At 39.9% G+C, this 138322-nt stretch overlaps 4 protein-coding genes across 6 annotated transcripts; 3 read left to right on the forward strand and 1 right to left on the reverse strand.

Annotated features, from left to right (window-relative positions):
- Positions 1–18252: 18252 nt before the first annotated feature.
- On the forward strand, positions 18253–37806 carry C1qtnf3 (C1q and TNF related 3). Of its 2 annotated transcripts, none has more exons than XM_026390153.2 (6): positions 18253–18555; positions 23926–24037; positions 26620–26774; positions 30142–30271; positions 34730–34829; positions 37647–37806. In XM_026390153.2, exons 1-6 carry the CDS (start codon positions 18253–18255, stop codon positions 37804–37806), a joined length of 960 nt encoding a protein of 319 aa, XP_026245938.2. The 2 variants fall into 2 exon arrangements, with proteins under 2 accessions (XP_026245938.2, XP_026245939.2); XM_026390154.2 differs by having other exon boundaries at positions 18253–18336.
- A 16932-nt stretch (positions 37807–54738) lies between these two features.
- Amacr (alpha-methylacyl-CoA racemase) lies at positions 54739–71032 on the forward strand. Of its 2 annotated transcripts, XM_026390132.2 has the most exons (5): positions 54739–55124; positions 56307–56450; positions 57331–57491; positions 62116–62302; positions 70331–71032. In XM_026390132.2, exons 1-5 carry the CDS (start codon positions 54878–54880, stop codon positions 70744–70746), a joined length of 1155 nt encoding a protein of 384 aa, XP_026245917.2. In that variant the 5' UTR covers positions 54739–54877; the 3' UTR covers positions 70747–71032. The 2 variants fall into 2 exon arrangements, with proteins under 2 accessions (XP_026245917.2, XP_026245918.2); XM_026390133.2 differs by lacking the exon at positions 57331–57491 and having other exon boundaries at positions 70331–70451.
- A 6692-nt stretch (positions 71033–77724) lies between these two features.
- On the forward strand, positions 77725–118410 carry Slc45a2 (solute carrier family 45 member 2). Its single transcript, XM_026390156.2, has 7 exons — positions 77725–78109; positions 79973–80149; positions 96312–96640; positions 110384–110527; positions 111161–111284; positions 116486–116697; positions 118189–118410. The coding sequence occupies exons 1-7, from the start codon at positions 77725–77727 to the stop codon at positions 118408–118410; spliced, it is 1593 nt and encodes a 530-aa protein (XP_026245941.2).
- A 6615-nt stretch (positions 118411–125025) lies between these two features.
- Rxfp3 (relaxin family peptide receptor 3) lies at positions 125026–126453 on the reverse strand. The gene is given in 1 exon segment (XM_026390161.2): positions 125026–126453. A coding segment is annotated over 1 exon segment (1428 nt).
- Positions 126454–138322: the final 11869 nt, after the last annotated feature.

The raw sequence follows: 138322 nt of genomic DNA on the forward strand, positions 1-138322 counted from the left end.
TTCACCTTGAAAAGCTTGTGCCTGGAATATGCATTAGGAACATTTTAAATATTTTTCATAGCTTGAGGCATTTTATTGTCATTATTGTCAGAACTCTTAATTAGGGAAACAAAATCCATGACAATATAAAGAATTCTGTAAGAGAACGAATAGAAAGGGACAGTTTTACCACCTTGATTAGCTTAATAATGTATATGCATGCTCATCTGCACATCTAAATATATTTGTAATTATACAATTGTTGCTGATAACCTCTGTCTCCACACTAAAGTATAAATGCCTTGAATATAAGGATAATATCAGCTGGAGTCTCAAAAATAAGAACAACTTTCTAACCAAATATAACAATGAAGAATTTCTAACAACCAAATGCATTCTGTTTCCATCTCCTTATCATCCTTGGTTATAAAATGGCTTTTACAAAAAAATCCTGACCTCTCTTTCAATCTGGAGGACAGAAGGCTTTGGAAATATTTTGAATCCTGTTATAAGCTTGTAAGTAACCAACATCCCCAGCTGCTGTGCTCAGAAATCCATCATCCGGCTTCCGTGGAGACCAGTCATTCTGTAGGTGGCTCCCAGCCTGACCAAGGCAGGTACATTTCTGGTATGGTGACTCTGGTTCCAGGACTCCCCTTTCTCCTTGATACACTTCTCTAGAATTGCAGTGCAGTCTCAAACTCAGCCTTTTGCTGCCACTCAGCCTTTTTTTGAAAGCAGGGAAAACCTCTGTCTTGTTCCAAAAAAAAAAAAAAAAGGCATAAGAAAGAGAGAACTAAAGAAAGAGAAGATCATGCAGCAGAAAACAGAAATGGCTGACAGACATGTCCAAGTAGCCAAGGGTACCCTTGGTTCCAGAGGGACACAGAAGAACAATCAACTATATTCTATGCTCTCTGAAGGGCATACCTAAGCTATAACCTTCAGGCATATGTTTTCTCCCAAGAGCTTAGTTATTACCTTAGGAAAAGGGCTCAGAAAAAGCAGTTTTCTGAAATGAATATATTTTATATTTGAAATGATTGGACTGTATCTAAATTAACCAAATATGTCTTCTATTGGCACTGCCACTCTTAGCTAAGGGACGATAGCAGCTCCAGATGCAAATTTACTTTAATTTGGAACAAATTAATAAACCAAAGGTTTGTATAGTAATTTTGTGACCAAAATTTAATTTTTAACCAAATAAAACAATGAATTTCTAACAACTAAATGCATTTTGTTTCCATTTCCTTATCATCCTTGGCTATAAATGGCTTTTACAAAAAATCCTGTAGATACACATACCTATTATATAAATAACTTTTGTCCCTCCACCCCATATTGCATTTAATATAAAGCTCTTCTTATTTTCAAGGACTGGATACACTTTTACTGAATGTCCATACCATCATTCACTCCCCCAATCCCTTTCTTTTCCTGGCTGTGAGCTGGAAGCCCCTCTCAGTTCCTTAATTTCACCTCATTCCTTAGCATGTTGCTTTCTTCATCTCTGGATCGGCAATGGTGTGTTGAGACCTTCTCACATATGCAATCTCTCTGGCTTCCCTTTGCCACATCCTTTCTTCCTATAGCAAACTTAAAAGTTCTCCCTATCCTTAGGTTTCTAGCCAACTGAATACTCCTTCCTATTCATGCTATGTTAGTCAGCTTTTCATTGCTGTGACAAGATACCTGAGGAAATCAACTTAGAGAAGAATAGATTTACTTTGGCCTGTGGTTTCAGAGGTTTCAGTTTCTAGGCAGCTGTAGCCACTGTTGTGGGTATATAGTGAAGCAGAACATCATGGCAGGGAGGGTGTGTGGAGCAGAGCTACTCACCTCATGGTGGCCAGAAACCAGAGGTTGTGGGGGAATGAAGGGGCCAGAGACAGTATGCACCTTTCTTTCCAGGGAATTCCCCCAATGACCTATGTTCTTCAGCTAGGTTCCACCTCTTACAAATAGTCCATTCAATTAGGAACCTATTAATGGATTCATCCACTGATGAGATTAAAGCCCTCACGATCTATTCACTTCCACAGATCCCTGCCTTGGAATTGCTGCACTGGGGACCAAGCCTTCAACATAGAAGCCTTCCAGGGACATTTATATACATACCAAAACACTTTGCTAATGAATATTCTAAATATATTTATCTATTTGCTATTTAAAAAAATTTGTTTGTTTTATTTATTAATTTTTATGTGGTACTGAGGATTGAATCCAGTGCCTCACGTGTGCTAGGCAAGCGCTCTACCAGGGAGCCACAACCCCAGCCCTTGCTATTTTTGACTCGTACAGAGAAAGGGTTTCAGAGTCACTTATACCTTAGCAAGCCCTGGTAAGTTCGTGGACAGGGGAAGTGAGAGTGTGAGGGACAGGATGTTGGGAACTGTGTGATGAGTACCAGGACCGGTGCCTTATGGACAAGGGACACACATGCACTCTCTCTGGTCAGAGACTGGGCTGGTATAGTAGAGGATGCAGGCAGATGGGTAAGACCTGTCTGGTGAGGGAAACAGGTGGATGCAGAATTTTCTTGGGATGTGGTGAGTGCAGCAATAGCAATAGATTTCATCCCTAGGAGAGGGTTGTGTCTTTGTGAACTCTGGTGTTCTCAGTGGCTAGAGAGTGCCTGGTGTATTGGAGATTCTCAGTCAGTATTTGTTTAAAGAACTGGTTCAATAAACGAATGTTATTTAAGGGAAATTTCCAGTAGTTTTGCCTTGGAGTGTGATGTGAGTGAAAGCACTGATTGATGAGATACAAATGGAGCTGCAATTCATGATGTGTTCTCTGAAGGGGAAACCCTTGGAGGCATTTATGCAGGTGTGAAGATTTATTTGACGTGTCAACATGGCTAGGACAGGTTGTTGGGATACCGTTTTTTTTCAATAAGATTAACATTTAGACCAGTAGGATAATAAGCAGACTACCCTTCATAATGTGGGCAGGCCTTGTCCAATCAGTCAAGGACCTTAAGATAAAAAGCCTGGAGTACACCAAAGATAACAAATTTTGCCTCTGGACTTGAACTACAAAAGCAACTTCTCTGGTCTCCCGAGTACCAGCCTGCCCTGCTTATAACACTTGCCAGCCCTCACAAGTATACAAACCGGTTTCTTAAAATAAATCTTGTTACATGGATTGGTTCTATCTCTCTCTGAAGAAATCTGAACCACACATTATCAAGTTTAGACTTTTGAATGAGCAGATCCCTCTGGCATGGTGGAGAATGCTTTTGATCTGTGGAGTAGCCAGGGATCAGGGAACAGATTTAGGAAGCCATGGTCATAGTAATTGCAAAAGAACTGGCAAGAGCACATTACTCTGGGAAGAAATCTATTGAATAGTTAGGGCTGAGCATTGGTAGGCAAACCTCCATCATAAGCCACATTTTCTTTTGAGCTAAAAAAATCTCCCTCTCTGGGCTGGGGATGTGACTCAGTGTTAGAGCACTGGCCTTGAAAGTGCAAGGCCCTGGGTTGGATACTTAGAACTCTGAAAAACTAAACAACCTAACTAACTTGTCCCCTTTAAAAATCTACCCATGATGGGAAGGTTAATGCACCATTCATTCCATGGCCTACCAGCAAACATATGGTTCTCTTTTCTCATGGGATAAAGGTTACTTGGAGACAAATTTAGTGGAGAAGAGAGATGAAGGAAACTCTGAAGTAACAGCAAGGTCCACCATAGCCAGAATAAATATGGGCCAGCCTTACAGGGCCAGATGGTTGTGTTGTGTAAATTAGGACGTATTTACATGAGAAGCCTCTGTGGGAAAGCTGGTATGAATGCTTACATTCTATTCCCTGATCATGTCTTTAGAAGAGTATAATTTGATGACATGAGTAACACTTGGGTTAGGTTAGTGGAGACATGCCCTGGAAGGGGATATTGGGACCACAGCCTCTTCCTCTTTCTTCCTTCCATGGTGGCCTTGTTTCCTGGCCACCATGATTCAAGTTCAAAATAATGGGATCAAGTGGCCATGAATTGAAGCCTCTGAAACCATGAGCCAAAATAAATACATCCTCCTTTTAAATTGTTTATCTCAGGTATTTTGTCATAGTAAGGGAAAGCTGACAAACAGAAAATTTGGTACTGAGATTAGACTTCACAGTGTGGTTCAAAAGCCTTTGGGAATTGGTTTGTGGTGGGAGTTTGGAAAAGTTTGGAGAAGGAGATAACAGAATGTTGAAGCAGAGATTATGGGTGAGTCTGGTAGAGTTCAGAAGAGCAGAATGCCGATTGGAATGAGGAAAATAAAGGCTGGACTCTGAAGATTTTAGATGAAAATGAGGAATTTATTGGGTATTGGACCAGAGGACATCATGCCCAAGAACTTGTCTACATTTAGTCCCTGACCTGAAACTTTGTGTGAGTCTGAGTTTAAGGTGATAGACTAACTAACCTGGTGGAAGAAACTTCAGGGCAGCACAGCATGAAGGAAGTGGCACAGGTATTGCTGGCTGACTTCAATGAGATTTACAATAAGAGCTGGGAGCAAGAAGTAGAGTGGAAAGATTTGAAAGAAATTGAGTATGGCCAGAAAAGAAGTGAGTGTAAAGTTCTGGTCAAGGAGGATGCAGTTGCTAAAGAGATTAATGCCATTAAAAAGAAGCCAAGTACTTTGTACCAGGACAATAAGAAAGATGCCTTGAAGGTATTTAGGAATGGGCTATACTCCACCCAATGCAGGCTCAAAAGTGTAAAAGTGTAAAATTGTTTCAAAAGTGTCCTGCTTCCATAGGGTTGCCTAGTGATGATCTCTCTGGGATTCCTTTCCGCATGTTCAGCTATCTAGGTACCTAGAGGCTGTTGCCGCCATGGTCCAAAGGGACCTTGGCTACTGCTCAAGTCAGTGGTAGACTTTGGTGTCATCTATGTGATGCTGGTTTTGCAGACATGTAGAAGGCAAGAGTTGTGGGGTCATGGAGGCTTCCACAAAGATTACAAAAGAATACTAAATCTGCTGGTAATTTGATCTTGGACTTCTTCGTCTCCAGAACTATAAGAAATAAATGCTTTTTGGTTAAGCCATCTAGTCTTCGATAGTTTGTTATAGCAGCCCCAATAGGACTAAAACATGAGATAATAAAATTAAGTTATTAGAGGTGGACCTACACCAACTGATGGCATCCTTATACATCCTTATATAAGGGGGCTACTTGGCATCCAGGCACAGAAGTGCACATCTGTAATCCCAGCAACTCAGGAGGCTGAGAAAGGAGGATCACAAGTTAGAGAGCAGCCTCAGAAATTTAATGATATCTTTACCAACTTAGTGAGACCTTGTCTCAAAATAAAAAATAAAAAAGGAATGGGGATATATCTCAGTACTAAAGCGCCCTTGAGTAAGACCCCAGGACCAAAAAAAAAAAAAAAAAAAAAAAAGAAAGAAAGATGATGACCATCTCCAGCTTCACCTCAGCTCTCTTGCACACCATTTAAACCTTCACCCTAACTCTTCATGTGGCTGAAATCCTTTGTTCCGCCTTTTGATAATGAGTCTATGGAGAGGAGGGATTATAATTTGATCAACTTATATTTTCAATGCATAACACTTTTATTCCAATGTGAAGTCTTGGGGGAAGTGTCATTGGGGATCTCTGGGCTGCCTTGCTGATGACATGACCATTTGTGCACTTATTCATTTCATTTATTATTTCATTTCCAAAGTACATTCAGTGAAAGCTAACTTTGTGCTGAGCATAGTTCTACATTCTGGAGAAACAAAATACATGGTGTGAATTTATGAACTTAGAGTAGTTCATATGTGACTTTATGGTGGGGGGAGAATATGCATAATGCAATATGATATTACCATTATGGAGAGAACACACTACTGTGACCAAACAGAGAAGAGTGAATTGTTCCCATCTTCCAACCAAAAGAAAACGGAAGAGAGTTCCTGAGTATTCCTTAAAGGGTCTCCTCTCAGATTTGCTGGTTGAATAAAAACAGGACAATTAACTGGCTCTCATTGCAGATCCAATATTTAGGGCATTTGTGATTCCAACAGAGGGCTCTGAAAGTCTAGTTTCTGCAACTTAGCACCTTAGAACTGGACCAGCTTCTGGGGCAAGGGGAAGAACTCAGAGCTTGCTTGCTGAGTGGCACTTCCACCTCCTCCTTTCTGCTGATATGCAGAAAAGGACAGTCAACCTTTCTTGACAGCCATCGTTGGTCTTACTCAGGCTCTTGTGAGGGCTGAAGGCCCTCATGTTCTGATGAACGTCCAGGCACTCAGTAGATTTGAGTGCCTGCAAGTGTACTGAGTAGTGTCCAATGAGCCGTGGAAACGGAATGTGGTTAGATGTCGACCTCGGCGGGACGTCGGCAGGAGAGTGTTAGGCGGGTCTGCCCCTTGCTCTTTGAGAAGAGAACATGGTCTTTAAAGTATTTCAGAGAAATACTGAGCAGAGGTAAGGGGAGTGAGTGGGTGGGAATCATTTCTGAAGCAAAAAGAAGCCTCAAATGATATCCACAGAGGGGAGATCAAATGTGGGAAACGAGTCCTGGGAGACTCATGGATATTCCTTAGGCTGTAACAGAGCATCTGTGTTCACTGACAGGGGACAAAGAAGGGAGATCCTGTTCCTTTCCGTCAAGGAGAGCCCAGGCCTGGAGCTCAGGGAGCTGAGGAACCAGGAGGGGTGGCAGACCTCTGTACAGGAAAGCAAGCAAGGTGCTTCATCCAAAGGCTTCTTCACTGGAAGCCTCCACTAACACTGGCAGGTTTAAATAGGAAGAAAAGTGTTTACCTTACTCTGCTTGAGGAGCTGTGGGCTCTAGGAATTCAAGTACCTCCTGGCTTCCTTCACAGACATGCCTCATTCCCCTGGATAAAGTTGGCCAACTTGGACTGTTTGCTCCTGGCTTCCCATATCCCTGTCTTTCTCACTGCTACAAACCAGGTCTCCTGGACTCTGAGAAGCTGACTCTGCCAAACAAAGCCATCTAAAAGAAACTACATTTTCACTCAAACAATTAGGAAAAGCACACTAAATGTTTTAGAATCGTTGAAGGACCTGTGTTTATGGAGGATGGGTTATAGGCAGGAGGATCATAGGTAATGAACTGGGAAAAGTAAACTGGGAAGAGATGTCCGAGAGGCAACCAGCTGATCAATCCTCGTGGCAAGGGAGGACGAGGAATGTTCCTCAGCAGCAACTGTCCCCACACAAACTACTTCCTGAAGAATAAGTCTGGACACATCCAAAACTTGATTGACCCAGTTTCACACACTCATTCTTAGTGACCCCAAGTCCCACAGCTCACTACCTTCAACATTGTTCTAGATGATTTTTAAATTTCTTTTTTTATTTTTTAATTCCTTTAAACCAAAAAGCCCAGTGATGCTAGGCTCCAACATCCCCATAATACCAGTTCTTCGAGTCAGTTGACACAGCCTTCAAAGTGCTTTTCAAAGAGTGGTTTGGAGCCACCATTCGACTCCTGTCAATCAAGTGGTTAACAGGTAGTTTGACAGTTTCAAAGAAAAACACATGAGTGGAATAAAGTTGGAAAAATTTGAAATCTAAGAATAAATATTATGCCAGAAATTGCAGAATATCAAAATGTCATATTTTTAAAAGGATGCTTAAGGTCTGCCCTAATCTGGTGGCCTCTGCTCATATTCAATTAAAGATGTGGTTTGAATCTGCTGATAGCATTTGTCAATTATTATCTAGGCTTGTTATGTTAAGCTTGTTAAGTTTGCATTTTTCCAAGCTATTTTTTTTATCTCTAATTTGAATTAGACCAACTATCTGGACTGGTTCATTAGAATTTAAAAGTCATCATAGAAATTGATAAGCAAAATTATATAGTCTGAAATAATATACAAATAAAAATGGTTAGGCAGGACTTCAATGCAAGTATTGGGATAAAAATGTATGTTCTGAGACAGGTAGAACTAAGAATGATAAATATGCACAGGCAAGTACAGGAGAAAGTGCAAAGATGATGTATCATAATGAACATCTGAAATTGCACTTTCTTGCATCTGTAGAACTTCTTTCCCTCCCCATGTATTGTCTTTTATGAAACCATAAAATAAGGACTTGGAATTCATTAAAATCTTGTAATTCTCAATCAAGATAGAGGAACTTTTCTGAAAGTAATTAATATTTTCTGCAGTCAGTATAAAATTATGCATTTAAGGGTAAAGTTGATGGATGTTGCTTGTAAATTAGAGAAGGGAGCTTTCTAAAATTCTAGTGAAAATGAGCAAGTTAGGTAATACAATACAGAGTAGCTTATTACTATGAAAATTGTCAGAGTCAAAACAGAGTCTCTTGTGTCAAGTCCTAACCATAGATAGATAGGTAGTAGGTATGTAGAGCTAAGAGGTTATAAAGAGGGGATCTCATATTTATGCAAAATCTATCACAAAAATCTTGGCCAAAGTCATAGCCTTGCACAAAGCCTACCCCAACCTTATATAGAAAATACTTCTTCAAAGACAACTTGCCAGTACACTGCCTATTTAATCTTGGACTGATGCCACACTTATTATAGTTCCTTGTAGTAAAAAAAATATTGGTTCAGTATATCTTAAATAACCCTCCTAATTTTGAAGACTTGGCCTCAATCTCTTTAAATACACACATAGTTTATTCTGCTACATGGATTCCTATTGTATTCCTATCCCAAACACATGTACTAATCTTTCTCAGTTTATTATTTAGGTTGGCATTACCCACAACTTTAGCTACATACACAAAGGGAGCAGATTTTGAGGGTGAATGCCAAGGGACATTGCACCCTGTTTCCCGAAGCCTAAGCAGCTGTCTCCCAGCTGCTGTCGGCTTCAGAGCTGAGGACAGATGTATGCAGATTTCCCACTGCATATTGGAAAATATGAGATTTTGATGGGCATAACTGCCAAAAAGTTTTGTCTATCTCTGGAGCTTTGATTTATTGGCAAAACTCCACAGACTTAGAGAACAGATGTGGGCCACCCAACTCCAATGAGGAGTGGGTAATTAATCCATGTCAGTGATTAATATGCATCCCCACTCTTCCTGATATGTGTTGAAAATCATTTTATAGCTAGGGAATGTGAATTTGATTTGGATGAGAATTTACACCTCCCTCCCATGTCTGAACCCATAGACAGACAGAACACATGCTTTGATATGTGGTCAATTTTGAATCACCACCTCATATGTTTGTCCTCAGCTGGGAACTGGGTGTTTCACACAGGGGTCAAATTTGGCTTTGAATTCCCCATCAGTGCTGTCTTTTGTTATTGTGTTGTCTGTTCAATCTCTAAATCATTTCCATGTGGTGAGAATCCCCCGCTGTGTGTAGTACACATGGAATACTCAATGCCTTTTGTCCACCACAGCACTTGACAACGGAGATTTCCTCCTCTCCCTACCCTGTGGTGACTACGGCATGGGCAAGTGGTTTAAATCAGCCAATCAGATGCTCTACTCAGGATTAGCACTTGGAGTAAGTGACAAAGAACAAAGAATGGGGAATAGTCATGATGGCTTCATGAGTGTCCAGGGGGTTTACAGGGTCTGTCTCCATGGATGGTGGCATTATAGCCCAGTGATCCTATGAAAAAAATAACAAGTTAACTTCCTGTGTGGGACCCTCTATACTGTTTTTTTCTTGTGTTTCCCAAGTCTGGACCTCTGGATGCCAGTCAATTCTGAGATCACCTCAGCACTTTCCAGGACAATCCTTCTCTGCCTAAGATTTCCTGTGATGACTTCTGAGGTGTACAACCAAATCCCTCATCGATACACATGTTTTTTGGTCCAAATATGTTGCACAGCAGTGACAGCGACAATCTAAGAAGTAAATACAGTAGGGGGACATAAGACAGATGACAAAAACATGAAGATAGACAAATAATAAACAAACATAACAGACAAATGGGAAGGTTCTGAAGTAATGAACAATTCAGATTCCCACACATCATCAGTTGACCTTTTAAATTTAAAATTTCTCTATGCATAAATCATTTTCTTAAGGACTTACTTCCCTGACAATCTCTTCCGTAATTCAGTCAAGAACCACATGTATCAGTCTTAGAATAGATCAGGTGCCTGCAAATGATGGCCTCTGTCATCTGCTTTTATAAATAAAATTTCATTGGAATATAAACATGCTTATTCCTTTCTGGATTATGTCAGGCAGCTGTCGAGCTACAGTAGAAGAGTTGAATAGTTGAGACAGAGATTATATGGTCCACAAAACTTAGAATATTTCATATACAGCTCTTTATAGAAGTTTGCTGACCCTTGGGATAGAACATCAGAATCCTTAAAACTAAGGGATGGAAATGTATTTTCCTACACCATTTCATAGAACTAGGATCTACTTTCCCAGAGGAGAGAAACAAACCAGGGAGGAGTATGGAAGCAGTGCAGTTCTTGCCTGTCTGAGAGACCTGGTCTGGAGACGTGGGGGAGTCCAGTGCTCAATGCCATGCAGCCAGTTCCAAACAAGAGCAGAGGTCCAAAGCCAGGTCTTCCCATTCCAGGTCTATTACTCTCTCTGTCTGCTTTTGACTCTGGCCTCATCTTAATGGAAGACATGGGATTTGACTCTGGCTAAGAAATGTCTAACCAAGCAAACAACATTTGTTACTTTTCCCTCAGTATCTTAAGTACACTTGGCCTTCATATCCACAAGTTCTGCATCTGCAGATTCAACCAACCATTGATAGAAAATATTAAAAAAATATTTGCATCTGTACTAAACTCATACAGACATTTTTTCTTGTCATTATTCCCTAAGTATTACAGTTTAACAACTATTTATATAGCATTTACATTATATTACTGACACTAATCAGTATTAGTAATTAGGCACTTGTGATACTATTACAGTCTTATAATTAGTATAATTACTTAATCAATTAGTATAATTGCTTAATCACTAGCAGGAAATATAATGATGTTGACTGATATTTTCTTTCTAATAATTTCCTTTAGCCTTACCCCATTTTTTGGTACGTGAGTTATACACAAACACTATGCTGTTTTATATAAAGGGCATAAGTGTCTGGAAATTTTGGTATTGGAACCAATGCCCTGCAGGTAAGTAGGGGCAACTGTACTGAAGAGGATATTTTGTTGTACTGGACACAAAATGTACCATACATTATGAAGCATGAAGACCACCAATTTAGCAGTCAGCAAGCATATGTTTTAGGTCTGCTGCTGCCACTAACTAGCCATATTATCTTGGGCATGGAAATTCTTTCTGGACCATTGTTTTCTCAAACATAGCAGGATGGGGGAATTGGATTAAATGGGCTTTAATTGGCTGTGCTTTTTTTTTTTTTTTTTAATTCTGGGTTTCTCTTTTGCTAATAAAACTGGTGACCTCTCCACTAACACACATTCCAATTAGGTGCATAAAACCTGCCTGCTTTTGCATCAAAGTCCATCCAAAATGGGGCCAGTCAAGGATGCAGTCTTGGAGCACACGTATTTGACTGGTTTTGTGGGAAAGCATGCAGACAAATGAGGCAAACGGCCCTGAAAGATGAGAGCACCATGTCACACCAGCAGCCCGGAGCCAATGGGACAAGCCTGGGTGGACACCAGGTTTAGAATCCAAGAGTGCCTTTCCTTTACTGCCTAATTTAAAGCTCAGAAAAAGAAATGCGTTTGAGACACCAAGCCCAGATCTGCTCCTTTTGTGGTTCGGGTGGAGTGTCTAGAATCAGCATTACTCATGTGGAAACATTTTACTCCTTAATACTTCCAAAATCCTGGAACAGGCTGTGGCAAAGCATGAAAGCAGGGAAGACAGAGCTGTCCCATTATTGCTCAGATCAAATAATTAATTTTGAAGGCAGACTCAAAGTTTCAGATGGGTTATTCATAAATTTAAAGAGTTTTATTCCTTCAGGATATTGTCTCTATTTCTGAACAGATTTCTATGATTTTTTAAAAATATATCTTTGAGAAATAAAAAAATATTAAGGAAATACCTTTAAAATTGCTTGAGATTCCAAACTATTTATTGACCACCTACTGGTATCTAACACTGAATTTAATACAGGTAAAATTTCTTCCAGATAATTTAAAAAACAGAAAGGGATTTTTTTAAATTATTAATTTGAAACTCAATAATATCAATTTCTTTTTTTCTTTTTTGGTTTAACAACTCAAAATGCTATTTTTAAATTGCTTAATCACTAGCAGGAAATATAATTTACATGATTGATGTTTTCTTTCTAATAATTTCCTTCAGTTCCACATTTTTTTCTTTAATTCCTGAGTTCTAATGATAGCCAGTATTTGATATGATGTTTAAAAGTGGTAATTCTAGATCCTAGAATTATAATACTGGGGATTGAACTCAGGGGCACTTGGCCACTGAGCCATATCCGCAGCCCTATTTATTTATTTTATTTAGAGACAGGGTCTCAATGAGTCACTTAGAGACTTGATTTTGCTGAGGTTGGCTTTGAACTCACAGTCCTCCTGTCTCAGTCTCCTGAGTTGCAGAGATTACGCATTGTGCCCAGTTTAGCCACTTTTAATTTTCAAAACAATCATAGACAAGGCTGGGGTTGTGTCTCAACACTCGCCTAGCATCTGTGAAGCCCTGGGTTTGATCCTCAACACCACATATAAATAAATAAAATAAAGATATTGTGTCTACTTACAACTAAAAAATATTTTTTAAAAAAACAATCATGCACAGATATCATGAGGCTCATTTTATTAATGAAGAAACTGAGACATAGAAAGGTTAAAGGTAACAGATAGAAATTTGAGGAACTGGAACTGAAACTCAGGCAGAGCTGAAGCTGAGGTCAACAGACATCTGTCTGTTTGTGCATTCATTAGCAAATATGTATTAGAGTCTATTGTATCTCTCACACTATGTTGGGCATTAAAAATGCAGTAATGAGAAAAATGATTTCATTAGGATATAAATATTTCATTAGGATATAAACAATCTAGTGAAAGGAAAACATTAATAAAATCATACAATAGATTTTAAAAGAAGTCCTACAAAGAAGAGATTTTAGTACTCTGAGAACATTAGGGAGAAGAAGCATCTAGTTAAGGATGTGTATTAACCAAGAAGACAAAATGTAGATTACCTATAGTAACAGTGAGTTCTGAAAGCACAGTGGCTTAACACATGAAGTTTGTGGCTACTTAGAATAACTGTCTTACAACAGTCAGCAGAGGATTCCCCTCTACCCAGTCATTTGGGAACCAGAGGATCTGCCATCACAGGAACAGGTGGCCTCCAAAGTCAGTGTTGGGGGAGAAGAAAAGCTGGATAATCTCACTGCATATTTTTGGAGGCCAAGTTCAGAATTGGTCTGCTTTACTCACACCCACTGGCCAGAATCCAGTCACCTGGTCTCAATTTACCTGCAAGGGAAGCTGCATAGTGTCCAGGAAGAGAATAATAAAATGGAAACACAGGAGTATGAGGAGTCATGGGTGGAGGAGGTATGCTACCTCCTCAGGAAGTGCTTGGGGGCACCCAAATAGGGGAAGGAGTTCCAGCTCTCTAAAGCCCTGCTCTCCTTTTATTGGCTCTATTTTGAGCTCAGGCAGTGTTTAACTAACAGGTCCTTTCTTAATCTATTAATTTGGTCTTGATTTCCCATTTACTTGTTCCACAAATGTCAGGTTTTTATGGAGTGTTTGCTGTGTGTCACTTGCGTAACAAGGCTCCATACAATGATAACCATGGTATCATTACTTCTCTCAAGAACCTTTCATCTACTTGAAAATATAAGACAGATATGCAGAGGGACCAAAGTAATAGCACAATGAAGACGGTGTTGAACCACCTCAAAGTCATAAACAATAGGAAAAACATCATTTCACATAGAAAGCAATTGAGTGGTTAGAAGATCAGGAAGTTCAATGGTTCCTGGGAAACTGACAAGAAGTTTCCTGCACTCACCTAATGAGGACCATCCCTAAACCAAGGAGGTGACACCCTGGCTAGCCCACCAACCTCCTCTCATGTTCTTTTTTTGCCCCATATTGGTGGTAAGCACAGGCCGGTTTTTCTTCAAATGGCAATAACTAACGTCTAGAGGCAATGCCCACTTTCTGAACACGAGGGTTTTTGCTTTTAAGTCTTCTCCAAGTAAAACTTCTCTGGAAAAGATCTGAAAAAGGCTTCAGCATTTAGACATAAATGAAAAAATGTCGCTTAACTACTTCATCTGAAGGAACTATTTTAATTTTATTTGTATTTTAATAAATGTCTAATTGGTATAAATCAAAGGATCAAACCTTGATATTAGACTCAGAATTCACTGAGCTAAGTATTTTTCAGTTGGAAGGGGTGGAGAGAGTTGGATCACACTCCAACCGCTCCTGAAAATCAGGCAAAGAGATGCCTTCTTTAGCTACTCTTTAAGTTGGCGCTGATATAAAGAGACGTTCTATCTAGTACAGTTCCTAACTGTCTGTTGCCAGACCATAACTGATCTCCCTTGGCTCGGCCATGCTGGAGGGAGGTCACAGGGTACCCACACATCTCATAATGGCCTCCTTTGTAAAGCTAAACAAATATATTCCTCTGGCTTGCAAAGCTACATCATGCAACTGAGTTTTTACACACATATTCATATGCATTTACACTCTGCTGCTCACAGTAATGTGCCCACATCCCCACTGGACGACTGGACAGAGGCAAGCAAGAAACAGTGACAGTCCTCGTACATCTTAGGAGCCTGATAATCCCTAGGCTTACACTGTGAGCTTTCACAGCCAGAGTCAGCTGTATGCCCAACTGGGACTCCATCCTGTCCCAGGAGTCGGAAGATTCTGGGTGTTGTCATCATTCAAACCGTAGGCAAGAATCATATTCAATTCTTGTGTATATTTTTGAAAATCAGATACTCAAAGGGCATCCTGGACCATGTATGAAATGATGACCCCAAGTAAGATTTAATAGTAAGTCAAGGTTTAAAATGCATTTACTAGAAAAGTACTGAGGGGATGTAAAAGGAATCTGTGTTCTGAGACAGAGAACTTTCCTGTGACCCAGGTTTGCCATCCACCATCCATGAACTTGAGCAATAAGCTCAGACTGCTCTCATCTTATGTGCAAGAGGAGTCTGGAGTTTAAACAAAAATATGATATTTTAATTGATAGGCAATAATTGTCCCTATTTATGGGATGCAGAGTAAAATTTCAAAACCTGCACACCGTGTAGAGTAATGGTAGGAGCAGAACTGGCATATCCATTAGGAGCAGAACTGGCATATCCATCATCTAAAACATTAATGATTTCTTTGTGTCAGGGAAATTAAAAATCCTCTCTACTAGCTTTTTTGAAATATGCAATTAAATATTATCAACCATAGTTATCCTCCTCTGTGCTGCAGAACATTAGAATTGTTGTTCCAATCTGAATATTTTTTTTCAAGTTTTTATGCATACTCTCTGTTTTTCTTCTTTCCCCCCTAAGACTGCTGTAGCAAAGTGCCACAAGCGAGACAGTCTAGAGAAAGGGATTCATTCCGCACAGTTCTGGAGATAGAAGTATGAGATCCAACTCGGCAGAGTTGATTTCTTCTGAGGGAATGACCTACTCTATGCATCTCGCGTGGCTCCTGGTGGTTTCCTGCAATCTGTGGCATTGCTTGGTTTGTAAATGCCTTGCTCTGATGCCACACGATGTGCATGGATGTCTCTGTGTCCAGTGTCCCCTTTGTATAAGAATAGAGTCGTACTGGATTAAGGTCCACCCCAACAATTTCATCCTAACTTGATCACCTATAAAGACCCTATTTCTAAACCAGGTCATACAGGCACTAGAGTTAGGACTTTGACATCTTTTTGTGGGGGACACAATTCAGTCCATAACACTATGATTCCAGAACCAGTGGGCATGGCCCTGACAGCTCTCAAGCTAGGCTCCTCTCTGCCATCAGCTGATAATTGACCTTCCTGTTTGTCTATGGAAACACAGAGAGCACAGACTTGGAGGACAGATGAAACCCAATCCTGATGACCCTTTCCAACCGTGTGACACCAGACAAGTCGCTTCACCTCTCTGAGCTTTTGTTTCTTTATCTATAACATGGGGACGATAGTTTGCTGAGAGAAGTCAGTGAGCTAAGCCAGACAATTACTCAGCTGACACATGACAAGTGACCATATGTTATGACATTGTTATTTATTCCTTTTGAGTCAAGGAGAGGATGGGTCAGGGATTCCTAGCCCTGGCTGCATGTCAGAATCATCTGGGGAAACTTTGCAAAAACTCCTGGTGCCCCAGCCCCTTAGAGATTCTGACTGAATTGGTCTGGGATTGGACCCAAGCACTAGTATTTTTAGAAGCTTCTGGTTTACTTTAATTTAGAACCAGGATTGAGAATTACTAGAATGGATGGCAGGAGAGACACACTAATGGAAAGTCTCACTGTGGTTGGGAGTCAGAAAAGAGTGATTTGCAGCTACGCATGGCCAGACGGTCCACACTGTGGAAGATGCTGGATGGTACCAGTCAGAGGAGGCTCTTGGAAAACTTGTGAATTAGGTGACCTAGTTTTCAGAACAGTTTTGTGCTTGATGACATTTTCTTTCAGGACTCCCCGAGGAGGAGCATCCCACAGAGGCACTGCCCGGGGCTTTTCTTCTGGTCCATAGCCAAGCTCCCTCCGCTTAGTGTCCGTTTGTCTGTGCTCCCCTGCCTTCAGTCCCATGTCACGGGTGTGAATGAAATCTCCGGGAAGAGTCAGTGTTGGCCGGGAGCTTCCCAGAGCTTCCAATGCCTTGAACAGTGCTCATCACAGAACTCAAAGAATCCTCCAAGGAGGAAATTCAGGCCTGCATCTCCCCCCAGACTCAGAACTAGGTTGGGACTGGCTGCTTTGGGTAAGCATGACTCTCAAGGCCCCTGTACTTGTGGCCTGGGGAGTTCTGTTTCGCAGAAGAACGGTGAGTCCATTGCCAGCCCCAGACCCTTCCTATGTGGAAGTGTGGAATCTGGAGGCAGCTGTTTGGGAAATGGTGGAGTGTCAGGACTCGAATTTGTGTTTTGGCTAGTTCAGGGCACCTCTAGCTTCTCAGTCCCCTTTGCTGAATGAGGAGGGCAGCTCTGAGCAGCCCTCCCTACAGGTCTCTTTGTCAGCAGCCCTGGCTTCTCCAAGCCTTGGTTTTCTTCCAGTGCCACCCTTGTCCACCTAGCACCAGACACTTGCCACTCATGTTCTTTAAAGTCCCGAGGTCTCTGCACTGTTCTTGGGTGAAGGCCAGTAGCTTTTGGTTCAATGAATTAATAAATAATAGCAAAATGAAATGTTATTTAAATAGAAGCAATTCTTAATTACAAGAGCTGTGTAAATCCTCTTCATGTATTATTTCAAAGAGATTAGGAAGATCCATTTGCTCTTAGGGCAGAATTAATAAAATAAAATTGCAACTAAAATAAAGGAAATGATAATTCTCTCAATTTTGATATGTTTGGAAAAGATCATTTGATTTGATGCTTTCTGTTTCTTTGATATTTTAATCAAGAACATGTCAGAAGGAAGAGAAGCCAGAGACAATTTTTTTCTTAACACAAGGCTGGCAAAAAAGGACTTAACTTTGGCTTTTGGAAAATCAAGGGAAAAGGAAGTACAGCCCAGGATGGGGCAATACCTCTGTTAAACCCAGAGATTCCGCACCTGAATTCAGTTCAGTGTTTTATAGTCAGCCAATTGCCTGCCCTTTGCTACTGGTATCTGGAAGGGGAAATGACTTGCTTTCAGTGGATCAAGGTGCTATCTGTACATTTAGGGAGCAAGAGTTCTCTCAATTGACCTGAATGGATTCCTGCTGGCGTTTCAGACAGAATTGATGCAGTTAAACCAGAATTTCCTGGCAGGCACAAGGGTAGGTTTTTCCAAAAGTCATTTTAGACCACGAATGCACAGCCTTTCCATGTCCAATCATGAAAGCAAACCACTGGACACACGCTCTCTGTTTCCAGCTGGTTGTGTATGTTTCCTTCACACTTTAACAAAAACGTGCCAAGGTGTGACATTTATGAACTCCACCAACTGGGAACTGTGTGCACAAATCCTTCCTGCCTGCGGTGTGGGAAGTGATGAATGGGGGCTGTTCTGCCTGGGGAGGAGGGCTGCTGTCACTCTGGCATGCCTGCAGCCTTATTTATTACACACCAAAGTATAAAACCACCCCGCCGGCTGCAGCTCTCATCTGCAGCCCTGGCATTTGCCCGAGGAGACCAGGCGCCTGGAGCCCCCACCGTCTGCCCAAGGAGGCTCTGTGGCTCTCTTGAGAATCATGCTCCGGAGACAGCTCGTCCATTGGCACCTGTTGGCTTTGCTTTTCCTCCCTTTTTGCCTGTGTCAAGATGAATACATGGAGGTGAGCGGAAGAGCTAATAAAGTGGTGGCGAGGATAGTGCAGAGCCACCAGCAGACTGGCCGTAGCGGCTCCAGGAGGGAGAGAGTGAGAGAGCGGAGCCATCCTAAAACTGGGACTGTGGATAATAACACTTCTACAGACCTAAAACCCCTGAGACCAGATGAGCTACCACACCCCGAGGTAGATGACCTAGCCCAGATCACCCGGTTCTGGGGCCAGGTACTCCAAATTCTCTTTTAAGGATTTATATGAAAGTTTAATGACTGCTACTGTTGTTTTGGCTAAGATTCTTAGGATCTGTGCTTGAGAGCAGTTTGCTAAGCTGCCTCTGGGTCTCTCTCTGGGTTGCTCTGGGATACAAGGGGGACTGTTAGTTTCTAGTAAGCAGATGTGCTGGGAGAGTGGCTGTAGCATCGCTCCATTAGAAAGGGGACCCTGGGCAGCCTGCTTCCTGCTCTGCTGGGAATTGATTTCTTTCTTGCTGAAAGTACTGATCTGTGCAGATAGACACATTGCTGTAGGTAATTACTGCTAATCCCAAGAGAGTTAGACTCAATCCTTCCCAGCAGGGAGAAGCTGCTTTTTGAGTTTGCCAAAAACAAAGTTTGTTTTTATTTTTAAGATTAATTTCTAAATTTACTGTGACATTTCAGGCCAGTCTCATTCGATTATAGCATTCTAAGTTGCTAAGCCTCTTTGGCTTTTTTTTTCTTAAATCAGGGAGTTAAAACCAAAAAAGATTGGTTACAAAGTTACAAAGTATGTAGCATAATTTGTTGCTTCACAGGGGACTTGGTTTATTTCTCAAGGCATAAATTCAGCATAAAATATCTGTTAAGTCTTTTAGGTAGCATGAGAGTGAATTAAAGTTTCAGCATAGTGAATTGCTCATTGGTGAAGCTCAATTTAATTTAAACACTAAGAACTGGAAGAAACAGATTGTGATTTACCTCTGAAGCTTGCAGTACGTGGAAATCAGATAGAGTTGGTGGTGGCAGGAAGAGTTACTTAGAATCTATGATCTTTGAACCAATAGATTTTACAATAAGAACTGTTCGTTTTTATGCATTGAATAGGCCCTGAAATTTTTTGTGTAGTTGAACTCTAAACCCATCCTATCACAGACTGAGAAATTTGGATTGATTATTTGGTTATATGATTGGATCAGGATCATACTCAGAATCAGCAACAGATCTGGGACTCACCTGGCACGTCTAAGTGGACACATAATACAGTTTCCCAAATTGTTCTGTGGGGTGGTATCAAGGAGAAATTGCTTCTTTAATGATCCACAGAAGAAATTATTGTGTCTAAAAATGCCACTTTTAGAGATTGCCCTTTCTTCTGATAGCTTTTGTCTGAGGGGTAATTAATGCTAATTTGTGTTTTCCTTAATGGTGAAGGCATTTGAACTTTTGTCTAAGACCTGATATGGACTTTCCATCCACAGGGATGGTGTCCTTCCTGGAGGTGACATTGTGAGCCCCAGGGACAGCAGAAGGCAATGATGAGTTCTCATCAGTTGTTATTTCCTGGCATCCAACACTCAGGAGGCCAATGACAACCCACCTTCTAGTCCTGGGTTTCTAAAGTACTTTCAAGCCAACCCCCAACATCTCTAAGGGTATTGAGAGCCACTGATAATCTGGAAGTTTTCAGTACAAAACTCTTCTTTCAATAGATATGGATGCCCACACTGAATCTAGTATTATACTATGTTCTTACTACTTTCCCTACATTTTCTTTTTTTTCATTTTTATTATTATTATTAGTATTATTATTTATTTTTTTTTACATACATGACAAGAATGGAATGCAGTACACTCATTATTACCCATATACAGCACAATTTTTCATAACTCTGTATATAAAGTATGTTCATGCCAAATTATGCCATTATACATGTACTCTTTTTTTACATTACAATTCTTTTTTTTTAATATTTATTTTTTAGTTTTTGGTGGACACAACATCTTTGTTTGTATGTGGTGCTGAGGATCGAACCCGGGCCGCACACATGCCAGGCAAGTGCGCTGCCGCTTGAGCCAATTCTTAATACACATATATACCACAATTTTTCATATCTCTGTTTGTATATAAAGTATATTGATACCAAATTCACGTCATCATACATGTACTTTGTATAATGATGACCATCACATTCCACCATCCTTGCTATTCCCCTTCCCCCTCCCTTTCTCTCCCACCCCTCTTCCCTATCTAGAAAAAATCTTCCTCCCATGCTCTCCCTCCCTACCCCACTTTGAGCCACCCCCCTTATGTCAGAGAAGACATTCGGCATTTGATTTTGGGGGATTGGCTAACTTTCTATCCTTTTCTCTTAATTTTTCTCTTTCTGCATTCATTCCTCCCCCAAGCATCAGGCATATAAATACACTATCTCCAGCTATCCCAAAGGGCTCTAGTGGGGATACCTTTTTTTTGTTAATTAATTAATTCATTAAGCCTGATCAAACCAATGTGAAAAGCAAGGTCAAAAGGCAATTGGGAGAAAAAAATGTCGGAACAGTGTTGGTCCCTGCAGTGGATCTGAAAAGATGACACAAAGAAGATAGCCAGCCACGGCAGGGATTAAAGTTTTGTGTGTGCCAGGGGGTGTAGAGACTTGAGGGTGCATCTGAGGAGCTGGGTGTGGCTGGAGCTCTGGAGTGGTAGGAGGAAGACATCAGATGGTCTAAGAGTGATGGAGCTTATACTTTGTTACCAAAATATTGTTTGTCTTTTCATAGCAGGGCAGTGAGGTCATTAGATTTGTGTTGTAGAAAGATAACTGGCTGCAGAGTTCACGGAGGCTTCCAGGGGGCAGAGATCTGGGCAGACTCTATCTTGGTTTCCTGGCCTTTCTTCTCCACAGCCTCTTTGTCAGGATCAGTCATCGATCTCTCATCCTCTTCCTGAACAACCATTTCTCCTTCCCATTTCCCTTCCCTTTCTTATTTTTCCCTTTTCTTTGGGTTGAAGAAGAACTTGGACTTTCTTTCTCAGAAATCCTTCTGAAGAGCTGCCTCTTGGGCCCCATCCATGAAATAGGTGGAACTGTTCTTAGAGATCCCTCGTTTCCTCTCTTGCTACTTATTTGGATGTCTTCAGTGTTCAAATTCTGCCTGATTTTGGAAAGGGGGTGATAAACTTAAGAGGAAAGAGAAGGCATAGCAACTTCCTATGCGTAATTCTCCTTTTCTGAGGGGAAAACGTCAGATTCAACACATCCTATTTAACTTGTTTCAAGGGCCCGCCTTACTGGCTTTGTTTCATTTGAGTGAACTGTGGAAGACAGAAGGACAGAAGGTGGCCATGTGAAGAAATGACAGAAGAAGCTTCTCAGGAGGTGTCTGGCTATCAGAAGGCTCTCAGTGAATTACTGGTGGTCTATGCTCTTACAGTGCCCCAGGTAGCTTGCCCTTGCACTAGGAATTCTACTTAACTCTGGTAGTGAGCAACCCGTCTCCAGTGCCCAGATACTAGACATTTAAAAAAAAAAACACAAAACACTTTCAAAGTTATTATTTGAGCTATTTGGGAAAAACTTTAGCATTTTTTCTGTATCTTACAGTTGGAAACAAAATTCATGACCAACTCTTGCAATCCCAAATAGACAAGAAAATTGATGTCTGGGAGCCGTGATTTCTCTAGGGTCATGCAGAACTGGGAAGAGAAATCTTGTTCCAGTCCAGTGGTTGTTCTGACATTCTTAAGCATCTCAGTATTTCCATTCTACTCTTACACAAATGGTTCCACTTCAGGATTTTCCCTTTTCCCCTCCTCTCTTCTCCATCCCTGAAATCCATCATTGGCAGAGTCCTGGATTTCCTGGGGTTTATAAGCTGTATTTTACATTAGCAAAACCATACAGAAAATGTGGACCGCTTGCTTATTTCTCAGATTGCATCTGGGTTTAGAAGGTGGGGAGGAGCTGTGATGTTTTTACTTTCCAAATCTCCCAAAATCCTTCATCTCAGGCCAATTTTCGTTCATTTTCTTCCCTCCACCATTTTGACAAAAGGTCATCATAGACTCTATGCCTTCCCAGGGTTGGCCCTGGTATGCTGAGGACGAGGCTAGGAGTTACTCCAAATCAAAGCTCCTGATCTCTAAATTCTTGGGGTCTGTTCTTTGGTAGGAGACTTCTTGGACCACAAATGCTATTCTGTATTTTTTTCCTGAAAAGCTTTGTGGAAAACTTTAGAAAAAAGGGAGGACAAAGACCAAATTCATTTTTTTGTTAAAGAAAAAAAAAAAAGAATGTCTAAGCGTGCAGCAATGTGAAGAAGCCTCCACCCAGTTTTCTGCTTAGATTTCTATCAATGAAGCATACTGTATTCTAAATTCTTTCTTCCCCACTCTTTCTCCTCCACTTTCTCCTGTCTCTTTTTCCTTCCCACTCTCCCTCCTTTTTAAAATGAATCCCTTAGCATCAATATGCTATTTTCCAAAAACCGTTGAGTTATAATTGGTGTCTAGGAAAGTTTCCACAAGAATTTTGTATGACATAATTAAAAGGCAAGCTGCCAATTGAGATTAGAGTCCAAATTTTAGAAGCATCTCCAACTCTTCTTCCAGTCAACCCCACTAGATTTCTAGCTCCTCACAGTAAGCATACATTTTAGAAATTTCTCTTTGTATAAACAAGCATTTCCCTCAGTGTCATACTTGAGCATATTTAGTAGCCAAAAGTGCTCATTAAATATGGATTAAAATGGTGGAATGATCGCTTTAAATATTGAAGTGTAATATTATACTAAGTTTTTATAAAGAAGTTAAATTTGTTTCAAGATGTAGGTAAATAATAAAAATGTATTGAATATTTAGTTAATAAGAGTGCATTATATTCTTGAAACTTACCAAGGGAGTAGATTTGAAGTGCTCTTATCACAGGAAAAGTATCTGAGGTAATGCATATGTACTAGCCTGACTTACCCCATCCACAAGGAAGTATGCATATTTTAAAACAAGGTGTGGTAAATGCTAACTATATGTTATTTCTATTTGTCAATTTAAATGAATGAATAAATAAATGTCTTGGACTAAAGATTGCTTAGTTTATTCATTTCAGAAGGCATTCTAAGTGTGTTCTGGCTATTTGAAAAAACATTTACAATTCAGTTTCTAAGAACTTTTAACCCAGATCTCCTGCCAGTATCAGGGACCCAGTGTATAATAACTATATTTGGTAGTTTTGTAACTTGAGGGTCATCTACTCAGTCTACCTACATCTGAGGCTGTTGGGCATTTGGAAAGAGAGAAAAGGCTCCCAGGTTTCCAAGTCTGCTGCTGAAGGAATTTCTGCCTTGCTGTTGCAGGGAGCAGCAGAAAGACACTGTTCATCCTACCCATGCACCATCCCAAAGTACATCTTCTGTTGGCTTCCTGTCGCTTTCCTTTGCTTAAGCTACCCCTTGAGCCTATGCCATTACATGTACACCCCACCCCATACTATCTTTTCTAATGCAGCTGTGGGTTGATTGAAGTGAAAGGATAACTCTAAGGATAGATGTCAGAGGATATTTTAAAATTCCTAATTGCTCACAAATACGTTTCCCTGAAGCTTCTCTTTTTATCTTTTTTAAGCCTCCACAAACCGGAGGACTGCCCCCAGACTGCAGCAAGTGTTGTCATGGAGACTATGGCTTCCGTGGCTACCAAGGACCCCCTGGGCCCCCAGGCCCTCCAGGCATTCCAGGTAAGGATGAGCAAGATGTGCTGCTCATCTAATTGTAGACTGTACCCCCCCCCCCAAAAAAAAAAAAAAAGCTAAACACTAACCTAAATACTTTCTGGTCATTGGCGTATGATCCAGAGGATAATGCATGGAAAACCCAGAAGAAAGAGTTGGGTTGGGAAGCTGGGTTTATGAGGTTGGCTTAGGTGAAACAGTACAAACTCTGTACTATTTATTTCTCTACACCACTATAAAAATCCAAAAGGCTTTAGACACCCTGGGGTACCAGACTTATTAGGCTGGGAGGCCCTTTGCCAGCATTAAGTATAGAGCTACTAGCTCTTAATTGAGACCTACTTTTAGTGCAGTGTGTTAGTCAGCCTTCTGTTACTTTACAAACAGTTAAGATAATTAACGTATAGAGAGAAAAGATTTATTTTGCCTCATGATTTTAGAAATTTTAGTCCATAATTGAGTGGCCCCGTTGCTTTTGGACATATGGTAAGGTGGGGAGAACGTGATGGAGCAAAGCTGCTCACCTCATGGTGGCCAGGGAATGATAAAGCTGACAAGGAAGAGACCAGGGTCCCACAGACCCCTTCAAGGGCATGCCCCCAGTGACCTACAACCTCCCACTAGACCTCACCTCTTAAGTTTTCTCCACCTCCCAATAGTGCTTCACCTGGGAACAAGTCTTTAAGACCTGTGCCTTTCAGGAAACTTCTCTAAACCATAGAAGCTAGCATATCTGCCACAGCATGCTTTATGCGGTATACTCCACCTAACTTTCAGGAGATTTAGGAACTAGAGGCATGTAGAGAAAAAGGCTCATGGGCCCAAGTTATAGTCACCTCCATCATGGCATCATTCACTGAGCTGCACATCTTTCTAATTCCAATGAGTGCTCCCTCTTCCTGGGTTGATTGAAGTGAAAGGATAACTCTAAGGATAGATGTCAGAGGATATTTTAAAATTCCTAATTGCTCACAAATACGTTTCCCTGAAGCTTCTCTTTTTATCTTTTTTAAGCCTCCACAAACTGGAGGACTGTCCCCAGACTGCAGCAAGTGTTGTCATGGAGACTATTTAGCTATTAGTATATTTTATCCCACACTTGACTTCTGGAAGGATTTTTGGGCTCCAGAACCACATTGTTATATGGGGAAGATTCTAGAACTGTATCAGGTCCCTCTAGACCTGGGGCTCAGCCTTCTGTACTACAGTACTCTGGTTTCTCAGGCTCAAAGGCATTCTAGGACACTGCTAGTACACTGTTGCGGGGTGAGGAGAGGGTGTTCCAGATCCCCTCTGTCAAGGACTCCCAGACCTGCTGTGGGTTTTACTGTCTTCTTCCTGTCCAGTCAGTCCCTGGGGATAGAACCTCCTCTCAGAATTAGGCCAAAGTCCAAGATCCACTTGGCTTTCTCCACCTTATCCCCATTTGTGTTAATAATTTTCAAATATGGTAATGTTTAAATAATTTGGATAGCTTCTCATGTGAACCCATCTTTATAATGGAAAAACCTTACATTATACTTAAAACCATGATTACTGTTTTGCAACCTATGTCATTGCCTTTCAGGGACAGCAGGCAGCAGGGGCAGTGATGTGGAGTAAGAAATGTGTGGACCCTTTTGTAATCTTCTCAGATCTAAGTTCTTCTAGCCTTGGGTAAATGTTTCCCACCAGGAAATGGCTTTGTCATTGAACACTTTAGTCCGTAAACAGTCAAAGTTCATCCGTCTGTAAGGATTGCAAGCCTGACACAGTGATACCTGCTTAAAGTAATCACACAAATAAATAGCAAATGGGCCTGCAATTCAGCAAACAAAAAAAATTAAAGAGGAGCTGTAGAAACCATCTCTTAGTGGCAAAGCGAGGCATTGAAATTGCTATCCAATTCTTGCTTTTAAAATTGTGATTATTTTTTGTTTATAAATGAGTTTACTTTCCCCTCAGTTATAAAAGTGATATATGTTCTAGGTACAAAACTTCAGAGAGACAGAAAAATATACAGAATGTTACCAAGTCACTTGTGCTTTATTCAGTCAGGAAAAAAAGTGTAAATATTTTTGCATAATTTATTCTAGTCTTTTTCTTCTATGGACATAATTCGCACATACATATTGTTTGAAACAAAAATAGTATTATACCTTTTTTATTCATTTATGATCTTTTTATTAAAAATGCCTTAAATATCATTATACCATTAATTTTTTCCTTCGAATTTCTTTTTTTAATGACTGTTCAATATCAGGTACCAAAATATTCCATTTTAAAATGTAGTCCTTGTAGTATTAATGGATATTTTGGTGGTTTCTTGCTATTTTAAGTGATAATGTGATGAACCATCTTCTACATGATTTTTCATTCAAGGCTTAAGAAAAACAGATTTTGGCGCCTGACAATATGTAAGGCAGTTTCAAAGCCCAGTAAAAGAGGACCCATTTGATGATACCCCTGGCTGTACTGGGGCTTATTTCAGAAGGTCCCCTTTTACAATAGAGTCTGGATGTTTTTGAAGGAAGGATCTGTTTGTCTAAAAATAAATGGTCAGTATGAGGGAGAGGGTTTCTGCATGTGATGATGTCTGGTTGTTTAAGGAAACCATGGAAACAATGGAAATAATGGAGCCACTGGCCATGAAGGTGCCAAAGGTGAGAAAGGAGACAAAGGTGACCTGGGACCTCGAGGGGAGCGAGGACAGCATGGCCCCAAAGGAGAGAAGGGCTATCCCGGGGTTCCACCAGAACTGCAGGTAACCCACCTTCTGCACATTTCCAGGGGACCAGGCCTGTCTGACCACCAGGACCCAGGTCGGAGGGTTGGAGTGCTTCTTCACCAATCTTGAGTGAATCTAGTCTGAATTTGTTCATCTACATACAGGATGTTTGCTCAAGGCCTATCTGGTCCAAAGGATTTGGGGATCATTCCCAGGGAGGAGAGAAATCCATGAAGAGTGAAATCCAACTTCCTTGTAGAATCCAATACAAAGCAACCCTGAATATAAACTCATCTCCTGTTTTCCAGATGAGAAGATAGGTTAAATAAAAAGAGTTTTAACCTATTTGAATATATGAACTTTTAGACATAAAAGTGGAATGGCTAAATGTATACTTATAATATTATATTTATTGATTTTGCTACATTTACATATTTAAATCACATACATGGATATTAACATATTGTTTTTTTATCAACTCAGATTTTGTAGCTCAGTTTTTTTTTTAAACTTTTCCCATCAGTATCTTCTTTTCACTGGGGACATTTTATTTTTGAGTAATTCATTTATAGTTTTCCAGACCCTATCATGTTCATTTCATTTTCGCATAAAGTTTCTTTAATCCATTTATGAGCTTGTAATTTTCCCAAGCTCAAGTACCAATTGATATATTCTTTGTTTCTCTTTTAAATAATCATTAAAATTCTTGTCAGCAACATCTAAATTCTTAAGTGTGAAGTTATATCATCAAGAAAAATTACTAAGTTAGGGCTTTTTAGCTAATATTTTAAAATTAATTCTTCTAGGGACTTCTGTCAATTAGTTTCTGTTTGTGTTTGTTTTTGTTTTTTGTTTTTTTGGTTAAAGTTTTTTTCTGGTTAATATGTCCTCCCAAAGTGTAATCCGTGGCTTAAGTATTTGGGAAAAAATTCTGTAACATGACAGACTTTTAAAGAACTAGAATGAAAAGCAATTCTTGTATGAAATATCAATTGAGGAACACTTTGCCTTTATTTGGGCATATGTGGAGGTGTCTGACCTTGGATAAGTTACATCCTTTATCTGGGTCTTAGTTTTTCAAGCGTAAAATAAGAGGTCCTACATGTCACTGTAACTACTTTCTGTGTTTTTTTTTTTTTTGGTAACTTTTTAATGAGTGCTGTCTAATAATTACAGCAACATGGGATTCATATGCAGTATAAATTTACTAAATAAATAAATAAAAGGAGAGAACTGCCACCTAGCCAGGTTGAGTTGGTTACTAAGAGGCTATAAATATCTCGAAGCTAGAAACTATAACACACAGTGTATGAATGTTAGATCATAGCTAAGGGGCTTTAATCCATTAAGTCCCAAGTTTTTAATTTTGTGAATATTTAGATGAAATCAACAAAAGTACGTTAAAATAGGTTGGAAGTAATAATATAGAGCTTGTATATATGTTGTTATATTAGTTAACACTAATATAATTACCATATTATAATTGAATCATTACCAAATAATTATATTTAATTATATAGCTATATTATATACTGTATTTAAGTTTTAATAAGTGTTCCACATCTGGGACAATGGACAAGATGGGTTAATGGAGAAAATCTAGGAAATCATTAAATTCTCTCCATCAACTATTTCATCCTAACACCAAAGGGCAGTCTTTTGGAAGAACTACTTTCATGTGTTTTACAGAAGAAGGAAGACTGGTCTTAAGCAAATTGTATAAGAGGGGAATTTTTATTGTTTGAGGACAGAGAATCTTATCAAGTTAAAAAAAATAATTATTAATCTCATGGGCCCTGACACATTTGGACAAAGAATTAGCATTGACTTTTCAAACCAAAAGAATTTCTTGATGGGTGGCATTGTCCTAAGGTTCTTTTAGCTACTAATATTTCGTATTTTGAACTTTAATCTTGTCTCTTAACATGGGCAGTGGCAACAACAGTAATAGCAGTAGGTGGAAGAAGAGGAATAATCATGCCTCATTCTTCACCTAAGTAAGACAGAAATTTAAGGCTCGTTTGACTCAATGACAGGCCAGGTTACTTAGTTACAACTAATAAAGCTAAAATTCAACCTCATATCTTTGGCTGCAAGTAGGTAGTTCTGTTCCTAAACTTATGGTGCCTATTGGTGGCAGGTTAACAAGTTAATTATTTTCACTGATCTTTTACACATTGAGCTGAAGCATTCAAAGTTCCATAAAATATCACACATAAATCATTTGTAACCAGTCCCAGAAATGGTTGCTGGAATTAAATGACTTCTGTGGGTCTCCTAAATCTTAATTTTTTCCTTTAACCTAAATTTTAAAATGTAAAACCATGCCCAGAAAATTTTGATTTTTTATTATTCAGTTTTCTAGATTATTAAATTATTATTCTATATTTTGAGTAACTGAAAACTTTCTTCCTGCCATTTAAAGATGGTTTATGTAATAACTTTTCATGATTTAAAAAAAATGAGAAACATCTATGCAAAAAATACAACATGCCCAGAGATGATGACTCCTGACATATAATTTCATAACTTTTTATATCTTACTTAGGCACATTACTTTTAAATATGATAAGAACACAGGGTATTAGTTTATTTCATGAATGGAAATATTTCCTGAACATCTCTTTGTATAAATAAATGCAATTATATATCTTTAAAATGTATCTTTTTCTGAACATTAAATGAATACACGCTCATGCAAAAAATTATAGTTGTATTTAAGAAAGAAAAAAAATTTCCATGAAACTTATGCACAGTGAGCCCTGCCAATAATAATTTTGTAAACATCCTTGCAGATATTTTTCCTCAATTTGCTCACACAGCCACCCTACCTACATACAGGCTTAACAAAGTCTGGTATCAAGTTGTGACCATATTGTGTTGCTTACTTTTAAATTAAATAATATATTAACTACATTGTCTCATTATATATGTACATTTATGTCAACATCAAGGAATATCAAAGAGTTTATTCAAAGAATTTATTTCATAAGAAAATGATAAGTATCTTTTGGAGAAAATTAGTGTAGGCCTAGCAAATTTAAAAGTTGTCTGAATGCAGGATTTCTCAGATCTTTTAATATGCTGATTTGTATTTAATAGGTACAATCTGAGAATTTCATCGAAATTTTCCCACTGTTTAATATTTCAAAAAGTATTTTAAAGATTAATGTTCTTTGAATGGTAGATTCAGAAATGTTGATGTGTATTGTTATTCTAAAGACTGAATAGCATGAAATGTTAGAAATCACCATCATTTATGTATTTATTTCTCCATAGATTGATGCTTAAGTTATAGCCAATCTTGCCCTTGCAAACTATTTTGCAATAAATGTAAACCAAATAAAAGCTTAATTTCTTTAAGAAAAATTGCCTAAGATTTGACCACCAACTTCTTTTTTAGATTGCATTCATGGCTTCTCTGGCCACTCACTTCAGCAATCAGAACAGTGGAATTATCTTCAGCAGTGTTGAGACCAACATTGGAAACTTCTTTGATGTCATGACCGGTAGATTTGGGGCCCCTGTATCAGGTGAGATATAAAAGTAAATGAATAATTGAATTAGTCTAGAAATTAAGAAAGAGAAGGAAGGATAATGGATGGAGAGAGGAAAGAAGGATGAAAGGAAGGGAGGGAAAGAGGGAATGAAGAATGGAAGAGGAGAGAGAAGATGGGAAGAAGGATGGAGGGGAAAAGAGGAAGGAGGGAGGATTGAAGGAAGGAAGGAAGAATGAAGAGGTTGGGAATAAAGAGAGAAAGCCACTAAGACAGTAAAAAATTCTATTCAAGTTAAAACAAGCAGTTTGCATGGGTGTCTTTTTAATTTCAAAGTAAATGAGTTCAATCTCAAGAGACATTTTTTTTTCTTTTTTACAAATGGTGACCACGGTTGTTAAGGTTATTTACCCTGATTTGAACTGGACCAAATAATTGCTACAAGGGTATAGTTACCTTGATTATAAAAAGCCTTAGAACATAATTCTCATAGTTTAAGCATTTTATAACTGTGTCCTCCCTTTTCCACTACCCCAAGTAGTGCCTGATCCAATTTTTTAAATAAAAATTTGGGTAGGTAAGAACATATTTTAAGAGTAGAAACAATTTATGTCAACACACACAAATACATTTTCTCTCCTTTTTACATAAAAGCTAACATACTCTCTATTCTGGCTATTCTCTGCTTTTTAACAACTAGCAATACATTTTAGAAAACTATTCATATCATTACTTCATTCTTTCCTAAAGCCGAATGTGTAAACATGTGTCTAACCATTTGTGTATTGCTGAACATTTGGATTATTTCTAGTCTTTGTTATTAAAAGCAAAGCTTCAGTGAATTAACTTTGACTATACCACTTTATAAGTGAACACATATAGATATGTTTGTAGGCTAAACTACCAAGAATATGATTGCTGGTCAGAGAAGAATTACATCTTTAAGTTCGGCCAATTTTACCAAATCACTCTCTGTAGGGTTGTATTAATATTTTCCTATTGTCAAATAGGAAGGACTTGTTTCTCCATGGTGCCATCAACAAAGTTGCCTTCAAAATGTCTGGACAATCGATGGATTAAAACAAAATTGTTTTAAAAAAATCTTTTAAAAAATTTTTGAAATACTTTAGATTTATAGAAGTTAGAAAAATATTACAAAGTTTTCATATGCTCTTTAATTAGCTTCCCCAAGCATTAACATTTTACATAACCAATGCTCAATGACTAAAATGAAGAAACAGGCCCAGGTATAACACTATGACTAAGTTATAGACTCGATTCAGATTTCAGGACACTTTCCTGATGCCCCAGTTTTTAATTGCTCCCCTTAGCTGCCCATTTGTACCATGAGTTTTTGCATCCTATTTTATAGCCTTCTTTCACAGTGGCATTCATTTATGTATTTTAAACTCATGGTGAATTATTTAGCTACATTTTTCATTTATTGTATAACGACAACATTTCTTCTTGGTGTTATTCACCCATTGGGGTAATTCTTGATGTTCTTTACCACTTTTTAAAACTAGTTGATAAGAACTGACTGAGTTGGATTTTCCTAGATCAGTAAGAAATATGCAGCTGTTTTTGGAGGAAAGGGAGGTACCCCAGCAGCCCTCTGGGCTGGGGATCTCAATGGCTCCCTCTCCTGCTGCCAGGGGACTACCTAATTCTTTTAAGTATGACTGCTCTGTGTGTTTTTCTTATGTGGCCACATTTCCCCTGCCTCCCCAGACTTCCCCAAGAGGGTTTCTGAAAACAGCCTTGTATTTGCCAGTTCCTTTCCTTTAGGAGCCTTATTTTTGCAGGCAGATTTTGAGATATTATTTTTCTAGCAAAGTTCCCTCAAAACACAATCTTGTGCTTCATCTTAGCTCTGCCCACAGGAGCTTCTTTTCAGTATCTGCACTTCAAAATAGCTCTTCTCTACCAAGGAGTGTATTTTTCCTGGCAGGTTTGAGATCTTCTGTCACCTAGAGCTCCTGCCCAGCCCCCACACTGCCAGCATGTCACTGTCTGCCCTCAATTGCATTTGGCAGCACTTACAGCTATTTTGAAGTTTATTGATTTTTTTTTCCCGGTATCCTAGTTTTGCAGAAAATGGCATGTTTTCATTTTCTTGTTGTTCATTTCTTCTTCTTTCTATAGTATCCAGAAGGAAAAGCAAGAAAATCTTGATGAATGCAATGGTCATGTTAGGTTTATCACAAAAGCTTTAAATGTGTGCCTTGTCTATTATCCTATGCAGTTTAAGTCAGAAATGAACTAATGTATGAAAGGATAGAGCAATTTTTTCTTGTATTTCAGCTGTATGTGATTTTCTGCTCTGAAAGTTTATCCTATAATTTTCCTGTAATGAATTTGTTAAATACTGTCTGTACCAGATTATATGTCCCAGATAATGCCAACAATGGTTCAATTAAGTTCAGTGGCTTTATAATAAAGCCCAAGGATTTAGTATCTTAGAATTTTCTTTGCTCCACATGGTTTTGGCAATAACGTTCACCTTTTGGCTCCCACATTTTATTGTTTAAACCTCATCAAAGGTATTACAAAATGATCTTTTTATCTTTCTCAACTTTGGGAGTGATCAAATAGAGAAGGCTGATTTTGCAATTAGAGAAGGGGCGGGGGAGACAGTCCCTCCTGCCCACCCAAAAAACATGGTGCAAATATATTATCTCTGGTGCCAGAACCTATCCTTGCAGAAAAAGTCACATGGAGATATAAAATATATTCACTTCTGTATTTCCAATTCTAGGGATTTTCATTAGTCACCATCTGGTTTTTCAGTCTGCTCTTTCTCAAATGTTTCTGCAATCTATTTTTTTATAGTACTCATCTTTTTTTAAGAAAGACTAATATATTTTCCTGTCATTTTGATTCCAACTTTATTTTCTAGAGGCATTAACAATTATCGCTCTGTGTGTGTGTGTGCATGCATGCATACCTAAATGTAAAATGTTAAAAAATGAACACATATAAAAGACTTGAAGTCCTTTAATTTTTACTTATCTTTACTTTTCTTCTGTGAGCCAATCTCTAGGCATACTATTGGTATGGCTGATCTTTATTCCATTTCCTTTGTTCACAGAACATTGGATATGCATTCCTGGCACTAAACATAGCATGACCATATTTCTCTATTGGGTTCTACTTGACTCAGAATCAGATGGATCAACATGGCATACTTACATCTTCTATCTTATTTACATTTTTGTAAAAGAAATAGAACAGTTCAGTGCTATTTTGCTTTTGCTTTTTCAGATGTTTCTAGGGTTTTCCTCTTATAAAGCCACTAGTTAAAAATATTTAACATGGGAATCAATAAAAACTTGATGACTTATATTCATTCACCTTTCCAAAGTGCACTCCCAAATCCAAGACAGTTTTGGAGTGGGAAGATTTTCCTTTTAGCCCATTGGATTTTTCTTTATTATTCAATGAACATATTTTCTATGTTGGGATTTAGAGTATATTAGGTAATACTAAATTGCTTTCCATTCGGATTTCTAGGATCTTGTAAGAAAACACATCTTTAAATACTGTCTGTAACAGATTATATCAGTGCCTAGATAATGCCAACAAGGCTTCAATTAAGTTCAGTGAATTTACAATAAAGCCCAAAGATTTAATAACTTAGAATTTGTTTTGCACATTTTACTGTTTAAACCTCATCAAAGGTATTACAAAATGATTTTTTTTATCTTTTTTCAACTTTGGGAGTAATCAAATAGAGAAGGCTGATTTTGCGATTACAGAAGGGGGAGAAAAGAAAACAATCCCCCTCCACCCAAATTTGGTTTCAACTAAATTATGTTGGTCTTTTTCAAATTAAGATAAGACTTTTGGTAGCAAGGTTGTGTTGGCTAAATAGATATTTAATTTATTTATAATAGGTATTTTTCTATTCATTATACACAAATTCAATGATTTACTGTGAATAACATGAGCAATTACCAGAATAATTTCTGTAGAACTATTAAATATTTATATGATGCTTCAACTATCTTTGTCTAACATTTGGCAAGTACAGTTGTCCTTTGCAATTTCACGCCTAGCTTATTTTCTTAGGTCAAGGAGCAGCATGTGCTCATACTGAGGACTCTCTGTCCCTTACCAATATGAGTCCTGTGTAGATGCTAATAATTTCTTATATAGACATGGCAGGGACTTCACGCTAGGCCTTTTGTCGGGTAACAAAACAGTGTGGTACAATTAGAGTAAGGTAGACTCCTTTCCTTATAGATTTGTAATCTTATTAGAGATACGCAGTGTAAGATTATGCTTTGTAATCTTACTAAGTATATACAACTTTAGAGAAAGTCTCAAAAACATCTAACACACTTTGAAGGTGGGCAGATAAAGGGACATTCATGCAAGTAAAGGTCAAAAGAAGCTACATACTACATATCCTTTGATATATCTCCAAACCATCATTGGGTCCCCCATATTAACATGTTAACATAACCATGGATGACTACCTGCATCTTTCAGGTGTGTATTTCTTCACCTTCAGCATGATGAAGCATGAGGACGTTGAGGAAGTGTATGTGTACCTTATGCACAATGGCAATACCGTCTTCAGCATGTATAGGTGGGTGGCCTTTTCTATTACAGGTCTCATCCAGGCTGCCATAGTTTGCACAAAGGAAGTCCAATAGCAGATAAGCATGTAGAAATCAGTAGAGCCTAATGTGGCCCCTGTCTCAAAAAGAGCTCCTGTGCTCCAATATACGGTCAGATTATTGTTACTATTTGAGAAGAAATAAATCTGATGAATTGAGCATTAGTAGGTTGGTGAGAAATCTTGATGTCATTACTAACAACATTTCCTATAACCAATCATTTGAATTTTTCCTTAACTTTTTAGTTTTTTTCTTTCTCTCTCTTTTTCCTATAGAAAGGAGTTTTTCTTCCTCTTCTTTTCCTTCTTCTTTCTCCTCTTCCTCCTCCTCCTCTGCCTCCTCCTCCACTTCCTCCCTTTCTTCTTTTTCTCCTTCTTCTCTATTTTTTGGGGGGGTGGGTGGTGGTGGTGGTGGTGGTGTTTACCATGGATTGAACTCAGGAGCACTCAACCACTGAGCCACATCCTCAGCCCTATTTTGGATTTTATTTAGAGACGGGGTCTCATTGAATTGATTAGTGCCTCACCATTGCTGAGGCTGGCTTTGAACTTGCAATCCTCTTGCCTCAGCCTCCTGAGTCACTGGGATTACATACTCTCCTGTCCCCTTTTTCAGAGACAGTCCTATTGATGACCCACACTGGCAGGTGGAGAGAGTTGGGAGAAGGTCCCTTTATTTGGACTGTGCTGCTCTTCTGATATTTAGCCCAGCAACCTGGTCCTAGTTATGCTTGGGAGAAAATATTTCCAAAACAAATATACTTTGTTCTGATGTTAGCTTAGTATGTAGGAGAGAGGCAGAGAGCCAACTTGTTTCCTATAGCTAAATAGGCTAAGAGTTATCTATGAAAAACTTCGTGGCTATTATTTATCACATGTTATTTCTGGTGACTTGTGATGATTTCTGTTTCCTTCTGGAGTCTGGCCTGAATGAAAAGATGTATTTGGAGAGCCAAAAGAGGAAAAGATGAGTTAGAGTAGGTGAACTTGCTGCAAGAATTATACTCTGGTCTAAGTCAGAGTATAGTGCCTCAAACATGCTAGAATTCTGTTTTTCTTGATCAGTTCAAGACAGAGGTTCCAGGTTGGAGAGGGAGGAGGATGGTAGAAAAGGTAGAAGAGGCAACTATGGTTGGGCAAGGTTTTTTCCCCCTTCTGTTTTTTGATGGATTCAGGCTGACAAAAGCAGTTCTTCCATCTATAAAACTGACTTCTAAATTCTCATGGTCATTGTTATGGTCAGAGTCAGAAGGAAGGAAGAACAACAAGCTTGTGGAAATTCTTATGCACAGGGCATTTCTGTTTAGGGAACTTAATCACATTGTTCCTAACCCAACCAATGCAAAGGCAGCAAGGAAATATAATGCAGGTCTTATGGGGAAGGAGAAAGTGAATTTTGCTTAACATCTAGCTTCCTCTGCCCTATGGCTTCCAAATGTCTGCTGAGCCCTTCTTTCTACATGTAGAGTACACATCTCCCCATCTCTATCCCCCCTAGGGAGAGAACATCAGCCACAGTTCATGCATCAAGCTTCAAGTCCAGAATCTGGCCATGAGCAGTCCTTCTTATCAAGTCCATCCATTAGCTGCTTCTCTCTTTGGCTCCCAATTCTTTCCTCTGGGAGGTTTTCTTTGTCCATTTTTCTTTGGCTACATCTAAAAGATGAGTAGGCCTTCTAAGGGATCTTTCACCATCTATGTCCTGGTGGTACAAATCAGAGCTAAATCAAATATCCCAAGCTTGTTTTAGCCATGGCCAGATCTTTGATATTACATTTCTTCAGAAACCTAGAAGACGTTTGCTTTGTTTGCTACCAGTCTGTTACATGTGTTAGAAATCTCACCCAACACACTTTTCTTGACAGGTAGTTTTTCAGCCTATTACTCCTTTGATTACTCTTGCTTCTGTCTTGTTCTCAATTTAATGGCAGTAACCAAGAGGTCTTTTAAACTAATAGATTCGGGTAGAAAGGCAATATTCTCCATCCATCAGGTTATCCCAGCACTGTCTATTTGACTCGATTAAAATTCTTAATGGGAAAACACCAATTTTATTCTGCTGTTCCAGGTGTAAAAGCACTTGACCTTGTCAATCTTGTTAGGCCTCCACTGTCCATACTCTGTTTTAAACATGTCAGTTCTTATCTGAACTCATCTTTTGTAGAAACACCTTCTAAAGGCAACAAAGAGTGTTTGGGCTTTCTCCAATCATGCCCTTTACTTAGTGAGCAGGCATTAGATATACCTTCCATGCTGTCTTGTATTTTCCCAAATGTCTTGCCACAGCATGATATCTATCTCCATCTTCCCAGTTCACCATGTTTGTCTTCTCCCAGCTCCCTGCCTGATCATGTATTTTTAGTTGGGTTACAGCAGCACTTCCTTTACTACCAATTTCTGATTAGTTCAAGAAAGTTAGACTGCTCTAACGACAACTCAACACAATGGCTCAAACAGAACTTTCTTTCCTTTGTTCATCCAGGAGAGATATCCAGGGTGAGTGTTCCAGCCTGGGGCAAGAGCGAAAGAGCTCACTACACCTAGTAGTCTTTTAAGAAGCCAGACTTCTACATATGGCTTCCTTCTAGTCATTGCCACCAATGTTCCAGATAGGCAGAAGGCATAAGGAATAAGAAGGAGTGTCACATGCCATTTCTGCTCACATACCATAGAAAATTTATCACACGACTATACCCAAATGCATTTGAGAAAGGGAGGCTAGATTTTGGTAAAGAGTTGTCTGTGCACTGCAAAGACTGAGTAGTTTATGCCTCTTTTTCTTTTCAGCTATGAAACAAAGGGGAAATCAGATACATCCAGCAACCATGCTGTACTGAAGCTGGCCAAAGGGGATGAGGTCTGGCTGAGAATGGGCAACGGTGCCCTTCACGGGGACCACCAGCGTTTCTCCACCTTTGCAGGCTTCCTGCTGTTTGAAACTAAGTAAACAGATGAATAGAACAGCTTTTCTTTGAGAAAGATTTATAAGTGAGCTGGAATTGTTATGGGTATAACGAACATTAAAGTTGAGGGTTCTACATGCTGTCTTTAAAAAATATATATATTGGTTACACAGCTACACCAACAATCCTGGATGACTCAGGGCTCAGAAGAATACACCACAAAGTAGTCTTCTCGGATGACCCTGATGAATATACTCAGTACTTTTATCACTCTTCCCTAGGCAATTAAGAGGGAATTGTTCATGTTGCAGGTTGGAAATAATTGTCCCCATCAGAGGAATCATTTACAAAGAGTTTTGGTGCTCTGTTTTTAGAATTTCAAGAATCCCTGAAATTTCCAGCTCATTATTCTTTGCCAATGATCATGATGTGGCTGGGGCAAGAATAGGAACACTTGAGGACCTAGGTACTAGAAACATTTGTGGGTCCAGTGGGTCAATATTAATGAATAAAGCATAGTTTTTTTTATTATTTCCAGATAGCTTTTAGATAATAAATATACAAATAGATTGTAAATATATGTTGCCCCCAAATAATTGGTTCCTTCTGTTTTATAAGGTTACATTTGTAATTAAACCCTGATTTCTAATAATTTACACCTAGAAATAGAATTTTCTCTTGATATGAAATTGGGTTTATCAGATTTGGCCTATCAGATTGACTCTTGCTATTGCAATTCTTGGATTGCAATAGATCTTTGCTGAAAAGTCAGAAAAGATGAGCTTAGGTCAATATAGGGCAGATGTTAGTATATGCCTTCTTCTTAATTTGGAAATTACCCAATATATTTATACTTTACACATAATATGTTAAGTTGAAAGGACTATAAACTTTGTTATATACTGTCAAACTAATACACACAAAATATCAAGTTATTTCATTTCATTTGAGTTATACAATAAAATATCCTAACCATTTATTCAACAAAAATGATATGACTTTCTTGATTATCATATTGAATCAATGTTCACAGAACAGTGTGATGTAATAGGGATTACAGGAGGTACTACTTGGGTTTTGCCTAACTCTCTCTACTCCAAAGTCTATTCTCAAAGGATTAGATTTGTCACCAAAACAACATTTATAAGAATATGCTGTAGGTTCTGAAGATGATATCCATAGATAGTACTCCAAATTTGTTTATTTTAGATGAAATATCATTGAAATATGTGTTTAGCCTAATGTTGGATCATATCTAAAGTGCCTGGTGAAATGCCATTTTGGAAAATAGTATATCATGAATTAAGCTTGATGTAGTGCCACCTTAATATATTTTCTATTAAAATTTGAATTTACACAAAGGCTTTTAAACTATGGGTTTCCTGTATTGATTACCCTATAGCCAGAGGCAGAGTATTGAGTGAGCCTGCCCTATTAGTGAACTCAGTGTTATCCATACTCAGTTTAGCCTTTGACCCTATCCTTTTGATGCATAAATGTGTTTAAATTCTTCCCAAATCCACATGTAATGCTCTTTTAAAGCTATATTATTATCTATAATGTGCATAATGTTTTTGTTGTTTTATAAATATGTTTTTCCCCACAGGGCTTTAAGACCATGAGGTTGAGTCTTCCTATGAGCAACTGTCATAAATATTTCATAAAGGTGCATTGCCAATAGATATCTGAAGGTTGCATGTTGACCAAAGAGATTTCATATTTGAACAGTATATACTACCTATGAAATGCCTTACAGGAAGATTTTGACCTGGCTTCAAATATAGAAAAATATAATAGGCATATGTGAAAATAAACAAACCTTTGTTATATGTATTGATTTTTTAATATTTTTAATGAAGTGTTATAGTCATCCAATTGTAAGTAAGGTGGTTAACACAAAGCAAAGAGATATATACGAAAATATCTTAAACTTTGATTCAATAAAACATGATATGACTTCCTCGGTTAGAGTTCACTGAGCAGTTTTGACCTAGTAGGTTTTGTATGAGGTGCCACTTGGTTTTTACCTCACCTTCCCCACACCCAAATCTCTTCTCAAAGGATTAAATTTGTCATATCATGCAGACCTTGTGAAAAGCCATAGAAATCAACGATGAGGGCACAGAGCAGGGTCACCTGTCTCCAAAAAAAACGCACTTGTCATTTATTTCATTGTTAGAACTTTAACTCGGCCATGTATTGATGTTTAGATAAAAGGTGAATATCTCTGAGGGGACTGGATCTTTATCATACCTGGTGATATTCTATATTGTGCCCAAATTTTGATTTTCATCCTGGTAGAAACACTGGTTTGGTTATAGGTAGGTGGAAAACATTTTGGGCTTGCCCATGCTTCCCAGATATGAAGGAAAGTGATTCCCAATGGTGATGGGAGAAGGCCAAAATAATTATGAATGCTTTCACAATTGTACCCATGACCACAAGGGTACAGTAGTAGTCTCTCCTTACCTATGGTTCTGCTTTCTGCCGTTTCAGTTATCTGTGATAAACAGAGGTCCAAAAATATGAAATGGACAATTCCAAAAATAAACCATTCCTAAGTTTTCAATTGGCTGTCATTCTGAGTTCTGAGTAGTATGATAAAGCCTCATGCTGTCCTGCTCCCCCCCGCCCATGACAAGAATCACCGATTTGTCCAGTATATCCACCCCTGCCAGGCCCTCAGCCATCTAGTCACTGCCTCAGTTCACAGATCAGTTTTCACTCGATAGCAGTGCCTGCAATCCAGTACCCCCACCCAGGGTTGGTTTTTTGTTTTGTTTTGTTTTGTTTTTACTTAATAATGACCACAAAGTACACAATCAAAGATGCTGGCAATTCAGATATGCCAAAGAGAAGCCATAAAGTTCTTCCTTTAAGTGAAAAGGTAAAAGTTTTCAACTTCATAAGAAAAAAAAAAGTCATATTCTGAGATTTCTAAGAGCTACAGTGACAATGAATCTCCTAACCGTGGAATTGTGAAGAAGGAAAAAGAAATCTATGCGAGTTTTGCTGTCATACCTCAAACTACAAAAATAGTTATAGCTCCAGTGAATTTAGTGTTTAGTTAAGAGGGAAAAGGCATTAAATTTGTATGAATGTATGTATAGGAAAAACATAGTATATTTAGGGTAAACCTTGCTGTGGTTTAGACTAACCTATTAAGCCAAGTGCTATTTGATCTTTTGAATATTGAAGGAATTTTACTGAATTTTTTATGAAAAAATTCTAAAGTCACAATAAAATTAAAATAAATTCAAACCAGATAGAATGCACAAATATAAATTCTAAAAGGTGTGATTAAAATTGACAAACATCTACTTAGTGCAAGATATTGTACTATTCCCGGAGTTATTAAGGTATTTAAAGTACAATTTGTACCTCCTGAGTTTTCGACCTAACAGGAGGTAATAGATTAAAGGCAGGTAAGGACACGGATAATATAAAAAGTAAAAAACAGTCATGGAAGGCAAAGGGCCGGGCACTCTCAGAAGTAAAAATCTACATCCAGATGAGAGTGTGAAAGAAACTTGTGGAAAAGATAAGTCTTGCTGCCAGAGACAATTTCTTATTTTGTTATGTTTGGAATGATATCTTCAAAAATATCTTCTTGTCTTCGGATAATTAAAAAAACACTTACTATAGAAAAAATATAAAATACATGTATTTCATATGAAATTTAGTCATCCCATCAAACATTAAATAATATTAACACTTTGAAATACTTATTTTAATATATTTCTTCATATGTTTATTGCTTTTATTTTTAAGCTGGTAATAAAACAAACGGACATTAGATTTTTTACATTTTATACATTTTACATCTTGGTATGGTTTGATCTAGCATGTTAGGAATACTCTCAAGCTCTATTGAGGAACTGGGTGTGGTGGCACATGCCTGTAATCCCAAGGGATCAGCAGGTTGGAACAGAATGCTCACAAGTTTGAGGCTAGCCTCAGCACTTTAGGCTAAGCAACGTAGTGAGACCCTGTCTGAAAGACTAAAACAAAAATGGCTGGAAATGTTACTCGGTGGTAACCACCCCTGGGTTAAATCCCCAGTGTCAAAACAAATAAACAAGAAGAACTATTTAGGATTTGAAAACATAATTTTAATAACTGCATAATTTATTTAACCTTTTTGTTTGGGGAGATTTTTGTTGAACTTCCAGTTTTTTTTAAAAAATATCATTATAAATAAAGTATCATGAACATTCTTTGTTTTTTTTAAAAAAACTACATGTCCATAAAATTATTTCCTATGGTTGAATTTTTAGAATTATTTGGTTAAAAGGTCTAGACAGTTTTAAAGCTATTAGTAATGTCAAATTTAAAAAACAATAACAACATAGACTTAAGTAAGGAAAGGCTAATCCAAAAGAATTATTGCAATAGGGAGAAATTTCTGACTTTGAGATTTGCATCCCAGAGGTCTGGGAGAAATGGACTTTTTTTTTTTTTTTTTTTTTTTTACAGGGAGGGGTAAACAAGGCTACAGAGAACCAAGGGCAGGAGAATGGAGTGAGAGGTGACAGCCACGATGGGGCAGTTGACCAGGGGATGCTCTTTCCCCAAGGTTGGTCAAGTCTCCTGAAGAGTCATTCAGCAGATAATGCTTCATGTTTGTGTGCTCAAGGTGGGGCAAACCTTAGGGGAATCAGGGAACGAAAGGTTTTTTAGTTTGATCAAGTCAAGTTTGTCTTTTGACCTGATTGAAAGTTTAACAAACTCTTCCTTAAAGCCAAAGATAGTTGTCACTCTGCCTCTCATTTTAGTTTGTCAACTGTTTGGTGTTACTCACACTAACACTGTGAGTAGAGAAAAAGACCCTCTCCTACTGGTGTAGGGGAGCCACGTTTTAGGCAAGTTACCAATGCCTGTGTCTAAGTTTCTTCATTAGTAAAACTGGATCATCCATTAGCATGTACCTCAAAGGGTTGTTATAAGGTATAAATCAGTTACTGGGTATATTAACTATCTATAAATACTTAACAGATATAGGGAATTAATAGCTCAAAATAACATACACTTATTATTGCACAATGTCTGTGGTAAGGAGTCTAAGTGTTCCTTTGCTGGATCCTTTGTTTCAGAGTATCTCAAAGGGCAGCAAAAAAGATATTGGCCAGAGCTTGGTCATCTAAAAGCTCTTCCGGGAAAAAAATCTGCCCAAGCCCCTTCAGGTTGTTGGCAGAATTCAGAACTCAGTTCCTGGAGGATGGTTATGAAATAGGCTTTCAGGGGAGAGAAGAAAAGATCCTTAAGTAGAGGCAGATCTGGATCTATGAGCATGACCAGTCTTGCTCATGCCTTTAGTTGTGCAAAACTTCCAGGTTATGTTTGTAACAGATCAACTAGAACTAACATGTAATCCAGCCAGGTGCTGTGGCATGTGCCTGTGTTCTCAGTGATTAGGGAGGCTGAGGCAGGAGGATCTCAGTTCCAGGCTAGCCTCAGCAACTTAGTTCAGGAAACAAACTGGTCAAGAAGCAGCAAGCAGCACTCAGAGGAGAAGAACTCCAAACTTTATTTTATGTCAGTGGGCCCACAGGAAAACAAAACTCCAAATTCTGAGTGCTGATCCACAGTTTCTCACAATATTTATAAGGTTTTTGGCATTATCTTAGACCAAGTCTTATCACTGTTTTTTTTTAATTTTTGTATCTTTTTGCTGATGATATGATTCTAAACCTAGAAGACCATAAAAGTTCTACCAGAAAACTTCTAGAACTAGTAAATGAATCCAGCAAAGTAGCAGGATACAAAATCAACACTCATAAGTCAAAGGCATTTCTGTACATTAGTGACAAATCAGCAGAAACGGAAACAAGGAAAACTACTCCATTTACAATAGCCTCAAAAAATAATAATAATTGGGAATCAACCTAACAAAAGAGGTGAAAGACCTCTACAATGAAAACTACAGAACACTAAAGAAACAAGTCAAAGAAGACCTTAGAAGATGGAAAGATATTTTAACCATAAGTCACAATTTTCAGGTTTGGATGTTGAAAATTATGATACAAATGTTTAAGATACAATTCACCAAATTTTATACCTCTATATCTTTCTACACTAGAAAAACTTGCTTACACAAAACTGAAAATAGGATCCTACTTGATAATATAAAAGTTACCATCAGAAGAAATTTCTTCAGGATCATTAAGCCACTTCCTTTGTTCTGAAGTTTCTAAAGTAGTATTAAGTTACATTAAATCACCTGAAAAAATTTCAAAAGAGAACCACACACTACCATGTATATCCAAAATTAAGCTTTAAAAATTTCCAAGACTGTTGTTATTCAATGTCATTTCAATAAGCTAGACCAGCGTCCCAATCTAACACTTTCCTTTCCTAAATCTTACACACTGAGGGGAACAGATACCATATCATAATTTACTATCCTTGCCCAAGTTAATGCACTGGTACACGTAGTGAAATCTTCTCAGGCTACCCAGTTCAAAAATTGATGAAAAAATAAAACTAAATGATTGGGAGTTACTTGCCAATTTGGAAGTAGAGTTCTTTAATTTTCCACCCTAATTTTTTAATAAGCAGAATTAATATTGTCAAAATGACCATACTTCCAAAAGCACTATACAGATTTAATGCAATCCCAATCAAAATCCCAATGACATTCCTCATAGAAATAGAAGAAGCAATCATAAAATTCATCTGGAAAAATAAGAGACCCAGAATAGCTAAAGCAATCCTTAGCAAGAAGAGTGAAGCAGGTGGCATCGCTATACCAGACATTAAACTATGCTACAGAGCAATAGTAACAAAAACAGCATTATATTGGCACCAAAACAGACTGGTAGACCAATGGGTACAGAATAGAGGACACAGAGACTAATCCACAAAATTATAATTATATTAGATGAAGGCACCAAAAACATACATTGGAGAAAAGATACCCTCTTCAAAAAATGGTGGTAGGAAAACTGGAAATCCATATGCAACAAAATGAAATTAAAAAATCATCTTTTAGATACACATTTAGCCAAGATCATTCCCAAGAATCATTCTATAATATCAACACATTACTGCATTCATTGTCCCTTCTTTTTTATTTTTTTTAAGTAGACAGAAGTGGAGTAATCCTTACAGTGCAGGGAAGGAAGTGGAAGTTCCCCAAAGCAAAATGGCTTTGGCAGCTGCTGGGAGTCCCTCAGCCCTTCCTTTTACTTACAGGATTAGCTCCTGTGGTTAGGTCCAATCTAGACAATCTGGCATATCTCCTAACTTTCCAGTAGAGTCAGTTTTTATCTGCCCTAAGTCTTAAAGGGAGAAGGGGGTATGTACTTTGATCAGCCCAATTCTCCTCCTGGCATCTCCTGGGGAGGTTTGCCTGTTGGGGCAGATGCAGAGAGGCCAGCAGATGGAGATTTTGTGGGTCCTCCTGATTCTTTTTCCTCAGTGAGTCCCCAAGATTTTCTCTCTTCATGGCAGATATCATAGCTAAGTCTACTTTACACTGTTGGCATAATTTAGGATTTTCCCTTAGAGCAAAGAAAAACTGAACATACGGCACCTCACATCATTTCCCTTCCTTTTTGCAAAATTTATCAAGCTGTAAAATTGTATTAAAATTGATACTTCCCTCTCGTGGCCAGGTTTCTCCAACAGAGAGTTTGTATTGAGGCCAGGCCAAGAATATGAGGCGCTTTTTCTTGAGCGTCTGAGGGTTAAATCTATCCCAACTTTTCAATACGCAGGTTAGTGGTGCACCTGGAGTACTGGAGAGAGAGAAGCTCCCATCTGAGTGAGAAGAAAACAGGACTCAGGCGCCCGCGCTGCGCTGCAGAAAACTGTTCTCATTAGGGACATCTCCCTAAGCTTGAGCTTCCTAAACGGTCCAGAAAACCTGTCTCTCACCTTACTTTGCCAAGGGTGTTTCTGGTCCCCTTTGGCAAAGTGCTAGGATCTCAGTTTGCCCTGTGCCAGAGACCCTGGGAGGATTCAGACTTAAGGGCATTACTGCTTATCCTTCTGGCCACTAAAAATCCATTGCAAAAGAGAATCATGCACACTTTTGTTGCCTTTGCTCTGTAGACTAAAGGAACTGCCTAAGAGTAAGGGAAATCTACTGGTTGTAAGGTAATGCTTTCTATCAGAGAGATTACGGGAGGAATGGATTCTAAAAATGCCTCTCTAGCAGCTTAAAGAGAACACAGCACATTTTAAACATTGGGGCGATAAAACAGACTAGTGAAAGTTACCTATGCACCTTAGGGAACCTGGGCAGATTTTACTGATTATCTCATGTCTTTCTCTCAGTCCTACAACCTGAATTGCTGACATTTCTGACCGATGAAGGAAGGGGAGCATCCAGGAGGAAATGGATGCGGGGTTGGGAGTGTTGCATAGAAAATGTAATTGGGGCTATCCCTCAGTGCCATTCATCTACCTGTCACCCTAGATACCCCTGAGGGCTGTTGGGAGGGGGCTCAAGAGAAAGGAACCTTAGGAATACGTCTGAGTGTAGCCCAGACCGGAATTCTGTAGTTGTTCCAAACTCCTTCCTCCACCTCCACGCATCCGAGGCAGATTGGGATTTGGGACACTGTGTACTCACGCCAATTGCTCTCCGGGCCCAGACAGAAAAGTTGGAAGCGGCTTTGACAGAACCCAACATGCCTGCTCTGTATTGAACAGGTGATTGAGAGCTGCCTAGGCAGGGAAACCTCTCACCCGAGTCTTGAAGAGTGGCGGCTGCACTAATTGGCATTTAAGTAGCTGTCAGGTACCCATCTTACCCTCCAGAAAGAAAGAGAGAGAAAGATGCACCTCAGACAGACATGGGGTGTGTGGAGAGGTGCTTACCTCGGAGTAGAATCTCGGTGGAACCTCCAATATGTTACCACTGTTGATGGTTGACGAGTCCTTGCTTCCCCAATGTTGAAGAATAACACCAGAGAAGCACGCCGAGGCAAGGGCAGAGTAGAAATTAGAAGTTTATTAAAAGATAGCAGAAAAGACTTCTCCCGGAGGAAGAAGGGGACCCAAGAGGTGGAATCCGTGGCGGTTGTTTCCCCTTTTTATAGTTCTTTCAGTGATGGAATGTAGGTTGGAAGGCCTGAGGGTGGGACACAGGTGAGCCAAAGAAGTAATCTGGGCAGGAAGGACTTCATTAACATTTCTTTGAGATGGGCTATCTTCAAATCTGCTGGGGCTGTTCATTAACATTTCTTTGGGATGGACTCTGGGCCTAGGGCTTTTCTCAGGACTTCATTAACATTCCATGAGTTGTCCTGTGTTTCCCGGAATTCATTCTCAACATGGCCTCCATTTTAGATCTTACTCGATATTAGAGATATTAGACCCGATTTACCTAACTACCTAATTTTAAATCTGGCTTCACAATCAATCAACAAATATATGAAAAAATGTTCATCATCACTAGCAGTTAGAGAAATGCAAATCAAAACTACTCTAAGATTTCATCTCCCTCCAGTCAGAATGGCAGCATTATGAGGACAAATAACAATAAGTGTTGGTGAGGATGTGGGGAAAAAGGTACACTCATACATTGCTGGTGGGTCTGAAAATTGATGCAGCCAATATGGAAAAGCAGCATGGAGATTTCTTGGAAAATTGGGAATGGAACCACCATTTGACCCAGCTATCCCTCTCCTCCATCTATTCCCAAAGGACTTAAAAATAGCTTACTACAGGGACACTGCCACATCAATGTTTATAGCTGCACAATTCATAATAGCTAAATTGTAATGCCCTTCAATAGATGAATGGATAAAAAAATGTGGCAAATATACACAATGGAATATTACTCAACAATAAAAGAAAATAAAATCATGGCATTTGCAGGTAAATGGATGGAGTTGGAGAAGATAATGCTAAGTAAAGTTAGCCAATCTCGAATAGCCAAATGCCAAATGTTTTCTTTGATATAAGGAGGCTGATTCATAGTGGGATAGGGAGACGGAGCATGGTAGGAATAGAGGAACTCTAGATAGGGCAGAGGGGTTGGATGAGAAGGGAGGGAAGGGGCATGGGGTTACAAATGATGGTGGAATGTGATGATCATTATTATCCAAAGTACATGTATGAAGATACAAATTGGTGTGAATATACTTTGTATACAACCAGTGATATGAAAAATTGTGCTCTATATGTGTAATAAGAATTAATCTACAGGGGGCGGGGCTAAAGGCCTTTTGCAGGGTCTCTAACATAAAGCATGCTTACATAAACAGATAAGAATAAAGGGCTCTTTTCACAGGCATCTGTTACATTTCAAGAGGGAGTAATCAGACTCCCAGGGCAGTTATTTACAATTCGAAAGGTAGGGACCCAAGGTTAATTAGGCTTCCTGGAGAAAGACTGGGAGAGGGGAGAGTAACTGACCCCTTCCCCAGGCATTGGTTTCTGGCCATAATGTTTTTAAAATTTCATTTCATAACCAGGTCTCATTTTGTCATCACATAGTGAGACCCTCTGTGCAACTTCACAAGACCTTGTCTCAAAATTTAAGAAAAGAAATAATGGATTGGGTATGTAGCTCAATGGTACCTATCCTGCCCCATTCAATAACCAGTATCAACAACAACAACAATAAAGATGACAACAAAATAATCAATTTAAATCTCACCAGATTCAAAGACTTCTGCAATGTATCCACAGATGATTTACTTCTATACTGTTTAGCCAAAAATAAACATTCTGCACCCGAATATCAAATGATTACTATGGTATTTGAGTTTCAAAGGAGCTTGCCAGAGAAGCTGCACATTTCTTTCCAAGAGAATCACGTATATAATCAGAAAGCTCAACCCTGAATGTGTCATGCATCTTCTCTTTCCTGAGAGACAAGGGCTACTCATACTCTGCTTTTGGGATGTATATATCTTGGCTGTCCTTAAATCTTTGCTTGTGTTTGCTTTTGGCATGCCCTGGAATAATTTTCAGCAACAATTTGAAAAGCCTGCCCTCATTGAGGTGAGGTCCCATTTTCCTCTTGAGGGAACTGCTTGGATGCCTGCTTGGTGACAGTAGGACTAGGTCTCAGTGCAATGCTGGCTATTGTCTGGGAGCTGCCCCAGGCTGCTTGTCCCATGCCTATTTCCAAAGGACTGCTGACTTCATCAAAGCATGTAAGCTGGGAAAACAATAGCTAGACATCTATAGCCAACAAGACAAAGCTTAAAATAATTTGGAACCTAATTATGGATGTAATAACCCTTTATCTTTGTAGTATCCTATTGATTAGAAGCAAGTCACCAGACCAGCTCACACTCAATGGGAAAGGATTACACAAAGGCATAAACATCCTGAAGTAAGGGTCTCTTGAGGACATCTTAGAGTCAGCCTGACACCATCTGCCTCTGGGTGTTAATGATCCAAGTTCCCTTTATATGAAAAAGTCACTCATATGCTCTCAAGTCCCCAGAGCTCTCGGGCCATAAGAGCCTCAAGTCCAGAATATCATTCTCTATATTAGATGCAGATTATGAAATAGGCTTCTTGGATGAAGTTCTTCATCCAGTTCATTGAGTATATTTCCTTTAGATCCACTGATTCATGAAATGAAAGAGACAAGTTATTGGCAGGATACAATAGTGGAGCAGGGAAATGAATAAGTATAGACATACCTATTTAAAATAAAGGACTGGGCATGGCAGTGCATGCCTGTAAAGCCCCTAATTCTGGAAGCTGAGACAAGAAGACTGCAAACTTGTGGCTAGCTTCAGCAAATTAATGAGACCCTGTTGCAAAACAAAAAAATTAAAAGGGCAGGGACTGTGGCTCAGTGGTTAAGCACTGAATGGTTAAGCACCCCTGGGTACTTAAAAAGGAAGGGGAATTGGTACCAAAAAGGGGAGGGTGATCCAAGAGGAAGGGACAGCGCAAAGGGACTGTAAATGCAGTTGGTCAGATATTCAAAGTTCCTTATTAGTCTTCAAGAACTACAACATTTCAGTATGCATTTCAGTGAGAGGTGGGTCTTCCTTTCTTTCTTTTTGGCTGTACTAGGGGTTGAACCCAGGACACTGTATCACTGAGTCACACCTCCAGCCCTTTTTATAATATTTTATTCTAAGTTGCTTAAGCTGGCATCAAATTTGCAATCCTGCCTCTTATATTGCTGGGATTACAGGCATGCACCACCACATCCACCTACAGGAAAATTTAAAAATAATATAACCACAAAAAGAATATTGTAAGTATAAAAGGAAGAAAAGTTATTTCTCAATATCATAGACTATTCAGTCAGTACTTAATATTATCCCAATTCTCTCATGAATAGCTTCCTATGTTTGTTTAAATCAATATTTAATCTTTTTATTTTATAATATTTTGTGTGTAAATTTTATTTTGTAATAATATAAATATATAATATTTCATAATAATATAAAATATATTTTGTTTTATAATAAATTTTATAATAAAACCCAGAGCCTCATACATGCTAGGCAAGTGCTCTACCACTGAGTTGTAGACTCAGTCCTTTTTATTTTATTTGAGTCAGGGTCTTGCTAAGTTGCTCAGGCTGGCCTTGAACTTACTATCCTCTTGCTTCAGCCTCCCAAGTAACTGGGATTACAGGCATAGCTATGGCCCCAGGCTTAAATCAGAATTTCAAAACATGATTTATACACTACATTTGATTGTTGTATATATATATTTTTTTAAATTATGCAATGATTTCTTATTTCTTTGATGTTTGCTTTCTTACCTTGTGAATTTCACTAATTATATCCTCTGGTGTTACATGTCATTTTTCTCTATTGCCTGTATGCCCTTATAAATAGGTAGATAATATGCTTGGTTAGATTTAGGCTCAAAATTTTTGCAGAAAAATTTCCTGGTGTTGTCTATTGCAGCATACTGGCAAATAAATAAATAAACAAACAAACACATACTATACACACACACACACACACACACTATAATATCTTTTTGTGATATTAAAATTGATAAGTTCAGGATGTCTCAGATTCCTATTTTATGAAGTTCCCTGTTACGGACTGAAGTTTGTATACCTCCCAAATTCATATGTTGAAATCCAGATCCTCAGTGTGATGATACTTCTTGAAGGGGTGTTATGGCTTCAATAGGAGGTGTTTTCCAAAAGCTCCTGTTTAATTCAGAAATGTTCAGAGGTGAAATGTTTGGATCGTGAAGACTGTAATCTAATCAGTCCATCTTAGTTTGGGTGGTAACTGTAGACTGGTGGGGAATGGCTGGAGGATGTGGGTCATGGGGGGAAAACCCTGAAAACATGTCTTCTTTATGTCCCCTTCTCCCTCTCCATGAAGTGAGCAGTTTTCCTCTGCCACACCCTTCTGCCATGATGGGCTCCCTCATCTTGAACCCAAAGCAATGGACTAGTTGGACCATGGACTAAACCTCTGAAACAGAGAGTTAAAATAAACTTGACTCCCTCTTAGCTGTTACTGTCAGGTACTTGGGTCACAGCTGTGAAAAGCTGCCTATTCCAGGGGCTCTTTGGAGGTTAGGCCAAGAAAGTAGAGGTGATGAGATTAGAGTCCTTCTTTATGAAATCAGGAATTTTGGGCTTTTTTTTTTCTTTTAGAACTGTGAGAAATAAATGCCTGTTGCTTAAGCTGACCAGTTTATGATAATTTTTTTTTACAGCAGTTTGAACATATTAAGTCATTTCCCCATTATTTTCTTGCCTAATGTTTTTAGCAGCCATTTAACATAAGACAGAGCAAAAAGGGTAGTTCAGAAAAAATGAGTGCAATATAACATCTTTTATATAAATTAAAATAAAAAATACTACCATATTTTGTTTGCTATGATATGTTAGCAGTAGCTTAAACCCACTCTTTAATTCGGAATTGAAAAACAGTGAAAATTTAAAGAAATATATTCAATGGTATAGATAAGTCCCCTCCCAAACTCATGATGAAATTTGGTTGCCATTGTGGCCTTTAAGAGGTGATGAGGCTGTTAAGAGGGACAATGCCTTTTTCTAGGAATGAGTTCTCAACTCTCGGAGGACTGGTTTAGTTACTGTGAGACAGGTTGTTATAAAGTGAGGCTGCCCCTCATGTGTGTTTCTCTCTCCAATTGTATACTTCTTTCTGCTTTCCATAATGAATAGAAGCAGTTTGATGCCTTTGTCAGATACACCACCTTCCCAGCCTCCAAAATTCTGAGCCAAAATCAATCTATTTCCATTAGAAGTTACACCATTTCAGGTATTCTGTTATAGCAACAAAAAGATGACTGAGACAGACATTTTTTTTCATCAGCTATTTTGTTATCCTGAGCACAGTTTATATGGAAGGTAAGGTACTTGCTTGAGTTTTAGAATAACAAACTGAAGTCCTAGCATAACAGATAGGACTTAATAAGGTTATTTTAAAACACCATTTTAAATATTTACCTATTTGATGTGGCTCAATCTACCACTGCCTTTATCCTAATTTAATGATTAGAATCTTAATTGTCAGCAGTAGCCCCTTCAACTTAGTCCCTCTGCCCTCTTGACTGTGATTTAGGCTGGTGCCAATCCCTCACTGCAGGACAGGAGTCCAGCAGGGTGGAAGTGAGTGGAGACATCTATTCTATTCAGACTCTCTATTCTAGCCAGTTATCATGCTGTGACTTTGAATATGACTCCAGTACTCCAGACTATACTGTGCCTTGCCAATTGCCTGAATTCCAGCTTTCTTAGCAATTACATGAGTTACCTGGTTTATTTCCAGTGAATTCATTTTGCATTGCTTCTGACTGGTCCAAGAGGAAATAGAAATGGGAAGACCAGTTAACATAAAACAGACTAAAAAGGGTAGTTCAGAAAAAAAATGAGTGCAATTAACATCTTTTATATAAATTAAAACACAAAATACTACCATATTTTGTTTGCTATGATATAATATGTAAAGAATACAGCTATGGCTACAGATAGATATAATGGACTGAGGGCACACATCAAAATCATGGGAGTGCTTGTCTCTTAAATGGCAGGATGTGGGGAGCACAGAATCTAGCTGTAGGTAAAAATTAAAGAAAACTTTAGCTATGGAAGGAGAGAAAAGCAGCTCAGGCAGGATCCATTACTTCTTTTTATACAGGAATGCATCTGGAGGAGAAAGAAAATATTAGGTGAATCTCCTTATCATGGCCCTTTGGAAAATAGATAAATATTAGGTAAAAGAAAGAGGATTTATCAATCAAATGCATTTAGCAGGATATATTTGGCCAAAGGATTGGCAAATAAATCCAGGAAGCATGGTTCCATAGCTAAGAAATCTCTAAGATATAAAATAAAGTCTATTAGGTGATCTGAGATTTCAACTAAAATTGTGGGTCAGAAGGTATGTTAGTTTGCTAGGGTTGTCATAATAAATAACACAGACTGGATGGCTTAAACATCACGAATATATTTTTTTAACAGTTCTAGAGGCTGAAAATCCAAAGTTGAGATGCTGGTGGGGTTGATTTTCTCTGAAGCCCCTCTCCTTGGTTTATAGCTACCTCTCTCTGTTCACTCACATGGTCATTCCTAGGTCTGTGTTTTCTGTCTAAACTCCTCTTTTTATAGGGATACCAGGCATATTTGGGTCCACCCAATGTAACTTATTCTACCTTAATTACCTCTTTAAAGGCCTTAGCTCCAAGGACAATCACATTTTGATTTACTGGAGGTTAGGTGTTCAATTTATGAATTTCAAAGAGACATAATTTAGTCTATAAAAGAGGGTAAGCGTCTTGAGCAGGAAGAATCTGAAGAGTCATGTGAGACTTCTTAGGTTTCTCTATGCTTTGTCTGAGTCTTTTGATGAATCATCTCTTTGAAATTGCTACTACAGCGTGATGCTGGGTAAAATCTCTGACTCATGTGAAGCTGATTCTTGGTACTGGGATATAGCTCAGCCTGAGCTGCATTTGTTACTATTGGTTTTTTAGGAAAATAGACTGGAAGCAAATATGAAATACAAATGTCTCAGTCTGGATGTCTGCTATATAATTCTCCGCAATTTTCTTTCTTTTTAAATTTCTCAAAATACAAATAAAAGAGTAGGGGATAAGGAACTTTATGCTCGAAGGAAGGTAAGAACATGAGTTACAGATCAGCAAGGAAAACATTCAAAGATGCAGGCAGAGAAGACGCCTGTCTCTAGTGGGAGACAACTCCTCATAGCGAGAGCTGAAGAGCCCTGATAAAATCACAAAACTCATCGAGAGTAGTTCAAGCTTGGCTAACAAGTTTTGGCTACAGTTGTGCCACGTTTTGTTTTCACTTATCACCTGTCTCAAAATACATAAACCTATTCTTACAAAAGATTAGTGCAGACATTTTTTTTGGCACTCACTTCCAGCTCTATTTAATGTCTTGGGGCCATTAAAAAAAATTGTCTGACTACCTTCAAAGAGGTTATACAGAGTAGAGAAGAAACTGTAAAAGTAATGGGGGCTACATGTGATGATGATGATGATGATGATGATGATTAAAAAGAGCCGCATTAACGTTGAAAACTCGAAACTGTAATTGTCCACAGAAATGGCAGATAGCAAATGATAACGATTTTTAAAGCTCTCTCATTCAGTCCTGGATAAGCGGCACCCCTCCAATGGTCTCCTAATATTAAAATTGTTTCCCTAGTGCATCTAGGAGGTATCTTGAGCCAATTCCATATGAAAGCCAGGGGCGGTGACGGAGACAACCTGCACCCTGCGGAAGGAAATACCCCAGAGTAGTTCTTACGTATTTAGATTATTTGTATTTCTCTAAGGCCAGGCAAGGGTAGGGACTCAAATAGTACAATGGCCAGGGGACGCCACGGGGAGAATAAGAGTCTAGAGAGAAAGGTGACAATTTGAGTCATCAGGGTCGAAACCTGCACTCCAGAACACCCAGGCTGCAGGGAAGGGAGAGATCACAGCGGACTTTGCACTAGCGACCTGGGACGCCCGGCGGGAAGGGCGCCACTGCGCAGACTCCGCGGCTGTGCGCAGGCGCGTAGGGAGGGAGCTCGCCGGGCTAGCGGGATTGGGGCGGCGCCTTAGGCAGGAATAATCCAGGTCCGCTTTAGGCAGGAGTGATCCAGGTCCGCTGAACCTTTTGCAGGGGCCGGGCTGGGATTGCTCAGTCTTCTTCTGAAGGAGCCGAGAGGCAGTATGGCTCTGAAGGGCGTCAGGGTCGTGGAGCTGGCTGGCCTAGCCCCCGGCCCGTTCTGCGGTATGGTCCTGGCGGACTTCGGAGCGCAGGTGCTGCGCGTGGACCGGGTCGGCTCCCTCGGCGATGTGAGCCAGTTGGCCCGGGGCAAGCGCTCGCTGGTGCTGGACCTGAAACGGGCGCAGGGAGCAGCCGTGCTGCGGCGCCTTTGCACGCGTGCAGACGTGCTTCTGGAGCCCTTCCGCCGCGGTGAGCCTCGGCCCCAGCGAGCTGTCCACGGGCGGGACGCGCGAGGTTCCTGCCTCAGGAGCCCATCTGCACTGGGATTGAGGCTGCCCCCGTCGCACCTTGGTCCTTTTGACACGTGAAACCTCGTGCGTCCCAACCTTACTACGACCTTCAGTCTCATTTGGTCTTGTTGACCATTCCCTTGAGATGATCTTCTAAAGCTTGGATTTTGAGATACTGCTAATGTCCTCTTTCTTTCATTGCTTTTGACCCCTTCCTGGTTGCCCACTACCCATTGCCCTTTTGTATCTGCTTATTTGATGGTATTGAACTATATGAGAATCTAACAAAAGCCATACGTCTGTTCCCAGAGTGCCTAGAGGTACATGGCATTTAGTTTGCTGTTTGGGGGGTGGTGTACCCTTCAAAGCATTCACCAACGAGGCCAGTGTCCCCTGCCTTAGATGCTGGCGCTCCTAAGTTCCAGCCTTAGGCCATTCCTTTGTGCTGTGTGCCCTGGAGTCTCTACACTCTTTCCTATTGCTTTCTGCTTTACATACAGGTGGGGCCCAGCTCTTCGTCTGTACCCCAACCCTTGGAGCTGCAGACTGCTACCATACTCTCTGCGTTCCTCTCTCTAAGACTGTTCCGCTTGCACTGCAACTGCCGCAAAACACCAACCAAGCCTTTCTCGTTTCCTTTCAAAATGGCATCTCCTCTTATGTATACTTTATCAGAGTGAATGGAACCAGTATTCACCCAGTTTCCTGATTCAGTAAACTGTATTTCATCCTTGAATCCAGTCCTCCTTTCATCACGACTGCTTTCACCGAACACTATTAATTCAGTTTTTTTTTTTTTTCCTTACCAGGACCTGGATTTTTACTCTCCATACTGGTTTCAACCTACTTGGTGCTTTTGTGTCAGACAGCCTTTTAAAACTGAATTTGAATTTGTATGCCAGAGTAACCAAAACATTTTTTGGTAGGAAGTCAGTAAACGTTTGAGTTTTATTTATTTTTGGTTAGGGTAGGAAAAAGTGACTCCATTTTGATTTTGACAACTTTCACAAAATCCACAACAAATGTTACTACATTTGGAAGAATGTAGTTTTATGTTGCCTCATATGAGGAATTATTCCATTTCTCAATTCATGTTCTCTTTTTTTTAAAAAATGTTTTTTGTTGTTACTTTTCTCCTAAGGTGTCATGGAGAAACTCCAACTTGGGCCAGAGATTCTGCTGCAGGAGAATCCAAAACTCATCTATGCTAGACTAAGTGGCTTTGGCCAGTCAGGACGATTCTCCAGGAAAGCTGGTCATGACATCAACTACTTGGCTTTGTCAGGTATGTTGAAGAATAATTTTTTCCTACACTTTAAATTTATTCCCAATCAAGATCTGCAGTTACATTGATTAATAAGAATTTATTTTAAAGTGCAGATTAAATTCTTATCAGAATCAATAAGGAGAGCATGATTGTTTAAATTAGGCTAATTTGAATTCTTAGAACAAAGATTCTGAAGCTCCCTTCTCATTTTAACACATTTGAGTAATAACATATCCTCACTAGTAACATTTATTTACTACATTTGAGAAGTCAGTTCTCAGGCCCCTACTAGGGAGTAAGAGACTTGGTAGTAGTAGTGATGATCACCCACACCTTGAAAACACTGAAATAGATGGACTCTGATGTTCCTTCATTGGGAATCATCACCTGAGTCCTGGTTTCAGGCTTCTGTGAACACTAGGAAAACCCCATGTTTTTCAGTCCTAATGTCTCTTTATTTCTAGCCTAATTCTCAGATTTTCTGTGAATACATATAGATTAAGGGAGAAGGTAATTATAAAATTGGCTGTTCACACCTATTTAAAATTTAATCTCTTATACACAATTATTTTCTTGCCTTTCTTTGTGGTTAGAATGAAAGCATGTGACACTGTTTTCCGTTTACATCATGAATTGATAATAATCATTGTTGTATTTTTTCCAAAATCCAGTGAGTAAAAACTTAACAAATTTTGAAAATGTTAGCTGGGATTAAGTTTTAGAACGGAAAAAAATCATCAAAACAAAGCCGCCTGTTACATGTAGGCTGTGTAGGTTCAAATTGGAAAAGCCTGAGGTACTAGTTTTTACTCAGGTCAGTAACTAGAGATTGGATATTCTTCTGTGAAGTTCATGTATGTATTTAAAAGAGGCATTAAATTTATTTTTAATGGTATAGGTGTTCTGTCAAAAATTGGCAGAAGTGGTGACAATCCATATGCTCCCCTGAATCTCCTGGCTGATTTTGGTGGTGGTGGCCTCATGTGTGCACTGGGCATTCTGATGGCTCTCTTTGAACGCACACGCTCTGGCAAAGGTCAGGTCATTGATGCAAACATGGTAAGTATTCATTGGGCGGGGGATGATAAACCTACCACTTGCTCCTATGTGTGCTATATGGTTGCCTCAAATCTTTTTCTGAACAAGAAATAAATGAAGCTTAATGTTTGAATTCAGGTCACCAAGAATATCCTTTTCTTTAAAACAGGCACACAGCCTTCATACATGTCAGAATGTCATAATTTAATCATCTTTGGAATCACTCCTCTGAACTGTTTTCTGACTTACCTGATTCCTCTGTGGTGTTTCAACAGTTTTCCCCAAGTTATTTTTTGTGCTTAAAAAAAAAATATCTCAAACTGGGCATAGTCCTGTATGCCTGTAATTCCAGTGACTCGGGAGGCTGAAGCAGGAGGATATTGAGTTCATAGTCAGCCTCAGCAACTTAGCAAGGCCCTAAGCAACTCAGCAAGACCCTATCTCAAAAATTAAAAAAATAAAAAGGGCTAGAGATATGGCTCAGTGGTTAAGCACCCCTGGGTTCAATCCCTAGTAGCAAAAAAAAAAAAAAAAAAAAAGAAAAGAAAAGAAAAGAAAGAAAGAAAGAAAAAAATATTTTCAAGCAATCTTCATTCAGAATGAATTCAAGAAGTCTTCATCAGTAGGTGGAACAGATTCTCATGGATGCTGAAGCAAAATGGGCCTTCCTGTCTAGACCTTCCTGCTGCATTTGGTAGGGGAGGCTCCAATATCATAATGCTTCTGTTTGTGCATTGTCATACATTCAACACTTGCCTCATGCTCTGCTAGGCACTTTCTCTATGTGATTCCTTTTAACCCTCAAAGCAACAATTTCATTTGGAACACAGTTGTCCTCCCTTATCTACAGGGGATATGTTCCAAGACCCCCAGTGAGTGTCCGAAACTGCAGATATTATCAAATCTCACTATATACTATACTTTTTCCTATAACACGTACATCATATACTGGTAATAAACGTAATTCATAACTTAGACACATAGTTGATTAACAACAGTAACTAATAATAAATAGAAAAATTATAACAAGTTATATACATAGCAATAAAAGTTGTTTAAAACTGATGAATGATTTATTTCTAGAAATTTCTATTTAATATTTTAAGAGTGCACTTGACAGTCAGTAACTAAATGGTGGGAAGTGAAACTACAGAAAGGGGGGATGACTGTACATTGTTATGAAGTGTAGACATCTGCCCAAGGTCTCATGGCTCTGTGGTCTTGGGAGGGTTACTGCACCTTTCTGTCCTCAGTTTCCTTTGTACTATGGAGATGATAATATGTCTACTTTACAGCATTATTAGAGAATTAAATGAGTTCATCCATTGTTTAGGTGTAAATAGTACCCAACACAAAGCAGATACTCTGTTATTGAGACTCTTCTAAAAGAAAAGAAGTACAGTTTGGTCATTTCCTTTATGAAGTACCTTTCATATCTAGTTTGAATACTTGAGGTTAAGAATTAGAAAAAGATTTCAGAGTCATTTGGGAATAATCTGGGAGCCAAGTGAGAAAGGTCACCTACAGAAGGGACAGAACACCAGCTCATAATGAGTGGGCAGAAGAAGAAAACCAAGGGCTAAGGAGGGTGAAGTAGAGAACCAGAAGGGAGTGTTGTTGAGGAAACCAAGGCAAGAGAAGCTGCCTAGAGAAGAGTAATGGCCAGAGGGTCCACACCGGTGGACACCTCCAAGGTTTAAAGACTGAATAGTGTAAATTGGTTTGGCTCACTGGCAACCTTTGCAGAGTATATCCCGGGCTGGAATCTGATCTCCTCCTCAGTCCTCTCCTGTGTTGTTTCTTGTGACTGTCATGGAGCACAGCTCACATTGTCCTTTGTGTCCTTCTCAGAATGTATTTTGGAAGGAATGGTGTGGGTTTATCTTTTGTTTCTAGCTGCTGGCCCAGGTGTATTGCAGCTACAGCATGAAGTAGTGATAGCAACAGCAACAGCACTTCCACCTCCAGCTGCACCCTCGCCCCACCAGGTGCAGGGCTGGGGCCTACACAGGGCTCCCTCTTTGAGCCATGAAACTTGCTGAGGGAAATTGGCTCGCTTTCATTTGGTGTTGAAAACTTGAAGGCTACGGAGGTTAAAGCTCCAGCTTTCAATTGCTTCCCTCTGCTGCCCTCTGTGGGCACAGGCCATAGGTCCAAAAGAGACCAGTTAAAAAACAACCATGGGGCTTTGGCAATTTTAAGGAGAATTTAAGGTAAAACTTACCTAGTAATAGTTGACTAATTTTCTAAATATATGGGTGGTTATTTATAATCAAATAATCTGATTACTGCTTTTATCTAATCAGAATTACCTAATAATTAGAAGGTAGTAAGCTTTATCATTTATGAAACTGGAAGCCCTCAGGATTCGTGCTCACATTAGGGGATTGTGAGTGTTGGCTGATTACTCAAGGCCTGAAGGATCAGTAGATCTCATTCACAACTTCTTCGATGCTGTAGAAGCTGATTCAGGTGAGGCAACACCTTCTTCTTATAGGACAGTAGTTTTCAGTATTTTAGCAACAGAATCCTTGGCTCATGCTCACCTGGAATGATTTGGTGTTTGTCTCGCCATAGTTCTGTTGCCTTGGACCCTATAGAGTTAAGATGACTGGAATGTGGGGTCGACTCGGCTGTGTTACCCACACTCCAGGGAGCACATGGACACACTGTGAGTTGCATGCAATGGGCCAACACGATAAGGATAGCATAAAAATTTGGTGGGTCGATGAAGCTGCCATTTCCCTGTGTTATGGAACCTCATCTGGGCAGTATGCATGACATGAGGATTAGGGACAAGAAAAGCTGCTTGCTGGGGTGACCACCAACAGACCTTGAAGTCTGACTGGGAGAGCTAACACCCTGACTCTTGTCCTGTGGCTTCTGTGTTGCTAAGTACATTTCATTTATGATGAAGCAGAGCAGAAACACTTTTTAATCAAGATAATTCAATACAGAATCTTGAAACTTTTCACACTTTTTTAGCCTTAATATAAAAGTAGGATAATCAGTATTCAAAACTCCAACTAAACTTTCTGCGGTGCTGTGTGAGAGCCTGACTCACTTTGAGTTCACTTGTTGTCCCATTGGCTCTGACAGGGCAAGGACTCAGCATAAAGTAGGTATTTGTTTATAGCAGATACTAACTTGCTGGGTTTTGTATGAGCAAGCTGGGATTAAGACTCATGCAGAACAATAGTATTTCAATTTCAAGGTCAAATTCATGCCATTTGAAGGGAAAAATTTCTTTTAAGGTTTACTCATGAATGTGAGTGAGCTGTCTCTGACATGTCTGAATTTGGTGTAGGACATATCTAAAAATATACTTCACATACAACATGAACATAAAATATATTTAAAATAGTGCACATATTTATGTGTGTATCAGGCATATGGGTATAAATATGGGATTGCTAAGATTTGAGTAACTCAGTCTCAAAAAGTGAAAGCACCACCCACGTAGGCCACTTACATGAGTGCAACTTCAGTCAGACTCTGCATAATGATGTTTCAGTCATTGATGGATTGCACGTCTGACAGTGGTCCATACAATTATGCAGCCCTCCACCTTAGGATGTGTAAGTACACTCTATGGTCTTCACACTGTGATGAAACCCCATAACAATGCATTTCTTAGAATGTGTCTCCATATTAAAGTTGTAAAGTTACTTATTTAGTGATTTTAAATATAACAGCCATAAATTCAGGTATGTAGGAGATTTTCAATAAAAAGAGAAATTTGAGATGTATCTAAAAGAAATCTTGTCTTTGTTTCGCATCCAGTAATAGGAATTCCATGCTTATTCTCCCCTCTTGGTAGCCTCAGGGATAAGGATGCTGTGTGGACTACTCTCTGGGGTGCTGGAATCATCAGAAGTATAAAATCCACAGGGATGGCCCAGAGTATCTCGCTTTTCATTTTGATTCTTAAGATAATCATACTTGAGTTTGCGACTTCAGTGTTACTTTAGGGCTTGTTGGGAAGGTGGCACCCCCATAATTAGTGTGTACTCAGAAAAGCCATACACCTGCCACCCATCTTGTTTTCTTTATTTTGTAACATTCTAGTGATCATTAAAGATAAGATGTATTAAACATTTAAATTTAGTTTACTTGGTATTGAATTCAAGCCAAAATAAGTTAAATGTAACAGTAATGTGATTTACCTTTAAATAACGATGTTTCTTATATCACTATATATATATATATATATATATATATATATATATATATATATATATATATATTGTTGTAGGTCTTGAAAATCATACTTTAATATCCCTTTGTTTTATTTTTAGCTTTTTTCTGGCAATTTCTAACATATATATATATATAAGTGGAGACTAGTATAAAGAACTTTCTTGTACCTTCATCTAGCTTCAAAAATTATCAACATTTTGCCAATCTTATTGGAAGGGAAGAACAAAAGTAGTTCTTTCTAAGCCTGGCAATATTTTCTGGACTGAAGAGCACAACAGGTTGTTATTCTACCGTAAACCCTCTAACTCAAGTTTGCAAAAATACCTAGGAAGTTGCATAACATGTATAATCACTGCAACACACACATTTTAAAAGCCTGAATTGACATTATTCCTGCTTTTACACTTGAATTATCTGGACTTATGTGTGTTCTGCTTCTTCAAAGGTGGAAGGAACAGCATATCTCAGTTCTTTTCTGTGGAAAACTCAAAACGTGGGACTGTGGCAACAGCCTCGAGGACAGAACCTGTTAGACGGTGGAGCGCCTTTCTACACGACTTACAGAACAGCAGATGGGCAGTTCATGGCTGTGGGAGCCATAGAGCCCCAGTTCTACAGACAACTCATCCAAGGTGGGAGCTGTTACGTGCTTCACCCACTTTTCTTTTTCCATGAGCACTCTTTATTCTCTATTTTGGGGCCTTTTTAAGTCTCATAATATTTTATTATATATCCAACTTTCGATTAACTCTAGCCATCCATGGGGAATTTCCTCTATCTTTTAAGTGAACAGGTGATTTTTATTGGTGTACATAATAACTCAGGGTCTTAAAATATAACAATTCTTTTTGTGGGGTGTCCAGTGCTTTTATTACATGTCACACCAGTAGTGTGTATATTTATCTTGCCTTTGTGTGCCCCAATTTTTCTTATTCTTCCCTGGGAAGGATCTACTGCCTTTGTCGGCTCTTATTCTTTGATGGATGCCTCTTACACTGTCAGGTGTCACCTGAGTACAGAGAGTCTGTGGCCAGTCTGCCACAAGTTAGCAAGAAAATCTGGGATCTCTTCTTCCCTTTAAAGTAATTGGACTGGACTTATTTTATTTCTGTGAAATGTTTGAATTTAAAATTTACTCTGCAAATAACTTAGTATCTAAGTCATTTGAGAATATAGTCTCCAGTGACATGAAAAGTTGATTACAGTACATTTACCCTTCTACTTCAAGTTCAAAGTATCATTGTTGATGGCTTTTCAGGTGCAATATAATACTGAATTATTTGCAAATAGGTATAATGATTATTTTTGTAAATATTGAAAAACATTTTAAGACCAAATGCTTTAAATCCACTAACTGAAAAAAAGGTATAGGAGAAAAAATATGATTTGCCTAGGTCATATATAATGCCTTACTGCCCAAGAATTGAAATTAAAAACCCAGAATTGGGCTTTGGGGATGTGGCTCAAGCGGTAGAGTGCTCGCCTGGCATGTGTGCGGCCCGGGTTCGATTCTCAGCACCACATACAAACAAAGATGTTGTGTCCACCGAAAACTAAAGAAAAAAAAATGAAAAAAATCTCTCTCTCTCTCTCTCTCTCTCTCTCTCTCTCTCTCTCTCTCTCTCTCTAAAAAAAAAAAAAAAAAAAAAAAAAAAAAAAAAAAAAAAAGACCAGAATTAACTCAAAATCTGGACTGAACAATGCTATATGGAGGACCAAGTGGTGGGGGCAACACACACCTTGGATAGAGAACCCTGGAAAGCAGCAGGGATACAGCACCGAGGGTTTGCAGAGTACAACAACCTTGTTTATATATGCATTGTCTTTAGAAAATATAAGTGTGTTAGGGCTGGGGATATGGTTCAAGCGATAGCGCGAACACCTGGCATGCACAGGGCGCTGGGTTCAATCCTCAGCACCACATAAAAATAAAATTATATGTTGTGTCCACTGAAAACTAAAAAATAAATATTAAAAAAATTTCTCTCTCTCTCTCTCTCTCTCTCTTAAAAAAAAAGAGAAAATATAAGTGTAATCAGCTGGTCCTTCTAAACAACAGTGATAAATATATTCCTCTAACACCTTTCTGTGGCCTGAGTTCTAAACAATCGCTATAGCTACTCGAGTTCTGATAACATGAATATAAACTTTATTAACACATTTCTTTTTTACTTACCCTTCAGTAAGTATTGCATAAAAGTTAATTCAGAAAACTTGCAGTTATATAGGGTCATCTCAATATTCAGCTCTCATATTTAGGCCTCGGATCCATTTTTGCATTAATTTCTGTGTATAGGGCAAATTAAAAGTTCATCTTCATTCTTTTGTATAGGTGCTTCAGTTTTCCCAGCACCATTTATGGAACAGATGTTTTCTTCTTCATTGAATGATCTTGGAATCCTCTTGATCATCAGTTGACCACAAGTGGAAGAGTGGCTTTGGACTTTCAGTTCTATGCCATTGATCTCTGTGTCTGTTTTTATGCTTGATTATTGAAACTTAGCAGTGTAAGCTCCCCAACTAAGTTCTTTTTCAGTATTGTTTTGGCTACTTGGATTTTTTTTGGACTTCTTGTGAATTTTAAGAGAAACTTGTCAATTTATGCAAAAATGATAGGTGGGATTTTTACAGGGGTTTTGTTGGATCTGTGTATCAAACTAAGGAACATTGCCATTTTAACATTATTAAGCTTTTGAATCCAGGAACATGGCTGCTTGCTTTCCATTTAAATGGAAATCCTCTCTTAATTCTTTCAGCAATGCTTTGTAGTTTTCATCATAGAAGTGCTGCACTTCCTTGGTTAAATTTATTCTGAAGAATAGTATTCTTTTTGAATTTATTGTGGATAGAAACATTTTCAGACTGGTCATTGCTAGTATCTAGAAATACAGTGGGTTTTGTATATTGATCTTCTATCCTGCACCCTTACTGAGTTCCTTTATTGTTTCTAGGTGTGGATCTTGAATCTTTTCATCTTTACTTGAATTCCATCTTGGATGAGTAGCTTCTTGGATATGCAGATTGAGGTTTTTCATCACATTTGGGAATTTTTCTAGACATCATTTCTTTAATGATTCTTGTACTTTCTCTCTTCAGTTGTTGAAGACTCTCTAGTCACTCATGTCCCACAGATCTGTGAGGCTTTGTTCATTTTCCTGTATACTTGTTTCTGTTCGGCTGACGAGATACTCTTAATTCAGTTCTCTTGAAGTCTATTGATTCTTTCTCCTGCTAGTTCATATCTGCTGTTGAGATATTTCTCGATAGTGAATTTTTCATTTGTTGCTCAACCTTTCAACTCCAAAATTTCTGTTTTGTTCTCTTTTAATACGATTTTCATCTCAAATTGCTTTCATACTTTTCTTTAATTCTTCAGGCATGATTGCTCTCGGTGCTTTGAACATTTAAAAAATAATTACTGAAGTATTTGTTTAGTACATCCAACCTTTGGCTTCTTTGGGGGAAGTTTCTGTTGATTGCTTTTTTGCTGTGTATGGGCCATAATTTCCTGCCTCTTTGTATGACTCAGAATTTTTCATTGAAACTGGACATTACAAATAATTTAATGTGGCAGCTCTGAACCCAGCTCACCCCTTTTTCCCCTACTTCCTGGTCCTGGATTTCTTATTGTTGCTGTTTAATGATTTTCATATACTAAATATATATTCTTTGGTATGTGCAGCCACTGAAATCTGCTCAGTTAGCTTGGTATTTAGTTAATGCTAGACAGAGATGTCTTTAAATAACTTGAAACAATAACTCTTCCATCTTTTTCTGAGATATTCTATACCTTTTCAATTGTGCATAACTTCAAGATCAGCCAGAGGTGAGAGATTGGAGCCTTCCCAGATGTCTTCTGTACATGTACATGATCCTGCACATGTGCATATACACATACGGCCTTCCATATTCTCAGATATAGGCTGGAGATTTTTAAAACCCTCTGTGGACAGCCTGTTCCCCATTGTTTCCTTTTAAATCATTTTGGTTAACTTCTTACTCATACCCCGGGTAATGCTACCTCAGGCAGAGGTGAGGCTAAACAATTGCCATTTGATTTTGAAAAAGTCCTAGAGATGGAACTGGCAGGTCACATCAAGTCCAGTCCTGAGAATGGAGCTTTTTGGGGAGCTGTCAGGCCACATAATGACAGTTCTCTGGGGGTGGGGTTTTGGGGGGAACTCCACACTGGTTTTGCTTCCTTTGATGGCTCTTATCCTGCTGGTTTTCACAGCTGCCTTTGAGGAGTGACCATTGGTTCTCAAAGCCACCACAGAGCAGGGGAGAGAGAGAGGTGACTTTAGCAGCAGTTGTAATGCCATAAAGCACACTAGACTAATCAAGATTCAACTTGAGTAAACATTCCTGAGATCACACAGGCTTTTTGGTGATTTTGAGAGGGATGAGAGAATTGACTCCAACAATTGGTTTCCTAGTGTTCTCTTTGCTTTCCTGTGGGAGCAGATTTTTGAAGTTCCTTGCTTTGCCATTCCAGAAGTTAGCTCCCCTCCCTGGTGTATCTTCCTGGTATTTTAAAGCATGTATGTTCACAGTGCTTACTTTTAACATCCACACTCCACCTCTGTGAATGAACCATTCTGAAAATACTGAAAATGAAATGACACGGGTTAGTAGCTTAATTGTTCCAGCCCTCAACTCTTGACCACCTTGAGGTGGGTTTGCTCCTCTGAGTCTAAACTCTGTAACCTCCCTGATTTTTTTGGTCCCCTCCATTTGCATCCTCAACTCTTTGTGTGGTATCTTCGACCTTTCTTCCCGCAAGTTGCTGAACGTACTTGGTTGACAGGAGGCTTATTTATGCTTAAGGCAGGAGGCACGCCACACAGTCCACTGAGCCCAGGACACAATGTCTCAGCCTCTTTTTTTTTTTTCAGAGTTATTGACTTAATAAAAATGATACTTTTACTAGTTACATACAAAGTACTTCTCTCTCAGGCCCTGCTGGACAAACCCCAAATCTATGATGATTTTTTTTTTTGGAGTAGTGTTAATTACATGCTTCATTGTCCTCCTGTGTTTTGAGATCTTTGGGGTCAGACCTTAATTAAGCTTTTCAGTACCTACACGTCCAAGTTTTTGTAGACTTCACTGTTTTGTTTCCCTGGTGTTTTCTAGGGCAAATATAAATAAATAAATACATAAAATTAAATAATCTGGAAACAGTAAGAATTTTGAGATTAAGACTCTTGTAGTACCATCAGATAAGCAATAGGGATTTTGTAGTTTTTTTAAAAAATTTCAAAATATTATTTAAAAACTGCACAAAAAATGATAAGTGTTGGTGAGATTGTGGAGAGATGTAAACCCATCTGTAATACTGGTGGGATGTAAGGGGATTCAACTCCCATGGAAATGGTGTAACAGTTCCTCAAAACACTAACCACGGAAGTCACGTGATCCAAGAATACATTCTAAAGAATGGACTCTAACAGGTATTTGTAAACCTGTGTTCACAGCAGTGTTTTTAATAATGGCCAAAATGTGGAAGCAATTCGTGTGTTCATTGACAGGTAAGAGGATAAACAAAATGTGGTATATGCATGAAGTGGAATATTATGCAGCATTATTAGGAAGAAAATTCTGACAAATTCTGCATCGTGGATAAATCTTGAGGACATTATCCTAAGTGAAATAAATCTCTCCAAAAAGAATATTGCATGATTCCAGTTATAAGAGGAACCCAGAATAGACAAAATCATATGGATAGAAAGAATGGTGTTTTCCAGGGGCTGGGGAGAGAAAATAATGAAAAGTTATTATTTAATGGGTACCAAGTTTAGTTTGGGAAAAGAAAAGATTCTGGAGATGGGTAGTGGTGATGGTTGTATGTAGTACCACTCAGCCATATACTTAAAAGTAACCATAATGGTAAATTATATGATATTGTGTATTTTACCCCAACTTAAAAAAAGAATGAAAATTCAAAATACTGTGTTTGTTTAAAAAATTGTAAGTAATACAGAATTTTAAAATAAGAAGTGAAATGTCTCCCTTGTTCTGCCACCTTGGGAAAGTTTGCAATGTGGCCTTTTACATATTTTCCTGGATGAACGTTAACACACAATTGTGGTTTTCTTATATGATTACACATGAACTTGTAATATATTAATTATTAATGCATGTTATATTTATTACATTAGTATATATGAATTATATTATTGTTATACATCATTGTATCTAAATGTATAACTTACAGCCATCTCTTTTTATTTAGCAGTATAGCAGAGATGTTCTTTTCTGCCAGTATAAAAGGATATATAAATATATATACAGGCAGACCATGCTACATAAAAAGCAGTCATTTTATACTCCATGGTATGCCTATATTAAAATTCTCTATTAATGTTCATTTACATTTTCCAGTTTTTCATTATGACATAATGTTTACAATGGCCATCCTTATATATATAAATATATATACATTTATATTATATATATACTTACAGTGGCTGTCTCTCTCTCGCGCGCTCTCTCTCTCTCTCTCTCTCTCTCTCTCTCTATATATATATATATATAATATATATATATATATAATAAGAATATATACTTGAAACATGGATTTTGACTGCTTAATATAGTGTTATATAGCAGTAAAGTTTATGATATGTGCTTAAGATAATAAATATTTTATGTAAGGCTGTGTGTGTATGTAAGGTAGTTTTTTTGGAAATTAGAACATTTTCAAGTTTGATTAAGATGCTAGGCTAGTCCCTGTGAGTCTGACTTAAAATACCAGAAACTTAATATTGACTATACTATAAAAACTAATGAGGGCTGGGAATGAGGCTCAGTGATAGAGTGCTTACCTAGCATGTGTGGATTCAGTCCCAGGCAGTGCAAACAAAATAAAACAGACTAGCTGTAGCTGGATTCCTAGTTCCTTTTGGAATGTCAAGAGCAGAGCACTCAGCCCGCCCTGGCCAGTGATGGTTAATCCTGGAGGCTTGATCATGGTCAGGATGGGAGGGAAATTGTTGCCCAGAAAGGATGAAAATGGAAGAACTGGGCTGTCAGAATTAAGAGTAGAATCCGGTATCTTTTAGCTTCTAGTGTTTTCCAGTATATAGACCAGATCCCGTGTATCTCAAGTATAATATAAGTTAGAGAATATATTGGTCCCAGTTTATTTAATGTTACGATTCTGATCACATTCTGATGAAAAAAAAAGACATTTCCATCAGTAGCAGTGATATACTACTTTTGGCTGCCTCCTCATTTTATTTGCTTTTTAATCACAGAGCTTGTGGTGATTATGAAATGGAAGCAAAGTGAAAGAAATCTATAAAGGCATTTCTTCATAGGTTATAGTGATAACCTGAATCTATGGCTCCAGGTCTGTCCTGCTATTCGAATAGAACAAATGGCTACCCAGAAAACTTTACTTATATGCCCAGAGGTAGCTATTCATAAAACTTCAGAACTATGTGAGTTCTCCATATGTCCTAGGACCCTTTAAGACCCTAGGAGGGGCTGCAGTTTTCATGTCTTACTGCTGTGGGCACTTTCTCCTCTTCATAGCAGCTTGCAGTTAGCCTGAGCTTCAACATGGGAGGGAAGGGAAGGGAAGGCTGGTAAAGTGAGATCAACCTGTTGATTTACCTGACGCAGATCACAAAAAATACTATCCGTAAGAAAAAGGAGCTTTTATTATCATTTTAATATTAGCCTTCAGCATTATTATGTGAGAGGAAAAAATGACATTTATTCCAAACCCCAGTAAGGTGGCCCTTAGAGTATACAGACGTTCCTCAAACTTATGCTGGGGTTCCGTCTGGATAAACCCATTGTTAAGTTGAAACTATCATAAGTTGAGAATGTATTTTATACACCTAATCTACCGAACAGCATATCTTAGCCTCACCTACTTTAAACTACATTCACCTACAGTTGTGCAATGCCATCTAACTCAAAGGCAATTTTATAATGAAGTGTTGAAAATTCTATGTAATTTATTGAATTTATTGGGTTCTTAACAATGAAAACAGAACAGTTGTATGAATATGCTTTCGTGCCATAATAAAGTCCAAACATCTTGGTCTAGTCTTTGGCTACCTTTCTGGTCCTGTGTTATTCGTACAAAGCCCCATCAGACTCTTATTTTACCAATATAAAGATAAAAGAATCATTACTCAAAAATTGTAATCCTCAATTTCATCATTTATCTTCGGGGTTCTTTCTTGAATAAGATAGTCCTGTTTCTAAGATAGTCATATGTAAAATTGCTCAAATTTTATTTTTTATAGGGCTCAGGGGCATTATATAAAATACAGAATTATTTTTCATTCAGTAAGACAGATAATACCATCCTGAGGAAATTTCTTTTTGAAATCCTACTTATCGAGAAGAAATCAATTTCTGGAAGCTAGATTATTAAAGACAGACTACTTTTGATGACAGGTCGGTGGTAAACCGTAGGCAGTGACAAGCGTGTTTTCAGTGTTGCCTACCCCATCACCCCACCCTCTCCAGCTGTTGGCTCCAACTTCAAACTGACTTTGCATTTCTTCTCTTGATTCATTTGAGAAACCCTAGAGAACATTTTATTTGGGATAAATATAGTGGGCTCAATATTTATTTTCATTAATTATAATCTCTCTACCCTAAGCATAATCATTTAAGAAATCATCTTTTTCCCCCAGGACTTGGACTAAAGTCTGAAGAACTTCCCAAGCAGATGAGCATGACCGATTGGCCGGAAATGAAGAAGAGATTTGCAGATGTGTTTGCAAAGAAGACCAAGGCAGAGTGGTGCCAGATCTTTGATGGCATGGATGCATGTGTGACCCCGGTGCTGACCCTTGAAGAGGCTGCCTGCCACGACCATAACAGAGAACGGGGGTCCTTCATGACTGACGAGGAGCAGCACGTGAGTCCCCGACCTGCGCCTCTGCTGTCCAACACCCCAGCCGCCCCTTCTGCCGAAAGAGACCCTTTGGTAGGAGAACACTCGGAGGATATACTTAAAGAATTTGGGTTCAGCCAGGAGGAGATTGACCAGCTACGTTCAGATAGAATTATTGAAAGTAATAAACCAAAACCAAAAGCTCATCTCTAGCTTCTAGATTCACAGTTCAAATGCGTTTGAATGGAGCACTTGCAATGGAGAATAATACATAGCAGTGTCTGCATGGAAATGTGGGATGACGGTAATGCCGTGATCCAACTATTCTGATCAAGAAACATGGAAGATTGATTACACAGTAACGGTTGCAGTCTGAAAATTGTTATCAGTATATTTGATTTAGGGGTATTTTACATATTCATATTATCTTGTGGGATTTTTTCTGCCTTCCAATTTGCTTGATAAAATGTATTTGTTGATATTAAAATGCTTATATATCTATATTTAAATGAATTACTATAATATATTTTTATTAAATAAAGCTTTTTTCCCCTATTGTGTGTTGTGCTTTTTAGTTTGCAAAAGCTTCAACAAAACCCCTTTTAAACACCATTAAAATAACATTTTCTGACACATTGAATACTTTTGACTCTACTCTTATTGTACTGGTCAGCTTCGCATGGCTATGGCCAAAGTATCTGACAGGGTCAACTCAGAGGAGGAAAGGTTTATTTTGGCTCATGGTTGCAGTCCACACATGCCAACTCTGTTGTTCTGGGCAGCATGTCATGGCTGGAAAGCCTGATGAAGGAGTACTGCTCCATTCATGGCAGCCAGGAAGCAGAGAGGAGGAAGGGAGTAGGGATCACGGGAAGAGGAACCCTTCCCAGCACACCCCCAGTGACCCTCTGCCACGCCCCACCAACAACAGTAATCACCCGCCAGTCCTTCCACACTTGGACTGATTGTGTTCCAGCTCTCATGATCTAATCCCTTCACCTCTGAACATTGCTGCATCTACACGGGCATTTGCGGGGAAGCTCCTTATCCAAGCTCTAACAAATCTTTACCAAAATGACTGTCCTTAGAAAAGTGTGACCCTTTTCATTTGACCAGAAGGTCATTCAATCAGGGTCTTTAAATTGGGATGTTAGCAAATGTTCTTGGGCTTCCCTTCAGATAACTCAGCCTTCCGACTGCTCTGCTGGTGCTGGGTCCTCTGTAGCTGGCTCTTCTCATCACCACACTGTGACCCTTTTCCTGTCATCCACTTGACATCTGCCAGCCTCTTCCTCCTCCTCCCCCACTACCTCCTGTTTTCTTACCCATTGTGTCTCCCTCTGGCCCTGGAAGTCCCTGGGCTTAGGCCCATGAAATCTAGAAGAAAATCATGATAAAAACAACCCTTAAAGAGCAGGTTGCAGTGGAATCAGGAAGCCATTGGGGTGTCCAGGGCCTACATACCTGTATCAGGTTGCTGTCTGGGAAAGAGACCTCTTGTACTGGACATGAGAAAATGACATGGGAATGTGAACCGAAGAGCTGGGCCAAGGTCTCCAAGGTCATTCACGTTTTTCATTTGAGGTTGCAGCTGCAAATGTCACAAATGACAAAGGCACTTGAAACCTTGAGTTAGTCCTTGTTATCAATCTCGAGCAGCTTAGTAAGGGACAGCTTAGTCCTAGGACAGCTTCTTTGTACCATCTTCTTTTTGATGGAATGTGTGAAGTTCATCTGTCCTCCACTTCACAGGCCATGTACAATCTGACCTTCTTCGGAGCAGTCAGAGCTGTCGGGATCTGTGGATTCTCTAACTGATTTCTCAGGTCTCAAGTGAAAGCCCCTTTGCGTTTGCAGTTTCTGAGTTTGGATTGATGGACACCTCTCACTTTCTTTAGGACTCTGTGCTAATGTCACCCTAGGAGACTGCTTTTCTGATCCTTGTCTATGGTGCAGCCACCTCATCACATGCTGTTTGTTCCTTTGCCCTGTTTTTTCTTCACACTGCATATCACTACTGCCATGGCATTTAACCCCATCCCTTCCCTCTGCCATCATACACAGGAATGGAAACTTTATAAGGGATTACGGACATTTAATTAATTCCTAAACATCCAGTTTCAAGAATAGTGGCCATGCCCACAGTGGAAAATTAGTAAGTATTTATTAAACAAATACATCTCAATAGCAAAGTGCTGTCAGTTCCACTTCAACAGCTTCCAGCCACCCCCTCTGCCAACTCCCGTGACTGTTCTCCTTCTAGACCCTGAACTATTATTGATACCTTCTGATTTCTAGAACCACTGCTTTTTGACCATGCTCCCCTACTGCTAATCCTTTTGACACCAAACAGGTCTTTTCAGTCTTGTAAAATTCGTCAGTGGTGCTCTTTTTCCCTACAGAATAAAATAGAAACTCATTTACAAAGCATATCAACCCTTTACAATAAGACTATACCCAAAGGATTTAAAATCAGCATACTACAGTGACACAGCCACATCAATGTTTATAACAGCTCAATTCACAATAGCCAAGCTTTGGAACCAACCTTGGTATCCTTCGACAGATGAATGGATAAAGAAAATGTGGTATATATACACAATGGAATATTACTCGGCCACAAAGAAGAATGAAATTATGGCATTTGCTGGTAAAAGGATGGAACTGGAGAATATCATGCTAAGTGAAATAAGCCAGTGCCCCCCAAACCAAAGGCCAAATATTCTCTCTGATATGTGGAGGATGGAGGGAGGATGGAGAGAGGAAGACTAGAAGTTCACTGGAATAGACAAAGGGGAATAGGAAAGATAGTAGAGAGGGAGGGGAATAGGAAAGATAGTAGAATTAATCAGATATGACTTTCCTATCTTTGTATTTGAATACAGGACCAGGATAATGTCACATCCTGTATAGCTGCAAGAATAAGATTCTAATTAGAATAAGTTACACTCCATGTATGTATAATATGCCACAATACATTCTACTGTCATATATATCTAAAAAGAACAAACTTTAAAAAAAAAGACTTTTACCTAGCTCTCTAGGCCCATTCCTACCCCTCCTGTTCCCCAGCACTTTGTATTGGACTACCTGAAGTTTCCAAATATCCTGTGGTCTCTCTGGTTTTCATTCCTTCCCACATACTACATCATTTTCCAAGAACAGCAATCCTGGCTTTTGCTGCAGTTGACAGATCTAGCAAAGTTAGACTTGGCTCAAACACAGCTTGTTTTATTTGTTTATTTGTTTGTTTTGTATAACTCCTGCACTCTTACCCATAGAGTAGTTTTATACAGTGATTATAAACTGTGGAGTCGCTCAGGTGTTGTGTACAAATCCCACCCTATTGCTATGGTGTTGAACATAATACCTGTGTAGTGCCTGGCACATTCTAGGTGCTCAGTGGTTGTTAGCACCTATTTTTAGTGCCCTTCCTAGGTTCTCATTGCATCTTGCTCATATTTCTAAGGATAGTAATTGCTTTTACTACAGTTTCCAAACTCTTCAGTAGGCCATAAACTCATAGAGTAGTGGCTCCGGTATACAAAAAGATCACCTGCAGGTTCTGTTAAAACACAGATCCCTGGCCCCACTAGAGATTCAAATGCAGTGGGTCTAGGGTGAGACCCACGAATTGACATTTCTACCAAGCTTCTAGGTGAGTATGCTTCTGGTTCAAAGTCTGCACCTTGAGTAGCCTGCCCTATTGGATGTGAACTAAGTCTTTTTACTTGGGTTACTGTTATAAGAGTGTTCAGAAAAATATCTGTGGAATGGATTGGTAAGGGAAAGGATAAAAGCAAGTCGACAAAAAGCTATAAGTAAAGAGATGATTAGCTTAGAATACTGATTCCTGTGATTAGACAACTATACAAAATATTTTAATGAAACTGTGAGCCAAAATAAATCTTTCCTCCTTGAAGTTGAGGATAAAAATTGCTTTGTGTAGGTTGTGAACTTAAAGAATAAATGTAAGCTATAAATGTAAGCAATAAAGAATAAATGTAAGCAAGGTTAGTAGCTCTTCTTGGTGACCCACACTTCCCTTCTGAAGATGGAAGACCCTGTGCAGAAAATGTGGCAGTTCCTAGTTTGTTAGTTTCCTTTAGATAAACTATAGATTTAGATGATGGCAATGACACAGGAAAAGAGAAAACAGGGAACTTTAAGAAGTAGAGAAAGGTGTGCAATTAAAGAAGGAAAATTCTGATGAAAGTGAAATTATTTTCTCAAACAGTTTGATATACATTTATTGATACTCTTTTGATCCTACCCTGTAGGAAGTGAGGAGATGCCACAAATTGTAAGATCATAAATAAAACCAATCCATGAAATACATCCTGATTGTATCATGATCACTGTTCATATATCCTCCCTCTAAGCATATTCCAGGCTTCAGTGGTAATTACATTGCCTTGTAATCTGTAAAGCACTTGGACCTATGTGGAGTTAAGATGCCTTCAATGGCAAATAATGCAAGACAAGAAGGAAATATTCTGGCTCTCAACCAAGAGTTTTAGTCTTATCTGAATGTTGTCATGTGGGCCCTGTTTTCCCACAGTTCTCCAGGGTACCAACTTTCCATCCTCCATGTGTAAATTTTATCCTCAGGCTGGTAGCAAGTTCTGGATCTTATATCCACACACAGCAATATTCAGAAGAAAAGTTCTCAGGAGCCCTCAGCAAAACTTGTTTCGTGTCTCCTTAAGCTGACATACCAACTGTGTTAGTTATGGTGACAAAATACCTGAGAAAATCAGCTTCAAGGAGGAAAGATTCATTTTGGCTCATAGTTTGAGAGGTTTCAGTCCATGGTCACTTGGCTTCATTGATTCTGGGCCTGTGGTATAGCAGAACATCATGGCAGAGGGTATGGCAGGAGCAAAGCTGCCCACCATGGCATCCAGGAAGCAGAGAGAGAAAGGGGTCAGGGACAAGACATACCTTTCATGGACACAACCCCAGTGACCTACTCTAACTAGACCCCACTTTCTTGAGATCAACCACCTCCTAGAATACCATCAAACTTTACACACATTAATGGATTAATCCACTGATAAAGTCAGGCCCTCATGATCCAGTCACTTCCCCAAAGTCCCAGATGTGAACACTGCCGCACAGGGGACCAAGCCTTCAGTACATGAGCCTTTGGGGGACATTTCATATCCCAACTTTGACACAAACCATTTCTATACCAGTCTTTAACAGAGAAAGTAGGATCACCCTTAGATAAAGCTAGACAGCTCCTGCAGCTGCCTTGACTCCCTTCCCAAAGTTCATGGGCATGAGGGCTGTGTGGGCTCTGGGATCCACTCCCAGCTCCATCAGGATGGAGGGAATGGTGACTGGAGGTTGGGTAGACAGTCGATGAGGTCCAGTGTATGCAGCATCTCAACTGCTCTTCCACAATCACAGGGAGAAGTAGGGCAGGTTTCCCCATTTTACAGATGAGAACACAGAGGCTCAAAATGTCCTACTCCACCTTAGTTTATGCTCACCTTATTGTGTCAGTAACTTTTTTGTTGTACCCCTGGAAAAGAAAAACCTAACCATTCAAATAATTAGGTCTAAGCAACTTAAACATTTGTATCCTAACTACTTATTAGATATTTGAATAATACTCACAAAGAAAATGTGACATTTTAATTTTTCCTCATTGTTCACCACAATTATCTACTAATGGAACATGGGCACCTTCTGGACACTACAGTGCTTCCTGTGCCTTGGAGTTAGATCAGACACTGCTTGTCCACCTCCTGTCCCATGCTGATTTTCCTATAGTACTTGCTTTTTATCACAATGACTGTAGCAAACCTTACTTTACAAGGTATGAAACCATTGAAAGGATTATAGTGCAATCTGGGTTAAAAGCATGAAATACTTCACTAGTAGCTCATGTGCCATCCAACAGATGTTGTTGCACTGCGTTTACTAGGTTCAAATGTTTAAATATCCCAAGGTACACCTATGAGTTCGCTGTAATCCTTGGGTGACTTGGCACACAGTTTGAGAAACATCAGATTAAGTGATTTGTTGAGGGACATGAGAGTAGGAAGAAGCATGACGAGAATTTAAACTTGAAGATTCTGACTCCAAGCGCTGCTCTTGAATCATTTTTAAGGCCCTTCCTATACAATCACGTTTCTCCAGCCAAGACTTTTCATTTGAACTTAGGATCCTGCAAGGAAGGTATGACCCAGTCCAAACCTTTCAAACAGTGAATTTAATATAGCCACCTGAGGATGGAGAAAGGAAATGGCAGGGATACCGTGACTTCTTCCCTTCTCCCACGGAGGCCTCCCATTAGCCAAATTTCCACAGAAGCTAGAGAGCAGGTGAACCTGGAAAATGTAGTCCTATACGACACAAGGCACAGGACGGATAAATGTAACAAACAAGACTGTTGGCCGACATTCCCAAATACAGTGTACATATTTTATTTGTTCAATCATTGCTTTAGCAAATATTTATTGAGGACCTACCAGGTGCCAAGTATCATGCTAGATGCTGGGAATACCTTAAGGAGCTATTATAGAATAGACCTGTTCTCTTTCCCTCAAGGAGAATTAAAAAAGAAAAAACTAATTGACAAAATGCTATAGAACAAACACAGAACTATCTAATTATAAAATTTATCAAGTGCAAATAGGACATATTAGGGCACTATGAGGCAGGTAATGACTTCGAGGAAAGATGAGAACCCCACATGCTATCTTAAATCTAGTTATTTAACTTCTGAGCTGTGTGTGTAGAAAACTTCTGGTCAAGAAAGGACAGAATATTTATACCTATAAAAATAAGTTTATTAAAAAGATTGACTTATTTATATATTGATTTAACCCCGGTATAATAAGACTTAATTATCTCAAAACTGTGGATGTGATCATAAGAAATATGGTATGTGTGTGAGAGAGAAATTGAGAAAGAACAGTGTAAAGGAAGATCTTGTTAGGAAAACATTCAAGCATTGTAAGGAGCCAGAGGGCTCTCAGCAGCTAATCTCCGTCATGCTTTTCAGGGCCAACACCCCCTTTCCCTCTCGTCATAACTTGTGATCTTAGAGGCATGAAAGAATTTGAGCCCCTCCTCCAGCCTAGCCATCTCCGCCTCTTGCTCAGCCAGGCTCCATATCAAATACAGTTTGGAGCCCAAACCCAGGGATCACGCAGAAAGGTATCTCACCCCTTTGCAATGGGCAGCGACAGTGGGCAGGCTGGCAGGCACACCTATCAATCCCTAACTGAGGATGGCCTCTTGGGATCTGCGAAGCTACCAAAAAGACCCACAGGCAGACTCATCATGCACAGTATGGTCATGTTCGGCCGAGAGTTTTGCTATGCAGTGGAGGCAGCTTATGTGACCCCGGTCCTGCTCAGCGTGGGCCTGCCCAAGAGTCTGTACAGCACGGTGTGGCTCCTCAGCCCCATCCTGGGATTCCTTCTGCAACCTGTGGTGGGATCAGCAAGTGACCACTGCCGGTCCCGTTGGGGCCGCCGGAGACCCTACATACTCACCTTGGTCATGTTGATGCTCCTGGGCATGGCGCTGTACCTAAATGGAGATGCGGTAGTATCAGGTAAGTGGACGGCACCAGGTCCTGTTGTGCAATGCTATAGGAAAAGAATGTGCAGTTCTTGACATTTAATATAAACTGGTTAAAACTGATGGTCTCTCCCAGGCTGCAATGAACTTCTACCTTTGAATGTTCCAAAATCGTGAGGAGCCTTTACTTTCAGAATCTCAGCATGTATTGTCCTGTATTGCTGTGAAGATTTAAAAATAGGACTGAATTTTTATCTACTTTATCAAATTAAATATTTGTACTTACTTGTCAAAGGAGTTTTATTTTATTTTTTGAGCTCAGTATGCTTTGTAGAATACTTTGTCAAATTGATCGGTGCCCAAATGGCTCTGTAAACACTGGCAAGGAATTGCCTGTATGTTCAAATAAGAGTTAATTTGTTTGTTACCTTATGAAGAGCCTTTTAATGGATACAGGGCATTGGCCTGTCAGCTCAAGGGAACATTTTTGCATTGCAAATTCTGGACAACCACAAATCTGATGTTAAAAGGCTTTTTCTAGTCATTAATCTGCTACCAATTAATCAGTTCTTGGTGGTAGGACATTGAAAAAAGAATCATTAAACATTACAAAGGCCATACATTTTTAGACCATCAACTCCCAGGACAGCAGATGGGTGAATAAGAAACAGGATAATCAGGAAACATTTATATATACTTAAAAGAAGGCATAAATTCAACTCATAAATATACAATATGTATGGAAAAATAACAAAAAAATCTGGTAAATATAGTCACTGCTAAGGACTAGAGGTGAAAGGGGAGGGTAGGCTTATTTTTCACTTATTTTTACTGAAATTTTGTAAATATGTACCTATATTACACACTATCCTTAGCTTAAAAAAAAACTGTAAGCAAGGCAAACAACAGTGTATGTTCCATAGCAGATTGAGTGAAGGAAGGACAGCAAAAGCATAGAATGAATATTATTCAGCTATTAAAAATTATGAGGTTGCTCTTCATTAACTGCAGTGAAAAGATGAGAATCGCTGGTGGAGGATGGACACGTATGCACCCTATGATCTTATTCATCGGTGCTATTCAAAAGTATGGCCCTATGACTTGCAGCGTCAACATCTCTAGGGGCTGTTGGAGACGCAAGTTCTCAGGCCAACCCCAGGTCAGTTGAATCAGAGTCTTGAGAACTGGGGCTTGTTCAAGTGATGTCAAGCATGCCAGAGTTTCAGAAGCAGTGCATTTGGGTACAGCTGCACACCTGGATCTGGATGTGTGGAAGCACATAACGGGGACGTCCCAGAGGATAACCATGGTTGGGGCTAGGATCTGAAGCATTTTCTAGTTGTTGCTGTTTTTTTTTTTTCTATTTTGTTGAAATTGTTTACAGTAAGTATATTTTTTTTTATTTAAAGAAATATAATTCACTCACACCCCAGAAAACTCATTTAAAAGCACATAATCCATGCTTTTTGGTATATTCAAAAGGTGTGCAGCCCTTTCCATTTTGTAACTTCTGAATATTTTCACTACTCCCAAAAGAGGCCCATGACCCATTGACAGCAACTTCCCAAATCCTTTTAAACACCAGCCCTAGACAACCACTCATTCACTTTCTGTCTATAGATCTGTCTTTTGGGACATTCACTTGCATAATTTTCAGAGTTTGAAAAGATAATGAAGCTATTTGGAAAAACAAAGCAGAGGAAGACGAATTGATGACAGAAAGTTTTGATAAAATAAAAAAACATGGATCAGGGCTGGGGATGTGGCTCAGTGGTAAAGTGCTTACCTGGCATGCATGAGGCCCTGGGTTCAAATCCCCAGCACCAAAAAACAATTTTTTTTTAAATGGATCATTCTAAAGCAGGATTGAGGAGAACGATGTTTATTTCTCTTTTAGCTTTGATTGCTAATCCAAGGAGGAAGCTGGTTTGGGCCATAAGCGTCACCATGATAGGTGTGGTTCTCTTTGATTTTGCTGCTGACTTCATTGATGGGCCCATCAAAGCGTACTTATTTGATGTCTGCTCCCATCAGGACAAGGAGAAGGGCCTCCACTACCATGCCCTCTTTACAGGTAGGGTATATTCCAGAAAGTCTCTCCTCAGCTCTCCAGACAGGGAGGCACTTCCGTGGAAGCCAGCCAGTGTCTCTGCACAGTGGAATCATTTGAATGAATGGATCCCTTGATGGGGTGGTTCCATCACGAGGACTCTATCTCCCAGTGCATTTGCCTAAACAAAGCTTTTGATTGCTTCTGTAGAGTTTTTGAAGAGGAAGTTGACATAAGAGCTTTCTTTAGCACTCTTTGTGGAGACCTTTAGAATTGAAATGAAAAGAAGTCTTATGCACTTTACTTTTGTTTCAAAGCAGTGGATCTCAAACATCAGTAATGTAGCATCAACCTTACTTAGAAGTTTGTTGAAAATGCAAATTCTTGGGATCCTTCTTCGTTTATTCTGATTTATATTTCTTGGGTGGAGCCTAGAAATTTGAAGTTCATTTACTAAGGATTCCAGATGATTTTTGTGGTAGGTGTGCTATGCACCACATTTAAAAACAAAAAATAGAAACAAACCAAGCAAATCTCATCTTTGAGATTTTTTGGTTACACAAAGAATGGACATTTTTTTCAACCTGCTGGTTCAAAAAAGTCCATGCCAGGGGGACAGTTGGGGCTCTCTGGATTATTGGGGCTGCTGTCAGCCTCCTTTGGTTGCTGTTAGGCCATTCATTTGGAGCAATGTCTCTTATTACTAAATTAGTGCTATGCCAGAACAGGGACAGGGGACATTTTACACCTTAGGTGACCACGGGATCCTGGCCCAGGAACACTTTTATATCTAGGGAAGTAGAAATCTGCCAACCCACTTATTTGATTGTCTCATAGCCCAGGCAATGTAATTATTTTTTGTTCCGATGCTTTCTGGCTCCCTTGATGGCCAGGTAGGGCCTGTATCTCCAGAGCTATGAGTAGTGCCAACTCATGGAAGCCATTGGGTTCATCTTTGTCATTTGTGTAAACACTTGAGTGGCCAAAACATGAAGGAATGAGGTTGCACCCGCAGAGTAAGCAGTTCCTCCTGATTTAGGGAAGGTGAGGGAGAAGAACTCCAGCCCTGTCCTTCCCTGGACCCTGACCTCCATGTCTCCAGAGGTGTAAAGACTCCTAAGACCTGGCCAGGATTGAGACTCTTTTCCTGCCTCACCTCTGCTCCTGCCACTCAGTAACTTTGTTCCTTTGTCTAAATTCTGATCCCACAGAATTTTCCTCCTGTTTTGTCACTCGGGTGCCCCTACTCCACTGGCCTCTCACGGTCCCTGGAGCAAGCCTCCCTGCCCCTGCCTATCTCAGGGCTTGGCATGCAATCTCCTCCTGCCTGGGAAACTTTCCCCAGATAACCCCATGGCTCATGCCTTCATTCCACTCATGCTCCCCATCAAGTGGCTCACCAGTGAGGTTTTTCTTGGCCACCATATCAATATAGTATAGCCACTCCTCCCTCTCCCCTTATCCTTGTTTGACTTTTCTCCATAGGCTGTATCTCTACCAGACTGACGGAGGCTCTCCATTTATTAATTCATCCATTTACCTATAACCTCTCTGCTTATCACTCTACCTTCCATCCAACCATCGTCTATCTATATTTTTTATTGTTTTTGTGTATCTCTCCCGGTATAGAACATCATGTTCAAGTGAGCAGACCCTTCCTTTTTTTGTTCTTGCCAAATCTTCAATTCCTGCGAAAATGTGCTACATAAAAGGTGCTGAGTAAATATTGAATAAATAGTTATCAAACCCTTCATATAGGCTAATGACCTTGGATTAGGCATTTTAATTTATCTCTGTCCTGACTTGTAGAGTTAGCGTGGTTCTCATTCTTCAGATGTGAAATCTGAGCTTTGGTGTGCTAGCACTGGCTCATGCTGGCTCGTGAGAATCAATTGGTAAATTTTTAGGGAATGAGTGAGCTGGTTGACAAACATTGACAGCCTGAAATTGATGAGAGTATTGGACATACAGAATTGAAAAATCTATGAACTATGGCTTTTTTCCTTTTTTCCTGGAGAGTCAGTGGTTAAATATACCCATATGTTACTGACTGGGGATAGAGAAGAAAGATTTAACTGATTAAATAGTATTTCTGTGGTTGATAGCTAGAAGATTCCAGATCAGGGTTTCAAATTTCATTCTCCTAATTTGAATCCCACCGTTCCTTTCTATTTTATCATTATTTGCTGAATAATTGCAAAAAAAGTCATGGGAGACTTTTTTGGCTTTAGAACCTGGAGCGCTGAGGGTTTCTTGCTGTAAAAAATGTTGGGCAATATGGCCACCATTTCCTAGCTTATACTATGGTAAACCCTGTCTAAATGACCTCTGCCTTGCTGCCCCTGATATCAATATTGGACACTGGAAACTTTGACACACTGATGATGGAAATGGAATTGAGTCATGGGAGTATGAATAAGAGGCAGAGCTTTTATTAGGGCTCTTCTGGAGAAGGGAGGCATGGCTTCAACAAATGAGTAGATTTCCTGGCCACTTGCAAGGGTGGGCTGGGGTTTAGGAAAGTTAGTTGGCCTTAGGTGTATGTCAACCTGTGAGGGCACTTTAACTCCAGAACCCTAGCCCTGTGATAAGGATGAGTGACATGAAAACACCTGTCCCTAATGATGCACCTTGTACTATCTGGGGGTGAATAAATGAGGCACTTTTGGTATCTGGCAAACTACGAGTTAAGGTGGAAGCTTCTAATGGCTGTCAGGCCTGAGCCAAGGCCCCAGAGTGCCTTTGCTCTTTTTCCCTACTCACTCAATATTAGAATAGAGACCTCTTTATTTTTGGAACTTCCAAGGTCTACACATGACAGTATTTTCATGAGCTCCAGACAATATATTCATTTTGATATTTTCTGTTGATAATAGTGTATGGTGTGTTATAAGCAAATCCATGTAATTTTGATATGATCTTAGTTCAGGCTCTTAGTACATTTTTGTCTAAATTTAGTACTTGTCCTTAAACTGACTTACCAGTCTTTCACTGCTTCCCACTAACAGAACTAACAGACAGCATGTGGTTTCATATATCTAAAATCCAACTATGGCCAGGACACTCTTTTTTTGCACCTGCAGTGGTCCCCTATTGGCCTCCTAGATAAAGAAAAACATTCTAGAGAGGGCTCAAAGCTCCCACAAGCTTTACTTTTCATTGTGGTAGAAATTTATTTATCACAGTCTGGAGGATGAAATGCCAAGATCAAGAGGGAGGCTGGCAGGGCTGGTTTGTAGCAATGCCTCTGTTCCTGGCTTGCACACATTCTCTGTTCTTTGAATAATTTATCTACATGTTCCTAGGTCAGGTCTACTTTGTTCACGGCATCCCTCACTCTTTACTACCATATATTTCTTGGTTGATTGTATATCACCTTCTGAAAAGTGTCTGTTCAGTTCTATGACCCATTCTTTTAATTGATTTTTTTAAAAAAAATAAATGACAGCCGAATGCATTACAATTCTTGTTACACGCATACAGCACAATTTTTCACTCTCTGCTTGTATATAAAGTATGTTGGCACCAATTCTTGACTTCATACATGTACTTTGGATAATGATGTCCATCACATTCCACCATCCTACTAATCCCCCGCCCCCTCCCTTCCCCTCCCACCCCTCTACCTATCTAGAGTTGTCTATTCCTCCCATGCTGTCCCTCCCTATCCCACTATGAGTCAGCCTCCTTATATCAGAGAAAACATTCAGCATTTGTTTTTTGGGATTGGCTAACTTCACTAAGCATTATCTTCTCCAATGCCATCCATTTACCTGCAAATGCCATGATTTTGTTCTCTTTTATTTCTGAGTAAAATTCCATTGTGCATATATGCCACATTTTTTCAATCCATTCATCCACTGAAGGGCATCTAGGTTAGCTCCACAGTTTAATTTGCTGCAGCCAGGTTCAGAGGGCACAGCTTTCACTATAATCAATCAATCCCCCTAACCTCAAGTTCATGTACTTTTAGAGTTTTATACCCAGCATGTAAGGGGAGGGACTCAGAAGTTCACAGTCTGCAAAAATTCACACAAAAGCAGCTTTTTCATTTACTGTTTTCGGCAAGTTAACCCTTCAAGGACAACACCTAAGAAGGGGAGAGTCTTTTCCCCTTCTTTCCTCCCCCTGCCAGCTGTTACCATGGAGCCCAATTGTAACTTATCTTAAAAATATAGACATCTCTGTGAAGCCCAGCTCAAGCCAAAGGCCTTGTTTGCACTCTTCTTCAAAATACTATACTGGATATGTTTGTGAAAAACTAGTAAGGGGGAGTCCAGCATCTGGAGTGCTGGTATCTTCTCGGACAGTGGCCAAGTAAAACAGGGTAACAGAAATATAGGAAGTTTATCTACATTGAACTCTTTTGCAGAGACTCTTTTGCTGACAGTCCTAAAATCAGCCATGGTGAAGATTTCTGGAGAAGCCCAGTTAATTTTTTAACTGTCTGTGGTGGCTCTACGTTTAGCTATTGTGAATTGTGCTGCTATAAACATTGATGTGGCTATGCCCCTGTAGTATGCTGTTTTTAAGTCTTTTGGGTATAGCCAAGGAGCGGGATAGCTGGGTCAAATGGTGGTTCCATTCCCAGATTTCCAAGGAATCTCCATACTGCTTTTCATATTGCCTTGGCCCATTTATTTTAATTTAATTTAATTTTATTTTATTTTGGTGTTTGGATTTTTGAGTTCTTTATATACCCTAGAGATTAGTGCTCTACTTGATGTACAAGCAGTAAAAAACAGGAACATAACTCAACATTGTAAAAACTATCTATACTAAGACCCAGGCCAATGTCATTGTAAATGGAGAGAAATTGAAAGCATTCCCTCTAAAAACTGGAACAAGACAGGGATGCCCTCTTTTACTACTTCTATTTAACATAGTTCTTGAAACATTGGCCAGAGCAATTAGACAGATGAAAGAAATTAAAGGGACACATATAGGAAAAGAAGGACCAAATTAGCACTCTTTGCCAACTATATGATTCTATACCTAGAAGACCCAAAAAAATTCACCAGAAAACTTCTAGAACTAGTAAATGAATCCAGCAAAGTAGCAGGATACAAAATCAACACTCATAAATCAAAGGCATTTCTGTACATTAGTGACAAATCCTCTGAAAGGGAAACGAGGAAAACTACTCCATTTACAATAGCCTCAAAAAAATAATAACACTTGGGAATCAACCTAACAAAAGAGGTGAAAGACCTCTACAATAGAAACTACAGAACGCTAAAGAAAGAAATTTAAAAAGTCCTTAGAAAATGGAAAGTTCTCCTTTGTTCTTGAATAGGCAGAATTAATATTATCAAAATGATCCTACTACCAAAAGCACTACACAGATTTAATGCAATTCCAAACAGAATCCCAATGACTTTCCTCATAGAAATGGAAAAAGCAATCATGAAATTCATCTGGAAAAATAAGAGACCCAGAATAGCTAAAACAATCCTTAGCAAGAAGAGTGAAGCAGATGGCATCACTATACCAGACCTTAAACTATACTACAGAGCAATAGTAACAAAAACAGCATTATATTGGCACCAAAATAGACTGATAGACCAATAGTACAGATTAGAGGACACAGAGACTAACCCATAAATTACAGTTATTTTATATTAGACAAAGGTACCAAAAACATACATTGGAGAAAAGATAGTCTCTTCAACAAATGGTGCTAGGAAAACTGGAAATCCATATGCAACAAAATGAAATGAAACCCCTATCTCTCACTATGCACAAAACTCAACTCAAAGTGGATTAAGGACCTAGGAATTAAACCAGAGACCCTGCATCTGATAGAAAAAAAAGTAGGCCCAAATCTTCATCATACCAGATTAGGTGCCTACTTCCTTAATAAGACTCCTATAGTGCAAGAATTAAAATCAAGAATTAATAAATGGGATGGATTCAACTAAAAAGCTTCATCTTAGCAAAAGAAACAATCAGTGAGGTGAATAGAGAGCCAAAGGGCTATTTTCATATAATCTCTTTCTTTTTTGTCATTTTCTACGTTCTATTTTAGCATTTTGTGCATGTTTGTAATCACCCTCATTATACCATAAATTTTTTGAGAGAAGAGACTGACTATGCAGAGAAAAATGTATGTGTGACTGAGTAGGAGGGTAAGGCATATATGAAGGAAAGACAATCAACATTATGTGCATATTAATGATCCACTCAGAGGGCTGGTAGGGCCACAAAGAAAAACTAGACTGGCTTCTCTAAGACCTCACCCACATTTTTAACTCCTTCTCCATCATTATGTGGCACATGCTCAAGGAATGGGTTGGTTAGGAAGGGGCCTGGTTGTAAGTAGTAAGAGTCCACTAACGTGGCTTAAACACGTGTATTTATTTTTCTCATGTAACAAGAAGTCTGAATGCAGATATCTACTGGCTTTTGGTCAGTGACTAGATGTCAGAGCCAGCAATTTAATATTTCTTTGGTTGCTTCATCAGTATGTTGCCTTCCGGATCATGATGGTTGCCATGGTTTCATTCATCCTGTTTGTTTCAAGAGAGGAGGAAGGTGGAAGAGGATCAGGAAAGAAGGAGGGGGAAAGAGCCTATGCTGTCTCTTCAAATGAGGAAAACAATAGTTTTCTAACCTCCACAGACTTCTACTTGATTTTCATTGGGCAAAATTAGGTTATATAAATATCCTGTGCCTTGGAACATGGAAAGTAATTTTTTTTTTCCTGTAAGGGTGTGGAGATATGCTTCCCTGAATCAAATTGGGATTCTGTTAGGAAGAAGGAAGTGGTGATTATTACTAAATAGACAGAAGCTGGTAGCTATCACATAAAATACAAACCTATTTGAATATTAAGCTAATAAGAATGATTAAAGAGCAAGACTACTTTAAGCAAACAACAGCCAGAACTTTCAAAGTCCCCAACATTTGTAAATAAAGTTTATTTATTTAAAACTTATCAAAGTAAAATTTAAAGTCATACCGTTGTTCCTAGTTTTACCTGATCATGTGTTAAATTACACTCTTACCATGTTATAATTGTGTATTTATCTCTCCCTTCTACAAGTTTTGTAAATTCTTTCAAATTCCCTTGGCTTCTAGTTCTTTTGTGTTGCTGATAACAAACACTTAGAAAATGTTAACTGTGTAAAAGGAGACCCTGCTTGAATTCTGTGCATTTTACATCAAGTTAAATAGGCTGCATGGCAAATTGCATCTATCAGGTGAATGTGCTTACTTATTTGCTTTGCTTTGTCTCAAGATCAGCACTGAACTCTGGACCTCAGCCAACGGTCTCCTATGCATGGTCATAAGGGCAGCCACAGAGGGTGTACAGATAGCTTCAAGCCATTTGGTTCCCCTACCAGAAAAAATAACTTCAAACATCTTCCTCCTGTAGGACAATATAGTAGAATCTCACTTCATTTAAGGCTTAGATTCTAAAGTCCCTAAATGATAATGGCAGTCTACATTATTCATTAATCTCTATCAGATCACTTATAAAATATAATATGCCTTATTTTACATATATAAACCTGCATGAAAATATCTGCAGAATCATCTCCATTTTAATGTTATTCCTGGGCATGAGCTCCATTAATGGAAAAGCTAGTAGACAGGATTGCCCGTGCTATTTTAAAATGTTATTCTTGTTTTTCTTGTTCCCTCCCCACCCCCTTTACAAAATGTGAATTGTTGAATTCTGGTGATACATGACCCCACTGTAGTGTCCTTGCTTTGAACAAAAGCAATTCAAACATGGAGTGAAGAAAATAAACAATGTATTATCCCCCTGCTCTACCTTTGCATGCAAACCAAACCTGAATTTATGTGAACTTGGTAAAAGATAACTACAGCATTCCACTTGAAGCAAGCATTTTCTGACAAAGTAATATTTAATATAGGGGCCCATTTTGATTTTCATCAGTGACAAGATAGCATTCAGCCAAGGAATCCAAATGACCCAGTAAACTGAAATTCTTTTTATTTGTTTCAGAACAGTCTCCCTGGCCCAACATTCCGAAATGTTTTTCAAATAAGAGCAAAAGGTTCCTTGTCAGAATAAATTTCCCAGCTTATTTTTGATACATTGTGAGTGTGCATATGTGTGTGTTTAAAGAAAATGCTCTACTGGATCCCAGGGAGATGTTTTATTTTATGCAGCTTCTAGTTTCTAATATTTAACTCTAACATCTAACATCTCTCCATCCCTGGCTTTGCAGTAGCCATGGTGGGTTGACCCACCCGTGTCTTCTCAGCACCCAGATCCTTCTCTGCTGCACATGAGAACCCAAGTGAGCCAACAAGCCCTGGCTCATCCTTTGTACCAAATGCTTCTAACTGAGCCTATTTCTGCTAAAGTGAGCCCAATGTCCTTAGTGGACCTCTACACAATGTTCATTGTTAATAATCTAGAAAATGACCACAGGCACAGGACAAGGAACCATCTCAAAGGTTTTAATACCGGATGTTTATAGTCACTTGATTTTCTCTATCCCAAGGCCTGAAAAATTGTATTTATAGTGAAGGACTCAATAAGAAACTTGCCCTCTGTATGTCTTTGGAAGAAGAATGGGAAAGTTGTTAGGCTCAGTCTCTTTTAACTTTTCTGTTTTTTAAAAATACTTCAAAGTATGCACAAAAATACTAGCATGTAAAAAATGCACTATTAGCAAATAATTAAGGACCAAGAGTCTTAAAGATGAAGTTGAGACATGAGCCCCTTTGACCAAACCTTCTACACTGTGGAAAGGAGCTGCCTTTCATGTTCAAAGCTATTTTGACTTTTTCTTATTCATGAGTAATTGTTGGATGAGTGGTTTTGTTTCATCAAATGAGTTCCCTTTGAACTTTCTGCCTTTAGAAAACTTTCACATCTACCCAGTCAGGCAGCTTGGAAAGGGTGCAGCCAGGGTAGAAACCAAGAACACAGGATTTCAGCTCCTGGGTTAGGAGGGAGACTTAGGGCAACATAGTTAACGTCTCCAAACTATCATCTCTTTTCCATTTGAATGTGGGCAGTGGAATTCCCAAAGAATGGGCAAAGGCAGGTTAGATAAAAAGGAATCTGGAAGAACATCCCTTTTGCTTCACTTTATTTTTGTTTCTTTTAATTGACATTTAATACTTGCATTTGTTTATGGGGTACAGTATGATAATGAATTCAATGCATGTATGTAATGTATAATGATTCAATCAGGGTAATTGGCACGTCCACCTTTTCAACTATTATCATTTCTATGTACTGCAAACCTTCAAACTCCCTTCTCTGGTTATTATGAAATACATAATAAAATGTGCAGATTACCCTACTGTGCTACAGAAGATTAGAACTAACTCCTATCTAACCGAATTTTGTACCCACTCTCCCACCTCATTCTGTCTTTCCTACCAATTCCTGTCTAACTTCTAGCAACCACTATTCTACTCTCTACTTCTATGTGGTCAATTTTTTAGTTTCCGCAAATGAGTAAGGACAGATGGCATTTATCTTTCTGTTCCTGGCTTGTTTTCTTAACATAATATCCCTGGGAGGAATTTTTCCTTACTCTTTTCTCTGCTTGAAAACCTTTCCCCAGATACCAATCAGATTGGCTAGCCTCCTTGCTTTGTTAGAATCTCTGGTCAAATTGCCCCTCTTCACAAATTCACTCATCATTACTTGACCTCACATTATTTATTCATTTGTTTATTGTCTTCTTCTTCAATAAACATATAAGCTCCCCACTGGCAAGAACATCGCATTTTCTATTTACTGCTCTATTACCAGTGCTTTGAATAGTGTCCAGAATATGGAAGGTGCTCAGTAAGCATTAGTGGGATGAATATTCTATTTTGACATCCTCATGTTACCAACGATTGAGCTGAGTTACAGGGAAGTAAAGTGGCTAACCCAAGATCACACAGCTGCATAGTGGTAGACGAGAAGCAAAAAAACAATCTACCAACCATCCAGTCAAATAAAAGATACAGCTTGTTTTAGTCTGGATTCCTCTAAAAGTTGAGCCCCAGATAAAGTTTGCATGTGGTGTATTTGGGAAGCAATTCCAGAGAGCAAGAGGAAGAAAACAGTGGCGTGGAACTGACCGATCAGGCATTACAGAGTCGACTTCTACTCTAGGTGAATGCCCTTCATCTCAGCAGAACCCCTGAGGAGCCTAATGAAGCTCATCTCAGGAATCTCCACCTGGGGATCCAGGGAGGGAAGGTTTATCCATCTCCCCTGTTGACCAAGAGTGGTCCCAGGACTTGTGCATTCTGAACCCCACCTATGTGTGGGTTCCCACAGGCAAGGCACTGTGTCCATATACACCTGTGCAAAGCTGGTCAAACTTGGCTTAGTGTTGTCACCACAGCAGCTGCTGGAGCAAGAGACAGGAGGGAATTGGCAGGGACTCCAGGGAACTTTCTTATTCAGCTGGTGATTTGGGTTCCATGCTCCATTGTCACCACTAGGAGGAGTAAAAGCATTTTGTAAAGTACTTCATTCACCTCATGGTTGCAATGAACTGTTTCAACTCAGAACTAAAAATATCTGTCCTGAGGATTAAATGCAACTCCGGGTAGCCATACGTGACTCCAGAATGAAGTCAATTAATGGCTTGACCTTGTACTCATTTCAAACCCTTAAGCAAGTGAAGAAACAAGAGCCAGATTATACGTCATGTCAGAATGGTAATCTTCAAAAAACCTTATCTTCAAAAACCATATTATCTTAATAAGCTCAAATTGGAAAACTTGTTTTTGGAAAAATAATGGGATAATTAAGGCAAGTGCTTTTGTGTGAACCATTAGTACATTAGGCACATTAGTACAAATTAGAAACTTTCAGCAGGAGCACCAATCGCAATTTGGGGGACATATGTTATCTGGCAAACCCACCACTTTCAATGCTCTGTCTGCATTTACCTGTTTAAGTGAGAATGTGATGATTTTGGTATTGGTTTACTGCCAGTTTTTTAGCCTGTAGCATAACTAATGCTCAATAAAAGACCAGATGAATAAATTCTTTTTTTTTTTTTTTTTGGAGGGGGGAGCAAGTACTGGGGATTGCCCTCAGGGGTACTCAACCACATCCTCATCCCTATTTTGTACTTTTATTTAGAGACAAGGTCTCACAGAGTTGTTTAGTGCCTCACTTTTGCTGAGGCTGGCTTTGAACTCACAATCCTCCTGCCTCAGTTTCCGAGGCACTGGGATTACAGGCACATGCCACCCAGCTGGATACATTCTTATGTCTACAATGGGTGTGAATCCCAAATCCCAAACTTGATTTGTTTGCTTCTCTGTTGAACCTCTGACACAGGATGCTGAAACTTGGTCTTAGCCTGGAATGTTCTCCCTCCACCTCCCCAAGGGCTGTATCTAAACTTTAGGGGCTTAAAGTCCAGAGGTTTGGGAGGGGGAGACCTTTGTTTAGTGTCATCTGTTCACACTGGCATTTACTGGGATGCCAGTGTGCCCCCATATCTCAGCGGCCAGCTTGAACTGTCACGACTGAGTCATCTTTCATTTCCATCTGCAAAGCTTCTCCAGGACTAGGAATTCTCAGCTTTCCCATGTTATCCGCTCTTCCCCATGACATGCCAGTGAGAGGTGAACACTGTGAGTCCCAAACTTACTGTGCTTGGGTTTCCTTGACTCTAATTTAAGACATAAAACTACAGTTGGTCTTCATTATTAGTGGATTCCACATTTACAAGTTCTCCCATTCCTAAAATGTATTTGTAATGCCAAAATCAGTACTTGCAGCTCATCTGCAGTCTCTGGGGGACATGTGCAGGGTGGGGAAACACTTGAATCACCTAACATGCACGTTCCCGGCTGAGTTCCAACAAGGTGGTGCTCTGCCTTGTCCTGTCGGTTCTTGCACTGATGAAACAAGTATTCTTTCATGGAATATTTAGTGCCATGATCTTTACATTTTTGTGTGTTATATTGGTGGTTTCATTGTTTAAAATGGCCCTGAGTTCAGTACTGAGGAGCTGTGTGTGTTCCTAAGCACAGGAAGGCTGTGATGTGCCTTATGGAGAAAATAGCATGTGTTGGGGGAGCTTTGTTCAGGCATGAGTTACAGCACAATAGGTCATGTGTTCAGTGTTCATGGATAAATAGTGCCCAGTAAGGAAGGGGTCCTTGAACAGAAACACATAAAACAAGGTTCTATGTTCATCTGTTGCCTAAAACTTTGTGACTGAAGGCTCACAGGAGTACATCCTGCATTCTCTCTAAGACCGGGGATTCAGTGTTCCTTAACACATTTTTGGTGACAACTTCATAGGCTGTAACTGCTGAGAATAACTTGTCATACCTCTCTCAAAGGCACTTAGAACAGAGTCTGGCACACAGTTAAGCCCTTTGTCCAGGCTCAGAGCACAGCCTGGAGGTTTTATTGGCTCCCTGGGGTCTGATCAGGAGGTGCAGCACCAGTCCCTTGTGCCCTTGGTCTCCTTGCCCACTTCTCCCTCCAACTACAGCAGCCAGACCCACTGAGGAGCAGGGCCAGGCTACCTGAGGGATTTGCCCATCATGGTGCTTGGCCCCATCTGGTCTTACAGCACATTTTTCCCTGAGTCTACTCTCAATGCCTTTTGGAGACTCAGAGCTTTTGAAATTCAGAACTCAGGAAATACATTCTTGTTTCTCTGCTTTCCATTATCACATCCTTTCCCCAAAGCAATAAAGCATCATGATGCAGCTTGAATATAAAGGAAGGGCACAGAGGCGGAGGAAATGCCAGGATTAGAAGGGAAAGGAGGAAACAAACAGTGGGAAACACTTTAAATATATTATCTTGCCATCTTTGAAGAGAAAGATTGTATTTTAAAACTAAGAAAATGAGAGGTCAGATTGGATATTCAGTCTTTGACCAGAGGATGTATATATAGCATTTGGACTGATTTTCCATGCACTCTCAGCCTCCAACAGGGCAGGGGTCATATCTGCCCCACTCACTGCTGTATTCCAAGTGACTAGCGGGGTTCCTGTTGGGAGTAGTGTTACCTCATTGTCTATAAATAAACAAATGGGGGTAAGGAGAGAGAGAGAGAGAGAGAGAGAGAGAGAGAGAGAGAGAGAGAGAGAGAGAAGCTGGTAGTTAGTTACTTTTCCAGGATTTATATGCATATAGTAGGAGAAGGTAACCATACTCAAGGTGATACTTCCATTGCTGTTTTTTCAAATGTAGAAAATAATCAGAATCACCCTCTCACGAACCCTATGAGAACCAGGGGAATCCTTTGTCTCTCTTCCTTTGGAGGTAAAGTAACCAACAGCACACTGATATCTCTCTTGGTTTGAACTGTGTCACAATTGGTGCTGACCTTGCTAAGCCACACCCCCGAGGCATGAAGGCATGAAGGTAACTGTAGGTGCATGGGACAGAGATGGACTTGGATAGTCTCTTTATTCTCCTTGGTCCTTTAGATTCCTTCATCCTGAAAGTCCCCCCTTTTCTATTTTACCTATCATAGTTGTGGAATAAAGAAAAATATAATACATATTTCTATCCATTTGGATCTCTAGGAAGAGCTGTTGTTCAAGTTGTATGATAAGTATGACATCTGTTTGCTAAAGTCATTTATCCTCTTGAGGTCATCTCTAGTCTGAGTTGACAACACAGCCGGGCTCCATGAGGAAGGAGCAGGTGGACCCTTATTGTAGAGGCTTGTTATCTAATGTGGCTGGATACTACAGCTTATGGCTTCTCCAAGAGTCTGGAGATTGATTCCAGGGTCCCGGAAGAGACTGATTAGGGCAGTAGGGATAAATGCAGTCTGGACCAGGATGTGGGAGATGGTAAAATGATAAAATGATTAGCCTTTGCTGCCGCTAAGATGACTCGGCTTTGCTTGGGGGACTTTAATTAAAGATAAAATCCTTTGCTGCAGCAGAGGAAACAAAAAGGAAAGCCTCCCACAGCCTTCTATTGGTCCTTGGCATATCTGAAGATGTAAAGAGATAAAACCTAAATGTTTCCTTCCAGTGTTTAAATATACTATTGGATCAACTTCCCCAAGGGCTCACTAGGACTTCAGGCATGCCCTGTCGTGCTGTTGTAACTTGAAGCTACATGGCACAGTAGCTTTGGGATAAACAGTTTTGCTTGCTCCTCCCTATGAGAAGAGAGTTGCATGTGTTAAAGATTTTTCGTAACTAATTAATGAGGGAACTAATGGGGAAAATATAAAAACAGTTTCCCCAAGTTCTTGCAGAAAGTGTGCGCTCTCGCATGAGCATGCGTATGTGTTTGGGTTTAGCAAAACAAAACCAGAAAAAAAAAAAAACCCACCACATTAAATAAGAAGATAAGAACCTGCCTAATCTCTACACATTAATAAAACTGTAACTCCTTTGCAATACTTTTGGAAAATTTCGGAGTAATGCAGGGTCCCAGGCCCCACCTTAACCTTCAAAATCAGAACCTGGATTTTAACAAGATGACCCTGTGATTTGTGGGCACCTTAAAGTTTAAGAATCCCCATCAATATGTACAACTATCATGTACCAATTAAAAATGAGGAAATAAAAAAGAATCAGTGCTCTACAATGACATTTTAAAAATCAAGCAGTTGTACTTTTACTCTTTCCAAGTTTGAGGCACTTTTGTTTTTCATTTATTGCCACAACGGGGTCAAGGGTAAGCCCAGGTCTCAGCCCTCAGAATGGTTCACCATCACTGGGCCTTAGAATGACCACGTTCTTCCAGCCAGTTCCAAGCAGGTTGTCTTAAGCCTTCAGTGCCGCGGTTTTCTTCTGCTTCTGGGTTGCTTCAGAATTAGGGTTCGTGTAGAAAGTGAGCAGAGCCAGTGGGCCCTGGTTCTGCCATATGAGGGAACACAGCACAGCCCTGCATGTGCTGGTGCTTTCCACCTACTATCACATCAATCCTTACTGGACTCACATGAAGAGGCATCACTAGTACGGTTTGGGTTTGCTGCATCCCCAAAGGTTCCTGTGCTGGAAGCTTGGTCTCCATTGTGCAATAAAACTATTAAGAGGTGGGGCCTAGGGGAACATAACTAGGTTATAGGGATTCCACGCTCATGAATGAATTAATGTTATCCTGTAGTAGTGGTCAGATCTCCTGTAACTGGATTATTTCTTAAGAGTGTGGTTTGTTATAGACCAAGTTTACTCCATGTGCTTGACCTCTGGCTAATCCCCTTTCTGCTTCTCTATAATGTCAAGCTGCCAGAGGAGTCCTAACTAGATGGCTGGAAATAAGACAGGGCAGTGGGTAGGGGACAGTGGGAAGACACCATATACCTCTCAAGGGCACGTCTCCAGTGACCTACTCCCTCCAACTAGGTCCCACCTCCTCAAGTTTCTAACACCTCCTAAGAGCACCACCAGCTGGAGACACGCCTTCAGCACATGAGCCTTTGGTGGACTTTCTAGATCCAAAACTATAACACCGTTGTTATTATTTCTGTAGCTGTCAACTGCAAATAGGTACCCCAAACTTCTGCCAGAGTAAAGAAGATGGCTTTCAAGAATGTTGATCTCGGGGCTGGGGATGTGGCTCAAGCGGTAGCACGCTCGCCTGGCATGCATGTGGCCCAGGTTCGATCCTCAGCACCACATACAAAGAAAGATTTTGTGTCAGCCCGAAAACTAAAAAAAAAAAAAAATTACAAATTCTCTCTCTCTCTCTCTCTCTCTCTCTCTCTCTCTCTCTTCCTCTCTCTTTAAAAAAAAAGAATGTTGATCTATGCAAGTTTGCTTGTATCATCTTAAGTAGTTTAGTAATAGACAAATAGCAATAAAATAATTTAATTTTCATAAATAATAATTTAATAACAATAAAATAATATTTTTGATGCCAGAAATTATTTTTCCTTGGGATTCCTTCAAGTTAAAAAGCAGTATAGAGAGTGCCATTTGAAAAGGCCACAATACCTCCAATGGAGATAATTTATTAGTTCTCTGCCTGGTACTATTCTGAACTTTCCATTTTCATGACCCAACTAGAAGTTTCTCTTTTATTACTACCCCCATGTTATAGGTGAGGAAGCCCGGGGTCACAGCAACTAAATGCTAGAGCTGGGCTTGTGTCTCCACTGCCAGGCTACAGGTGTCACCTCTCACTGGGTGAACCTTCCAGTCACATCCAGGCTGTGTCTGCTGGCTACAAGGAGCTTTTTCACTGAAGGGGAGGGTCTGTAGTTTGCTCAGTGTTCTCATACAGATCTCTTTTGCTTTCCAGGTTTTGGAGGTGCCCTGGGCTACCTTTTGGGTGCCATAGACTGGGGTCATCTGGAACTGGGAAGAGTCCTGGGCTCAGAATTCCAGGTCATGTTCTTCTTCTCTGCGTTGGTGCTCATTTTGTGTTCCATTATTCATCTGTGTAGCATCCCTGAAGCCCCACTTAGAGATGTCACAACAGACATTATCCCCCCAGAACCAGCCCCTCAGGACCCTCCATTGTCATCAGATGGAATGTACGACTATGGTTCTATCGAGAAAGTTAAAAAAGATTATGTCAACCCAGAGCTGGCAATACAGGGCAAAAAGAACAAAAATTCTAATGAGCAGGTAAAGATGCACATTCTTTCTTTCTTTACTTAAGAAAACTGGTTTTGCTCTTAGTCACTCTTTATTGGATTTTTTTTTTGCTTTGTTTGCTTGTTTGATGTGAAGACTTTTGTGAATTTTAATTGAATCTTCAAACCCTCACAAGCTATTATCCTTTGGAATTAAAACTTTGCACCTCGAAGGGAAAAAAATGTGCATTTTCCTCTTTTCCTCTTGTCTCTTATCCTTTTCAGAGCATCATCAGGGAAGATGATGCCAGCTGTGGAAGGTTAGATCATTTGAGAAGCCTGGAAGCATCCACAGGCCAGAAGAAATGTCATCTTAGATTAGGATTCTAATAAACTAAACATTTGTTCCCTCATATGGCAGTATCTTTGGGTTGATAACTGGATGGGGCATGTATATTTTGTGTCATGGCTTGATTGGATATCATTGATTTCCAGTGAATTGAGCAGTGAATTCATTAGCTTAAATTTAAAAAGAAAAAAAAACACTCATGAAATACCAGAGAAATGGGACAAAGTTTAGTTGAATTGGTCAGAGAAGAGACTAGAAGTGGGCAGATCAATAGAGGAGCTATTAACCCCACAAAGCTTGTTAAATTAAAATTTATTAAAATGAAATACAGTTAAAACTTCAGTTCATTCGTTGCATTAGACACATTTCTAAAAGCAAAGCCTCATATGACTAGTAGCTACTGTTCAAGACAGTGAAAGAACAGAATCCTTCCATCACTACGAAAAATTCTATTGGACAATATTCATGCAACAATTGCGTCTTTATTCAAACTGAGTTTAAATATCAACTGCTCAGCTTATAGCACAAAAGGATGTATTCATTGGCAAAGAGGTTATAGAAGACCTGGGTTCAAGTCTTGACTCCTCTATTTGGCTGACTTTTGTTATTGATTCAACAAATCACTAACAGGCACAGCTGTCAGATAGCCTGTGATTGAGAGCATGTGTGTTCAAATTCTGCCTTCACCACCTCTGAAATTTATGACCCTGAGCATTCATATTTTCGTAAAGTGAAAAAGTATTTCCATCTATCTGCAGGGATATTGGGTAAGGTTACATAATATAATTCACGTACAGTTGATTACAGTGGTTCCCACCACACAGTAAGATAGCACATTTAGGTGTTGTTATTATATGTCTGGAAGAATGCTGAGTTCTCTAAGCACAAACAGGGGACACAGTCTAGACTCTAAACAAGCCCAGTGAGTATCGTCTCCCTGAGGTTGGCTTATTTTATTGGCTTGGTCCATCTATTTTCCAGGATTATTGGAATGTTCAACTAACATAAAGATGGAAAGGTGCTTTATAAACTTTACCTAAGTATAAAAACATATAATAATTATTCATTCAATGAACTTCTCTGAGTACTAAGTATGTACAAAGCACTATATTGGATATTTGGGAGCCATAAAATTGACTAATGTGCAGTACCTATTTTAGTATTTACAACCCAACAGTGGGCATGAGCCATTTACCACTGCAATAAGACACAATATGGTTAACACTTTAAAAGCCATGAGTCAGTTGAAATCTTCTAGAAAGTAGGCACTGGGAGAAGGTTAACCATGCAAGAGATTCATTGGGGGAAAACAGCACGAAGGGCAAAAAGGAAGAAGCAGATAAAGACAGGGAAAGTCTTCATATCATGATGTGAGAGGAGAAGGAAAAAGGAGGAGGACAGGAAGACTCTTAGACACAATTCAGTTCTAACAAAGTTTCAGCCAAACCAGTAGGGAATCCTCCAGCCAAAGTTGGACCTTAGAGGAGTCCCAAGTCTTTTTAGAGCAGGCTAAAACTAGTATCTCACATCTTGTTTAATCACTGGCTAGAAACAGCCAGGGGAAGGATACCCTGGTTGGCCTGGGTGAGGATACAGAGAAACTGGTCAGGGCTGTGCCTTCTACAGAAGGGCATCCAAATGGCACATTTCCATGGTGGTCATGAGTGGCACCATAAAACTGCTATTGGCTTTTACAAAAGGGAGAGATTGTGTATGAGCAAACAGAGCAAGTCTTCATGGATGAAATCATCTTTGAATTGTGCCTTGAATGATGGTGAAGATTTGAATAAGTAGAAACTGGGGGTAAGAATACTCCTGGACCAGAGAAGACAATCAGCAAAGCTATAAAATGAGGGAAGGCTAGAAGCATATTTGGGGAACCATAGCTGGTAAATAGCAGGGGAAAATATATTTATTTTAGATAAAATAGGCTTTCAGTCACAAACTGTACAACGAGACAAAAAGGCCAGTATGTAATGATAAAGGGATCATTTCACCCAGAAGATAGAACAATTGCAAATATATACATACTCAAGGTCAGAATGTGTGTGTGTATATAACATAGTTATCTATTAATATATGTAGAAATAGATTGTAATACAATAATAGTAGGGCACTTTAATAATCCCACTTTCAATAATGGACAGATCATACAGACAGAAAATCAATGAGGCTTTGAAGTACACTTCAGAACAAATGGACTCAACAGACTAACAGAACATTTCCTCCAATAGCAACAGAAAACACATTCTTCTCAAGTGCACACGGAACATTCTCTAGGATAGATCATTTAGGTCACAAACAAGGCAACACATTTAAGAAGACTGAAATAGTAACAAGAGCCATTTTTTACTGCAATAGTATAAAACTTAAAAGGAAAAATAGAAGGTATTTCAGAAATTCTCATGTATGTGGGAATTAAAGAGCATGCTCCTAAACAACCTATGGGTCCAAGAAAAAGTCAAAAAAGAAATTTAAAAGGTATCTTGAGACAAATGAAAATGGAAACACAATTTTTAAAAAATTATGAGATGCAGCACAAAGAGTTCTAAGAGGGAAGTTTATAGCAATAAATGCTTACATTGAAAAAGGAGGAAACATCTAATAATCTAAATAATAATCCAAATAATCTAGAATTACATTTTAAGAAATTAGAAGATGAGGAACAAACTAAGCCAAAAGTTGGTAAAAGGAAGAAAATAATAAAAATCAGAGCAGAAAAAACTGACATAGAGACTATAAAAAAAAAAACAATAGAAAATATCAATGAAACTAAGAGTTGTTTTTTTGAAAGGTAAACAAAATTGACAAGGCCAAGTAAAAATGAGAAAACACTGAAACAAATAAAATTGTAAATGAAAGAGGAGTCATTAAAACTGACGTTGCAGAAATTTTTTAAAAAAGCTCATGAGACTACTATGGGCAATTATATGCAAAAAAATAGATAATCTAGAAGAAATGGATCAATTCTTAGACACATAATACCTACCAAGACTAAGTCATAAAGAGATAGAAAGTCTGAACAAACCAAAAACAAGTAAGAAAACTAAATCAGTTTAACAACAACAACAACAAACTCCCATCTAATAAAAGTTCAGGATGTGATTGCTTTATGTTTGAATCCTACCAAACATTTAAAGAATTAATGCCAATTCTTAAACTCTTCCAAAAAAATGAAGAGGAGAGAAAACTTAATTTATGAGGTCATCATTACCCTGATTCTAAAGTCAAATAACGAGAGTAAAATTAATAAAAGAAAATTACAGGCCAAAATCCCTGTTAAACACAGATGTAAATATGATGAACAAAATACTAGCAAATCAAAATCAGCAGTACATTAAAAGAATCATTCACCATGATTAAGTGAGATTTATCCGTGGCATGCAAAGATAGTTCAACATATTCAAATTAATACCACAAGAAAAGAATCAAGGGCAAAAACTATATGATCATCTCAACAGATGCAGAAAAGGCATTAGACAAAATTCAACATGATTTTATGGTTGAAAACTCTCAACACATTAAGTATAGAAAGAATGTATCTCAACATGTGTAGGTTATGTATCAAAAACCCACAATCATCATCATTCCATGGTAGAAATTAGCTTTTCCTCTAAGATCAGGAACAAGGAAAGGATGGCCACTGTTGCCAATTCTGTTCAACTTAGTACTGGAAGTCCTGGCCAGAATAATTAGATAAGAGAAAGAAATAAAAAGTATTCAGATGGAAATAAAGAAGTTAAATTGTCTCTATTTGCAGATGATATGGTCTTATAGTTAGAAAACCCTAAATACTCCACCAAAAAAAGTTAGAACTGATAAATGAATGTATTAAAGTCGAGAATACAAAATCAACATGCACAATCAGTAGCATTTCTATACATTAACAAAAATCTATCCAAAAATAAAATTAAGACAATAATCCCACTTCCAATAGCTACAAAAAATACTTAGGAATAAATTTTAACAAAGATCTGTACACTGAAAACTATAAACATGGTTGAAAGAAATTGAGGGCACAAATAAATGGAAAGATATCACATGTTCATGAATTGGAAGAATTTACATTATTAAAATGTCGTTATTACCCAAAGCATTTTACATATTCATTGTAATCCCTATCAAAATTCTGATGAAATTTTCCACAGAAATAATAAAAACAATTCTAAAATCCACATAAGACCACAAAAGATCCCAGACAGCCAAAGCAATCTTAAGCATAATGAGCAGAGCCAAAGGCATCATATTATCTGCCTTGAAAATCTACTACAAAGATGTAGTCACCAACACAGCATGGCATTGGTATAAAACCAGCACTTAGACCAGTGGGATACAATAGAGCGCCCAGAAATTAATCCTCACATTTATGGTCATTTGACCTTTGGAAAAGATGCCAAAAAGTCACAATGGGGAAGAAGATCTCTTGAATGAATGATACGGACAAAACTGGCTATCTGCATGAGGGGGAATGCAATTATATTCTCATCTTAAAACATAATCAAAAATCAATGCAATGCAAAGGGATTGAAGATTTAAACATAAGACCTAAAATTATAAAACTACCCCCCCCAAATAGGGAAAAAGCTCAATGACTTTAGTCTGGGTAAAGATTTTATTTATTATCACCCTATATAACAGGCAAGAAAAGTAAAAATAGACAAATAGGATGATATCAAACTAAAACTTTCTGCAAAGCAAAGGAAACAATGGAATGAACGGACAACCTTTGGAATAAGAAAATATATTTGAAAACTTTATATCTTCCAATTCATGAACATGCAATATCTTTCCATTTATTTGTGCCCTCAATTTCTTTCAACCATGTTTTATAGTTTTCAATGTACAGATCTTGGTTAAATTTATTCCTAAGTATTTTTTGTAGCTATTGGAAGTGGGACTATTGTCTTAATTTTATTTTTGGATAAATTTTTGTTAATGTATAGAAATGCTACTGATTATGCATGCTGATTTTGTATTCTCAACTTTAATAAATTCATTTATCAGTTCTAACTTTTTTTGGTGTAGTCTTTAGGGTTTTCTAAATATAAGATTATATCATCTGCAAACAGAAACAATTTAACTTCTTCTGTTAGTATCCAAAATATATAAAGAACACAACTCATTAGCAAGAAAATGAATACCTTGATTGAAAAATGGGCAGGTTTCTGAAAAGACATTTATCCAAAACAACATAATAAATAAACAATAGGTATATTTTTAAGTACTCAGCATCACTAATCATCAGGGAAATGCAAAGTAAAACTACAGTGAGTCCTCTCCCCACACCCGTTAGAATGGCTATTATCAAAAAAGATGAAAGATAACAAACACTGGAAGGATATCCACAAAGGGAGCTCTTGTACATTGTAGAAGGGAGTGTAATTTGTTACAGCCATCCCTGAAAACCATATGGCAGTTCCTCAAAAAGTTAACAATAAAACTACCAGCAATCTCACTACTGGGATTATGTCCAAAGGATATGAAATGGATATGTCAAAGAGATATCTGTATTCCTATTTTTGTTTCAGTACTATTCACAATTTCCAGGCTTTGAAATAAAACTGACTGTACATCATGGATATTTTTTTAAATTTATTTTTTACATACATGTCAATAGTGGAGTGCATTACATTCATAATTATCCATTCACAGCACGATTTTTCATAACTTTGTATATAAAATATGTTCACACCAAATTATGCCATTATACATGAGCTCTTTCTTTTTTTGCATTACAATTTTTAATACACCTTTATACCACAATTTATCATATCTCTGTATATAATTTGACACCAAATTCACATCTTCATACATGTATTTTGTGTAGTGATAACCATCTCCTTCCACCATTCATGCGATTCCCCTTCTCCCTCCCTTTCCCTCCCACCCCTATTCCCTATCTCGAGGTAATCTTCCTCCCATGCTCTCCCTCCCTACCCTACTTTGAGTCACCCCCCTTATATCAGAGAAAACATTCGGCATTTGTTTTTTGGGGGATTGGCTGACTTCACTTTGCATTATCTTCTCTAATGCCATCCATTTCCCTGCACATCATGGATATTTGGATAAAGGAAATGTGGTTTATACACACAAAGGGATACTACTGAGCCTTAAAAGAAGGAAATCCTATTATTTGTGACAACGTGGGTGAACCTAGAAGTCATTATAAGAAATAAGACAGAGACCAAACAAGAGTTATTGCATGATCTCACTTATATGTGGAATGCAAAAACATTGAACATATAGATACCAAGAGTAACATGGTGGTTATCAGAGGCTGAAAGAAGGAAGAAGTGGGGAGGTGTTGGCAAAAGGACACAAAAATTTCCCATTTGATAGGAATAATTAGTTCAAGAGATCCCTTGTATAACTAATGATAATATGTTGAATACTTGAAATGACTCAGACTTCAAATATTTTCACCACAAAAAGAAAAATAAAATAATACATATGTTAAGTAGCTTGATTTATCCATTCGACAATGTACACATGGATCAAAACATCATGCAGAAAAGTCCCTTTTTGTTTATATCCTCTCCAACATTCGTTACCTTTCATCTTCTTGACAACAGCTATTCTAACAGATGTAAGGTGATACCTCATCATGATTTTAACTTACATTTCCCTGAAACACATATTTTAACTTGTCAGTTAAAATAAAGAAGGAAAAGGAAAAGGATAACCAAGTGTGAAACTGCAAAGCTCAGGTGGAGAGTGGTCAGGAGAGGGCTAGAAGGTATGAAGATTGGATTAATCCCTGGGATTTGGCAGTAAGGAGCTTGTGAAGAATTTTAAGATATCAGTTTAGGAGATTTATAGTTTGAAAGACAAGTTGCAAAGGGGTTTGAGAGAAAACTTAGTAAAAAAAAAAGGGGGGGGGAGGGAGACATTGAGGATAGTAGAGATAAAAGTTTCTAGGAATGACAAAAAATGTCAGCCAGGGAATGGGGCAAGGACTTTGGGAGCATCAAGTCTCAATCATGGATCTTAGCTGAGTTAAGGTATAGGAGATCCCAAATAACAAGGGATTGTATAAATTATAAATTCAGCTTGGCATGGTGGTGCACACACCTGTAATCCTAGCTACTTGTAAGGCTAAGGAAGGAGGATCACAAATTCAAGTACAGCCTCAACAACTTAGTGAAACACTGTCTCAAAATAAAAAGGGCTGGGGATGTAGTTCAGTGGTAGAGCACCACTGGATTCAACCTTCAGTACCAAAAAAAAAAAAAAAAAAACAATGTAGGTTCATTTTCTTTCCTATAAAAAAGGAAATCCTATTATTTGTGACAACATGGGTGAACCTAGACCAAACAGATGATTCTGGACTGATATAAAATTCTACAAGGCATATGAACCCCTTTCCATTTTGTTGCACTTTGATTTGAACATGGTGTCTTCATTTTGAGGTCCAAGATGGCTTTTCTAGTTATCACTGTTATATTTCTATCAGCAGGAAAGTTGCAAACTTCTGCCTACATACTTAAATAATTGGCCAGAACTTTGTCACATGGCCATAAGAAGCTGCAAGTAGGATGGGGAATATCACTGACACTGGGAAACCATCTGCACTGTTGAAATTATATTGCTTATAAGAAAAGAAGAGCAGGTTCTGGGGTCAATTATTAGTCTGACAACTTACCATCTCCTCAGCCTGATCCCTGTGCAGGTACTTTAACCCATGGAGCTCAGATTATTTTTCAATCTATTAATTGAAGACAATTGCTATGTCCCTTATTAGAATTAAATGCAAACATCTACCCTGGTGGTTTACAAATAGTAGTTGTTACATATATTTGCTTTCTTTTTTAAAGCATCACAGATTCAGAATTAAAATCCAAACAAGTTTTATGCGCTGGGGCAGAAAGGATTTGGGAAGTGTCTTTTTAATAATTAAAAAAGGGTTGGCTACCAAATGTTTTCAAAGGAATGCAGTTTTGTTATATTTAGGCCTCCCGTGTCTTGACTTCCTGGGGACCCCTACTCATTTCTGAAGACTCTTTTACTTCCCAAACCATGTGCAGGCTTTTCCTTTTGACTCTGGTATTATGTTATTCGATTTCCTCCTGGAATCTTTTCACCTTGTGTGCCTGTTTGCTAATTTGTCTGTGTCTCCCCTATTGATGATGAGGGAATTTCCTTCTTAGCCCCTCAGTGCCTGGACTACAGGAAGCAACAAACAGTTCATTAAGTGGTTTGTTGAATGAATACAACAAAAGCAATTATGTGTCATAGAGTTGTTGCTGGGATTTTTGACAAATAAGAATTATCAATCAGAGTAATGCTGTGTAAACAGTTTATTCATTCATTCATTTCTTTATTCATTCAGTAATTATTCCTTACCATGCTAGACCCAATGCTGAGCAAGAGAAGACTGTAGATATCAAAATATACTCTGTCCTTGCCCCACAGAGTTTGTTTAGCAAAGCATGACTATGTATTGTTTTAATTTTTTAAATAAATGCCTAATTTTTAAATAACTTTAGATTTTTTAAAAGTTGAAAAGAGAGTACAGAGTTCTTGTGTGTATTTCACCAGCTTTCCCCTATCATTAACATCTTAATTAATTATGCATAGTTGTCAAAACTAAGAAATTAACATTGGTACAACACTAGAAATAAGCAGCTGATTTATTTGGATTTTTATCAGTTTTTCCACTAATGTTGTTTTTCTCTTCCAGGATCCAATCTAGGATACTACATTGCATTTAGTTAAGTGGTTTATAAAATTCCTAAACTGTTTTTTTTTGTTTGCAATGATATTTTAAGAAAGTATTTTTGCTGCTTATAGTGAAAAGAAAATCTTATTTCAGTTTGTTTAATTATGTCTAGAATAAAAGCAATATGTCTTAGCTGCTAATTATAAGAATCTATGAATTATTTTTAAGGTTAAGTTTTTTCTCTTATATTGTTTATTACTTGCTCTATTCATTCACTTGGCATTTCTTCAAAATTTATGCAAAAGTAAACATTAACATTGCTTGTGTTTAGATTGACAAAATGCTTACTGGAGTAGGGTCTGCTGAACAGAGGCTCATGAATATTGCTCCCACATAGTTCAGTTCCTGCAGTGCATTGGCCTGTTTTCATCACGCCATCTGACAATACAATGGAAGAGAATAATCTCCCCCTCGTTTGATACTGTAGCTCAAGGAGTAACAAGGAGGTCTCTGAGAGGAAGCCTTCATTTTATCTTGATCTCACAGCAAATAGAGAAAATATGATCACGTAGGTCTCCTGAGATTCTAGCCTAACCTCTGCAGCAGGCTGCCTGGGGAAGAATACTTTCCCTGGCTTCCTTCACTAACAAATCAGACCTCTAAGATCACTAGTGATACTAGAGCTTCCTTGCTGTGAGATTCTGCCCGGCCAATGGGGAAATCTTGGAGCATCCATCTGATGGGACATATGATTGAGATCATTAAAAACTGTGTGTGTGTTTGAAGGTTTCTGTAAAACACAATTTTTCAGGTAAAACACACATATTTACATAAGTTAAACTATGTTCTGGGAAAAAGTTATACACAAATGGAGAAAAAATGGAAAGGAAATATACCAAAAATGTTTATTAACAGTTATCTTTTTCTGAGTGATAGACTAAAACCTGGCTTTCATTTTATTTTTGAAAACCCTGCAGCATCTCCAGAATTTCTGTAGTGGACATAAAAAGTAATGAAAATAAAGAAAAAAATAATGTCATGGTTTAAGGAATAAAATAAAACAAGGTTTTACTAATGATATGTAAATATTACTCTAATAGATTATCTGGGGTGTGTGTGTGTGTGTGTGTGTGTGTGTGTGGTACTGGGGTTTGAATCCAGGGCCTTGGGCATGCTAGGCAACTCTTCTACCAGTGAGTTTCATCCCTAGGCCTTTTTAAATGTTATTGCTATGTTGTCCAGGCTGGTATCTAACTTGTGATCCTCCTGCCTTGGCCTCGAGAGTGGCTGAGATTATAGGCATGAGCCCTACAGATTATCTGCCTTTTTGACATCCTTGATAGATTGTGGCTCCCTCTCAAAAAGTCACCCAGCACACTTCCATTCAGAAGCTATTTCGAGGATCAGACAAATCAAGTGAGGAGAAGTCGGCTGAGGAACTGAGGCTGTAGCTCAGTGGTAGAGCACTCACCTCACACAAAGTGAGGCACTGGGTTCCATCCTCAGCACCACATAAAAATAAATGAATAAATAAAGACATCATGTCCATCTGCAACTAAAAATTTTTTTAAAAAAAGAAGTCTACTGAGAAGCAAGGAACTCTTTGCATTAGCAAAAAAAAAAAAAAAAGAATCGCATCAAATATAACTATCACTGGAGAGATGTTGGTGAAAGGTCACAAAATTTCAGTTAAACAGGAGATATTAGTACAAAGGGTCTATTATACAACATGGTGACTATATGTGGTGTATACTTAATGTAGTGTATATTCAAAACTTGCTGACAGAGTATAATTTAAGAGTCCTCACTACAAACAAATAATAAATGTGAGGTAATTCATGTTAATTAGCCACATTAGCCACTCCACAATGTACTCATATTTCAAAACATCATATACTATATCATCAATATATGTACTTTTTGTTAATTAAAAAATAAGCAATAAGAAAAAAATATAATGGACTGTCTTGTATGTGCCACATATACAATGCTGAAGGCTTTGCAAGTTTTTGTCATTTGGTTTAAATAACAAATAAGAATAAAATTAGAGTAACATATCTTAGGCTCAAAGCCATGCATATGGCCCTTTTCTTCCAAATGCACATCTTGGGAGGTCTCTAGCTAAGCTGTGGCGTCTGCACTGTGCCAGGGCCCTGCACTAAGGCCAAGGGCGTCATTGTTTTCAAAATGAGAGTGGCTGAGTGATTTGAGAACTGGGATTTGTCTTTTTAGTGGCAAGAGGCCTGAATTATTTCAGAGTTTAACCTGGATCCCATATCCTTCTCCAATTAATCCATGCCCCCAAAAGTTGGTGTTGTCAATATTTGAGTAGTCTCCTTTTGAATGTACTTCTGTGGAGTTTTCTCTCCCCTGATAACTGTGCTTTGTTCATTATAAATCCATCACCCTCCAGTTGACTGTGGTGCAGAGTGTATGCAGCAAAATGACTCCCAGGGGCTCAGAATCATTGAAAGATCTTTTCAAAGGGAATTGATGAATCAGGGATAAGGTGCCAGCTGGATTTCCATTCTGAGTTAAAATACCCAAAGGAGCTTTGAATATTTACATTCCAAGCTTTTGCAAAAACACTAGGCACAATTCAAAACCTCATATTTATTTTTGGAAAAAAAGGAAAATTAGGTGAATAATGAAAATGGGCTGAAAATTGCATCAAAGGCAGAAGCATAAATTAATATTTGGAATGAGGCTGAATACTTATCTGCCAGATTCACTTTCTCCACTATGCAATTTTGGAAGGAGGGGAAGGAAAGTGGAGACAAATGACTTTGTTTGAATCATGAAAACCAGGCTGTTGCTCTCTGGGCAACATCTTTAGCTACTTTTTTCCTGTGGGTGTGGGATATATAGCAATTTTGCACTACATTTCTGTTACAATCACCACTCATTTTGACAGGTACCATATTCTATGTACAGAAAACAGTTATTTTTCCTAATTCCAAGGAAATGTCTATGTTTTTAATGGGAATTGAGTATAAGAAACATCAGTACAGTCATAGTCAGTGGCTAAATACTATAAGATTGATGGATTTTAAAACAGCAATTTGTACAACAAAACTTAAGCGGGTAAATCTGAATTTCTACAACAAAGAAACCAAAATCATCATCATTTAAGGTGAAAAGTTATGAAGCAATATGTAGCTATAGTTAAATAGAAAATCTCAGGACACTGTCTCTCAGGAGATTGACTAACTAGGACTCTATCTTTTAATGTCAAGATTCTAATAAATGAAAATCTGCCAAGAAGGACCGATCACTCTACCACAGTTGATGTTTTGATTCTGTCAGCAGGGCAGCTGAATAATATTCTTGAGGTTTCATTCTTCTAAGACAAGATGTTAAAGACTATTTCATTCTTTGCATTTCAAAACAGTTTATGTCCAGTTTAAATTGTCTCAATCTCTCAAGTTTTCAGAAACCCTCAAATAATTGTAGCCTCTGGTTTTAACACAATCTAAATCTAAATTGAAGAGTTTTAGGGCAAATATATTCATCACTTATATGCGTATGTGTAGTCACACTTTTCTACATTGTTCCCATTTCAACTCATCATAATGTTCATTTACATGTGTCCACCTTGGCAGCATCCAGAGAAATGATCCAAGATAAGGCAGCTGGCCAAGAGCAGGGAGCTGACTGGATTAGTTTTCTATTGTTGCATTTAAAAATCACTCCAAACTCTCCACTTAAAACAACATCTATTAATCATCTCACAGCTCCGTTGGTCAGAGTCTGGGTGAGCTCTTCTGGGCCATGACCTCATTTGATCTTAGAGTTCATTCAGGCTTCAGGCTGTTGGTAGAGTCCAGTGTTGTTTTTTGTTTTGTTTTGTCTTGTCTGTATGAGGAATTAAACCCAGGGTGCTTTACCTGAGCTAGACCCCTAGTCCTTTCTATTTTTTATTTTGGGGCAGGTTCTCCTTCAGTTGTCAAGGCTGGCCTCGAACTTGTGATCTTCCTCCTTAACAACCCAAGTTTCTGGGATTATAGGTGTGCACCACCATGCCCAACCAGAATCCGGCTCTGTGTGTTATAGGACGGAGGTCCGTATTTTCCTCCCAATAATTGGCCATACGTGGCTCTGAACCCTTCAAGGCCACTCACAGGTCCTTAGTATGTGGCATCTTCTGTCTTCAAAGCCAGTGATTCTTGTGCTTCAAATCGTTCTGATTTCCCCTTCTGCTATCAGCCGGGAGAAAACTCTGCTATCCAAGGGTTCATATGATTCAACCAGGGACACCCAGGTAAATCTCTCTTTTGATCAACTGGAAGTCAACTGATTAGTAAGCTTAATTATATCTACAAAACCCCTTCGGCATGCAACACCATGATCATAGGGTAACATCAGAGGACAGACAGACTGAAGGCCGTCTTAGGTGTGTCCTACAATGCTCTCAGAGTCAAGAAATCTAAGAATTCCCATCATCTAAGGGCTGGTTAGATCTGTTAACTTTGTGCTCTTACAGCCAGCATGATTCAAAGATAGGATTCTAGATATCGCTTATGCCTTGGCCCCTCGCTGGTACCATTCCCACTCTCTTAGGGCACAAAAGCCTTATTTGGGGCCAGAAAAAATGCTAAGTAGTCACTCATACTTCATAGAACAACTTCTATGCGTCTATTCCAAGGAAATGTAGGTGCTATTCCCAGAAAAAGTGACCCTGTGTGATGGCCAAGTGAGAGACATGTGACATGGTGTGTGCCCTGGCTTCTGCAGCTGGCTGGGTTTCCCACTGAAGGTCACACCTCTGCTTCATTGTGTCATTCCAGACTCGGAGGGCGATGACCATGAAGTCACTCCTGAGGGCACTGGCGAGCATGCCACCCCACTACCGCTTCCTCTGCATCAGCCACCTCATTGGATGGACTGCCTTCCTGTCCAACATGCTCTTCTTCACAGATTTCATGGGCCAGGTAAGGAACATGTCCATGCACACACTCATTGACCCACGTCAACTCTTCAGTCAGCAGTTGTTGAGCTTCCTCTGCCTTAGCCACGAGTAAGAGTACAGGAAAGAGTACCTTCCAGGAGGTGGCTTTCAGACAAGGAAGCAGCAGCTACTGACACTAGAAGACACCATGAGACCTACTAGCATTTGATCCAATACCAGGGAAAACCAATGTGTCAGCTGGAGAGATCATGGCCGATTTCATAAAGAAGGCACAATATGATCTGGGCCTTGGAAGAGGAGTAGGAGTTCCAGAGACAGAGGAGGGAAAGGAAGCCCTCGGAGCAGGAATAGCCAATGGCAAGGGTGGGTGTCAGGGTTGCCTAAGTCAGGTTGGGGCCAGATGTGCAAGGGTGTTCAGATGCAGGGGATTGTTGTTTAGACTGGATGCAGAAGTGTCAGACTTCCTGAAGGTCCTTGAAGGAAGGTGTGATGGGATCTGACTTGGTTGGGTTGTGATAGAATGCACTCTGTGCCCTAGGAAGGGCCCCCTGGACTGGGTCATGTCATTTGGGCAGGGCTAGAAAAGCAGAACGCATGAGAAGAGGACCCTACCTCACTGCGTTTGTAGCTCAACAGCCCCACGCTTCTCTTCCAGATCGTGTATGGTGGGGATCCCTACAGCGCACACAACTCCACAGAGTTTCTCATCTACCAAAGAGGGGTCGAGGTTGGCTGCTGGGGCTTGTGCATTAACTCCGTGTTTTCTTCACTGTATTCTTGTAAGTCTCCCCCTCCTAGGGGTGTCTTCTAAGGGGCTCTGGCTTAGCCAAATTCAGATTTTGTACTTCTGTATCTATTATTTTCTTTAAAATTTCAGATTCTTGACAAATATATGGAGGTCAGGAAATGCTGTTCCCTTAGCAAGGAGCATATGAAGTATCCATGTTCATAGGGAATTCCAGGTGTCGTTTCCCTTTGTGGTTACTCTATACTTAGAATCAGTGGATTCTTGATCAAGATTTTCTGGAAAATAAAGGGGAGTTGCAAACCAGATGACCAGATGCTGGATGGGAGAGACATGGACTCCCAGGAGGTCCACGTTCTACCAGTGGAGTTTTATAAAACACTTGTCAGATTTGCAGAATGCACAAAATAGAAGGGATGATTAATATGATAGGTGATGAGCAGCCTCAGCTCTCTGAAGTACAGGGTGCTACGCTACGGGAGCACTGCCCCAACTTTGAGAACAATTGATCTTCCCCCTCAGATTCCAGCTTCCATTGGATCTTGAGCTTCTGGACCAAGTTTGGAAGACGGAACAAAGGGATTTCTGCCACTGATTTTAAATAAGTCCAAACGAATGTGCTGTAACTCCAGGGTACGACACAGACTCACTTTGTCTTTGGCCGTGTAGATGGCAATCTCCAGCTCTGTAGACACTGAATTAAGTGAAGAGTCTTGCCTGCAATATCCGGAGTGGAAATTTGACTCCTAATAGCAATGAGCTCTTCTCACCCCTCTCTGCTCCTCCAGGGTAGGGAGGGGGAAAGCTGACCTCCAATCAGAGCTCCAGATTTGGGACAGGTTCAGGGGACAGCAGAGGTGTGGCCCAGGTTAGGGAAAGGGAAAGAGAGATGAGGGGAGCCCCTGTTACCATTCTCAGGGGCACACACTCAGTCATTGAATCGTGTGTCTTATAGGGGAAAATGTTGAACCCACCCCGTATCCTTGAGTTTACCATAATACAGTGGGGAACCAGATTCAAGGTCACTTAAAAATGTGGCGTAATGAGGAAGAGGGGGCCTAATATAACAATTAAGGAGTTTGTAAGACTAATAATCAAACAGCCATAAAATTCATTGTCTTAAAATTTAAGGTAGTCAAATAGTGGTGGCTTGCAGCTTACATTTCTTTAGCAAACACTTTTCTTTCCCTGTGAGTGTGTGAACTTTGGGAAATTCCAGGTGGATGCTTTCAAATACTTAAAATGTCATCAGACAGTGATAGGCCAAAAGGGTCTAATAAATTATTCATCTGAATTCCTTTGTGATTTCATGGGTGAGGGGTGATTTCCTACCCCCCACATTCTTGTCAGAGGAACACAATTTTCCATGTGTAATTAGTGTTCTAATTTGGTGTCAACTTTCATTTTATCCCCTCAAGGAATTCCCACGAGGTATAATTCCCTCAGTCTGGTTTGACTTCCTGTATGATTTCATGGCATTTGAAAAATTTTAGAAGCATGTTATTTTTAGGCCCTTTCTTTTTAAAAACTATTTTTATGCCTTTGTTTTATGTATTTATTTTTATGTGGTGAGGAGGATTGAACCCTGTGCCTCACATGTGCTAGGCAAGCTCTCTACCACCGAGCCACAACCCCAGCCCCTCTAGGCCCTTTCTAATTAAAAGCCTTATGTAGGAAGAAAACTATCATTTGAATAGTATTCCAAAGTTCATTATGAATTTATGATATCCCTACCACTGTAAATTTGAGCCAAAATTTTATTTATAAAATACCAGCTGGCCCAGCTCAGGGACTCTCCGTGATCCCAGCAAAGTCCAAGTCCCTCAACTTGGCATTCAAAATTTTCAGATGGGCCCAGCTCACTCTCTGACCCCTTCAGCTTCTACATGAATTGATTACTCTCAATCACACACCCCAGAGACTTTGTTGTCTCTGTGTGTTTGTCAGTGCTTCTAATTTCTTTTACCTGGACTTATACTTCTACTCATTATATGTTTATTCCTGCCTTAAATATCACTTCCTCGATGGAGTCATTCAAGGTTTTCCTCCTGCACCTCAAACCCCCTGGGCAGAATCGGCCATTTCCTTCACTGCCAGAGCACACTGAATTACCCTCTGATTTGAACACCATATAACATCAGACTCTGAGCCACCCTCTCAATCTAGATGGAGCTCTGAGGGCAATTTCGATGAGGGGGGTGGGGGTGGGGGGTGGGCTATGGTGATCAGAATATGGTAATATTTTTCTCACACTCCTTTTGAATAGCAAGCATACTTGCACCAATTAAAATAGCAATACTGAGTACCGAGGCCTGGCCCTCTTTTTTAATCATCCACTATGTTCACAGCTGCGCTTTAATCAATCATACTGCTCTGACCTTAAAGAGCACTATGTGATGATATGGCCACCCTAGGTATCACACCCAGTAGAGGCAGGGACAAGAAGTTTGGTCCTGCAATATAGTGATTTCTCTTCATGAGTAAAGCACTGTTTGTCAGACTTTCAGTCTTTGTACTTAAAAGTTACTTTTGTTTCCAAATATCTCCCGTATCCTTCTTGGCCTTCTCCTTGACTGGTCTACACACATGGAAAAGAATTGAGTACTGATGAGATACTAGATAGTTAGATTCTATTTTTGACACAAATGCCATCATCCTGCAAACAGCTGTTGCTTCTCATGACTAAAACTCAGGGTCACTCCTGGTGAACTGGGCTGCACGAAATGACCACACAGAGACACAGAAATACCTTTTTCTTTGAGTCCTGTGACGGCTCCTCCAACCTGAGGGGTCCATGGAAAGAGACAGGCTGAACCCTTTTGTTGGGAAGAAGCACATTCAAATGAGGCAGGGGTCAGGTTTCACAGGGTTGAGTCTAGGGAGGCCATGCCCATCTCATGAGCTGTGTGGAGGTCATGGCAGAGCAAGCGAAAAGACCAGGGTGAGGCCCGCCCAAACAGAGGGGCAAGGTCGGTTCAGTCCACCCTGTTCGCTCAGTGCCCATAGTTCACACACACAGCCCAGGGCTGGCTTGCCACATCTCCACATGCTCATCACTCAAGGGCAAGGGGCGCTCAATTCCTATGTGGCAGCTCCCCACAAACAGCCTTATCAAGTCTTGTTATGAAACTGACCGAGGTTCGGCTTTATTATTGATTCAAATATAATACAAATTATGTTTCTTGACTGTGAGGTATGAATTATAATTATTTGGATAGAAATGGAAAGTTTTATTATTGAATAGGCACATTTCAAATATCTACAATTCGTATTCCGGGTCATGTGTTCTGGTAGAATGAGATAGAGGAGAGATAAGAAATATACAGATTACATGGGACTGCAAGTTGGTGCAACCAATCTGGAAAGCAGCATGGAGATTCCTTAGAAACCTTGGGATGGAACTATCATTTGACCCAGCCAACCCATTCCTTGTTCTATACCTAAAGGACTTAAAAACAGCATACTACAGTGATGCAGCCACAACAATATTCATAGCAGCACAATTCACAATAGCCAAACTGTTAAACCAACCTTCAATAGGTTTAACAGATGCCCTTCAATAGATGAATGGATAAAGAAATTGTGGTATATATACATAATGGAATATTACTCAGCAATTAAAAAGAATAAAATTATGGCATTTGCAGGTAAATGGGTGGAATTAGAGAATATCATCCTAAGTGAAGTAAGCCAATTCCAAAAACCAAAAGTTGAATGTTTTCTCTGATAAGTGGAATGAGACAAACATCATTACCCTAGATACATGTATGATTGCACAAATGATGTGACCCTACTTTGGGTACAACCAGAGAAGTCAAAAATTGTGTTCCATTTGTGTACAATGATTCGAAAAGCATTCTGCAGCCATGTATAACCATTTAGATGAAAGAAAGAATGAATGAAAGAAAGAAAGGAGGGAAGGAAGGAGGGAAGGAAGAAGGAAGAAACATATAGATTACAAACAACTGATTAAGAGGAGGCTCTGGGGAATGAAATTGGCCCAGTTATGCTTGTGAATGTATGGATATATAGCAGTGAATCATCCCACTAACATGTATAACTCTAAACTATAAACCAATAAAACTGTTAAAAATGAATAATTTTTTTAAAAAAAACTAAAGACAACCAATTAAAGAAGGAAGATAATTTTTAAGGTTTTTTCCTACTATTCTGAAAAATAGTATAAAATATTTTAAAGGAGAATTTCAACTTTTTAAAAACCTTTTTGCTCTTGTTCATATTTTGAGACAGGATCTCACCATGTTGTCCAGGCTGGTCTCCACCTCCTGGGCTCAAACCATCCTCCCAGCTCAGCCTCCCAAGTAGCAGGGTCTCCAGGCATGTGCATCACTCCAGACTGAATTTTTTAAATTAGCTCTACCCTTATACTTGAATGAACAAGCCAAGTTTCCCTGCTGGGAGGGGAACCATGTTGAGTCAGGTCTCCTCGGCGTAGCCTGTGTTTTCGGAAACAGCAATAGCCATGTCAATTGACATCTTTTACGGGCTCAAGTTGGGCTAGGTGAGTTTTCAGCCTTTTCATTTGATTTGATCTGGACAAAAGCTCCACAAAAGAGTTTTATTCCCATTTTTCAGGTGAGAAAGCTGAGGTAATGAGAAGTTAACACACTGGTCTACAGAAAGGGAGCCAGATATGGGGACCTGTGAGCCCCTGATCAGCCTGGAAGGGTTGGCAAGTCACACGAAGTGTTGGCAGAGAATGGACACACTTTGGACTGCATTTGGCTGTGAATGACTTAGATCATTCTGCAAAATCAGTTTGCTTTTATTTCCCCCAACCTGACGTTAGTGGGTGGGGCAGGATAAGCATTTATTGTCATTTGGATCCTATTGGGCCAGACCTCTCTAACCAGAACAACCCCCACTTTTCTTTCATGCCTTGAAGTCCGAGGGTCCCGTAGCCAAGGTGGGCTCCCCCCCCCCTTTTGCATCCTTTTGCTATTCAGCTGTCTGCTAAACAGAGCCTGGTCCTCCTGTATGGAAAAGAAAACCAGCCAAGCAAGGCAATTTCATGCTGTGTTTTATGCAAAGGGTTTAAAATTGATTCCAAAAGCCAGCTGTTTTCAACCCCCAGATAAAGAGGTTTTTTGTTCCTGACTCAGTATCAAAAGAAGGCTCCTGAAACAGTGAATCTTCAAAAGAAAAGATTGTCTGAAAATATTAAATGTTGTGAGGCACTGCCAGCTCTAATCTCTCCCTTTCTTCTCCCCACAGACTTTCAGAAAGTGTTGGTATCCTACATTGGATTAAAGGGTCTTTATTTCATCGGCTATTTGCTCTTTGGCCTGGGGACAGGCTTTATAGGACTCTTTCCCAATGTCTATTCTACGCTGGTCCTCTGTGCCTTGTTTGGGGTCATGTCCAGCACCCTGTACACGGTACCGTTTAACCTCATCGCTGAGTACCACCGAGAGGAGGAGAAGGAGGTATGTCCTGATTGACACTCTGCCCTAGGGAACACTGGGACTCCCCGGAAGACTGGGGCTGGGTAGGGGATTTAGTAGGAAAGTGCAAAGCAGAGTTGAAAAACAAGGGTTCTTGAAACAGCAGCACTTACAGGCCTGATCATTCACGACCACACAGGGCCCTTCCGCCTTACCCTGAACCCTGGTGCAGCTGGTAAGCTGTAGAAAGAGGACCATCACCTTCATTTCTCTAGTTAGGAAAAGGGGGCTTAGTGATGCCAAGAAACCAGTCCACAATCACAAAGAGCCAAGAAAGGAGGACCCCAGATCTTCTACAGCCACCCTACAGGTCTTCCCAGGATGCCTGTAGCACTTCTGGTGTCCACAGTGAGGGTCTCTCTGCCCCCAAGCACTACAGAAATACAGGGTGGCATTTCTGGTACTTGGGAATTGTGAGTAGGAAATTCCAAGGCTTGTCTTTGGGAGTCCAGACTTTAGGAAGTGTGCATGGAAGAAGGTTGGAGCCATGAGTGATACCCTGAGAGAGGTGCCACCTCCATCTATGGTTCAGAACCTAGACAAGAGAGCAAGACCCAGGCAGTCCTTATTAGGACATTGAGTTGGGTGTTTCTGCTCTAAAATTACCACCATCTCTTTGTATCAGATGTGCAACTTTTCTTCCATGCAAATAGGCTTAAACTTCCTTAACTGGAGCAGTGATGTAAAAGCTAAGGAGATAACTGAATCCAATCCATCTCAGCATGAAATTGCAAAAACACTGAACACCCATCCGTAAATGGCAACATTTATCAATTCAGACCAAACACAAATCCAACAATCATGTTAAACAAATAGCTATATACTGAAGGGTTGAGCTGATTTTGATGTTGCTTCCCCTAAGTATGTGAATGATTAGACATCATTCTGAAATGTTTGCATTTTTAACATGAGGGGAGGAAAAGACTGGGAGTTAGTCTTCATTTATGGAGTCCCCACTACATTGTAGGACTTCTGAGGAAGAGATGATTTTGCCTATATTAGGCACTCATTCCTCTTATGTGTTAACGGTGGAATTATAACCTTTGTGACAGGTAAGGAGGATAGCATGAGATAGGAGGGTGGAGCTTCCTTGTGGCCTGAAATCAGGGGTTAGCAAATTAGCACCTGATGGCCAAAAGTGGCCTGCTACCTGTTTTTGTACAGTCTCTAAGCTAAGAGTTCCTTTCAGATTTTTAAATGGTTCAAGAAAGATCCCAAAGAAGGCTAGTGTTTTATGACAAGCGAAAATGACATGAAATCCAACACTAATGTCTATAAAGTTATGTTAGGATGTAATTTTTTACGGAGGTAGCTGCTTTTGCACTGTAATATCAAAACTCAGTATTTACGGCCAGGACCTTATGACTCACAGAGGCATTTACTATCTGGTTTCCTTATGGAGAAAGTTTGCCGACCTCAGCACAGTGACAGCTCCTTGAAGATCAAACACTGTTCCTGTGCTTCTCCTTGCAGATGCAGGCCCCTGGAGCAGGCCCAGACAGCAATGGGCGGGGGAAGGGCGTGGACTGTGCGGCCCTCACCTGTATGGTGCAGCTGGCTCAGATCCTGGTTGGAGGTGGCCTTGGATTTCTGGTCAACACTGCTGGGAGTGTCATCGTCGTGGTGATTACGGCCTCTGCAGTAGCGCTGATTGGCTGTTGCTTTGTGGCTCTCTTTGTTAGATATGTGGATTAAGTCAATAAAGACACATGGTGGATTAAGTCAATAAAGAGACACCGAGCCTAACCTCACACAAGTGCAGCACATGGAAGGAAGTCTTTTTTTTTTTTTTTTTTTTTTTGTGGCTCTGCATGTTTGGGGTCTGCCATTGGATTCTCTGTGTTGTGATTTCTGCTGGAGTCATCTGCCCACTCCTCGTGTTTCACAAATCCCCTGCACGACCATCCCTGTGTTTCAGGCATCTTTCGACTGGGTTATACCTCTGTGCACTGATGGCAAGGATAAGTGTGGTTGGGCACCTGCCATGCTCACCGTCCTTACTGCATGTCAGTGCAAGGGGTGGTGGGGCAGGGTCCGTTTTCCCCATGGCATGTTGGGCTGGGATGAAACCCAGGAAGACATACTTGCTCATAGACCTACCTACGATGACTAATAATTTTTTAAAACAGTGGTCTATGTATGGTTGGGGATATTTCATCAAACCAAAGATACTCAAAATATTGCTGGTGATTTCTTTCATGGTATTGAGTTATTCATATTTAATTTGCTCATAATTAATTCCCATTGATTTACGACATCCCTAACAACTCTGCCTGAACATCTCATGCTGGAAGATTTTTCACTTTTCAACAGTTCATTGAATTACACAGTAAAAACATTTTTCTTTGGTCTGTGCCCTTGTTTCATCCTGTGGAGTAGATATGAAAGTCTCTTAGGAAAAAGCCCCTGGGTTCTTCTATGATCTTCTCTCCCCCAAGTTAAGCAGTTTTTCTCTAGCCATACCCCTTCAATTGCCTCCCGTGTGGTGAAGTTTGAGCAGCCTGGAGAAACAGCACTGTTTAATAGGAACACTACGAACTATGGGATATGGTTGTTTTTGAATCTTGATTTTGCTACTCCTTGGCAAACTATTTAACTTGCCTAAAATACACTTGCTCATCTATACATTTGGGATAATAATTCCTGTCTCGGAGATTGTGATGATTAATAATGTATATACCACATACAGGGTAGTTACCACTATCCTGTTTTACCCTATTAACCCAGTAACCCTGAGACTGGGTATCATTACTGATCTTCATTTTGTAGATAAAGAAACTCAGACTGAAAACTGAGTCATTTGTGGTGGCACATGCCTGTAATCCCAGGAGCTTATGAGGTTGAGGCAGGGGGATCACAAGTTCAAAGATATTCTCAACAACTGAGCAAAGCCCTAAGCAACTTAGTGAGACCTTAAAATAAATAAAAAGGGCTGGGGATATGGCTTAGTGGTAAAAGTGGTTAAGCATCCCTGGATTAAATTCCTGAAACCAAAAAAAAAAAAAACAAAGAAAGAAAAAGAAAGAAAGAAAGAAAAAAGAACACTCAGGCAAAAAAGGTATTTTGTAAATCATCTGAAGCCACACAACTCATGAGTGGCAGTACATCCCATTTTCATACAATAACATGCAGCCTGGTGACTGGCACTGTTTGGTGTTCAATGAATGGTATCTAGCTATAATCAATGCAGCTAAGGGCACATCATTCTATCCCCCCATCCCTATGCGTGCTCCTGTCTTTCTTAACTGCCTACCTACACAACCCCCAATGTGCCTGACCAGTACTGAACAGAGAATTTTCAACCCACCCTAAGAAGTTACAAAGATTACATGGTTCCTATCCCACTTCTCCCTGAAGCAGTCATTGCTCCAGGTGAATTTCAATTGTAATCCTTTTGGGCTGAAAGGAAATTGTATAGAAAGGAAATGAGTCTTTAAGAACTGGGACATTGGGATTTGGGTGCTGCTTTTGCCTGTCTCATGCATAGTAAAATGGATGGCTTCAAAAGCATGTCCAAGACTGTGGACTGTCGACTCATTTGAGGCAGCAGTCTGGAGAGAGAGAGCATGCTCTGGTTGGTTGTGGTAGGCAGTGGTTCCTCTTTCACACAATCGTAGGGGGTGTGAGCGGTATAGATCTACTCCTAACGTTGGCAGGAGCCAGAACAAAAAGATAAATAGAAGCCAAGGTCCTCAGCCCATTAGTTCTCCCTCCTCTTCTCCCTCCTTGCCCCCTCCTCCTCCCACTCTCTCTCTGCACAGCATGTAAGAGTTCTTGAGTGCACCTGGCGTTAGCACATCCCTAGCCATCCTCACTCCCCCACCCTCCATCACTCATACAAACAGCCACCCCTCAGCCTCCCCTCCCTCCTAAGGGTGCATAAACTCAGCAGTGTGCTCTGTCTCTGGAGGATGAACTCAGCAAAGGTCCACCAACATCTTGTAAATAGACTAAGAGACATCTGGATGGGGAGTCATGGGGTCTTAGGTGCTGGAAAATAACCTAGAAGTAGGGGCACTCCTTGCCCTTCAGAGGGGCATGGCTGGAGGAATAGGGGCAGAATAGGGTTCTCTAATGATGAAACACAGACCCTAGTTGCTTAGATTGAAGTTCAGTACCAGAGACGACCAGCCTAAGAGTGAGCCCTTCGTCATTCTGTGTGGCAGTGCCCTGCCCCTTCCCAATTTTTCCAATGATCTCAAAATACACATGAATCCCTGATAAGACAAACTTACTCTCTTCTTCCTGCTGCTGCTAGGACTTCCACCTGCTGCTGCAGTTCTCCTGATTGCCTCCTTTTTGTTTAAAGAGCCTGCTCTCTGCTGTTTCTCAGTTATCATACTTGTTGTTGGAGCAGAATGTCTGGAGCACCCCCTGCTCCATATGACTCTGGCCACTTTAGATGTGTGTCTGTCTGTGTGCACGCTCGTGCAGTTGACAAGAAGTGGAGGGCAGGGGGCTTGCAGTGAAGCAACTGCTCTTTCCTGCCTACAGCTCAGCCCCCTCACCTGTAGGACTTGCAGCTTCCTTATCTGAAGTTAGGTGCTCCAGGTTCTGCACTCATCCCATTCTCTCCAGATCCTTGGTGCTTTCCACACTAGGTGGGCTGTATTACCACACCTCACTTATCAGCCTCCATGCCTTGCTCAATTTTCTCCACATGTGTGCTGCTCATTTTCTACCCCTTCATCAGGCACCCCGCTCCCAAATTCAATGAACACAGTCACTCTCAACTGAAGTCACCTTATTCTTTTTAGGGGGCACATATAAAACCACCCTCGACTATTCCAATCTTCCTCCCCACATACAATCATCCATCCTGGAGAAAGGAGGTCATTACTGACTTAGAAACGTGATCAGAGAAAGCACATGCTCCCTATCCCATAGCATGGAACAATTATAGGCAAGTGCTCAGAGGACACATGTCAAACATGTCAGCATTACAAACAGTATCAAGACGCCTCTCCTGCCTTCCTTACATTTTACCGGCCTCTGGAAAGTTTAAGTTGAAAAATCTTCAGGGTACCCTGTATTCCTTGACTATTTCTTCAAGGACTTTTCTGGCATTTTAAAGATTTGGAGACAAATGGATGGGCAAGCTGGGAAGATGGCCTGTAGCCAAGAGTCATTTTACCTGGACCCTTAAAGAAATGAAATGTAGCCATCACTACCCAACCATAGGGCAGGGTTTTGATTACAAGTGAAGTTACTAGATCAAACCTCAATGTTTGGAACATTAGATAGGCTATTAGGCTGAGGAATGGAACCATAGCAAATGCTAGTATTCTCCCTGTCTCCTTCTCTCTTTCTCTGTCTTGCACACACACACACACAATTTTGAAATTTTATTCATTGAACTCAAATCCATCAAGGTTTGAATGAGTGGATAGAAGCCAATTTTAAAAAGTCTTTAATCCTTGGGAACCCAAGTAATTATTCTCAATACACTGATGACATGATCTAGCCAAAAAATAATTCTCTTCCCAAGCAAATACATGCCCAGAGACATATATTTTAAATAGAGATCTCAGGAAGTCTCATAGGAGAAAGGGAAGCTACACTGCTTTGCTACCTGCTTCCCTAATCCATCATCTGACATTTTGACCTTGAAGTCTTTGGTCACCACTCTTCCTCAACCTCCCCCTCATTCTGCCTAAATTATACCCATATTTCCAGGCCCAACTCAAATACTATTTTGACCAAGAAGTCTCTGACCCTCCCCTCCTTTTCCCACTGCACTTGTTTTAGCCTTACAATGACCTCCAATTAATTGTGCCCTGTCTTATATCATCTCACTGGCTGTCTGTCCTTCTGAATGTGGAAGTCAGAAATGTGTCTGTTCATGTGCATGAGCTCAGCCCCCAACACAGAGTCTTCTACAAAATAGGCATACAAAGGGTCATTGTAGGTTTCAATGGATTTGACCACTTCCTTGTCTACTCTTGTGACCTTGTGGGGAAAGAAGTCATGGTCTTTGGTTCCTTCTGCCATTTTCTTAGAAGCCTTCAGCTTTGGGTTTGGACAGGTGACAGTGGTTACAGAATTTTTCATGAAGACCTTGCCCTCTCATTCCTTTTCTTCTCTTTTTCTATTCTCCACAGCAGTAGAAGCACACTCTTTAATGTACTTTCCTGAGAATTATAAGCTACCCACACATAATTTTATTGTCAAAACAATAATATTAAGTTACTATAATAAGAATCTTTCAGTGAGAGTCTAAAATCAGTGTTGTGCATGTCTATGCTACTATATGTCATTTCCTACATTGATTTTTCCCTATATTTGTATTTTAGAGATGAAGGGAGCTTCAGTTTCAACCTTTTTAGCCTGATTACTATCCCACACTATTATTGATAGATCCTTTTCTAAAGAACAAAGTTTTATTTAATTGCTTTGAAACAGAAAAACCATTCGGTATTCAAAAAGAGTTAACTTCGTAATACTTCTCAGAATTGAGATGGGCAGTTTTGGTTTTTGTGGCAAAGAGTATGAATGTTTAGCAATTCCACTGTGTTGTGTTACAGAAAGTGGGAAAAGGGATGATCTCATATTTTAAGCCTTAAATTCCAGACACTATAGGAATTTTTCAACAAAATTATAATTGAAGAGGCTATTTAAACAGACATGTTTTTCTAATGATTATTTATTGTATTAGAATGACCATCCCAGGAGGTGCTTGCATTAACAGCTTCTTGATCCCAAAACAACTTGCCAAGGAGAACAGTAGCACCTCTATCAGTCCCAGCAGATGGGCAGGTAGACTGATGCTTGATTTCAGTTCTCAGAATAGCCTCAAGAAAGGACACTGTGAGGATTTTAGCATCTTAAACTGCTACAATAACAGAGTTGCCATGAGCAACAAACGTTGCTCCTCAGAGACAACCCCACTGACTGTCTGGAAGTTGAGAAAGAATTTATCATGCATGCTCAATGAGCAATACACTCTTTAAAATCAATACACATTGTTAAGGTAATCTCCTACATCTTACCTTCTCATGTGAATGCTATGAGCAATAAATAATCTCACACCTGAAGTTATGATAAGCCCCTCAGAGCAGCCTCTCCAATCCACTTGTTCCTTTAGGATAAAGATTTTACTTTGGTCTTCCATTCTCGTTCCCATCCCACACATTCTCTTGAATGATCCAACACCAGCTTCTAGGAATCTAGCATCTGGTCTGCAGTAAGCCCTGCACATTTCTACAGCATTTCTTGCTCTTTTAATCCAACATGAAATCCGAATCATCCCTCTACTTCCTGATCCAGAGTCTCCATCAACGTGGCATTCCAATTCCCAGAGTGAGGAAGGAAGGGCTGTAGAACCCTCCCTTCAACCCTAGATACCAGGAGGGCTTTTCAAGATGCTCCTGAGAACAGCTCACCTGCAGTGACTGACTAGAGAGAATGGTGTCTCCAGGAACGCAGAATGTTCTCCAGAGAAACTAGAGCACCCAGGGAATTAGGCTTTCCAGGGAATGCTGAATTTGAGTTCCCTTTTTCCTTCACGGTCTGTAGACTAAATAAATTTCCCCTTTCAGCTCTTCCAGTTGCACTTCTGTTTCCCACAGAGCAAAGATCCACTCTCTAGTGGATCTTTCATCTAAACTGAGGACAAGTGTTTTGCCCCTGGTGACAGCTGATCACAGATGTCAGGCCCTTCCAGCAAGGCTCAGCTTGAGCCTGCTTGCTCTGTCTGGCTGCCCTGGAGTGCCTTTCCCTCGTCATTTCTCCTGGGAAGGGTCAACAGGGTCACTCGATTTCCCCAAACTTAAGGCTCCCAGGGCAGCCACACAGCAAGTAAGCCTTTGCAGTCTTAAGAGTCAAAGCTCAAAACAAAAGTTTCCTGGGTGGCTCTCCTGGCTACATGCACCTTAAGGGCCCCATCAAGAATGTCATAAAATAGCTGAAATAAGTGCCCAGTTGTTCGCACATGATTTGGCTGAGCCTCACTCCCTATTGCCCCAATTTCTCTACTTCCTTGCTGCCTCTCTACTTCTGGGCACCCACACCCTGTACAACGTGAGCAGCATTAGGAGAGGACTCTGCGTTGGGGTAGGAGGGGAGCCAAGCCTCGAGCTCCGGTCCAGAGGGCTGATCTTCACTCCTTTGCCTGCTTCCTTTCTTCACCTGATTTCACATTTCTCCACAGAAGTGCCTCCAGCTTTTCCACTGGCCGCTGCTCCATGGGTCTCCACATCCCTTTCCCACCTAATTCTTGATTCAGAGTCCCTCCGCTTTTCCTCCAGTAAGCGATTCCCTTGCTTCCCTGCCCCGAAGGCAACCTTGCTGTTCCACGTGTCTTAGTCCACATCAGTAGGCTGAGCTGCTGGGCAGCAGGTCATAGCGTCCCCCACTGTAGACCACTACACCAGGCGGATAATAGAGCACCTCAGGTTCAGCAGCTGCGTGGAGTGGCGCCAGGGCCTGCAGCCGGTGATCCTCTGGCTCTGGCTTAGTGGTAGCTGTGAAAGGGCGCATGCTGGTGAGCGAAGGCGACGTGATACGCCACAGCAGGTTCTTGAGCGCCTTGCGGAACTCGCGGCGCACTAGGCAGTAGAGTATTGGGTTGAGGCAGCTGTTGGAATGCGCCAGACACACGCTCACCGGGAACGCGTACACCTGGCACAAGAAATACTCCTGGCTGAAGGGTACCGCGTTGAACTTGATGAGGATACTCCATGTGGTGAGAGCCTGGTTAGGCAGCCAACACAGAAAGAAAGATAAGACCACGATGGTCACTGATTTGGTGACCTTGGACCGTCTCCTAGCGCCAGCTCCAGACAGGCTTCCCCCAGCAGCTGCTGTCCCTACTTCGGTCCCCACTACGCAGCGGTCTGAGATGAAGCGCACCAGCAGCAGGTAGCACAGGCTGATGATGCCTAGGGGCAGCACAAAGCCTAGCAGCACTTTCTGCAAATGGTACAGGCCAAGCCAGAACTGCCTGTCGCCACCCAGCAACTTGTCAGGGAAGCGCACCAGGCACAGCTCCTCACCCATCACCTTGATGGTGGTGGAGAAAATGGCATTGGGCAGCGAGGCCAGAGCAGCCGAAGCCCAGATCAACACACACAGAGCTTTGGCTGAGAAGCAGCAGCTGTCCCCCAGGCTCTGGCCACAACAGTTGCCATGGCCGTGCCCTCGGGTCCGGTGGCTCTTAAGGGATGATGCCACAGAATGGTAGCGCGCCACACTCATGGCAGTGAGGAAGAAGACGCTGGCATACATGTTCATAGAGGTGACAATTGACACGATCTTACACATGGCCTTACCGAAGGGCCACTTGAAGTCCAGGGCGTTCTCCACCGCCCAGAAAGGCAGAGTGAGCACGAATTGAAAGTCCGTCAGCGCCAGGTTGGTAACGAAGAGGTTGATGGAGGATTTGCGCCAGCCCTGTTTGCTCTTCATCAGGTAGAGCACAAGGAGGTTGCCTGCCAGCCCCAGTGCGCAAACCACCCAATACACCGCACTGATGAGGATCCGCACCCGGGCCTCTGCATCCGAGCTCTCTGCCCCACTGCTGCTGGGTGGATACCCTGGCGCCGCTCCGTCCGGCAACTCCAGCCCCAGCTCCCACAAATCCTGAAGCTGCAGCGAGGCGTTGCCACTCGTGTTGGCCGCCTCCAGGAGGCCTGGGATCAGACTGAAGAGTTCTGCGAGCTCGTCACCTCCAGCCGCCTTATTCATGGTGGCTTTCGTGGTTGTTTCAACCACCTGTATGAGCAGATACCCCTAGTTCATATTCCGGTGCGTAAGAACTAAGGAAGCACGGTTCGCCCGCGGTGTGATCCCCAGGCGAACAGGCGAGGTGTGCGCGGGAGCTTTCAAAATAGCCGCTGAAGATAGAGCCTGCGAACTGGTTGCGGATGGCGTCCGGTGCGCGCGACCCGCAGCTCTGGGCACAGGAGTTGAGCTCAGCGTCTGCTTTAGATGCTCCAAAGAGGAACACAGCTCTCCAGGAAAGCGACCTGCGTCCAAGGTTTCTCGGTCTAAGGTTGGAGTTTCCCGAGTCCCTAGTATGTACGCACCTGAGACTTTCCTTCTCCTTTGCCACTGTCACTTGGACACTGGCGCAAAACCCTTCTGGCTGCTCAGGAGCGCGATTCCGGGCCGGTTCCTTTTCTTTCTAGTACCTTTATTGGTTTTCTCTGCTGCTCGGACGAGGTTTCCGTCCTTTTAAGGAAAAGTGGAGAACGTGAAGTCACGTCTACCTCCCTCGTACTGCTTGGAGGTCCGTAGGTGTTGTATCCGCTATCGGTAATTCCCAGTGAGTTACCAGAGTTGCTTACCCGAGTTATATTCGCACCCACAAAGCCGCGGCAGCCGGCCCCAAGGAGCATGCGTAACCCCCTACACCAAGAGAGGGGGCGCTTTCCGAGGTGCTGAACCCCGCCGCGCGTGCGGCCGGGGAGGAGGAGGGACCGTCCAAAGGCGGAGGCCACTGGCAACTTCCCTTTTCCTCTTAAAGTTTCAGAAGGAAATGGTCCTAACCCTTTATTTCGCTGCGTTGCGAGAACCCCCATTTTAATTTGTTTCTTCCTCCTAATCAACTATGATCAGAAGGTTTTTTTCTTCCTTCTTGATCACTCTGCTTTTTCACTGAAATTATGCCATTTGATAAAGGCTGGTTCTAAAAATGTGCCGTCTTCTAAAAATTCTAAAAATTGCCTTCTTCCTTTTTAAAAGTAAGGATAGTGATCTCTTTTCATGCCTAAATCAGAAGGTAGATACTTACTGAATGCACAGAACAAGCTCCGCCCTTCTTTAATTAGCTGACCACTTAACTGTGACAGGATTTTCAAAAGGTCTTCATCAAGAGGAAATCAGGCACAAGTGTTGCCCGTACTTTGGTGTATTCTGAGAAATGAAACTAAACTGAGCATATAATTGGTTGCCGACTCCGTGTATTTTAAAATACCACCTGTCTAGCCCTGAGTCAGAAACTCCTCCACTAATCGGTCACACATGCCTCCAACTCCTTTTATCTAGATGCAGATGAGGTAGGGGATAATCTCCAGTTGATTGTGGGCCACTCACTTCCCTATTTCCACTACTGTTAAAATCACAACTCTTTATCAGATGTTTTTCAGACCAATGGCAGTAAATTCTAAGGACTTGTCTAAGGAAACGCGTGGAAAGCCTTGGAGTTTCTTCTCAAGTGGTGATTTATTGAAATATCAGGTCAACTGCTCTGATGTGAATTATACTTTTTAAGAAAAGACTCAAAGAATTTGGAATGCTTTCTTCACCTTCAGGAAATAAACTGAAATCAAAGTATCTTAAGCATGCAGCAATTGACTTCATTCCTAAAGTAATGCAGAACTCCAGACTTTATTTACAAGATTAAATAATCTTAAAGCAGAGGAGTTTTAAAAGAATGCTTAGTGAAACAGAAACGCAATACGCAAAACAGGAAAGGAAACAATCTTGAATCCAAAGCCTGAATGAAGTTCTCTCCAAGAGAACGCACTTCACTCTAAATGCTGACTGCTCTGGTCTTTCCTCCAGAGGGCGCTAGGGCTCCAGTAAAAACCAAACCAAAGAGCCTCCTTTTGATCAGCTTGTATCTGAAGATGAGCCCTGCCCTGATTAGTCCTCCCAATCCAAGAGTTGCTTCTGCTCACACCTCTCATCCCTGTGCTAAAAGCCTCACCTTCACTTTCACTTTTTTTAAGATTAATTATTTCTCCATCAAAATTTATCTCTTTGGCTCAGTGAGTTTTGACTCAGTGGTGGAGCACTAGCCTAGCACAGGAGGCACTGGGTTTTATCCTCAGCGCTGCATAAAAATAAATAAATAAAGGTATTGTGACCATAAAAAAAAAGTCTCTATTTTTTTATTTCAATGAGCTATTGAAAATCAAGGAAGCTTAGGGCTCACACAGACAGCCATTTATCTGTGGGATTTCACCAATGTTCCCTAACTCCCTCACATACTACTTCATTCTTTCAGTGCTTCTAGCCCCATCCCAGAACATATATACTTGATCTTCCAGAAATCACATGAAGTATTCACACTTTGTGAAGAATATTACAGGAAGTTGATTCAATTCATTTCAAACTCGCTGGCCAATTAGCTTGGCACTAAGGTAGGCTGAGAGAAACATTATGACATAAATCCTCTATTTAGATCCTTTCTGGAACTGTTCATCTAAATGAGTGTGCAATTTAGTAGTGTCTGTGACTCTTTTTTGTTTAGTCTTGCATATGGCTTAGGTATCTAGAATGTAATGCTTTGAGTAAGATGCATGGACAATAATTTTAGTTACTTCACTTTCCCCTTTTGTTTTTAAGGAGTGGGTTTTAAATAAGCAGTTATACTGTACTTAGATTGGCTGTTCCAGTTTTAGATTTGTTTGTTTGTTTTTGTATCAAGGCTACTCTATGTTTGTATTTGAGAAAAACATAAAGGCAGAAGCATTCAGGGTTTGTTATGTTGCAAACAGTCTGTTTTTCTGTAATACTTCTTCCTGAAATTGACGTTAGAATGTAATGGGGACTGGAGAAAAATCTTGTTAGCAACAAAAAGCTCTTTATCCTTCATAGTGGAAGAATGGAGTCTTTTCCTGGGATGCTTTGAATATCTGAAGCCACATCGCCATGTGAAGTTAGGAGTGAGGACAGCGTAAAAGCATACTCAAGCATATAACTGCTGGGAACCCATCATCATAGAATGCAGGAAATCATAGGCTTGAGCCCTGGCATTTTGCAGAGGAGGCCTGAAGAGATGAAGGGATTTACTCAGCATTTCACTGCTAGGAAGTAATCACACTAGGTCTAAACCATATATTTCTTGACTCTCATGTGACATCTTTTGGTCCATGCTTTATTTTCCAACTTGGCTCTAACACTTTTATAATTTTCAACACAGGAGTGGATGGTGTGCTGAATAATGGCTTCCAACATGTCCATATTCTAATCCCTGTGTCCTTTGGATATTTCTTTACATAGACCAAAGAGTTTTTCAGTGTGATTAAAATAAAGTTTTTGAGGTGTGGAATATGGTCATGGGTTGTGCATATGGGCCCCATACATTCACAAGAGTTCATATAAGAGGGAGGCAAGAGGAATCAGAGGAGAAGGTGGTGTGATACAGAAGCAGAGACTGGAGTGATACTCACTGAAGATGTAAGATAACAAGCCAAGAATAGCCATTGGAAACTGACAAAAGCAAAGAGATGAGTCTCCCCTGGACCCTCAAGAAATAATCTGCTCTGATGACACCCTGACTTTATTCCATTGAAACTGAGCTGAGATCTCTGATCCCTAGAACTGTGAGAGGATAAATTTGTCTTATTTTGAACCACTGCATATGGACTGATTTGTTACAGCAGCAATAGAAAACCCATACAAGTACATAAAAGCCTGGTTTGAACATTATATAAAGAGAAATTGAACAATTCTGAATTAAATATGTTGCTTCATTTTGTTCACTCATTTAATACATAAATATTGAGCACCAACTTTGTGCTAGGTACTGCACTATGAACTAGAGATTTATTGGTAAATGCCACTTACTGAAGCTCGCTTTCTAATAGGTGAGACAAATATTTGTGAGTTGTGTGTTTGTTATGGTTTGGATGAGATGTCTACCAAAACCTGTGTTACCATGGGAATGTTTGAAGGTGAAATGATGAGAGTTGTAACTGGGTGGTAGGCAGGGTGTGGTTGGAGGTGGTAGACCATGGGAGTGAGGGTGTCTTTGGGATTTATATCTTGTTCCTGGTGAGCAGAGCTTTCTCTCTGCTTATGGATTTGATGTTCTGAGCTGCTTTCCTGCACCACACTCTTCTGCCATGAAATTCTGCCTCAGCTGAACATGGAATGAACCTCTGAAGCCATGAACTAAAATAAATCTCTATTTTGTTATGGTCAGGTATATTGGTCACAGCAACATAAAGCTGACTAAGTCATGGGACATGGCTAGAGGAGGTGAATCACTTGGGGCAGGTTCTGGAGAGGTGGTTTATCTTTTCTGTAGCCCCTTGCCCGCTTTCTCTTTCTACTTCTCAGCCACCATGATGTGAGCTATGCTCCTGTGCCTTGCCCTTCCATCATGACCGTCTGCCTGACCTTGGCCCAGAGCAAGGGAGTCAGCTAACCATGGACTAAACCTCTGAGATGGTGAACCACAATAAACGTTTCCTCCTCTAAGTTGTTCTTGCTGAGTACTTTGGTCATAGACACAAAAAGTTGACTAACACATTGTTACAATAAGAGGGAAAACCAGGTAAAATAGCAAGCTATAAAACCACGTACACGGAAGTAACTTCTCACTCTTTCTGATTATACTTATTTAATTCTAAGAATCACATATTTTCAAGTTAAATGTTCAAAAAATTATTATGGATTTTCAATTGCCATATGTATAGTGTATGAAAGTATTTCTCCCTAGAAAATTGTTAGTAAATGGTGTGTCTAATAAACTGCAGTATCTTGGAAGAAAGGATATTCAGTAACCAGGTAAAGGGAGCAGGGAAAGAAAGATCATTTTGAGCAGAAGGAAAGGCATGAGTGAAGATGTCCAGCAGGGAAGGAGAATGATGCTTTTGTAGGACAGAGAAAGACAGTTCTGTACCACAGGGAGAGCAAGATAGGCTTGCTCTATCTTGCTCAGGAGTCAAATAATGCCTGACCAAAGAATTATGATCTTGAGCAATGTGAGGGCACTGGAAATTCTTAAGCAGAGGAGCAACAAGATCAGTGTTGATTCAAAACCATCATCCTAGTTGTAGTGTAGTCGGTAGAACGGAAGGGACAAGAATGGATAGAAATAGATGCTAATCAAGTCCATTAGAAAGCTACAGCAAGATTTCAGGACAGAGATGATCGTAGCTCAGGCTAGGGTGGCACAGGTCAGAAAGAGATTTATGTAGGTATGTTATTTATTTTTTCTCTCCTCCCTCCCTTTGACCTCTGAACTCTGCACAAGATTTACACAGATATTTTAGAAGCTGACATGATAGTATGTGGTGGTGGATTGCATATAAGGGAGATAGGTAAAGAAAAATAAAAAAATCCTTTAGTTTCTACTTTGTTCATCTGATATAGGGATGTTGACAGGGTGAGGTGTCAGGAAGATGACAAATTCAGATTGGACATACGAGACTGTGATCGTCTATAAGGCCATCAAATTGGGATGACAAGTAGATGGTTGGATTTTGGGATCTTAACTCAAAGAAGAAATCTAGATTCCAGATAGAAATCTGTGAGTCAACACAGCAAATAGTGACAACTGAAGTTTTGACATTGCCGGTACTGTCAAGAGAAAAGGATCAATTACTGGGTCTACAGGAGCTCCAAGTTTGAAATATCTGTAGAGATTGGCAAGCTTGTATATTGCAATGAAAATGAGAACTAGAGGGGTAGAAGAGAAATAAGGAGCATGTAACATAACAGCCACAGAATGTAAGATAAAATAAGACTGTAACTAATGCTGCCGAGAGGTCAAGGAAGACAAAAATAGAAAATGTGAATTGGGATTACGATGCAGAGACCATTGATAACCTCAAGGGGTCAGGAGGCAGATACTGGGAGACGAGAATACTGAAACAACTAAGCAGCTACTCTTATGGAGTAGCTGAGAGTAGAAACTGAGGAGGTACCAGAGTTTGCCCAAGTTCTGTTGAGAAAGAATTAGGATAAAACTCAGAGATATTGACTAACATTTTATTCTTTGGAAATCTATGCAGTAAGCTGAAAGAGTCAAATAAACAACGGCCTAACAAAAAGAATGAAGCCAAGAGTTTGAACCTCGTGGGTATTCAGGTTGCACTGCTGACCTGAGCAGTCACTTTAGTCTAAATTACAGCTTCCCAATCTTGGAATTGTTGACCTTTTTGAGACAGATAATCCTCTCTTGTGGGGGCTGACCTGTACAGTGTACACTGGCACTCCTGGCCTGTACATTAGAATCCAGAAACAATCCCTATTTCTATTGTGACAACCAAAAATGCCTTCGAGCATTGCCAAATGCTTGGGGGAGGGGAACATCCCCCTCCTCCCCAATATTGAGAACCTCTGATCTAAACATAGATCATTTGTCAGAAAGAGAGACTATGATGAAAGGATCCATTGTGAACCAAATCCCACTTCAAGGAGAACAATTCAAAGGGCCTGGCCTTCTGGTGGGGATTGGAAGTGTATGCAGAGAGGTGGAATGTTATGCTACGTAGGCATCTTTCTGAGTGTTGGTGCCTCATACTTTCTCTAGATGCTCTTCAGCTAAGCTATAGCAGAGCTGATAATCTCATTAAGGAAATTCTAGCTAAATATTACTCAAACTAGCAAGCAGACCACCCCAGAAACCAGAGGCTCTGGCCCATGATTGTGGCTGAGACTCCCCCAGCCTTGTCTGGATGGAGAAGGAGTTCAGGACACCTGGTCCTTGGCACAAGGGCTGTTCTGTTGTCTATGTACACTGGAGCAGTTTCGTCTTGTGACCCTGAATGTCACCTCTATCACCACTGTGCTGAGGAAGGCTCCAGGTCACCCAGATGCCTGAACCACAACCAGACACCCTGCTGATGATCAGACTAAGCCCATCCTGGAAGTGAAGGAAACTACAAAAGACAAAGGTTGTGCCTTTAGAATTCTGTCTGTAGATGCTTCCCAGTGGAGCTGCAGGTTAGACTCCTCCAACAGACACTCTTAATTTAATAAAGACTATTGGATAGTCTTAAAGAGAAGCCCAGGGCTTGGCCATCTTTGTTTGGAAAAGAGCAATTTGTCACAATGCCCAGGCAAGTGACATTTCTGGGCCTGAGCTTCCTCATCTGTATAAGGAAGAGACTAAGGTTCCTGATTATTGTAAGATAGGTGTTGAGTAGAAGATATCAAAACCCACAGGAGTGTGCTAAAAATATGTCTTGCAGGCCTTCACACAGCCTCACACCATCACCAGAGATTCCGATTCTCAGGGGGGTTGGAAAGGAGCCCAAGAATCTGTATTTTAAACAAATATTCTTCTAGGAGACACTGATTTTTCCCCAAGTTTGAGAACCTCTGGACTAACTTTCATTTTAGTTCTAAACTTTCAGGTAAAAAATAAATAAATAAATAAATCCCAAAGAGAAATGATCTCTTGTGCTGGTTTGTCCTACCCTGTGATTGGAAGTAAAGAGGATGTTGAGCAGGGGATCTTGCCGAGCTTCCCTAAAATCATATTTAAGCCCTACAGGTGATTTTTCCTTCCTGTTTGACTACGAAGGCCATGTTCTGCTGAGGGACCGTGGGATTAGACAGGACTCAGCCTGAGCCCTTGGGGAGGCTATTCCCACATGTGACCGTCACAGAGTGCGGCCAGGTGCCAGCACACCTAGAAAGCTCTTCATTTCTGGGTCTGTTCTCAGATCAGAAATGAACACAGATTATGGGCATGAGTTGACAGTATTGCTTAACTAAGCCTCTGTTATGGAAGCAAAAATTCCTTTCCCAGATAAGACTTCGAAGATATTTTAGACCATTTAACTTAAAGGGATGGGCCATGTTTTGCTTAAATGGAAAGTTGGGAGAAAGGCTTATCAGTCAGTCATGATCAAATACCATTTAGGTGTCCTGTTAAAAAATGTTCTCAAAATCATCGAATGTACCACATAAATTCCTATTGGAAAATTAAGCAATATATAATTTGATGACATTGTTCAAGAAGACCAACCTTGTGAAAAAAAAATGAAAAAAAAAATGAGATGTCTTTTTCAGGGGTCTGATTTTAAGTCAACCATTGCCCCTTGCCTTCATTCCCTGGCCCACTAATCTGATTGTCAAATTCTATCTCTGTGGGCACACACAAGGCCAATCTCTATTTCCCTAGGTTGGTACTGTCTTTGCTAAAGATATTCTTGCAAATGTTTCCCTCTTTACCCATCTCAACCTGTTACTGTCTTGCTTGTACTATAAGCCCAAGCAAATGATACCATTTGGGGGAGGACTTCTATCATTTCCTGAAAAATAGATTTCGTTTCTCTACTCTCTCCATGATTATAGAACTTTGGTCAGCACATTTCTCAAGGCATGCATGAATGCTAGAGCTCTTTCCATGCATTTCTCCTCACATTTAAAAGGGAGACATCCGTTTTCAGGATAGATATGTGTCTTTGTCATTATTGATATGTATAAGCACAGGGCACACTTATGGATTGGCATCTGTTTCCAAGCAGGATCCTCTTACTAAGGCAATGTGCAATAGGAGAAAAACCCTAACCTCAACTCTTTTGGAATACTCAACTCTAACATTAGAGGAATTCATATATTGTACAATACTTTATTTTTGCCTACTATTGTACCTGCAATCTCGTTTAAAGCCACCTGATGTTAAAATTAATAAGCAGCCTTTTAAAAATGCTGATGCCCAGTGCTAACCTTAGACCAAGGTTGAGGAGTAAAATATGAGAAATTGCAGTACCTTGATGGTTGAATCCTACAACATTCTTGTTGCCCAAATGCACATTCCAATGATTGAACCAATTCTTTTGCTATACACCTCAATGTGTCTGATCAATATGCTTATATTGCTATTCAATTTTTAATTTTAGATATTACTTTTCACTTCCTAGTTTGAAAGGTGAGGAGTTGGCCCTTCTATCTCACACTTCTTATGCTGCTTCAACTGACATTAAGCCCCTCCTCACTCGGTAATGTCCTGTTGAAAGATCAATGTGCAGCATGTACACTGCAATGGCTACAAACAGTATAAATGGTTGAGCCATATTGCGCACAAAAGTTGCTTTTTTAAAAATTTTCTTGCACTTTTTTTCTTCATTAGAATTAACAATAATCCTTATTTCTTCAATGTAATTATCACTGATGTATCCCTGAACTCTCTTTGAAGTGTGAAAAATCTCTTCTTAGTGTTAAAAAAAAAATCAGATCTTTCGCCATCTAAGAGGTTAGCTTCCCCTTGTTTAAAGAAACTGTAATGATCTCGCTGAGGCCAGTGCCTTGCAGGGAGTTCTTGATCTACCCCAGGACTTCCTTCCACTGATTATATTGCCTCTTTGATTAGACTGAGTCCTGTGAGGCCTCATAGAGTAACATACAGAATGTGACCCATGAGGCAGTAAGGTACACATTAAAGAATTGTTATGTTTTGCTAGTTTTATTGGTGGAAACTGGAAACACTTATGAGAATGGATTCTAAGAGTGTTGTATTAGGGTAGAAAAAAATGTCATGTTGGTCTGGTCATATTTGTGATTGTGTGTATGCTAAACACAGATTTTAGATTCAATATATTATTTCAAAGCCACAGGAAGTGGCTCTTAGAGTATGCTTGTTCGTTGACTGAACTATGGACCCAAAATGTCTTAGAGAAAATGAAATTTAAACACCAGAAACTTAAACACTGTACAGGATGTTTAAGAAGATAGGTTTTTAAGGGTACAGGAGTCTAAGAAGATAGGAATGATAAAATAGATTTACCATATCTGACCTGCTCATCCTAACTGTGTTTACAGGATGACCAAGAGAACACTCTTTGCAACAAGACAGCAGGAAATGCATTCACAAGAGACCCTGGCACCCTTAAAAACCTCTGTAGTGGATACTAGTAGGCCAGGTTTGTTATTGAACTAGACTCCCTGATTTCAATGGGGATCCCCCCAGGGTGGTAGGAGGCATTTAATTCCCAGAGGTGAGATGGGTAGACTGTGGCTATGAACAGCAGAGTGACAGCAGTAATCAGAATAGTTTGATCTACAGAGATCTTCAGCATTGGCTAATTGATCATTACCCAAGGACCGAACTGGGTAGGCAACATAGGGAAGTCTTACTTAATGTGCATTAGCCTTGTGAACAGAAATCTGACTTGAATCACCACAGCACTGTGGGGCCCTTGAGCAAGTACCGAATCGAGTCAGTATACAGACTCAGAGGCCCTTGGATAAAGCAGGGCAGCCCCACCTCAGGAAGGACTATGAAACATAATCAAACATTTTTTATTGTAATCATTCCCCTTAGCTCTTGGCAAGGGAACTGCATTAATTCCAGGTGACTGGGAATTGAGAAAGGGAAATAACTAGACTTTGCTTCTGGACTGATGATAATTCCCAGAGACCCAACATTCCACTGTGGCCCACAGATCCAAGTTGAAGCTTAATGGACACCCGGTAGTCAACGAAGTTTTAACTAAGCTCTGTTATATGGTGGGCTAGCAGGTACCCCCAAACCACACTACTGTTATTTATCCATAATTGAAATATTCCACAACTGGCAGAATCCCCACATTGTTTTCCTGGCTTAACAAGTGAAGGCTACTATGGTGGGAAAGACCAAGTAGAAGCTACTAGAACTGCTTCTGCATACACAAATAGTAACCCAAAAGCCATCTCTCATACCTGGAGGAATCTTGCAGAAATTAGTGTCACCATCAAGGACTTAAGGGAAGCACAGTTAGAAGGTAAGCTTTTGGCTTTTCTGTGCAGGGCAATGGGCACTTCCCTGTCTTGCTCACATTTTCAGAGACCAGCTCAGATTGCAGTTGAAGGGTTATTTGCCTTCAACTTTTTGAGTCCTGGGTCAGGCACATGTGTAGCTCCATGGCAAAGGGTACCAGCTTCTCTGGAAGGCCACCTCCATTGTCAACATTGAAGACCATGAGAGAGAAACATGGATTCAAGTTTGTCTTCACCAGATCTAACATAATATTTTTATAAAGGAAGACAGAGTAGGTAATTTGTCTGAAAGTAGTTGAAAATTCTCTTACTCCAAGAATTGACCAACTGATTTAGGCAGGTAATTCTAGCAGGCAAAGAGCAAAAAACCAAAGTTAACCCTGCATTGGAGTCTATGGGGGAGGTGGGGGGTGGGGCTCTGGGCTGTGTGACCCATGAAGAGACTGGTGAGAAAGGCTTGGGAGGCCACAATTGAGAGTGAAGGTTGCATTCAGAACTCTCCCAGAGTCCACTGGAGGGATTTAAGAGGGTAGTAGACCCTGTTGGAGCCCTTCCCTCCTCCCCTCAGCTCATACCATTTCTGTGCTTGCCAACTTGACTTCCAAGTACTAGCCCTAAGGACTCTTTCCCCCTAGGCCTTTCTGTGTCAGGTAGAGCATGCTTTGTGTGCCTGTGAGGCAGCCTATAGGAGGAAGGAATTCAAGTTCCTACTTCTACCTGGGGGGGTGGTAACAGGCAATCTGATGAAAGTTGATGCATAAATGCCCCAGATTCCTTGCCCCTTTGGCAGAGTAATTCAGACGCACGTGTAATCTATTTCCCAGAGTTGAGGATGAACCCTCCTTTGGCAGAGTTACTTGACAATAGACCCTTCATTGAATTTCTTCCCTTACCTGTCTTACTTCCCTATTTACTTCCTTTGTTCCCTCGAATAAACTACTTTCACTTGAATATTTGGGTTCTGAGTCTGATTTGGGGGCAGTTCAAATTAAGATAGCAGGGAGATTATGCAATCCAATTGATACTTTGTAAAGCTGACCCTGATTGCTGAATGGTGAAAGATTGTAAGCCAACAATGATGTGTGCACTGGGAGCCCGGAGAAAGGCTGCTGAGCAGTCTACGTGGGAGACGGTGGCAGCCTAACAGTGGTAATTGCCAGGATGGAGAGTTGTCCTCACTGGGGGTTATATGGTGGGCAGAATCACCAGAACATGGTGATGG

The sequence above is a fragment of the Urocitellus parryii genome, chromosome 1 (assembly GCF_045843805.1).
Source record: "Urocitellus parryii isolate mUroPar1 chromosome 1, mUroPar1.hap1, whole genome shotgun sequence".
NCBI classification, from domain to species: Eukaryota; Metazoa; Chordata; class Mammalia; order Rodentia; family Sciuridae; genus Urocitellus; species Urocitellus parryii.

What these genes read in the sequence shown, in the direction of transcription:
- C1qtnf3 (XM_026390153.2), top strand. Translation starts at nt 18,253, where the DNA reads ATGCTCCGGAGACAGCTCGTCCATTGGCACCTGTTGGCTTTGCTTTTC. An exon ending in TCACCCGGTTCTGGGGCCAG is followed by an intron (nt 18,556 to 23,925) that starts GTACTCCAAATT and finishes ATCTTTTTTAAG; the next exon opens with CCTCCACAAACCGGAGGACT. An exon ending in ATTTGGGGCCCCTGTATCAG is followed by an intron (nt 30,272 to 34,729) that starts GTGAGATATAAA and finishes TGCATCTTTCAG; the next exon opens with GTGTGTATTTCTTCACCTTC.
- Amacr (XM_026390132.2), top strand. Translation starts at nt 54,878, where the DNA reads ATGGCTCTGAAGGGCGTCAGGGTCGTGGAGCTGGCTGGCCTAGCCCCC. An exon ending in TCTGGAGCCCTTCCGCCGCG is followed by an intron (nt 55,125 to 56,306) that starts GTGAGCCTCGGC and finishes TTTTCTCCTAAG; the next exon opens with GTGTCATGGAGAAACTCCAA. An exon ending in CAACTACTTGGCTTTGTCAG is followed by an intron (nt 56,451 to 57,330) that starts GTATGTTGAAGA and finishes TTAATGGTATAG; the next exon opens with GTGTTCTGTCAAAAATTGGC.
- Slc45a2 (XM_026390156.2), top strand. Translation starts at nt 77,725, where the DNA reads ATGGGCAGCGACAGTGGGCAGGCTGGCAGGCACACCTATCAATCCCTA. An exon ending in TGGAGATGCGGTAGTATCAG is followed by an intron (nt 78,110 to 79,972) that starts GTAAGTGGACGG and finishes TTTCTCTTTTAG; the next exon opens with CTTTGATTGCTAATCCAAGG. An exon ending in ACAAAAATTCTAATGAGCAG is followed by an intron (nt 96,641 to 110,383) that starts GTAAAGATGCAC and finishes GTGTCATTCCAG; the next exon opens with ACTCGGAGGGCGATGACCAT.